The 114,821-nt window shown below is 37.9% G+C and overlaps 1 protein-coding gene across 1 annotated transcript; it reads right to left on the bottom strand.

The window, feature by feature from the left end:
* Window positions 1-47,149: 47,149 nt before the first annotated feature.
* Window positions 47,150-110,070, bottom strand: LOC311277189 (interferon-induced very large GTPase 1-like). The gene is made up of 4 exons (XM_084387382.1): window positions 109,937-110,070; window positions 59,223-60,804; window positions 53,151-53,239; window positions 47,150-52,371 (listed from the first exon to the last, which is right to left on the bottom strand). The coding sequence occupies exons 1-4, from the start codon at window positions 109,988-109,990 to the stop codon at window positions 47,635-47,637; spliced, it is 6,462 nt and encodes a 2,153-aa protein (XP_084243508.1). The 5' UTR covers window positions 109,991-110,070; the 3' UTR covers window positions 47,150-47,634.
* Between the last annotated feature and the right edge of the window lie 4,751 nt (window positions 110,071-114,821).

Genomic DNA, 114,821 nt, shown 5'->3' with positions numbered 1-114,821 from the left:
AACAAGCAGAATCACTGAAGGAGAAAATCACAAATTGTACGTTACCATTATGGTGATCAGTGTTTGCTTTAGTCGGGCTCTTGACCCTTATACATTTACTTTAAATTTTGTTTGGCTGTTGTATCTTAAAACTGCCAGTTGAACAAAGAAAAAAAGTGATCTGATGGTGTTGGGTATATTATGACAATCATCATTTGAAAATGATCACTGAACTCGTTAAGATCCTTATTTCTGACTTAGATTTATGTTGTTGATTACAGCATAACTGTGAATCTGCATAAATATCCAGAATTTTAGATATAATACAAAGGTATTCTTAAAAGTTGTTTTTAAAAAAAAAAAATCATTCTTTTAGGCACACACAGATGTCAAGATTCAGTCTATGCATCTCAACAATGGTGACGAGCAGAATATTCAATTAGGAAAGTAAATTACATAGACAATTCAGATCATAATTTATTCATACCGCAATGCATGATGGGAGCCATTAATGAGTTGTGATTGGTGGCAGACACTGCAACATGCTTTATTATTGTCACCATTGTTGAGATTCACAGGCTGATTATTGATGTCTGTGTTTCTAAATAAATTCATTTGAAAGTCTTTTGATCAGAACAATGATTATGAAATATTTTTGGATTATATGAAAAATACTGAAAATCATGTGCAGTAGAATCACAGAGCTGCTGTAATTAACAAGGTAAGCCATCTCAATAAGTTTTGTTTTACGGATCACAACATGATTATGTCAAAACATAACCAACACCATCAGATCACATTGTCTCTTTGTTCATCTGACTGTTATAACTCAATAACAGCAGACAAGCAAAATTTAAAGTAAACATATAAGAGTCAAGAGTCCAACTAAAGCAAACACCCATCACCTTAATGGTAACTTACAATTAGTGATTTCCTCCTTCAGTGATTCTGCTTGTTAAAGGAGTCATAACCTGCAATTTTCACTTTTCCACAAGAATCAATGTATGTTATGTTCGACTAACGATTATACACTGGCCGGGAAGCCGATATTTAAAAGTGAAGCGTTTGTTTACCTCAGGGTAAATAAATCAGCGTGCACGCGCACTCAAATACGAGATTTTGATTTCAGCTCCCTCTTGACGTCATGAGGTAGTAGGATATACCATATATGGACACCGCAGCAGAAAGCCCCCCTTCCCCTCTCCCCCTCATATTCAGTTCAGTCGAGAAAGATGGAGAAACCGAGTGCACACCGGACTTGCTCTGTGGTTGATTGCCATAAAAAACATGTAAATGTGTTTTATCTCCCAAAATCGGACGAAACTATCAGGGACCAGTGGATGAAATTCATTTTTAATGACGCTGTCCCAACAACCCTTTCAACTGGCGTGCAGAGCCATGTAGAGCGTCCACGACAGCCAAAACATCGCATTGATCTCGCGAGACAATAATGCCTTCAGAAATAAGGGTAAAAGTAGGTCTGTGTTTATTTTTTTTCCACTTTTCTTTTTTAGAAGGGCCTGAAAGACTATAATACAGCAGTAGGTATCCAATGTAATACTAGGTTATGACTCCTTTAACATCAGGTGTCTTCAATAATGCTCAATCATCACTAAACTAATCACTTAATTATCTCATTAACTTTAACACTCTTGAGTGTTAATTTAACACTCATATTTTAACACTTTACACTTTTGAGTGTGGACTCATATACACTCCCAGGAGTGTTAATTTAACACTGGAGTTTTTGCTGTGTAATGCCATGCTTCCTAAAGATATCTCCTAAGGGTAGCATGTACAGAGTGGACAGCAACGGTCCTAGTACTGAGCCTTGTGGTACGCCATACTGAACTTAGATGAGACATCTCTTCATTTACTGCTACAAACTGATAACGGCCAGATAAGTATGATTTAAACCATGCTAATGCAATTCCACTAATGCCAACATCATTTTTGAGTCTATTTAAATGAATGTTGTGGTGGATAGTGTCAAATGCAGCACTAAGATCAAGTAACACTAATAGATACAACCATGATCGGATGATAGAGCAAATCATTTGTGACTCTAATGAGAGCTGTCTCAGTACTATGGTATGGTCTAAATCCTGACTGGAAATCCTCGCATATATCATTTCTTTCTAAAAAGGAACATAGTTGTGAGGATACTGCCTTTTCTAGTATCTTTGATAGAAAAGGTACCGGTAGATTCGAAATCAGCCTATAATTGAATAATTCTGTAGGATCAAGTTGCGTTTTTTGCCCAATTCCGATTTGCTGACTATATCCGATTTTTTTGACGACCCGCTTACATCATCTTTTAAAAGTGACCCGTATCCGATATTTGCATTTACACTATACACTGCCAAAACAACCAAATGTAGACGTTCTGACCCGAGAAATGAAGAAAACAGCTTGATATGCAATGGATGCAGAAGCAGACAAAATTATTATAGTGATGCGCGGATCGCGGTTATATCCGCGGGGGCTCTGCGGATAATCCACGAATCGGACGGGTCAAGTAATAAAAATAATATTCTGATTCATTTTGGGTGGGTCGCGGGTGGATAGATAAATCATTATTAACGAAAATATTACATTCTCTAAAATATGAGCATAAAAGTTTCAAGGGAGTAAAGCCTGTTTATGCCATTACGAAAATGAAATTCTGTCAAATAAATTTTGTTTTAAAGAAATGTTCATTTAAAAGCAACGCTCATTCATTGTATTAGATGCGCGCATCAACCGTCGCCTCGAGTCCGCTGTTGAAGGTGATGATCATCCATTTATCCTTACGTGTAACAACAACTTCAAATAATAGCCCGGGCTTCTATTTACCCAAATTGCCGAACTGCACCGGCTTGTATTTGGCCTTTAATTTAGTGGCCACTAACAGCTCCCGCCCAGATGCGCACGGCTCTCCCTCTTTGAAACAATGGATAAGGTGATCCTCACTTCCATCAGAAGCTACTGTCAGGCCACATACCTAAGGATAACATCCCGAAGTTAATGAAATATATTATCTCCTCTTTCTCCCTCGCACACACACACACGCGCGTGCGCGCAAGCATACCTTAAAGGAATTTTTCAGCCGCTCCGTATCCAGCTTTTCCCACGCTTGAAGTACCCAGGAAACCAACAAGCGACGAGCTGGGGCCCTCATATTTCCTTCAGCTGTGTACTCTTTGTCCACATCCCCTGCCATCCAGTTGTCATAGGACTCGTGCAGGCTGGCTTTGAATGGTTGGTTCCATACGACGTCAGGGGCCTGTATGTACTTTGTACAGCCACCGGGTATCACAGCCGTGGTTATGTTGTAGCCCCTTTTGAGCTCAGCTTTGGTCGCTGTGCTGGTATGACAGCGATATGAATCCCAGGCTAGGAGATGAGGGGCGAAGTTGAGCTTTCCCACCACTCTCTGAAGCCAGTCTGCAGTCAGCTCCTCGTTCATCCATCCATTTTTGGACGTGGCCACCACCACCCCACTGATATTTTGCATTAATTTCACCTCCTTGATCCCCCCTTTGAAGACAATGTAAGGTTTCAATTTGGTCCCGTCTGCTTTCGCAGCCAACACCACAGTTAAGTGGCTCTTCTCATGGCCTGTGGTTTTCAGTGGAACACTGCGTGCACCTCTTGCATCCACCGTTGTAGAGCCCACCATATCAAACCACACCGCATTTCGTCCATGGCTATAATGTTTTTCGGCTGTATTTTCTTTGCCTTAATAATCCGCGTTGTATATGTGACGAAATTTACCAGTTTCTCAGTGAAGTGCTTGGCGTCTTTCTGGGCCACAGTTGTGCGTCTTCTGACTGAAAAGTCGTTGCGCTTCAGGAATTTGTCCAGCCAGCCAGCGCTCGCAGTAAAACTCTCCTCATCCCTGCCGTCACTCACTGTTGCATACACTTCTTTTGCCTTGGCCCTGATCATTTTACGTGAGACTCTGAGATGCTTTGCCCGCATGCTGTGGATCCACTCACACACGCTCACCTCCAGCTCTTCACTGGCCTTCTTCCTCCCTCCACCTCGCAGTCTGGCCCTTTTGTCGTCTTCCTCGGACAGACGTTGCAGTTCAGCTTTATTTTTACGCCATTCTCGCACTCTCTTTGGATCAACCGAGAAATGTCTTGCTGCTGCTTCTCCCGAATTTTGTTCGGCAAATTTGACAACTGTCAGCTTAAATGTCAAATCATACTTTTTTCTTTTTTGTCTCCATGGTGGTATTGAGAGAATTAAGAAAAACTGAAGACTAAAAGAAAGTTTGTTAACCTCTTTGTAATGTTGCCATACACAGTAAATTCCCCAGTGTTAAATTAACACTGCTCAGAGCACATATGGTCCCACTCTACATGGTGTTAAAGTAACACTGAAGCAGTGTTAAAGTTAATGAGACAATTAAGTGATCAATTGAGTGATGATTGAGCATTATTGAAGACACCTGATGTTAACAAGCAGAATCACTGAAGGAGAAAATCTCAAATTGTAAGCCACCGTTATGGTGATGGGTGTTTGCTTTAGTTGGACTCTTGGCCCTTAAATTATGAACTTTAATTTTTGTTTGTTTGTTGTATCTGAGTTATAACTGCCAGATGAACAAAGAAAAAAGTGATCTGATGGTGTTGGTTATATTATGACAATCATCATTTGAACTTTATGTTTTTGATTTATGTTGTTGATTACAGCATAACTGTGATTCTGCATAAATATCCAGAATTTTAGATATAATATAAAGGATTTCTTAAAAGTTTTTTTTTTTTTTAATCTTTCTTTTAGGCACACACAGACATAAAGATTCAGTCTATGCATCTCAACAATGGTGACAATTCAGATCATAATTTATTCATACCGCAATGCATGATGGGAGCCATTAATGAGTTGTGATTGGTGGTAGCCACTGCAACATGCTTTAATATTGTCACCATTGTTGAGATTCACAGGCAGATTATTGATATCTGTGTTGCTAAATAAATACATTTGAAAGTGTTTTGATCAGAACAATGTTTATTAAATAGTTTGGATTATAAGAAAAATGCTGATAATCATATGTAGAATGCAAGTTACGCCAAACTATTTCAATAAGTTTCATTTTTTAGATCACAGCATGATTATGTCAAAACATAACCACCACTATCAGATCACACTTTTCATTGTTCATTTGACTGTTATAAATCAATAACAGCAGACAAACCAAATTTAAAGTGAATGTATAAGGGTCAAGAGCCCAACTAAAGCAAACACCCATCACCATAACGGTGGCTTACAATTTGAGATTTTCTCCTTCAGTGATTCTGCTTGTTATCATCAGGTGTCTTCAATAATGCTCAATCAGCACTCAATTGATCACTTAATTATCTCATTAACCTTAACACTGCTTCAGTGTTACTTTAACACCATGTAGAGTGGGACCATATGTGCTCTGAGCAGTGTTAATTTAACAATGGGGAATTTACTGTGTAGTGATGAGTCGTTCATGAACTGTTGTTGTGTCTGTCACATGAAATCTAATCAAAACATAGAACAGACGATGTGACGGGTTTGAGAAGATCAAATACAACCCGATACTAAAAAACAGACCAGGCCTCTATTTGAGACCGGCCTTTATTTACCCAAACCTGTCGTCACACCAGGCGTTTAAAGGAGACAGGCGTTTATTTGGGACTCGGCTATTATTTGAAGTTTTACGGTACGAATAATAACTTTGACCATCGGGTGCGGATACTTCAATCAAAGAAAATTATTGGTGCGGGTTGATGATTTGTTTTTGGCTGCTGATTCGGGTGATGTTGGAGCTCATCCGCGCATCTCTAATTATGCAGTGTTTTGCTTTCCGCACTATTTTCAAAGGTCAGCAAAACATTGCTCTCGTAAGGTGTAGAAAAAATTACTCCACTGTGTTGAGCCTTCGACCTCCATCACGCCTATAATAAGTAATGTGTTCTCAGTTGGTGGTGTCCACCTGAGTTGACGTCACTTTTTTAATGACGTACGAGGCGCATTTACTGGGGAATATCCGATTTGTCTGCTTACATGGCACACGCAAATGCACGTATTCGATTCATATCCGATTTATTACCACATATGAATGAGGCCTGAATCCGATCTGAGAGAATCAGAATCCATGCGTTTTTTTCCTGCTTACACGTTCACCGGTCATATCCGATCTGTGCCACATGAGAGGAAAAAATCGGAATTGGGTCACTTGAACCATGCAGTGTAAATGGGGCCTAACATACATGTTGCCGATTTAGATGATTTAACAAGTTTAGTAAATTCTTCCTCTCCTATAGCAACAAATGAATCAAATTTTTCTTCAAGGAGCGTAGATCAGGTCAGCCGGAACCCCCAGATAGCAACATTGTTTCGGCCCGGATCCGGCCCACATCTGGCACTTGTGGAATGCGGATCTGGCCCACATGCGGCGTGGAATGACGGCACTTGGGCGGACCGCTCCTGTTTGCCAGATCTGGGCCACAAGCAGGCCATAGCAATGCCACATGTCAGCCAAGAGCAAAGAAATTAACCAGAACTGGACCTTATCTGAGCCACAAAGTCTGTGTATATTAAATATGGAGTCATCTCAGCCTTAATAAGCCTGTTAACAAGCAGAATCACTGAAGGAAAGAAGAAAACAGAAAAAGAGACGAGCAGAAACACAAGAACTACAACTGACTTCAGACACAGCCTTAGATGAAATCAACTGAAGAGAACAGAAGACATTAAATCTGTGAAGATCTCAGCAGAGGAGGATTAAACAACTCCACAAACAGCATTACCAGCTTCACTTATTACTAACCAGACTGACTTTATTTCTGTCAGACGTCTACAGAAGTTTTTATTGAGAACTAACAGAGGTTTAACTCTAATGTGTTTCATTTAAAGTCACCATAACAGTGATTCATGTTTCCATTAGTTGGGCTCTTAACTCTTATTATACCTATTATCTTTATTGGCTGCTATGACAGTGCGTTTGTCAAACACATTTGCAGCAGCAAAGAAAGCTAAAGTGAAATGAGATCAGGTGATGATGGTTACCTGTTGATGATTTTATAGTCATCATGAATTAGCCGGTTTCACTGATGTCTTTGGAATCTAACAATTGTGTTGATCCAGTAATATTGTTACATCACAAACCCTGTGTTACTGCAGCATGAGATCCAGCAACATAATAACAATAAGTTAGAAGACTTTATCAAACATGAGCACGAAAAAGTCAGTTTAATATGACACACACAGACATCAACAATCAGCGTATGAATCTCAACAATGGTGACAATCACAAATATTTAGATAAACAGATTAATTCAGAACATCACTGAAAAGCTAATAATTCATAACAAAAACAACAGCAAAAAATAAAAGCAAATATTTAGAATCAAACAAAATTATAGGACAATTCAGCTGCATAATTTATTCATGTTGCAATGCATGCTGGGAGTTTTGTACTATGCTGGTACCCAGCATGCATTGCAGCAAAGTACATTTGATTGTCACCATTGTTGAGATTCATACGCTGACTGTTGATGTCTGTGTGTGTCATATTAAACTGACTTTTTCGTACTCATGTTTGATAAAGTCTTTTAACTGATTGTTATAATATTGCTGGATCTCATGCTGCAGTAACACAGGGTTTGTGATGTGAAAATATGAATGGCTCAACACAATTGTTAGAGTCCAAAAATCATTAGTGATTAAAGGTTATTTCATGATGATTATTAAAACCATCAACAGGTAACCATTATCACCTGATCTCGTTTCACTTTAGCTTTCTTTGCTGCTGCAAATGTGTTTGACAAACACACTGTCACAGCGGCCAAAAAAGACATAAGATAAACTAAGAGTTAAGAGCCCAACTAATGGAAACACTGATCACTGTTATGGTGACTTAAAAAAGAAACATATTACAGTTAAAACTGTTAATTCTCAATAAAACTTGTGTAGACGTCTGACAGAAATAAAGTCAGTCTGGTTAGTAATAAGTGAAGCTGGTAATGCTGTTTGTGGAGTTGTTTAATCCTCCTCTGCTGAGATCTTCACAGATTTAATGTCTTCTTTTCTCTTCAGTTGATTTCATCTGAGGCTGTGTCTGAAGTCAGTTGTAGTTCTTGTGTTTCTGCTCGTCTCTTTTTCTGTTCTCTTCTTTCCTTCAGTGATTCTGCTTGTTAACAGGCTTATTAAAGCTGAGATGACTTCATATTTAATATACACAGACTTTGTGGCTCAGATAAGGTCCATTTCTGGTTTATTTCTTTGCTCTTGGCTGACATGTGGCATTGCTATGGCCTGCTTGTGGCCCAGATCTGGCAAACAGGAGCGGTCCGCCCAAGTGCCGTCATTCCACGCCGCATGTGGGCCAGATCCGCATTCCACAAGTGCCAGATGTGGGCCGGATCCGGGCCGAAACAATGTTGCTATCTGGGCCGGGAACACTTCCCATAAAACCTGATGTACTCGTTACATCATAAGAAGAATGGCATCTACGCTAAGTTTAGTGTTTTTGTTTATCCCGAGGTTTTCCCACAGCCTGCCGTATCCAGGCTGTGTCCAGATCTGATGAAGGACCTGCGCCTGGACCCTATGACATAGCGGGTTGCTAAAGTGCCAACTAGTTTCTCCTTATGGAGGATCCCTTTACCACTCTACAGATAAAGCGTTGTTGGGAAAATTTGGTTCACGTATCTACCCCGAAGTGATACAATTCTGTATCAAATTGTTAAGGCCAGACAAGTAGTTTTTTAAGGCTTGATTTGTAGGGAATTACAAACCTGCACACATATATTCAAACGCGCATACCAATAGACTAAACTCGTAATATGCATGTGCACGCCATCAGCATTCTAAGTCTGTGTAGAGTTTCCTGTTAAAACGGTGTTGTGTTAGTGGCCCCTAGTTAATAACTAATGATCGTTGCGACCAAAGTGAATCAATCAAACTAACTTTAGCTGGAAAATAACTTTATTCAAGAACTGCTATAAAGCCAAAACAATCTCTGTTACTTTAAACTATCCTTGTATCTCTGTAAAGCCACTTTGGAACAATCTACATTGTTAAAAGCGCTATATAAATGAAGATGACTTGACTTGACTTGACTCAAAGCAATTTGCACTGACGTATCTTAAAATATGTGCCATAGGTTTGTCTCAAGATGCACACCAGTAATGTTTTTTGTCTAAGGCACGTTTAGAAAAGCTACTTAAATGCTCTTACTGAACTAAGACCTAATCCTGGCTTGATCTAAGCCCTGTCTATGAAACCAGGCCATAGCCTCAATTATTCTTATGCAGTCATAATTATAATCAGAGGTCGAGATTCCAGGGGTCAGAAAGTAAAAGTCCTGCCATATGTTTATTCCACCCATGAACTCACACAGCAAAAACTCCAGTGTTAAATGAACTCTCCTGGGAGTTTATTTGGCTCCAGACTCAAGAGTGTTAAAGTTAATGAGCTATTTAAGTGATTGTTTGAGTGATGATTGACCATTATTGAAGACACCTGATGTTAACAAGCAGAATCACTGAAGGAGAAAAATCACAATTTTAGACACCGTTATGGAGATTAGTGTTCGATTTAGTTGGGCAGTTGACCTTCAAATTATTATCTTTAGATTTTGTTTGGCTGTTGATCTGAGTTATTACAGCCAGATGAACAAAAAAAAAAAAATAAGTTGATCAGGTGGTGTTGGTTATATTTGAGCATAATCATAATTTGATCTGAATCTCTGACTTAAATGTATATTGGTCAGTACAACATCACAGTAATTCTACAAATTAAGATCGAGATTTTTCAATATAATTCAAATTATTTCTTAAAAGTTGTTCTGATAAAGAATAATTAAATCTTTCTTTAAGGCACACACAGACATCAAGATTCAGTGTATGAATCTCAACAATGGTGACAAAAAGAATATTCAATTAGGAAAACAAGACAATTCAGATCATAATTTATTCATACCGCAATGCATGATGGGAGCCATGGATGAGTTTTGATTGGTGGCACCCAGAATGCACTGCAACATGCTTTATTATTGTCACCATTGTTGAGAATCACAGGCTGATTCTTGGTGTCAGTGTGTCCACATAATATAATTTTTCAAAGTCCTTTGATCAGAACAACTTTCAAGAAATCTTTCTGATTACATTGAAAGTGATTAACATGGCATAATATTTGAATCACAGGCAGCTATAAACAACAAAGTAAACTTAACTCTCTAAATGATTTTTGTGATTCAGGTCAAATTATGATTATGTCAAAACATAACCAACACCACCTGATCAACGTTTATCTTTGTTCATCTGAGAGTTATAACCGAGATACAACAGCCAAACAAAATTTAATGTTATTAGTTTAAGGGTCAAGAGCCCAACTAAAGCAAACACTGATCACCATAATGGCAACTTAAAAAAGAGATTTTCTCCTTCAGTAATTCTGCTTGTTAACATCAGGTGTTTTCAATAATGCTCAATCATCACTCAAACAATCACTTAATTATCTCATTAACTTTAACACTCTTGAGTCTGGAGCCAAATAAACTCACAGGAGAGTTCATTTAACACTGGAGTGTTTGCTGTGTGAGTTCATGGGTGGAATAAATATATGGCAGGACTTTTACTCTCTGACCCCTGGACTCTCCACCTCTGATTATAATTTTGGAATAAAGGCAAAAATCTAAATTCTGTTCAGTCATGTTTGTGCAAATTGGATATGAGATGGGATTTGATGGAGTATTAGTGAAAAACGAAAAACAGTATCATTCAATAGTGGCTGACGTAATGGGCAGAGTTTAAGTGTAATAAGTTGTGAATTACTTACATGAGTGGAGTAATCAGAGGAAAAAATAATTGTTTGTTTCTGGCTAAATGGTTCAATAGTTATAAGAAAAAGACCAGTGCAATTTTGAACTGGTGGGGGTGCTCCCAAGTCAAAGTTGATCAGGGGACTATTTAGGACCATTCCTGTAAGTGTGCAAAATTTCAACATTTTCCAGTGTGTGGTAAATGGGTTGCCATAGATTCTTAGCCAAAAGGAGAAGAAAACAAACATTTACACCTTCTGTGCTTGCCATCTTCTTTGCATTTGGGTCCAACTAATGCATCTTTGGTGCTTGGCCTCTACTGAGTAGTCTAAGTGTCCAAACCTTTACTAGAACTGTACATCCATGATAAACTTTGTGTTGGGATTCTTGACACCTGATTCTGTTTCCTCACCTTGATGTGTTGCACTGCTTTCTTAAACTCTCCTTTAATTTCCTCTCTGCCTGCAAGCTTCATTTGTAAGGTGTTGAGTGCTGTATTGAGCTCCTCCTAGAATTGAACAAAATAAAAATAAAAATATAAAACATAATTTGCTGAAGATGTGACTTGCATAAGAGCTAAAATTCCTGTCTTATTTGAATTATTTATGTTTTTATTTTTAATATGAAGCAATTGGTTAGTACAGATATTATTTTGTGTTTTTAAATGTTCTATTATAATTGGTTTATTTAATGTGGTATATGTACACACAATGCCGACACACATTTATGTTCAAACACCATGTAAAAGTGAATATTGCATAATATGTCTCCTTTAAATTCCTTGTTCCCACCATTTTCAACAAACCAGAATAGACAAAGACAAAGGCGGGAGAGGAGAAACTTACAGTGCTTACATGCTGGTGTTTGTGTTTTAGAAAACAAAAATTGTGTTAGAATAAATTAACAAAGGGTGTAGTACTTATTTGCAATATGGAAATACAGGCTACATGGGATTCATTGGGTTTTTATCTAAAATAAATGTTCAAGTTTGTTCATGGACCTTTCCCAGCAGGCACAGGATATAGACTACACCATCGGTCAGACGTTGGATTTTGGTTGAAAATGAAAATCGGGTTGACGTCTAAACCCACCGTTTGTTTAACGTCAAGCTCCAACATTGGGCAATCGTTGAATTTTGGTTGGAATAAACCAGACAAAAAGGTGAAATGCATGGCCGTACACTTATTACCAGCTTCACTTAAAACTAACCAGATTTACTTTATTTAATTTTCGTTTTAATGAAATCATATTTTGTATTTTAAAGTCACCATGATGGTGGTTAGCGTTTGCTTTAGTTGTGCTCTTGACCCTTGTCTCTGTAATATTAAAAAATCTCTGGCTGCTCTAATTGTGTGTTTATAAAGCACAATTGTTGTAGCAAAAAAAGCGATGATGATGATGATGATGATGATGATGATGATGATGATGATGATGATGATGATGATGATGATGTAATTGCCTGAATCACTGATCTTATTCAGTGTCTAATGCTTTGATTATATAGGACTTGAGATTTTAATATTATTTTATTCATAATAGAAGTAATTTGTTTCTACAACATACCAAGCAATGTTGTTAATAAAATACTTGGTTATTAGAAACTATTTAGTGCACAAAAGCCTTTCATCTATGCCAGTACTTAGATGCACACAGACATCAAGAAACAGCATATGAATCTCAACAATGGTGACAATCAAACAAAATGTCCAGATAATCAGAACAACTCTGAGCATAAAACAAGCTACAAAAAAATCCAGCTGCATAATTTATTAATGCCGCAATGCATGCTGGGAGATATGGGTGAGTTTTGATTGGTGGTACCCAGCATGCACTGCAGCATGAAGCATTTCATTGATTGTCACCATTGTTGAGAGTCATACACTGATTCTTGATGGCTAAGTAATAATGTAGAGGAAAAAGTTTAATGCACTAAATGTTTTTAAAATCCCCTATATTATTTGGTAAACAACATTGCTCTCATGCTGTAAAATTAAACAGCTTCAATTATAAAACATTAAAAATACACAGTCCTTTATAATCAAAACATTAGACACTGTATAAGATCAGGGATTCATCAAAATCACCTGATTTCAATTTCTCTAAACTATTTTGCCAAAACAATTGTGCTTTAAAAACACACAATTATAGCAGCCAGAGAAAATTTTATACTTAGAAGTCAAGAGTCCAACTAAAGCAAACGCTAAACACCATCATGGTGACTTTAAAATACAACTTGATTTCATTCAAACGAACAAGTCAGTCTGGTTAGTAATAAGTGCAGCTGGTAATGCTGTTTGTGGAGTTGTTTAATCCTGCTCTGCTGAGATCTTCACAGATTTAATGTGCTGCCATATGTCACATTTTTTTGCGGTGCTTATTCCAACCAAAATTCAACATCTGTCTGACGTTGGAGCTTGACACCAAACAAACGTTGGGTTTAGACGTCAACCCGACTTTCATTTTCAACCAAAATATGACGTCTGACTGACGTTGGATTAGTTGGAGTCCAACGTCTTCCTGACGTCACATTGACGTACTGTGCCTGCTGGGTTGGCACTGTAACGTTGGAGTCAGGCAAGGAGAGGAGATGCGGATCTTAGTGCACAGTATTACTTTTTTCATAAAAACAAAGACAAACTAGAGAGGAGGAGATAATCCAATGGGTAAATAACAATGATACAGCTTAGCACAAAAACACAAAGACAATATGTGATGACAATAAAAACCCTGAATGAGGGAGAAAACAAGGGACAGGTGGAACTAATCAATTAACAATTAATAACTATGGATATGAACTAACAAAGGGAACCAAGGGGACAAATGAGACCAGGACTAAACACATGAATTTGGAACACACAAACTAAGAGTACCAGGAACATAAACCAACATAGATTGTGACAGGCACTAGTAGCGATATTGTTTTGGACCTGGTACCCATAACTTGCTTGTTATAAATATTTGCAACTCATTTACATTGTATAAGCAAAATGGTTTAGATAATTATATATTTTGTACATAAATTATGTTTATGATAAGTGTTTTTCTTTTATGATATATTTTATGATACAGAAATCATCAGAAATCAATAACATTGGGATGCACAATATAATAATAGCACACTTCAAGTTAACTAATTAATAAGGGTGTCACGATTTCGAAATCGATCGAAATTAATGCTCAATCTCGATTTATCGAATCAAAAAATGGAATCGTCGATGCTGTCGGCATAGGCTATAGGCTATAGCACGTTGGCAAGAAAAAAAATTGCTATAGAGAGTATTTTGCTAAATATGTGTTCTATATTACTTTTACTTATATCATTAAATAAAGTTGTTATTATAATAAAAAAAACGCATTATATTTAATTATTTTTAACCTTAATAGCCTACTACCAGCTGATAGGGCTCTCTGTAAACATATATGTTTACAGCAATGGGTGAGTTTTTTTTTTTTTGGACAAATTAACGCCTATCTTCTGTAGCCTACCTAATATTTATCCAAATGAGTCAATATTAAATAAAATCACAATAATTTAATTGAATTGAAATAATACAAATGTGTAGCTTACCAGAAATTGTACCATGTAAACATTGTAACATGTTGTCACTAAACCTAATAAAATTCAGTTTAGTTACTAAAATGTTGGTTACAATCACAATACACTTATTGTGATGCAATTTTTTTTACAATCAAACAAATCGAGAATCGAATCGAACCGTGACTTTAGAATCGAAAATGTAATCGAATCGTGACATACTTATAACTAATCATTAACACACTTAGGCTGGCTGCAAGTATACTTAGCTTTTTTTTTTTAACCAGGGATTATAAACAAAAAGACACACATACACACAAAACATCAAATGCATGAAACTGTCTTACCCTGTAAGATGAAACAACTTCACTGATGGGTCTGAATGTGTGATTGACATGTTTCTGTGAATCTCTGCACACTAAACACAAAGGCTGTTTGTCCTCCAGACAAAAGAGATTGAGTTTCTCTCTGTGTAAACTGCAAGAAATTTGATCTACAGATGAATCCATTTTTAGAGTTTGAGAGCTCCTGCAATCTGACAGACTCAGATTCTTTAGACAAGAGTGTAAAGATTCTCCCTTTATAATCTCGCCTGATTGTGATCTTGTGTTATTGGACCTTTTACTGCCTGATTTGACTAGTTGGTAAATCATTGGATAATAAATTATTGGTCACGTACACACTGCAAAGTTTTAGGAGCATCGACTGCATTTAAATGTGCGGGACTGAATCCCCTGAATTATCTTTTTGTGTGTGTAGTGAACAGGACTCAATTATTTATAGCAATGATTTGGTGTCTCCCGAAGACAAGAACAAGGATTCTAACAGTTTAAGAGTCAGTTCAAACACTCTTTTGGGTAGAACTGCTTTTTACATGACTGTTTAAACTGCTTGTGGCTGCTGGTATTAGCACGTGGACAATAATGATTTGGATTTTAATCATCCTCTGCTGTGATCTTGAGAGATTTGATTGATTTGATTTGCAGTTGATATGTTTCAATGACTGACATCAGATCGCTTATTATTTGCAGTAGAAATTAATTTAAATGGGAATGAAAAAAAACTTGTCAACCTGAAACATTCGAAATTTAAGAATTATTTTTAATAGAAATAAAAGAACAATTGAAATAAAATAATTATTTATATGGTTGAACTAAGAAAATCAAACAATTTAGGTTAATTCCACTTGGACTTTAATATTGAAAACTTAAGAACAAAAGAAACAAGTTATTCCAACTAAACTTAATAAGTTCAAATAACTAAATTAATCTAGTTGAAAAACTTGATATTCCAAGTAAATACTGAGTCAATGTAAAAATAAAACTCAAAAGGTTGTTAAATGAAAAAGGAAACTTTATCCCTCCTGGGGTGGTGTCACTTTTTTCTCTAGAAATTTGGCACACTGGCACTTGACTAGGACCCAGGTCAGAAAGCAGAAAGACTGGCTAAACCGATAAAGCTTGGCTTGATGAATATTAGTTCCCTTTCTTCAAAAGCACTTATTGTGAAATTATATGATTACAGATCATAACATAAATTTGCCTTGTTTGACAGAAACCTGGCTAAAACCAGATGATCACATTACTTTAAATGAATCCACCCACCAAGATTATTCTTATAAACATGAGCCTCGCCTGAAAGGCAAAGAGGGGGGTGTTGCTGTAATTTATAGTAATATCTTCAGTATTACTGAGAATTCTTTTGAAGTGATGGTACTTTATATAGCATTATCGAGTGTAACAAATGTAAATGATAAATCCCTTTGGCATTTGTACTGCATAAAGGGCAGCAAGGCACGTTAGACTTTATCAAAGATTTGCTGATTTTCTATCTGAGTTAGTACTGGCTGCAGATAAAATGTATTTGGTCATTTTACTACATGTAGATAATGAAAAAGATAAGCATTTATAGAGTCTAAACTCCATTGGAGTTAGACAACACTCAGGACCCACTCGTTGTAATAATACTTTATAGGCGTAGCCACGGGTGTGCCAGGGTGTGCCGGGGTGTGCTGATGCCACCCATAGTGGCAGCTGGCACACCTAAAAAAATAGATGCAGAATTATTTTCTAAAGTCTTAATGAACATGTTTTTTCTAAACTTGGACTAATGTTGTTTACTTACAATATTTTGTACATTTAAAATGTAATTATTTTTTATTATTATTATTGTTAAAAGAATATCTGCCGAAATTCGGAATGCCGACCAGTCCGCAAACAGCCACTGACTGTTGTTGTGCTGTTAAGGCTCGCGCAGGGGAGAAATGGAAACAAATGAGCTCAGTTCACACAAAGAAACTTAATGAACATACAGCGGTGTTAAAAAAATCATGTGGAGTTTTTATATTTATAACATATGATATGATACAGTTAAGCAACATCACACTAAACCAGTGGTTCCCAAACCTGTCCTGAAGGACCCCCAACAATGCACATTTTCTTTGTCTCCCTAATCAAACACACCTGATTCAACTCATCAGCTCATTAACCCATGTGATAATGAGCTGATGAGTTGAATCAGGTGTGTTTGATTAGGGAGACAAACAAAACGTGCAGTGTTGGGGGTCCTTCAGGACAGGTTTGGGAATCACTGCACTAAACAACTGCCTCATTCCTGAACGGTTCAGCCGTTTGAACGAATCATTTGAATAAATGACACAATAACTCACTCATTAAAGGGATAGTTCGCCCAAAAATGAAAATTCTGTCATCATTTACTCACCCTCAAGTTGTTTCAAACCTGAATGAATTTCTTTTTTCTGCTGAACACAAAAGAAGATATTTTGAAAAATGTCAGTAACCAACCAGTTATGGACCCCCATTGACTTCCATAGTATTCTTCTTCTTCTTCTTAAGGTTTTATTGGCGGTTGACAAGCAACAAAATGGTGTATTACCGCCACCAACTGGTATGGAGTGTGGATCAAAATGACATTTTATATCCTCTCATACAAAATATTTATTCTAAGATTTATTTTGTAAAATAGTATAAATTGCATTTTTATTTTTCTTAATTTTTCTATTAAAATCCTTCTTTCAAACTCGTATTTCTGACAGTATATCATAACATGTTCCACAGTTTCTTCTTGCCCACAAAATGTACACCTTCCCGTATCATGTTTACCCATTTTATAAAGTGTACCGTTTAATCTTGTATGTCCAAATCTCATCCTTGATATTACCATCTCATCTCTCCTGTTTTTTCCTGCACTTCTCATCTCTCCCACTTTCCTTTGAATTCTGTAAAACCATCGACCTTTCTTCTCCATATCCCATTGGTTTTGCCACCTTACCTTCAACCTTTCCTTAATAATACTCTTGATTTCATTCTTACTTATACTAACACTTAAGTTAATTTCATTATTTTTAATGGCTTCCTTTGCTGCCTTATCTGCCATTTCATTTCCTTGGATACCAATATGTGCAGGTACCCATAAAAAATTCACTGTAAGTCCCATCATTTGTATTCTGTATAATGTTTGCTGTATTTCTATTAAAATATCTGGTCTACTTTCCGAATGACTGTATTGTATGCTAGCCAATGACGAACTTGAGTTCAAACAAACAACTGATTTTAAAGGTCTTATCTCCTCTATCCACTGTATTGCTAATAATATTGCAATCATTTCCCCTGTATAAACCGATAACTCATCACTAATCCTTTTCTTTATTGCTAACTGAAACTCTGGAACAGTAAAAGCGACTCCTATCCTATTGTCTATATTCTTTGATGCGTCTGTATATATCTGAACATAGCTGTGGTAATCATTAATATATTTCTGCACATTACATGAATTCCATTCTTTGTCCCTGTTATTCTTTTCTAACAATGTAAAATCTACTGTAGCATCTGAGAGTAACCATGGTTTTATTACTGGTAGCGGAATAGTTGGACTAACTATTAATTGATTAACTTTGAATTCTATTGCTTTCTGTATTACTGTCCATCCGAAACTTTTAGTTTTTCTCCTCTCTTTTTCCCAACAGGGCTTTAAAGTGTCTTGTGTAGGATGCTCTTGACTGTGGCCTTGTAAATTAGCCCAATAACTCAATGATAACTGTATCCTTCTCATTTCTAATCACATTTCCCCCATTTCTACCTGTAGTGCTACGATTGGTGTTTATAGCTCCTGTACATAATCTCAATACCTGATGCTGAATACTGTCTAACTTTCTAAGCGATGTATCTGCTGATGATCCATACACCACACAACCATAATCAAATACAGATCTAATCAGCCCACTATATATGGCTTTTAATGCCTTCCTATCAGCCCCCCATTCACTTCCTACTAAACACCTCATTATATTTAATCCAATATTTCATAATATTTGTCCAATATTTTCTGGATATGCATTGCCCATGTAACTCTTTCGTCAAACCACAACCCTAAAAACTTTAAACTTTTCACTCTTTCCAGTACTTGATTATATAATTTTAGATTTACCTCACCTCCAACTTTTTTTCTTGTAAAAAACATTATCTTTGTCTTGTCTACTGAAATTTAAAACCCCACCTATATGACCATTCTTCAACTACTTTAATAGCCTCCTGTACTTTTTTAACAATAAAATCAATGTTCCTTCCCCTTTTCCAGATTGCCCCATCATCAGCAAAAAGCAAGCCCCAACCCATTCTCCAGCTATTTGTCTATAATTTTCTGGATTTGTGCAATCTTTCCCTGGTTTGCATATTGGAACAATCACCGCCTCCTTCCAACTTTGTGGTAATTTTCCTTCCTCCCAAATTTTATTGTACATTTTTAATAAAACATCCTTGGATGATTCACTGAGCTGATTTATCATTATATAGCAAATCTGATCCATGCCTGGAGCTGATATCTTGGTTTTTCTGAGAGCACGATTTAACTCTGTCTTTGTAAATAACATATTTAATTGGTCATTATTGTATTCCTCATTCTGTAATAGTTATTTATACTCCTCCAATGTACTTTCCCTTCCTTTTTTTCCCTCTTCACTAATATTGTTTGAGTTATGAATTTTAACAAAATTTTTAACCAGCATTTCTGCTTTCTCCGAGACACAGGCCGGGGTCTGATCAACTCCGGTCGGGTCGCCTGGGCGAGGGTGTCTGATGTTGAAAGACCCGAAACACCCAATGACCCCAGGTTACATCACTGAGGATGTGTCCCAGTGCATCTGCATGATGTATCCTTTACATTTACATCTGGCGCAGCCAGTGACTCCTAGGAATAGACTGGGTGGCGACCAAGGATAGTTTGGTGACTACTGGAAAGACAGTTGGCAGCCGGGAAGACGGCACCCGGGACAGGAAGGGCCAGCTACCCAACCTGAATCTTCTGTGAGGGAGAAACCCAAAATTGCTACGGAAAAACCTTCTGAGATATACCCCCAGGGGAGCCCGAGAGGGGGGGAGAATGAGAACCCCAATAGGACGGATCTAATGTTATCGACCCAGGCAAATGGAAATTCGACAATGCAAACAAGATGCATCTGCGGAAAGGTATGCAAGAACCTGCACGGCCTGAAAATACATCAGGCAAGGATGAAATGCATGGAGCGGGAGAGTGTACTGCAGCGCACAGGATCTGATCCTGGTGAGACGCAGGAGGAGCCCGGCCAGGATTCACCCCACAGAGCCCAGTCCCTCCAAGCAGTGAAACCCTCCAATCCCTGCAGAATAGTCCCACAGAAGCGGATCAAGTGGCCTTCAGCTAACAGCCAAAGCATGTGGTCGCAGTTTGACATCGATGTTAGCAAGATCCTTGAAGCTACAGCTAAGGGAGAAGTGGACAGCCGGCTGGAGGCCATGACTGCAATTATAGTCAGCTACGCAGCCGAGAGATTTGGCTATGTTGAGAATGGAAATGCCAAGCCCTCCTATGCTAAGAACCGTAGAGCCACACAGATCCATCAACTGCGTCAGGAGCTTCGAAGTCTTAAACAACAGTATAAGGTGGCTAGAGAAGAGGAAAAGCAACCACTCGCTGAGCTTCGTAACATCTTAAGAAAGAAGCTTATGTCCCTGCGCAGGGCAGAGTGGCACCGGAGGAGGGGAAAGGAAAGAGCAAGGAAGCGTGCTGCCTTTATTTCCAACCCCTTTTCCTTCACTAAGAAGCTTCTTGGTGACAAGCGCAGTGGCACCCTCACATGCTCAAACGAGGAGGTGAACTCTTTTTTGCACAACACCTTGAGCGACCCAGATAGGGACCTGGAACTGGAACCACACACAGCCCTAATAACCCCACATCCTCCAACAGTTGAATTTGTCATGAGGGAGCCCAGCTGGACAGAGGTGCAGGAGGTGGTAAAAAAAGCTAGATCAGCCTCCGCTCCAGGGCCTAGTGGAGTTCCATACACTGTGTACAAGCGCTGCCCGCAAATCCTTCGGTACCTGTGGAAGAGTCTGAGGGTGATCTGGCGTAGGGGAAGAGTTGCCAAGCAGTGGAGATATGCAGAAGGTGTATGGATCCCCAAGGAAGAAAATTCCAAGAACATCAGTCAGTTTAGAGTCATCTCACTGCTGAGCGTCGTAGGCAAGCTATTCTTCAGTGTCTTGTCACGACGACTAACTGAGTTCCTCTTGAAGAACAACTATATTGACACCTCTGTTCAGAAGGGTGGAATCCCGGGAGTTCCAGGATGATTGGAACACACGGGAGTCATCACACAAATCATTAGGGAGGCTCGTGAAGGAAAAGGAGACCTTTCAATGTTATGGTTGGACCTTGCTAATGCATATGGCTCCATACCACACAATCTCATTATGCTTGCCCTCCAGCGACATTATGTTCCCAGCAAAATCACAGACCTTATCCTGGATTATTATTGCAAGTTCAGGTTAAGAGCCACTACTGGGCTAGGTGTATCAGACTGGCATCGGTTAGAGAAAGGCATAATTACAGGTTGTACCATCTCAGTCATTCTCTTTGCCCTTGCCATGAACATGATTGTGAAGTCGGCAGAGGTAGAGTGCAGAGGCCCCTTGATGAAATCTGGAGTGCGACAGCCCCCAATAAGAGCTTTCATGGATGACCTGACAGTCACCACTACATCCGTACTGGGCAGTAGGTGGATTCTCCAAGGGCTAGAGAAGCTCATCAACTGGGCAAGGATGAGCTTTAAACCAGAAAAATCAAGGTCGCTAGTGCTCAAAAGAGGGAAAGTAGTGGACAGGTTCCGATTTTCACTGGCCGGAGTCACCATCCCGTCCATAACCGAGAAGCCAGTCAAGAGCCTCAGCAAGGTTTTCGACTGTAGCCTCAAGGATTCTGCCTCCATCCAGAAAACCAGCAAAGAGCTTGAGTCTTGGCTTAGCAGGGTGGACAAATCAGGTCTACCTGGGAAGTTTAAGGCCTGGATTTACCAGCATTCTATCCTGCCCCGGATCTTGTGGCCCCTGCTGATGTACGAAGTGCCCATAACAACTGTCGAGGCCCTGGAGAGAAAGATCAGCAGTTATCTGCGTAGATGGCTAGGGTTACCTCGCAGTCTGAGCAGTGCTGCCTTGTATGGCACTAGTAATGTCCTGCAAATCCCAATTAACAGCCTTTCTGAGGAGTTCATGGTGTCAAGAACACGGGAAGCATGGCAGTATAGAGAGTCCAGGGATCCAAAGGTGGCAGCAGCTGGCATTCAGGTGCGAACAGGCAGGAAATGGAGTGCAGGAAAATCGCTGGAGGTGGCTGAGTCACGGCTGAGGCAGAAGGCACTGGTGGGGCCCATAGCAACAGGGCGTGCAGGCTTTGGCTACTTCCCGGTAACAAGAGTTGACAATGCTCAAGGCAAAGAGCGTCAACATCTTGTTCAGGAGGAAGTGCGGGCAGGCGTGGAGGAAGTTAGAGCTAGCAGGATGGTGGGAATGGGACAGCAAGGAGCTTGGACAAAATGGGAAAATGTTCGGCAACGTAAGATCACCTGGGCCAACATCTGGAAAGGAGACTTCCACCGTATCAGGTTCTTAGTCCAAACTGTCTACGATGTCCTACCAAGTCCAGCAAATCTCCACATCTGGGGCAAAATTGAGACACCTTCCTGTCCCCTTTGTCCAGGAAGGGGATCCCTAGAGTACCTCCTTAGTAGCTGTCCAAAAGCCCTCGGAGATGGGCGTTATCGCTGGCGCCACGACCAGGTGCTTAAGGCAGTTGCTGAGAGCATAGCCAAAGCCATTAACACCATCAAGGGCCACCACAATCCAAGGAGCATCAAGTTTCTTAGAGCCGGAGAGAAAGCCCTTCTACAACCCAGAGCAAAGTCTGGCCTCCTCACTACTGCCACTGATTGGCAACTGGAAGTGGATATTGGAAAACAGCTAAAGATCCCAAACAGAATAATATCCACAAGGCTTCGTCCAGACATGATTATATTCTCAGATTCTACCAAGCAGTTGATCTTGTTGGAGCTCACTGTGCCTTGGGAAGAGCGCATGGACGAGGCCAATGAGAGAAAGCGTGCCAAGTACCAGGAGCTAGTTGAAGAGTGTAGAAGGCAGGGCTGGCAAACCCGTTGTGAGCCTCTGGAGGTGGGCTGCAGAGGATTTGCAGGGCGATCACTCTGCAATGTGTTTAAAACCCTAGGCATCACAGGGGAAGCTAAAAGAAAGGCGGTCAGATCCGCAACTGAAGCTGCAGAGAAAGCCACACGTTGGCTGTGGATTAAGAGGGCAGAACCGTGGGCAATTGCTGCTGGGACACAGGCCGGGGTCTGATCAACTCCGGTCGGGTCGCCTGGGAGAGGGTGTCTGATGTTGAAAGACCCGAAACACCCAATGACCCCAGGTTACATCACTGAGGATGTGTCCCAGTGCATCTGCATGATGTATCCTTTACACTCCTCATCTCTTATTGCTGTTGTTTCTCCATCCCTTAATATTGGATACCCAAATTCTCTTTTTATCCCATTCATTCTTTTTATCGAAGTTTCCCTTCCCACTGTGTTACAAAATTTCCTCAAAAAATCCTTCTTTGTATTTTTTATGATTCTCCTTACATTTGCTTGCCTCCTTTTATATTCAATAAAATTCTGAAAACTGTGATTCTTTTTTAACATTTTAAAAGCTTTATTTCTAGATTTAATTGCTTTATCACATTCATTTGTCCACCATGGTACAATCTTCTTCTTTTTTATACCCCCTTTCTTCGGTATAGTCTGACTTGCCGCTAATAATATCGCATTACAAATAGAATTATTAACATTAACAACACTTTCTTCAATATCAATTTTTTTCATTTCTTGCTCACTAATATACCTAAAAGACTCCCAATCAGCATTTTCAAAAAAACATTTGTCCACTCCTCCTGTATTACCTTCTTCTATACTTACATTAATTTCCACTACTATAGGGTAATGATCACTTCCTATAGTCATTTCTCTATTTACATCCCATAAGCATACCCCCGCAAGTGAATTTGATACAAGTGTAAGATCAATAGCTGATTCTGTGCCTGTTCTGACATATAATCCTTGTACCCCTTCCATCATTTAAACATACTAGATCTTTAATCTCCATTAACTCTTCAATCACTGTTCCATTCCCATCATTGCAATTATCCCATAAAGTGCTATGGGCATTAAAATATCCACAACATATAATTTTTCCTTCTAAATGTACAGTAAGTTCATCCATTAACTCTAGTGATAATCTTTTACATGGATTATAAAAATTTATAATTTTAACATTTCCTTCTTTAATCAAAACTTCTAATACTATAAATTGCAACTCATTACCTTTCTCAATAACCCTATATTGTATTCCATTTTTTACAAATATTATACACCCTCCCCCAATATCCTCCTCTCTATCTCTGCGTATACCATCATACCCTTTAATACTAAAATCTAATACTGGCTTAAGCCATGTTTCCTGGATACATATGATTTCTGGTTTCTTTCTAAGCCCTTTTATAAATCCTTTAAACTCCTGACCATTAGCTAACAAACTTCTTGCATTCCATTGTACAATATTCAAGTTGACTTATCACTTGCGCCTCCTGTCTTTCCACCATCTTCCAGTCTTTTTTTTTATATTTTCCCAAGATATATCTATACCCAAAAACCTTTCAGCTCCTTTCACAATTATTTTAATTTTCTCTGTTTTTTGTTTAACTTGATCTGTACAATTAATTACATAAGCAATGAACAAAATCAACGTATCCACTGTCAGTGCTGTGCTTGACCAACCTCTTGTCTCAAGTTATTTTCCATTGTATTGTTTTCCTCTGCTTGACCAACCTCATGTCTCATGATATGTTTAACAGTATCATCACTTCTCCTTTGCTCTTGAACCTTCTTCACTGCCTCTGAGTAACTTATGTTGTTTACCGCTTTCACTTTTTCAATTTCCACTGCTCTCTTCCTCACATCACATCCACTGTATGTTACCCTGTGTTGCCCACCACAATTACAGCAATTATCCTGTACACCCTCTCCACAGTTTTCAATTCTATGCTCACCTCCACACTTGGGACATCTTTGTTTTCCTTTGCACACCGCTGCTATATGTCCATATCTCTGACATCTATAACAGCGGAATGGGGGAGGAATATATGGCCTCACTACGAAACTCATATATCCAATTTTAACTCTTTCCGGAAGCACTGAATCCTGAAACTCCAAAAGAACTGACAAACTATCAATCCTTTCCCCATTCATTGTTTTTTGCAACCTTTTTATTCTACTCACTTCCCCTCCAGAAATACTTCGAATGAGTTTTTCTAGGTCTTCTTCAATTGGAATGCCTGTTTTCACTCCCTGTTTCATTTTTCTCTCACCCAAAATCTTTCTTTCATTCACTATTTTCTTGCACATATTGTCAATTTTTAATGCTTTGTTTTTTTGTTCTTCTGTTTTACAAATTATCAGCAGACTTCCGTCTCTCAAAATCTTAGCCATATCCACTTATCCTAACTTTTTCTTCAACTCTTTAGACTACGCCATTGGACTAATATTAACATGCTCATCTTCCTTTCTGAATTTAAGAATTATTTTAAATTCCTCTTTTACAATCTTTTTGCGAACAGCCCTATTATCCTCATCTGAACTGTTTCCTTCTAATCCCCGTTTACTAGATTGGCTTGCTAACGTTACCAGATTTCCTTCATTTCGTCCTTTTTTCCTGTTTTCTTGACTTTTCCCACTCCCTACTAAATTCCAATCATCAAACTCCATATCTTCTTCATTAACTTTCTCAAAATTCATCTCAATCCAGTCACAAACCAGTTTATGCCAACCGCAGTAAACTCCGAAAAAGTCATCCCGCGTCTCTGGTCCATCAACCAGTCACTTCCATAGTATTTTTTTCCCCTACTTCGTTAAATACCCGCGCTGCGAGGCTGCACAGCTGATGCAAATGATTGCACGCCAATATGCATTGGCTCGTTTAGTTTCACTCAAAGTAGATTGGCCTCTCTACTGAGATTCCTATCTGTCGGTCACGACGTACGTCGAGAGTGAAGGACCAATAAGGGAACTCACAATTTTTTAACACAAGATTACATGGAGGATCATCTGTTGAGGATCTTCTCCTGCAGACAGGACGCTCCTGAGTTTTCTTGGTTCTCCAGAACTGTTGAAGACACTCTTTACAGAAATTGTGACTACATGACAGAAGAACAGGAGCCTTGAAGATGTCACAACACACTGGACAAGAAACTTCTTCTGCAGAGACATTTACTGAAGCCATTTTCCCTGTTCGAGCTCCAGCAATTGTTTCATAAGTCACTTCCTGGTATGTGTTGTAAGAGGGAGGAGTTTCTGATCACATGGGTGTGTTGAAACAAGTCAGATGGCACTTTCAGGATTTCTTCAGGTGTGAACAAAATGCATTCAAAACATACTTGAACTGAAGCTCTCTCAAATATAATGCCATACAACTTTAGACCACACACAAAAGACCAAAGGGAGAACATTAATATTCATAATAAACAGAATAAAGACACGTTATTTCTGAGTTTATTTATACACCCTATTTGTTGAGTGTGTTTGAAGCTCACAGAGTTTCTCCAGGGTCTGACATGAAGAAATCTTTGTCAAAATGATTTCTTCACATGCTGAAGCTCCAGTAATACACACACATCTGCTTATCGTGCTGTTTGTCAGTGTTTGGAGAAGCAAGTAGCACTTATAGCATCAAACCCATTTATGTATCTCCATCTGTTCTGCATCATCCTGCGTGTCAACAGAAATAAGTGCATGAAATAGTCTGCAGTGAGCAAATGCCTAAATCACTGCAGGATCTGAAGTATCTCATTTCATAGCATCGTTCTATGGAGGAATGTTAAGGGCAGGATTTAGGGTAGCATTGGCCCGAGAGTGAAAACGCAACATGACTTTGGCCTTTTTGCTTGAGGTCCGAGGCTATTGTCCCCGTCCGGCACATTGTTAGCCCTGCCTCACACTGGCCCGACAGTGGAAAAGCATCTATTGATAACAGGCATTCAAATAAATACCCAGCTAACAGGGAATGTTCAGAACTTTGGCCCAACTTTGAACTTTGACTTTTTGTAAGTTAATTATCTTTTAACAATTATGATAGTGGTTTACTAAAACACTTGTATGTTGTTGAGATTGAAGAAAAAAACTAATTAACCGACATTGGGCCCTATTTTAACGATCTGAAACGCAAGTATCAAGTGCGAAACGCAAGTAACTTTGTGGGCGGGTCTTGGACGCTGTTGTTATTATGCTGGCGGGATAAATGACTCTTGCGCCCGACGTAAATCTAAAATGGATTGGTCTGAAGTAGCTTCATTATTCGTGTGGTTTGGGCGTAATGTGAAATAAACCAATCAGAGCGACATCTCACATTCCCTTTAAGAGCAGGTGCTTGTTCCATGGCGGATGGCTATTATAACGGCGGATTTGCCAGACACACGCCAGGAGTGGTTCACAGCCGAGGAGACCGACGTTCTCGTCAGGGCCGTAAAACACAGAGAAGTGACATTGGGGATGGGAGAAACCCACCCAAATTAGCTTTGGTTAAACAGGTGTATAATAATTTGGGTAAGTGTGTAAGCTAGATTTATGCCTATTTTTTCACATCTTCATGGACACAACGATTTCCCTCGTGTGTTAATATTTTTCCTTGTAATAATGTATGGTTTTCTAAAAATGAGAACTGCTGCATCTGTGTAGATGAGATAAGCAAAGTGCACACGCTACATTGATTATGGCCAAGCATGCGCCCTTAAAGGTGCTATAAGCGATCTCACGCGTTTTTTAGGCCAAAACATTTTCTTTCACATACCGCAAACATCTCCTCACTCTCCGCTAGCTGCATGTCCCCTGAACACACTGTAAAAAAACACGGTCTCTGCAGACAGCCCACGCTCCACAAACTGCAGTAAAAACAAACTGAGCAACAAACAGAGCGACCCACAGCACGAAACATAACAGACTGTTCCAGCCAATAACTGACAAGAATGATGTGGGGGTGGGGTTCGGGGGTTAGTGCGCGGATGAGGAGGAGGGAGGGTCTAGCTAGCCTCCGTTTTGTTTGATAATAATTCAAACATCAACAAGAGGTTACGCCAACCGAGATCGCTTATAGCACCTTTAAAATAGCATATGAATAACATGTGCAACGTGCCACTGACTTTAGACTAGGTTTTTCCTGTTCAATGGCGGAATTGTTTTCTAAACCTGCAAAATAGCACCAGGGAACGTTTGCGCCGGAACACGCCTCCTCTTTGCGCTGAACCGCCCCCTTCCTAATTTACTGACGTGTGTCTGTTGAGGGAAAAGTCCGCTGTGCGCGGGTGCAAAATGGGAATGATACATGCGTCAGTGTACAAAGTCAATTGCGCTGGGTGCAGTATAGGGCCCATTAAATATTTATGACATTTGAATGAGTGTCATAAAATTTAATCACAGATGTTATGTTTTTAATTTTATAACTTAAAGTGTTAAGTGTTTAAGTGTTATTGAACTGTTGCACAACCTTGTGGTAGAAAGATCACTATAATGTATCAGTACTGTGATAAGATGAAGAGAAATCATTTTTTAAAGAAAACACACCATCTTTTGTGCCCGAACTGTGTTGAGACACATGTAGACATCTAAACTCATCATACAAACCTCAACAATGGTGACAATCAACAAAATATTCAGATAATCAGATCAACTCTGAGAATTAGAGCTGCTAAAAAGTCACAACAAAACAACATAAAAAATCTAAGCAAATATAAGACTTAAAGAAAATAATAGAACAATTCTGTCAATTGCTGCAACATTGCTGGACCTCAAGATGCACAATCACAGGGTTGGTAATGCAAAATATAAACGTATTAATCAAACAGCATTTAAACCACTGTTAATTCTCAATAAAACTTTAGTACTATGTCAGAAATAAAGTAAAATTGGTTAGTAATAAGTGAAGCTGGTAATGCTTTTAGTGGAATCATTTTTAAATAATTTTATTTATTTTAAGCCTATTCCTGGACTTATCATCAAATATATCAGTGCCATTTTTTTTTGCCTAAAGATGCACGCCAGTAATTTTTTTATTCTAAGGCACATTTAAAAAAAAGCTTCTTTTTTTTCACAGCAATTTTTAACAGTGTTCAACACTGCTTCAGTTTAACACTCTGTAGTGTGGACACATGTGAACACTGAGGGATGTTACTTTAACAGGATTTTGCTGTGCACCATGTGATTTACTGGAAAGAAACAGAAGATAAGCCTATCAAATATCAGCCTGATTAAATAATGAATTACTATAATATTACTGCATTAACATATTTGTATTTACTTTTATGTAGATATTTTAAAAGTAACTGTTTTCTTAAATGTATTGTAATTATAGTTTCATTGCTTAGTATTACAAAATTATCTTTAAATCCCTGTGATTTTATTTTCCAGGGGTGCAAAACATCAACTCCCTCCAGGTGCAATAAAGTATATATTATCTTATCTTTTGGATCCAAACCATCTACTGAATCATTATAGTTTCCCCAAAGTCATGTGGTTTATTGGAAAAAGGTCATATCTGGTCTATATCATCCTGAAGGTCCCATGATCCACTTGTATCTGCATATTGTGAGTTCACATATTCAAGGATAAGGGTTTTATAACAAAATAATTAATACTCAAAGAAACATACTTTTACTTTCTATTGTATATGTTTTTTTTTTTTTTTTGTTGAATAAACTTCAAGAAGTTCTGCGTATGCAGAGGTTGGATTTTGTTACTTAATAGGAATCCTTTTTCCATTTAAAAAAAATAATAATTTCAGTCGTGGATTTATGGAGGAATTATGGACATTTTAGTTAAGTAGTCAGATTTGTCAGGTGTTCTTGGAAAACAGGGAAGAACTGTGCAATAATAGTCCATTTAGTGGAGGGAGGATCTACCAAGTTGCTCTATTCGATGTTAGGAAATTGTAAATTTTGAAAAGCCTCTTGCTTTAATCAGACTGTTCTGTTATACCTAAAAACTGAGAAAAAAAATCATTATCATAACCATATCGCAGAGACCTGCTTTGTGTGTCTTTTCATAAATTCCATCCATCATCATGTTGCTGAACTGTTTGCTGTAAATCAGAGGACATGTCATGGTAAATTCGAAAAAGGTGTAACACTCACTCTTATTATTATTATTTTTTCAATGAAACAAAACATTTTTACATTGCAGATGATAAAATCCTAAATATAGTGTACTTTTCCATGTAAGCCAAATCTGTGTACTGTCCTCTGGCGGTGAGACTGTCGAATTGCAGCAGGAGATATCACAGTAAAGACCTCAGACTGTAAGGCAACATGTCTTAATTTGAAATTAAAATGTTAAGTTGTGCTAAGTGACAACATGGATATTTGAGTTATCTCAAGTTAAATCCAGGAAAGTTATTCTAACACAATTTTTTGAGGTGAGATAGCTAATTGCTATCAGGGGGTGGTGTGGCGCAATGGATAAGACACATGCCTTTGGTGTGAGAGACCCGGGTTCGAATCCACTGTGAGACACCAATGTGTCCCTGAGCAAGACACTTAACCCCTAGTTGCTCCAGAGGCGTGCGACCTCTGACATATATAGCAATTGTAAGTCGCTTTGGATAAAAGCGTCAGCTAAATGAATAAATGTAAATGTAAATGTAAATTGCAACAATAGTCCAGGCAAAGTAACTCATTTTGGAGCCAAAAATAGAACTAATTGTAAAAAAAAAAAAAAAATTCAGCTTAGATCATTTCTATGAGGTGTCCAGAACAACATACTAAAAGTCCTAGTTGAGGAAATATGTTAAATTCTCATCAATCTGAGATGTGTGCCAATAAGGCCAGGCAACAATACACCCCAATGGGGCTATTTTTTTCCTTTACTCCTATCAAAATGAAACTTTACACAATGAAAGTACCCATGAAAAATAACATTTTTTGTATTACAAGTTTCTTTGAAAATGAGTTTTAATATGCAAATGAGCTATACACTAATCAAATATGCCCAAAATACTCCCAAATAGGCTTATATTTTTCCTTTACTCCTACCACAATAAAACTTTACACAATGAAAGTCTACAAGAAAAGTAAAACATTTTGTATTAGAAGTTTCTTTGAAAATGAATTTGAATATGCAAATGAGCAATATACTAATCGAATATGCCCAAAATACACCATAATGGACTTATTTTTTCCTTTACTCCTATCACAATCAAACCTCACACAGTGAAAGTATACATGAAAAGTAACATTTTTGTTTTACAAGTTTCTTTGAAAAATCTATTTTAAATATGCAAATGAGCTCAACACTAGGCCTAATTGACTTATGGCCAAGAAACCATAAAGTCACAAGTAGAAAAAACAGGGGCCAAATAACTATTCATGTCCATTTAGTAAGTCAACCTATGCATAAACAGTCACTTGCCACACTTACCTGGGTTACTTGCCACAAAAAGATTTATTTTGACCTTAAGAATTGATTGCACAATCTTGCCTCCAGTTGCTTTCTATTTTTTTTTTTTTTTTTTTTGCGAACAAGCCTTACCTAATGACATTCTCCTACAGATAACATCAGAAGAAAGTCAGAATAGCCATCTTAAGCCCTATTCGCACTGGATTAGTATTATCTGGGGACCTCGTGAGATTCAGAAATTACCCACACTGTTAGACCTTACCAACACAGCGTTGCCAGTTACAGTATAAACCTGTTTTATAACTTACAGTTTATTACTGTTAAAATACATTTTGTGAGTTTGTCTTTTTATCTTACACTGTTAACCCTTTCAACCCCACAGGAAAATCCACACTACAAAGAGTAAAAAGTAGGGCTGGGCGATATATCGCACGATATTGTTAGGCGCATCTCATCAGTAAAGCCGGTTCCCTTGTAAATCGCCATCACCTGCTTTCAGATGGAGCGGCGTTAAATTAACACTCCTGGGGCTGGGAGTGTATATGAGTCCACACTCAAGAGTGTAAAGTGTTAAAATATGAGTGTTAAATTAAAACTCAAGAGTGTTAAAATTAATGAGATAATTAAGTGATTAATTAAGTGATTATTGAGCATTATTGAAGACACCTGATGTTAACAAGCAGAATCACTGAAGGAGAAAATCGCAAATTGTAAGTTACCATTATGGTGATGGGTGTTTGCTTTAGTTGGGCTCTTGACCCTTACATGTTTATTTTAATTTTGACTGTTGTTTGACTGCTGTTATTGATTTCTAACAGTTAAAAGAACAAAGTAAAATGTGATCTGATAGTGTTGGTTATGATATTCCATAATCATGCTGTGATCTGAATTTTTTTAATTTTTTTTTAGATATTTTGATTTAATTTGTTAGTAGCAGTAGTTTTGTGATTCTCCAGACTATGATTATCAGTACGGACTTGTAATCCATAATATTTAATAAACATTGTTCTGATCAAAAGACTTAGAAATAAATTCATTTAAAACACAGAAAAAAAGGCCTTTTTTACAGCAAGGGTTAACAGTGCATCCAATGTGTCTGAACCAAGCACATTTTTAGGACATTTTTTTTAACCAGTCACAAAAGCTCTTCAGTTCCACCAACAAAAACCTACTAAAAACAATACATCCTCCTTTTGTCAACTGACTCTTTAAACCACTTTCTTGTATGTGTGGCATTTTGCTTGATAAATAAATGTTGTTGCATATCACCCCCAAAATTGGATTTTGATATTGTGTGCAACGCGCAGGTGTGCAAAGGAATTACGTATGACATAAACCTACGGTACTGTATGTAATTTTATTAATCTACTTCTAACACAAAAATGTAAATAATGAAATGTCTGCCTGCTGGAGACTTGCAATTGGCTGTTGTATTTGAATAGTTAATGAGGCAGGTCTATGCAAGAGGTGCTGTTTTGGGGATGTTTTAATAGTCATTTATAAATATATTTTTTTTAAGTTCAGTTTTGTGTAATGAATGCATTAAAGCATTAAATATGATTTTTCTGTTAAAAGATAATGTGTTTTAAATATAATTTAAATAGTAATTTAATATAAAAAATCTACCGTTGTAGAGATTAGTGTTCCTGTGAGTTAAAGGCTGATAAATCTCATTTTGAGTAGGGGGTGTTTAATTTGTTCTTTTATAAATTTGACTTGATTTACTTTACATCAAAGCAGAATCCAAGCTATTATAATATTGTAGTTGTTACACATATATTTATTTTTTTGGCACTTAATTAGAAGTTTTAATTCCTTTTAATAAAACAACACATTTTAAGCTTGACTGTTCAATTTAGACCTGTTTAGCGAGTACATTACCTTTAAAAAGCTGAGTTGCTATCCTATTTGCTCCTATTTTTACAGGGGAAAATGCCACGAGAAACAGCCATGGTCGAATATTCTATCAGAAGTTAGGTCTATTCTTTAATGAATTCATCTCATTATAATGATCGGTTGATAGTGCTAAACGCCATGATCATTGTCTTAAAAAGCTGCTTGAAGAGGAGAGTTAAAGATACTACAAAGAAATACAATACATACAAAATAATGCAAAAATGTACATTGATGTGTTTATTCTTGATACGAGTTTTTAATGGTTTATAATTAGTTTAATGATTATGTACTCAAATTAGGTTAATCATGGAAAAACATTTTTATTGCATTAATATGACATCAATTTTGGCACGGAGGTATGTACGGTATAAATCCAAACTAAAGTTACTCTGTGACTTATTTATTTCTAAAGTAAGCTAAGTAGGATAAAAAGTGAGTGATTTTAGACACAGCAATAGAGTCGTTTCCTGTGTTGGAGTCCACTAGAATACTTTAATAGCCGTTTCCATCTAAAGTTGTGAATTTAACTTATGCGCAAAATTGAAATATTGCATAAAACATTTGTAAATAAAGCACCATTTCCATCCAGTGAGTCGAAGAAAACAAAACCGTCACTTTCTGATAAACTGGCGCTAAATATCACCAAGAAAAGTAGGAGAAGCCACTGTATATAATAATTTTCGTATGTAATAAATGACTTGTGCCTAAACGCGGTCCTGTTATCTTGCTTTCGGAGGCGGATGCCTGCTGTTTGGGAATGCAGTCATGTAAAGGCCCTGATATACTTCAAGCGAAATCATAGCAAAAATGTGGCGTAATTTCGAACAAAATCAGGCCAAAACGAACTGTTGACGTTCATTTTGGGAGTTCGAAACACTTTCAGGAAAAGTTTGCTACGGATGGTGAACACCTTTGTACTACTATTGGTCTGTGGCGATGATGTAATAGGTGGGTGTGGCTCTGAGGCTCCGCCTTCTTTGATGTAGAAATCTTCTCCAGTTAATTTCTCTTGTTCAGTCCGTCGAGGTCAGACAACCGCGAGTGAAAACATGAACACTGGAGAGATGCTTTATAGTAGAAAATGAAGTTGTAATTCTGATGAAACAACACTGACACTGTTTTTCATGTTTAAAGGAGAACTCCGGTCAATTTTAACATTGAGCTCATTTTTTGTACATTTGGAGTGCTGTCAGTACAGAGAACAACGACAAAAAGCGGTGTTGCCTACACCGTGTTATCCTCTTTTTAAAATTTGCACCCTGTTGACTTCAATGGGGCAAGTTTTAAACCTGCTTTTAGCCTCTTAACATCCTTGATGTGTCATTACAAGTGCACAGGTCATGTGAGTGATTCCTTCGGAGTGAACACGAGTGAATCTGACTGCAGTAGGTGTGAAAGAAATATATAAAAAATAGGGCCGGGACTCGATTAAAAAAATTAATCTAATTAATTAGAGGCTTTGTAATTAATTAATCGAAATTAATCGCATTTTAATTGCATATAAATTAGGGCTGTCAATCAATTAAAAATAATTGTGTTGAACATGTTATTGAAATAATGTTCAAATGTTCAAAGGGTGAGCATTGAAATAATTGTGCCTAGCAATACAATACAAATCAATACAATACAATACAATTGAACATTATTAAATTATTGAACATTATTAAATTATACATTTGATATTAAACATTAAATTATAAACATTATTTACACTTGCTTTACAGGTTTTTAACATTACTTCGAAAATGCTGAAATTTAAAGTTTGAGATGTTTTTCATCTGTTTTAGAAAGTATTTTTAGACTTTTGTTTTTTCAGAATAAAACTTGTTTTACAATCTTGAGCATGTGTTATATTTTTATTAAATGTGTTTAATTAAGCCATTGCTGCAAGTAATTTGACAGTTAACAATATTTTAGTGTACAGTTAATCACAAATTCAGTCAGCATTGTCATGACTCATTATCACATGATGAAAGGTAATACGGTGAAACAACGTCACGATATCAACGTTGATTCAATTTGCAAAACCGAAGCATAATTCATCATTGGTTCAACAACGTCGACATACAATCTTTATTCACCCATATTGAAAGAAGAGACGGTGAAACAACGTCACGAAATCAACAATGAAACAACGTCACGATTTCAACGTTGATTCGTTTTGCACAATCGAAACATAATCCAACATTGATTCGACCTTGGTCCCTTACGTTCACCAGTGAATCAACGTTGAAATGCCGGCTGTTTTTTATATGTTCCAATCAATGATCCAGGCAGCGCCAGCGCGTTCTCGTCTCCCTCCTTCATTTTCCAGTCGAATTGTGGCTAGAACGGCTCCAGGTTCAAAGGTCAATACGGAATGGATTAATCTGCGTTATTTTTTTTAACGCGTTATTTTGTCTCAGATTAATTAATCGAAATTAACGCGTTAATGTCACGGCCCTAATAAAAAATGATGTTTATTCAGCCAGCGCACATACCTGTATTTACATCCTGTTTTCGGTCGAAGTACACAGTAATCGATTGTCGAGTTCACGTGCGTGATCATAGGTACTAAACCTATGCGCGTGAACTCGACAATCGATTACTGTGGACTTCGACCGAAAACAGGATGTAAATACAGGTATGTGCGCTGGCTGAATAAACATAATTTTTTATATATTTCTTTCATTTCTCAATTTTAAAATGAGGATAACACGTTGTAGGCAACACCGATTTTTGTCGTTGTTCTCTGTATTGACAGCACTCCAAATGTACAAAAAAATGAGCTCAATGTTAAAATTGACCGGAGTTCTCCTTTAATACTGTAAAGCTGCTTGATTTTAAGCAATCTATTGTATAAAGTGCTGTATAAATAAACGTGACGTGACTTTACTAGAGTGTCGAATTGCAGAGCTCGTGCAAACATAACCACTTTGACGACAGACTTTGCTCAGGCGTTTCGGTCCGCTGGTTGGGCCAGTCACCATTACTTTTTTGATTCTCATCGAGGAATTTATTCTGTAAATGAATTTCCATCGTAGTTTATGTGCATGTTTTCTTATCATATAGAAAAATGATCTGACTCAATTAAAAGCATACGTTTTTTTATGTGCCTTTTTAGAATTTATGCGCATCTTGCTGTTTCCATCCAGTGGGTTTTTTATGCAATGTCCCAAAATGCGAATAAAAATAGGTGGATGGAAACAGCAAGATGCGCATAAATTCTAAAAATGCACACACACAAAAACGCCACCCAAACCCCCATTGGTGATGAGCCTGCAGTTTTCACTTCCTTTATCAGTTTCTTTATTTGTAAAAAATGTTATAATAGGTGAGTATTTGAGATGAGTATTTGTTTCTGATGCTCACATCTGGTGCAAATGTGTAAATAAAAGTGTGAAATTTAATACCAGTCTAAAGTAAATGGGATTTAGTGACACCTATAGTCAAGGGAGAAATTAAATGTGGTGGTGGGGTTCATCTTATCCCTTTACCATGGTAGTCTCAAATGAAGCACTAATGTTTTTTTTATTGCACAGAAATATTCACTGTTTTCCAGTTGAAGGAAATGCTTCAAAAGCATGTCTCTGCTTTTGTGTTATTTTGTTGTGTTATTTTGTTCAGAAGCAAGTGGACGGTTAAAATATTCTCTAATTCTGTCATTAACTTTAAATTTGAGACTTGTGTGTATTCACACAGAACTGAAACACCAGAACTGTCTCTTTCCATCGCGTGTATAATAATGTCTCGAACAGCTATTAAAATGGCCTTTTATATTGACTATATTTCAGAATTGTAAACGGTTGTTTTAAAATGAACTTTCTTTGATATTTCTGTGGTGTGAGAGAATTTGCTGTAAATATATTAATTGTTTATTTCTAGAGTGGAATTTGAAGGTGCTGTATGTAACTTTTTGGACTGTACTAAAGCATAAAAATACTATATGTTTGAAGAGAGTTAGGAAACATGCTACGTTCAAATACTTTTTTTTTTTTTTTGAAAAACAATGTTATTCTACTTTGAAATGTGCTTTCCGTGTCAGAATGTCTGTTTTTGTTTTAGTCCATGTGGCCCCGCCCACTGCCGGTTTACCCAATAATATTTCGTCACCTTGGGTTGCCAGTTGGTGGAAAGTGTATAGTTCTTATTCGATCTACGTCATCAGTGTTCGCGGCGGCCATGTTGTTGACATAGAAACCACGACCAGCGAGGCAGCGTCGGTATTATCGCTGTTTTTTTTTTTTTTTAAACAGCGCCATGGTGTGTTGTGTAATACACAGCTGTTCTAACAACAGCAATAAGAACCCCGGAGTTAGTTTTTATGCGATACCGACTGTCAGAAAACGTGAAGGGAAGGAGACAGAGGAGTTGAGCCAGCGCAGGAGAGACTTGTGGCTAGCAGAGTTGTATAGTCCAGGGGTCAGAAAGTAGAAGTCCTGCCATATGTTTATTCCACCCATGACCTCAGACAGCTGATTTCTATCTCCTGGCTGAAAAACTGCTAATTAGCAAATCCAGGTGATTGGAACAAAATTCTGAGGTGGACTTTTACTTTCTGAACCTGGACTTTACACCTCTGAAAAGAACAGAAAAAGAGATGAGCAGAAACACAAGAACTACAACTGACTTCAGACACAGCCTTAGATGAAATCAACTGAAGAGAAAAGAAGACATTAAATCTGTGAAGATCTCAGCAGAGGAGGATTAAACAACTCCACAAACAGCATTACCAGCTTCACTTATTACTAACCAGACTGACTTTATTTCTGTTAGAACTCCTTATTGAGATGTTTAATTTGAAGTTACCATAACAGTGATTAGCGTTTCCATTAGTTGGGCTCTTAACTCTTATGTTAACAATTATGTTTTTTTGTCTTTTGTGACAGTGTGTTTGTCAAACACATTTGCAGCAGCAAAGAAAGCAAAATTTAATCAGGGCAGGTCATGTTGGTAACCTGTTGATGGCTTTGTAATCATAATGCCTGAATCACTGATGTAATTTGTATAATAAAATTGTTTTGTTCAATTAATATCATAAACCCTGTGCTACTGCAGCATGAGATCAAGCAGAATTATACTTATCAGTTGAAATATTATAACAAACATGAGAAACATTTTTTTTACCTATCATGTGACACACACACTTATCAACAATCAGCGTATGTGTCTCAACAATGGTGACTATCAAAAATATTCAGATAAACTGATCAATTCTGAACATTACAAAAAAGCTACTAAATGTCACTAAAAAAACAACAGCAAAAAATAAAAGCAAATATTTAGAATTAAACAAAATAATAGGACAATTCAGCTGCATAATTTATTCATGTTGCAATGCATGCTGGGAGTTTTGTACTATGCTGGTACCCAGCATGCATTGCAGCAGGGTACTTTTGATTGTCACCATTGTTGAGATTAATACGCTGATTGTTGAGGTTTGTCATAGTAGATTAACGTTTGGTGTTCAAATTTATAAAATTTTTGTAACTGATACCTATAGTACTGCTGTATCTCATGCTTCAGTAATACAGGGTTTGTGTTTTGAAAAAAATATGGATGTGTAAATATATTTCTGAATCTCATTCTGCAGTAACACAGGGTTTTTAATATGAAAAAAATAATGGAACACAATTGTTAGATTTGCAAAGCGTCAGTGGGGCAAGATATTTCGTGATGATTATAAAACCATCATCAGGTAACCATCATCACCTGATATAATTTCACTTTAGGTTTTTTTGCTGCTGCAAATGTGTTTAACAAACACACTGTCACAACTGCCAGAAAAGGCAAAAGATATAATCAGAGTTAAGAACCCAACTAATGGAAACGCTAATCACTGTTATGGTGACTTCAAATGAAACACGTTAGAGTTAAACCTCTGATAATTCTCAATAAAACTTCTGTAGACGTCTGACAGAAATAAAGTCAGTCTGGTTAGTAATAAGTGAAGCTGGTAATGCTGTTTGTGGAGTTGTTTAATCCTCCTCTGCTGAGAGCTTCACAGATTTAATGTCTTCTTTTCTCTTCAGTTGATTTAATATTAGACTGTGTCTGAAGTCAGTTGTAGTTCTTGTGTTTCTGCTCGTCTCTTTTTCTGTTCTCTTCTTTCCTTCAGTGATTCTGCTTGTTAACTTATTAAGGCTGAGATGACTCCATATTTAATATACACAGATTTTGTGGCTCAGATAAGGTCCAGTTCTGGTTTATTTCTTTACTCTTGGCTGACATGTAGTCAGAGGTGTAAAGTCCAGGTTCAGAAAGTTAAAGTCCTCCTCAGTATTTTGTTCCTATCACCTGGATTTGCTAATTCAGACAGGAGAGAGAACTAATTAGTGAAATCAGCTAACTGAGTTCATGGGTGGAATAAACTATGGCAGGACTTCTACTTTCTGACCCCTGGACTATACAACTCTGATGGTGACTCTGAGGACTCACCTGGCATCCTTCTCCGAGACTGCTCCTCCGCCCTTCCAAGCCGCAAAGCTCGCCGGTTCGCCCGCTTGCCTTGCCTGCTTGGGGGATGATACCTGCTCGCCCTCTGTTCGAGCCGCGCAACCGCGCCGTTCACAGGGGATGTCTGAAGCGGACCGTCACGGGGCTGGCTTTCTCTCTCCCTCTGTTCGAGCCGCGCAAACTGCGCTGCTCACAAGGGAGGCTGGAAGCGGATGGTCGGGGTTAGTTTTTCTTTACATTACAAGAAAGCTACCCTACCCCTGCGCCCCATTCACGCGTCACTCACCGGCGAAAGGAGAAAAGTGTTTACAGTCCCGTCGAGACCGGACTGACCTAATTTCTCACACATGTCTCAGTTCCCTGATCAGGCGACTGGAAATGTCTATACTGCAGCAAACGTGCCTGTTTTTTAATACACGCACGCCTGCAAGCAAACGCCGAAGAAAACATGTTGACGCTCTTTTATATGGTCGTGCATCTGAAAACCTTTGTGTTTCCCCCCTGTGGCTCAGTGGCGGAATCCTAGGTTTTGTCACACGGGAGACCGGTGTTCGAATCCCGGTCTAACGGCAGATAAATTATGCCGCCAATGCTTCGTTCTGTCAGTTCCCTGGAAGGCGACTGCAGACGTGCATTTTGCAGCCGACGAGCGCGTTGTACAACCCGCTCGCCTGCACCCACGTCACTGGCGAAAGGAGAAAAGAGTGTTTTAGTCCCGCTGCGGCCGGGCCGATCTCAATTTCTCACACATTTCTCATTCCCCTCTGAAATTCAGGCGACTGGAAATGTCTTTATTGCAGTGAGCGAGCCTGTTGTTACACGCACGCCTGCAAACAAACGCCAGCATGTTGACGCTCTCTGATAATACTCGCGCTGACTGAAATCAGATTCACAGATTTCCGCACGAGAGACCCGTGTTCGATCCCGGGTCTACCGGTAAATAAAATTATGCCGTCAATGCTCGCTCTGTCAGTTCCCTGAAGAGGCGACTGCAGATGTGTATTTTGCAGCCAACGAGTGCGTTGTACAACCCCCTCGCCTGCACCCAAACCTTGCCGCTCGTCCAGTTCCAAGAAATGTGACTGGTCCAGCGTGTTTAGCAGCCAACAAGCCGGTTCCATTGCCCGCTTGCCTGCACAAAAAAGCCATTTTTACGGCTACCCAGATAAATCCCTTAAAGAGTGTATTTTCTGGTGTCCCGGCCACGGCCGACGGTGTTTTCATGTGTAGAAAAAATGCCCACTACTTAGTGCCCATTCCTACACACAAGCACAGCCCTTCACACAGGGCTCGCGCACATAAAATCGACTCAGATCGATTGCGCTTTAAACGTAGCAAACGTGCCCACTACCCAGTGCCCACAAACGCTACTTCCCACATGTCTCACGGTCTCTGTAAATACAGGACCAGTATGCATACGCTCTGCTCACGCGAGCAATGCTGTAAAAGTGGTGTATGTGCCCGCTGCTCTGCGCCCACGCCCACACACAGACATGAAACTAGCCCAGCCCTCCCCCTCTCAGTTAGACACTGCAGAGGAGTCGAGCGCGGGCATTCTGTTGGAGCTGTTGGATAAGGGCAGGTCCCCTTCCACGCTCAAAGTCTATGTAGCGGCCATAGCAGTGTTCTCTTCGACCACGCTCGGCCAGTCTATTGGAAGGAACGATTTAGTCATTCGCTTCCTTAGAGGAGCTAAGAGACTGAATCCTCCCAGACCTCCCACAGTCCCTATATGGGACCTTTCTACGGTACTGGAAGCCATGAAAGGTCATCCATTCGAGCCCTTGCAGAAGATCGATCTTAAACACCTGTCTTTCAAGACGGCGTTTCTTCTGGCTCTCGCTTCAGTGAAGCGCATAGGGGACTTACACGCGCTCTCAGTAAGCGCGACGTGCATGGAATTTGGGCCGAATGACTCTAGAGTTATACTCAAACCTAAGCACGGTTATGTTCCTAAATCCCTCAATACACCGTTCAGAGCACAGGTCATCTCCCTGTCTGCTCTGCCGGTCACTGAAGGAAATATGGACAAAAGCTCCCTTTGCCCAGTCAGGGCGTTAAGAGCTTATGTGTCTCGCTCGTCTGTTTTCTGACAGACGGAGCAGCTCTTTGTTTCGTTCAGCGGGCGTTCTACCCAGTCAACACTATGATCTCACAGTGATGTCACCATGTGGTCACAACGCCAGCAATCTGAGTTCACAGTGTTCTAAAAGTGTAACCTCACAGCACTCTCACTGTGTGCTCAAACTATGACCACAATATGAGCTCATCCCAGCTAGAAATGTTATTGTTCTATGAATGTTTTGAGAGCATTATGTTATGTTCTTGTAATATTTTCTGTAGCTAATTTTATTTTTGTAACCAAAATGTTCTCCTAAAAGGTAGGATAACACTCTCTATAAACATTTCAAACATGTTTAGTGATGACATTGATAGAACATTATCCCCCCTAACATTCTTAGACAGTTATAGCGGGAAGTTTCGATGTTTAGAAATTATGTTTAAGAGGTTTACATGTTGAAGTTTGTTTGAAGAGTTTGGTCACCATTGTAGAGGTCAGTGTTTGCTGTAGTTGGGGTCTTTGGTCTTAGGGCTGAGCGCTTTAAATCGCGATATTGTTATGCGCATCTCGTCAGTAAAGCCGGTTCCTTGATTAATAGTAAATCGCCATCACCTGCTTCCAGATGGAGCGGCATTGACTACAAAGAGCCGTAGTTAACTGACAAGCTGAGCCATAACGCGTTAATTATCGCTGGCGATATGTCCGCGATATTAGTGCGATATGTACATACGGCTGTGTATATACGGCTCTTTGTACACAGCAAAAACTCCAGTGTTAAATTAACACTCCTGGGAGTGTATGTGAGTCCACACTTAAGAGTGTTGAAGTTAATGAGATATAATTAAGTGATTAATTTTGTGATGATTGAACATTATTGAAGACACCTGATGTTAACAAGCAGAATCACTGAAGGAGAAAATCTCAAATTGTAAGTTACCATTATGACGATCAATGGCTGCTTTAGTTGGGCTCTAGGCCCATATGTTATTAACTTTAGATTTTGTTTGGCTGTTGTTTCTGAATTATAATCACCAGTTGAACAAATAATAAAGTGATTTGATGATGTTGATTATGTTATGACAATCATCATTTAAACTTGATCACTGAACTCATTAAAATCCTTCTTTCTGACTTCGATTTATGTTGTTGGTTAGTGAATCTGCATAAATGCCCAGAATTTTTTTATATAATATAAAGGATTTCTTAAAAGTTGTAAAAAAAAAAAGAATCATTCTTTTAGGCACACACAGATGTCAAGATTCAGACTATGCATCTCAACAATGGTGAGGAGCAGAATATTCAATTAGGAAAAGAAAATTGACAATTCAGATCATAATTTATTCATACCGCAATGCATGATGGGAACCATTAATGAGTTGTGATTGGTGGCAGCCACTGCAACATGCTTTATTATTGTCACCATTGTTGAGATTCACAGGCTGATTATTGATGTCTGTGTTTTAAATGAATTTATCTGAATGTCTATTGATCAGAAAAATGTTTATTAAATATTTTGAATTATAAGTAAAGTATTGATAATCATAGGCTGAAGAATCACTAAACTGCTGCTAACAAGTTAAACCAAACTATCTCAATAAGTTTTCTTTTTCAGATCACAGTATGATTATGTCAAAACATAACCAACACTATAACATAACATTTTACTTTGTTCATGTAACTGTTATAAATCAATAACAGCAGACAAACAACAGTAAATATTAAAGTAAACATATAATGGTCTAGAGCCCAACTAAAGCAAACACCCATCACCTTAATGGTAACTTACAATTTGTGATTTTCTTCTTCAGTGATTCTGCTTGTTAACATCAGGTGTCTTCAATAATGCTCAATCATCACTAAATTAATCACTTAATTATCTCATCAGCCCTAAATGCCGCTCCATCTGAAAGCAGGTGATGGTGATTTACTACTAATCAAGGAACCGGCTTTACTGACGAGATGCGCATAACAATATCGCGATTTAAATCGCCCAGCCCTAGTGTCCATAATATGAGCACACAGTGAGTGCACAGTGCGGTTACACTTTTAGCTCACTGTGAACTCACATTGTGGTCATATGGAGAGATCACTGTGAGATAAACGTGTTGGGTGGGTAAGGGACTAGCCGCTTCGAAACAGACCCTATCCAGATGGGTAGTGGACGCAATAGCGCTAGCTTACACAACCAAGGGCATGCAGTGCCTGCTGGGTGTCAAAGCGCACTCCACGAGAAGCATGGCTTCATCGTGGGCCTGGTCAAGTGGGATTGCCTTGCAAGATATTTGTATGGCGGCAGGCTGGACCTCTCCGTCTACATTTATAAGGTTTTACAACCTAGAGGTTCCCGCACTACAGGCCAGACTACTGTCGGTCTAGTATGGCCAAATCTCATAAACTGACGCTGTCAGTTATGCAGCTATTTGAGTATTGCAGTCCTTGCTCTATGCTGCCATAAAGGAAGATAGTGGCTAAACCCCTCCTCTTCCAGGATTCCCTGTGAGTCCCCTGGGTGATTGTGTACTGTATGAACTCCGGGCTGTCGCCCTTGAGTCTATAGTATCAGATCCCAGCACGCACGGCGTTTTACAGTAGGTTCCCCTAGCGCAGTGGTTCTCAACCTCTCCTGCAGGGACCCCCTGACAGGCCATGTTTCTGTTTTAACCCTGAAATGGCACACCTGATTAAATTAATGAGTAGTTATTAGAGTAGGAATTAGTCAATTCATCAATTAGTCAACTACTCATTAAGCCTTTAATTATTTGAATCAGGTGTGCCATTTCAGGGTTAAAACAGAAACATGGCCTGTCAGGGGGTCCCTGCAGGAGAGGTTGAGAACCACTGCCCTAGCGTATTCTACGCAGTACGAGAGAATCTCTCGTAAGAGAACGTACTCGGTTACTAACGTAACCTCGGTTCTCTCTAGAGAGAGGAACGAGTACTGCGTATCCTGCCGTGCATGCACGCGCTCTGGTTGCTTCGACTATGAAAAACCAGAGATATAAGCCTGCGAGCGGTATTTATAGACCTAAGCCACGCCTGTTTCGCGAAGCGCCCTCATTGGGTCTGACGTCACTCTAGGTCTCGCTCGATAGGCTTAAGCAGTTGCCAGCAGACCAGCCAATAGGCGCGCGAGCTGCCTCGCCTATGTCTGTATGCTGCCGCACCGCGTTTTACATTAAAACAAAATTAAGGATAATTTTTTGGCTTCAGTATTCTCGTGGAAAAGGATTTTCCCCTAGCGTATTCTACGCAGTACTCGTTCCTCTCTCTAGAGAGAACTGAGGTTACGTTAGTAACCGAGTACGTTATTAACAATAATTTTTCTCTGGCTGTTTTAACTGTGTGTCTCTGATGCATATTTGTTATGGTAGGAATCCAAGAAAAACTCAGATAAGATGATGTTGGTCACTTTTTAGTGATAATAGACATCATGTGGTAGTTGCCTGCTTCATTGGTGCCATCTGAAGTGTAATGTCTGATTAAATCATCAAATATTAGTTGTTAATTTTGCATGACAAAACTGCTATATAAGATCCTGCAGTGCTGTGATACTCAGATTTTATGAAGTCATTATACAGAAAATGTTTTGACAGAATCATATAGACTCACTCAGACATCAAGAATCAGCGTATGAATCACAACAATGGTGACAATGAAAAAAAAAAACTGAATTACTATAAAGTCACAAAAGGCTTTGTTGGTTGTCACCATTGTTGAGATTCATATGTTGATTCTTGATGTCTCTATTCTACTAAAAAAATGAACCAGCTCTAAACTTTCTCTGTATAATATATATTTTTTTTTTTTTTCAGATTGTTATAACACTGATGCCACAAAATTTCAAGGGTCATGTGAAAAATCATGACATTATGGACTATATATAAAGCTAAATTCAATCTGCATGTTATATAATTTTGGCTATTATATTCTGAGAATTCACTGGTATATCAGTGAATCAGGTCATCATATGATGACTTTAACATCACCAATTAATGACCAAGATCTTCTGATATTTTCTCCTGCATTTATTGCTATAACAAATGTGTATCAAATACACAGTTAAAGCAGCCAGAGAAAATTAAAGTTAAAAACTCATGAGCCCAACTAAAGCAGACACTGATCTCAATCATGGTGACATCAAATTTATTTTAAAGTTTTTTACACTTTATTTAAATTAGCATATTTTACTTTAATTTTAAGGTTTTTGTTTGGCAGCCGCAGCTGCCAGTCATTTGACCCTTTTTTTACGATTTTTTTTACAATGAAGGTTTATGATCGTGATTATTCAGGAAATACCGGTAAAATAACAGTGTTTTTCAGTTTATTTAATTTAGGATGTTTTACAGTTTTTTGGGGAGCTGACAGTCATTTGACCATTTTATCATTTAACTGTTTTGTTACTGTTTAATTACAGATTATATTTGTAATTTTACATACATTTTTATGTAATTTAAGAAAACAGAAAAAATACTGTATTAAAAATACGATCAATTTTCTGTATAAAAAATGTGAATTACTAGAATTTGTCATTAATGTCACAATACCTAAAATAACAGCTGAATTTTTATTTTACAGATATTATTTGTAATTTTACAGTGTTTTGACTACAATTTAAAATTTAAGAAAATTATCGTCAAAAAATCACAGTTATTTTCTGTAAAATTAGGATTTTTTTTTACAGTGTACTTCTAGAAAATGAAGAACAAAAATGTTATATGACTTTTACATGTAAGAGGTGAAGAGAAAGTCTGTTTTTGGGCATGCAATGCTTAAAGGAACCGTATGTAAGATTGTGGCCAAAATTGGTATTACAATCACTTTCAAATTACTGTAGAGCGGTGTATCCCCTCCCCCTCCCCCTCCCCCTCCCCCCTGACTTGAGGTTGCCAGCTAGGCTGCAGGATCCAGCAGGAACGCATAGGCTGCTACAAGGAGCTTCCAATGGCAAGTGACGATATATACAAATCCTTGTTTTATTTCGGACTTTGTCACAACGTATTTCGGATTCATAACGAGGTCTTTTAGGTTTCGTAACATTAGACATTTTTTATCCGATACGTTTGTAGCTGCAGCTGTGGTAACTAGAGCAGAGCTGGCAACCCGGATGCCGAAACACTACTGACTTCGTGATTGGTAGATAGGTGGAGGGTGGCGCATCAGGCCAAAACACAACATGACAACATCAACATCAGTTGAGGGCTGCAACTTCACTTTTAAATGACAATATCCTGGCCGGACTACTGTTGTCAGTGATATAAGTATTTGAAATGAACATGATTTCTTAATGTCTAGTGACATATCAGGGCCATTTTATGATTAATTGAAATACATTTCTTACATACGGTTCCTTTAAGTAAATGTACTTTCATGGAACCCCTAGCTCAAAATCAGTGCCTTAAGTGCATTCATATGCGACAAAAATGCAATATTAAGTTTTAAATAATTTCAATTATATATATCATTTTTGTTTCTGGCCTATTTCCTTTATTATTCTATTTATCACAGCAAAACATTCAAGGGTGAACCCATGGGCTGGATTTGTCTTACTTTATTATCTTCTATCAGCCTGAGAGTGAAACAAAGTGATGGAAAAAATGAGCAAAGTTGGTTTATTGAATAATCTTAGTTGCATATGTTCAGTGCTCACACTTTATTGTTTTGATGTCTGTCTAATACAAATCCAACCAGAGTTATTATAGCCAAGCAACAGCAATGGAAAATTAATGCTTCACAACATCGTCCTGTGATGTTAAAAACCTTGCAATGGAGACATTCTCTTATCTCTTATTCATGAAGACAAACATCCCTTGAAAACACACAATCATAAGATTAAACGGCAATAGCAAGCATTGCAAGAGCAAGAAAATATGTAATATTAAATATAAAAACATAAAATTATAGAAATTAATAATTAAAATATTTAATGATGTAAATCAAATTATAATAATATGAATAATATGAATAAATTATACAATTATGTTAAATCAAATAATAATGCAAATAATAAATGATTAAATTATAAATCAAATGACAACTACATAAATGACTAATGATTATAAGTGATTAAAAATTAAATTCATATCAAAAACAAAGAAAATAATAAGACAACATAGAGGTTGCTATTGAGATTCCTTAGATACAACGCATAAACTATCCAAACTCTGAATAGCATCTTGTTGTTCGTGCTCTTTCCATTCATCTGGAATCTCACCACGACCCTGGAATTGTTTATTATAATAATTTTCCAGATCTTTCTGGAACTGGCAAACAAACCATTTCCAGTAGGGCAGTTCAGAGTGATCAGGGGTGATGCTCCACTCCGCATAAACTCCTCCTGCGCTTCTGTATTCTTTATATGGGAAACTCACATCAGATACAATAAACTTTTTATCACTTGTTACTAAAGTTGTGCAAAAATTAGCACTGAGATCCTTTGTGTTACGCTTATGCCATCCATTAATTCCATTCACTCTGTGGAAAGGAACACTGTGATCTCCAGGATGTTTTGGTATGGTGTTGGTGCAGACGGCTCCACAGAACGGACACTGAACCCAACAGCACTGACATAAGTGATCAATCAGAAGCTCATCTGGTCTTTCTTTATAGTCCAGCTTTACTGAAAAATTCTTTGTGAATCCACTGCTGATGTCAAATATTATAGCAGGAAGTTCTTGTCTTATCACATCTTCTAGGAGTTTCACATCTACATCATCATGTTTCACTCCACTGAGGTCTTTTTCAGAGAAGATCAGCACACCTGAGAGCTGCTGTGTGAAACTCTTTAACCACAAACCAACGTCTCCACTGTTCACTTGAACATGTTCAGTAGATTCTTGAGCTGCTTTCATGATCTTCTGCTGCAGGAGTTCAATGTTCTCCTTCATCTTGGGTAAAACACTGACACTGAACTTATCAGTGATGTACCGACTGACTTCATCTCTGATGAATCTCTTGAAGTGATCTCTGGGGTTTTTAATGTAGTTCATGTATTTTTCAAAAACTTTATCTTCTGCCAGTGTCTTCAGGATGTGTTTCTCCAGTTTTGATCTGTTTCCATTCAGTGATTCACAGTTTGTTGTCATTTCACCAGCCAAATCTCTGGCAGTCTTCTTGAAGACACTCTGCTCAATGGGCTCTTTAAGTTTCTGACAGATGATCTCTCCAAAAATGGCAGCCGATGTTGATCCATGACAGTATTTCTGGAAAATACTAAAGTACTCTTCTCTCTTCTTCTCAACATATATTACTGGATCATTGGCTTCCCTGAACAGTCTGTGTTGGTCAGTGATCATCTTGTTTGCTCTCTTACAGATGGAAAGAACCAAATCCCTGAAGAATTCATTCTTGAACACATATTTCACTGTTCCTTCCTCATGTTGTAGTATGCTTGCCTTGATGTAACCTGTGAGTTGTTGAATGCAGCTCTTGTTGTAGCCCATCTTTGAAATGTTAAATGATTGAATCTCTTTGTCTGTATGCTGAGCAACGTCTGTGACAAATGATTTTATTTGAACTTCATCCTCTTTAGATAGAGAACCGCAAACAAACTTCTCAACTGATCTGACGGCATTTGTAAAAAATCCACTTGATTTTTTTACCTTCACATAATCTGAAAAACTGGGCACAGAGAAAATATCTCTGCTCTCCTTCCAGTGGTCTACAGAAACACTTTTATTTGTGTCACTGAGGATCTCTTTCACATCTCTCATTATATCAATGCCTTTGATTTCAGGAGTGTCTGATATGATCTTCTTCACACTCTCTTTCCAAAAGGAATCAAACTCTTTCTTCAGTGTTCTTTCATTATTTGCTTTATTTTTAAGTTTTAAGGCAAGTTCTTTGCTCTTTTCATAGAGAGTGTTTTCTTGATGTTTCCTCTGATCATCAATCTTTTTCTTCAGGTCTCGTTGCTGAAGAACCTCATTTAATTTCTTTTTTGTTTCTTTCACAATGTTTTCCTGAAGCTCCTTGATTTTGATTTCAAATGATGTTTTCCACTGAATCAGTATATCTTTATCTTTGTCTTTCTCAAAGAATTCAGACATTGATTTTTTCACATCTTCACTTGTCTTCTTCAGTTCTCTTTGCAGATCAGTTTCCTCAACCTTATGGATTGCTTCATTTTCTATTTGGTTGTGTAGTTTGTTCTCAGTTTCCTTCATGGCACTGCGAAGACTCCAGGTCCATTTGCTGTATTCGATCTCCAGTTTCTTGTAGGCTGAAATCTCCAGAGAATTTCTGAAGCTAAAGACAAATCGTTCATTCAGTAAAGCCTCCCAGAGATCTTTAATACGATCTTTTAAGTGTGTCAACATCATTCCATTTGATTTTGCAGTATTTGAAAGCATATATTCTTTTAGTTCTTGGATGTTCTCGCAGTAGTTTGGGTTTGGTGGTGCCATTGGTGGGCTTCCTTCCCAGAGCTGAGCAAAATACTTCACATCATTCTGAACATCAAATCTAATGACATCACTGAAACATTCTGCATCACAGACTTCCTCTTTAGCAGCGAGTTTTGTCATCTCATCCAGTTTCTCCTGCAGTCGTCTTCTTCCCTCCATGTTTTTTTCTCCAGCTGTGACATCTGAAACGTTCTGATGCACAAACATGCAGCTGGGTTTTAGTCCGACCTTCTTCATCCTCATGAAGGCCTGAACAACAATCTGAAGAATGTCCTGCATCTCAGATGGGTTTTCTCCAAAGATGTTGATCAAGGTCAGATTTCCAAGACCAACAACAAATGTGGCCAGTTCATTGTCATGATGTCTTGTTGATCTTCCAGCCAGTTCTAGAGCACGAAGACCCTCAGTATCAACAACCAGAATATAGTCAAAGTTCTTCTGTGGTTTTATCTCGTCTGAGACTCTGACCAGCTGCATGAAAGCTCCTCTGGTGCACCTGCCAGAACTGACGGCAAACTGGAGTCCAAACATGGCATTCAGCATGGTGGATTTCCCAGAGCTCTGAATCCCTAAAACTGACAGCACAAAGACTCTCTTGTCTCTCAGTTTCTTACTGAGTGCATCTATAACAGCAGAGATCCAGACCAGAGGAACATGAGCAGCATCTCCATCCATCAGCTCCAGTGGGAATCCAGAGATCATCATCTCTGCTGCAAGACTCGGGAGAGAAGAGAAGCGAAACTGCAGATCTTTCTTGTTCTTCTTCACAGATGAACATGATTCATAGATCTGACTGATCTCCCTCATGATGTGCTCCAGACCAAAGGCTGCAGCTTGAAGATCCTCAGATATTCTCTCAAGTTCTGTTTGTTCAGCCTTGAATTGTTCAGGTTTTTCGTCTTTCAGTTTTATAACTGCTGACCACTTTTCATCATACTTTCGATAAAGAGCAGAAAGTTCAGCAGATGTGTGTTCATCCAAGAGGATTCTGAGCCATTTAAGAAAAAATATATTTTCACGTTCAGTATGCGAGTTCATATTTTTATTGAAGCGCGTCATAAACTCACTGACATCACATTCATGCTGTTGATTACGGATTTCCTTCATTTCTGTTTTTTTTTCACTTGTTTCCATTTCTATATTTTCTCCTTGAGGCCGATGTAGTTCTTTGTTCTTCTGACTCCACTGATGCCACAGTTTCCCCTGATGAGGCAGAAATGATTCTTTGATTTCTGTCAAATCTTTATCCTCCAGTAAACTCACCATCTGCTGTGCTGCTTCTCTTCTTCTCCTGCAGTCTTCATCATCTTCCTCATCTACTCTGATGTCTGAGTGTTTGGACACATCTTCAAGTCTGAAAGTGGAAGATTCTGAGAGACAATCATTTATAGTTTGTCTGAGTTCTTCAGATACATCTGACTGATTTCTGTCTTTCAGACCAATCTTAAATTTCCCTTTCTTCATCTTCATTAAAGTAGATTCATCCTCCGTAAAAAGACAAATAAGCGGCGTTGTGAGTCTGAACAGGTTCTGGACCTTTTCTGCACTTCTGTCATTTTTCTGAAGTCCTGGTAGAAGAACAACATTGACTGAGGCCATTTCAGTGAGGATCTGCAGCTGTTTCTCATGATCTCCTGCATCACCGTGTAGATTACAGAACGCAACACAGTCAGTGAATTTATCTGTGTTTTTCCCAGAGGGACAGAACCAGGCGATCTCCACCACTCCATCCATCAGGACTCTGGTTCTGCTGCTGCCTGGGCAGTTCCTGTGGAAGAACGTGTTGTGTTTCTCATTGATCAGACTGTTCATCAGATGAGACTTGGATGAAGACACAGAGCCAAACCTGAAGAAAGACACCATTGGAGTTTCTGCCTTGTAGACCTTCTGGGTTTGACTTGAGGTTTCATTGTTGGTGTTTCTCATCTTCCAGCTCTTGTTGATTTGTCTGAATGTCCAGAGAGGAAACTCAATCTGTTGTGTGTCTGGATCAGGAACAAGCAAAGGCAGAGCGTACTGACACTGGGACAGTTTGGTCACCAGCATCTGCTTCAGGAAACCATCAGCACAATGAAACACAGCCATCTGAACATCCATCGGGTGAATTCGATCAGACTGACTTGTTCCTTTGTTAGACAATGACACTGCTTGGAATATATCACCAATGTCTTCAGATGTGTCAGTGTCTCTTTGTTGTGTTTTATCATGTTCATTGGCCTTATTGACATTAATGTATCTTGCTTTGTAGTCCATCATCAGTAGTTTTTGTATGAAAGTCTGAATCAGTTCCTCTTCAGCACAGGACTCATGGGACTGTAATGAATGTGCAGTTATCTGAAGAACATCTGCAGCTCTCAGTTTGTTGTTCCTGTGAAGATTAAGTCTGTGAAACAGGCGCTGTATTTCTTCACTTTCAGTCTTTTCCTGCGTTTGGCAGGAACTGATGTTCTCTCTCTGTTTAATAGACACAATAATAATAGATTCATTTAATTTTGTTTCATTCACATGCAATCATATTCAGTATTGATAATGTGAAAGGCCATGGTGTGATTGTGTCCATACTTTTAAAAGTTATTTTAAACTTGAAGGTGAAGTAAGATTAAAAAGTAAACATTCTCTTAAACCAAGTTTATTGTTCATTGAGTTCAATTAATATGACATTCATGGGTTTATCTCCCAGGCACAATAAAACATTAAGAACTGTCCTCCCAGATCTGTCCCAAACAAGTTATTGTGTTCCCCTTCCCCCCTTCCACTATTACAGAAGTGCATGTCTAAGTTCATTGCAAGTAGACCTTCAGTTGGGTCATATGATCAAATAAACAAGTTTGTGATGGATTAATTAATGTTTGGTCATCAGGTTTCAGCTATACATTTTATTTATGGTCAAACATTACTTAGCCTATTTGACTGCTTACTTTTAACACATGGTGACAACTCTAAAATATGTCTAATATAGCTGAACTTTTACTGTTCACTCTTAACTGTTGAGACAATATGCTTTGTTTTTGTAATTCCACTAGGTGCCACTGGCATCACAGAAGCTGCATACCTCACAATTAACCATAATATCAGGTTTGTTTGTTTTACTTAAAATCCTGAAGGCTTTCTTTCTGAAAATATACATGCACAAGACAGAACTTCAGTATGCGTGATGTCTACATACAGTGACACAGATAATGGAAGAAAATGGCATTAATATAAAAAAGACTAAAACTTCTGTGAATGTTCACCTGTATTGGATCATTTAATTCAAAACCGTCAGTCGACTGCTCACAGAGGCTGTTTCCTGTTACACCCTTCTCTGTGTTTTCAGGTGAATCTGAAAGAGAGAAAACAGAACTAGTTTGTAAAATTTTACCAATGAAGATTTTAGGGTTCAACTAAAAACAAAAATTGTGTCATTTGCTCACCTTTGTTGCAAACTTAAAATATTTACTTTAATTTGTGGAACATAAAAGGCAGAATTAGTAAGCTATGCACTTGATTATGCAGTTTTGATGACTCACGTATGCACTGAATGCCAGCGATAGTGTCACCTCATTTTTTAGGTGAACTATTGTCTGTATGGTTATTACATTCACTGTTTTGGATTGCCACCTTGAACTTTTGAACGTGAGTACAGAATGACTCATCTGGTGTGTGATTCCAGTCAACAGTCACTAGCCGGCAGCAACAACCTCACATGGTCCTGGCCCACTCAGAAAGTTTTATTTATTTAGGGACCAATGTTTTTGTTAGACTAATAAAATGAAAAGAAAAATTCTTGTGTTTCTGAATAAATAAAGCAGCAATTTGATGTTATAAAATCACAAGTCTGATTTCATTTATTGATTAGAAACTATAGCCTACATGATGAATACAAATCACAAACGTGACACTTCATGTCATAATATATATATAGTGGTGTAACGATATTCAAACCTAACCGAAACAATCAGATCTGGGCCGAAACAATGTTGCTATCTGCCTATAACGCTAAGTTTCAATTCATTTGTGACACGCTCCAGTTCTTCTTGCAGTCAAAGACGGAGCAACTTTCTGCTCTTAAATTTATTCTGATCAGAATAGGTAGATCAGATTTGTTGTGTTTGACGGTCTTGGCAGAAGTTATCTTGTCGCAAATAAAATTTTCGCGCGAAGAAGAATGCGACATGAACAACAATGGATGACATACAGCAGATCTTGTTCTTGCTTCTCGGCGTGTTTGTCACAGGAAACCAAGCGCCGACATTAGGCGTTTCTCAATAGCAAGTACGCAAAGTTCGGACTTGCCAAGTCCAACTCAGGAGAATGACTCCAGAGGACGCGAGTCCGGTAATTCTGCAAATGGAACAGCGCGTTCTTGAAAGTGTTACTCAGCTCGCTCTGCTACTTATCTCTGTATGTATATTTTAGGCAACAATAAAACAAAATATGTTATAAAACACCACTCTGCCTCTATTAGTTTTCATTTAAAGAAATCTTAAACATTATAGCCACATAAATGTGGTTCAGGCAACGCGTATTGATTAAATTCACTGCATGTAACGTTAGTCTATTTATAACAAAACGAAATATAAAACACAACCCTGCCTCTTTTCGTTTAAATATAATATAAAAATATTAAACATTTTAATATGGTCCAGGCAATATGTACATTTGTACTAAACAACAGATATTGAAGTAAACAACATTACAGTGATCATCTTTACTGTATTAAAATTTAAAAAGACAAAACTCAACCCAGTCTCTTTTTGTTAAATTTCAGTTTTATCAATATTAGCCATTATAAAAGTATAAGTAAAAGGTACAAGAAGCTATACAATAAGAAATAAAGCAAACAATTCAGGCAAACATACAAAGTCAGCGCTCTAGTCTAACCTTACAACGGTAAAGTTAAATAGCTTAAATATATAAAGTTATGAAACTTCACTTAGCCCTCAGCCAAAACGATTGGCCAGGGAACAAATTATAGATTCACAAGACCAAATATCGCCCGTTAGATATACAAGACGAATTATATCTCATGTTTAACCACTACAGAGACGTCAGAGTCAGCGGCAAACAACTGAAGTTTTTTAAAAGTTTAAAAAAAAACTCTTAAAACTTCATTTCGTGACACAAAAACAGTAGTATTATATTTCAACTGTATATAAAAAAATGGCGCTGCTTATGTTGTCATTCCCCTTGTAGCACTCGCAAGTGACGATACTCTGTCAACCAATCAACGTTCTGCAGTGAGTCTAGCTCCACCCTTTAGTACCATACCACTGTGCTAGGTACCCCAACGGAAGGGTACCCAAAAAGTGGTATGGTGCGGTTCTGCATTTTGGTACCATTCACAACTTTTGACAGTGGAAACGGAAATAATTGCGTACTGTACCGTACCGTACTGCTCAGTGTAAACGAGCCATTACATTCTACTTATTCCAGACTGTACTCCTGTACTCTGCATTCGGGGAGCCACTGAGTTTTGTATGATGCACCCAGAATACATTGCGGTATGAAGCATGTCGCCGTTGTTGAGATTCATGCGCTGATTCTTGAGGTTTGTGTTTGTCTCAATGCAGGGGATAATAACTTATTGTGCATATTATTGTTGTTTTTTATATTAAATACTCCAAATTTTCTGAAAATAAAAATGAAGATTTGTGAGCATTAGTGGAACTGAAGGTGTTCAAATAAATACAAAACACATGTGATCGTTATCATGCAGTGGATTTGGCCAATCGTGGAACTGCTGTGTCCTCATCAGAGCTCGTGCAGCCGCTCTGGAGAAACAGCGCAGAATGAGTCAGCCGGCTGCTCTCGAATCACTTTCACAGTACTTTGATGGCTTACATCACAGTCGGTGACAATTTCTAACTGGCATGCACTGCTTCAGGACAGCTGCCGATCGGTCTGTGCAGCGCTGTATGAAGTCGAACAAGCCTAATGTATATTTCTTTTTATAACACTTAGGATTAATTGCTTTCTGTTCTTCATTTGCATGTTACTTACTCACAAGGTCCCACTCTAGGGAGTGTTAATGTAACACTGAAGCAGTGTTAAAGTTAATGAGAAAATTAAGTGATTAATTAAGTGATGATTGAGTATTAGTGATGAACACCTGCTTTAAACAAGCAGTATGTATGAAGCGCCTGACAGAACCTTTTAAGGAGAGTGCCCTGATAGCAGACCAACATTAAATCAACAGTGAAACAAGGTTGAAACTTAACATTGATTTTTCATCAGGTTTGCACCCTGAACATAAAATGAGGGTGATCAGTGTTTGCTTTATTTGGGCACTTGACCTGACTTTTCAACATTAACTTTTCTCTGGCTGCTGTAACTGTGTTAATAAGGTACATTTGGGTAATACTTTATTTTGATGGACCACTTTAGACATTAACTATAAGTAATTTTGTAACTATATGTCAACTAACTCTTTTTAGAGTATTAGTAGTGTAGCAGCTAGGGCTGGGCGATTTAAATCGCGATATTGTTATGCGCATCTCATCAGTAAAGCCGGTTCCTTGATTAGTAGTAAATCACCATCACCTGCTTTCAGATGGAGCGGCATTTACTACAAAGAGCCGTAGTTAACTGACAAGCTGAGCCAAATCACATCAATATCGCGGACGTATCGCCAGCGATATTTAATGCGATATGGCTCAGCTTGTCAGTTAACTACGGCTCTTTGTACACAGCAAAACCTCCAGTGTTAAATTAACACCCCTGGGAGTGTATGAGTCCACACTCAAGAGTGTTTAAGTTAATGAGATAACTAAGTGATTAATTTAGTGATGATTGAGCATTATTGAAGACACCTGATGTTAACAAGCAGAATCGCTGAAGGAGAAAATCGCAAATTGTAAGTTACCATTATTGTGATGGGTAGTTGCTTTAGTTGGGCTCTGACCCTTTTGTGAACACTTTACATTTTGTTTTGGCTGTTGTGTCTAAGCTAAAACTGTCAGTTGCACAAAGAATAAATAGTGATCTGATGGTGTTGGTTGTATTATGACAATCATCATTTGAACTTGGTCACTGAATTCATTAAAATCCTTCTTTCTGACTTTGATTTATGTTGTTGGTTACAGCATAACTGTGAATCTGAATAAATGACCAGAATTTTTGATATAATGTAAAGGATTTCTTAAAAGTTGTTTTAAAACAAAAAATTGTTCTTTTAGGCACACACAGATGTCAAGATTCAGTCTATGCATCTCAACAATGGTGAGGAGCAGAATAGTCAATGAGGAAAAGCAAATTACATAGACAATTCAGATCATAATTTATTCATACCGCAATGCATGATGGGAGCCATTAATGAGTTGTGATTGGTGGCAGCCACTGCAACATGCTTTATTATTGTCACCATTGTTGAGATTCACAGGCTGCTTATTGATGTATGTGTTTTAAATGAATATGTCTGAACGTCTTTTTGATCAGAACAATGTTTATTAAATATTTTGAATTATAAGTAAAGTACTGATAATCATAGGCTGAAGAATCACTAAACTGCTGCTAACATGTTAAACCAAAATATCTTAATATGTTTCATTTTTCAGATCACAGCATGATTATGTCAAAACATAACCAACACTATATGATAACAATTTACTTTGCTCATTTAACTGTTATTAATCAATAACAGCAGACTAACAACAGTAAATATTAAAGTAAACATATAATGGTCTAGAGCCCAACTAAAGTAAACACCCATCACCTTAATGGTAACTTACAATTTGTGATTTTCTTCTTCAGTGATTCTGCTTGTTAACATCAGGTGTCTTCAATAATGCTCAATCATCACTAAATTAATCACTTAATTATCTCCTCAGCCCTAAATGCCGCTCCATCTGAAAGCAGGTGATGGTGATTTACTACTAATCAAGGAACCGGCTTTACTGACGAGATGCGCATAACAATATCGCGATTTAAATCGCCCAGCCCTAGTAGCAGCCCTTGGCATCAATAAACCCGCGTAGAGTTCGACCGGTGCAAATATCTTTATTGTTTCTTCACACACCGTGAAACTAAAACAAACACAGCCACAATAAATCTTACAATACACACTTCAAAACACATCTTCTATTAAATAAGCATTACACAATCGATTTTTCCACAACATCAACAACAAATAAAATCAAACACCTACCTTGCTCCGCTTACCAAGGGTACGAACATCTAACAGAGGGTTGGGAAAATCCATTTAATCCTCGCCATTCCTTTAGACAACGTACTACATGCGCCAAACGCTTCCTGCTCCGATGTGGATGTATCTCTAACGAGCGGAGCCACTGAGCTTGCTTATATCAGTTCCGGGGTGTGTCGGTTACCCGGACGTGACTAACTCATACTAACGACACAAGCAAAGTAACGTCCACTTACAAGTATACTGTCTGCTTACAATCTACACTGTTAGAACTACATTGTCTACACAAGCATGCATTGTGGCATGAATAAATTATGCAGCTGAATGGTCTTACTATTTTCTTTATTTGCTTTTATATGTGCTTTTGTTGTGATTTTTAGTAGCCTGTTTTGGGTAGTTGATCTGTTTATCTGAATATTTAATGTTGTTGTCACCATTGTTGAGATTCATATGCTGATTTTTATGTCTAAGTTATGATGTAATGCTTTTTATTGGGCATCACTCAAATCATTCATAACTGTTTGCTATTGTATGTATTAATAATGTAACACACATTCTAAATGGAATTAAACTGCATGAGATCAGTGAGTCTGGCTTAATTCAAAACTATTATCATAATTATGTTATTATTAGAATATAAAGCCAACATCCCCTGATCATATTTTCTCTTTTTTTGTCTAACAAATGTGCTTTATAAAGACACAGTTACAGAAGCCATAAAAAAAAAACGAATGTTATAAAGTCAGGGGTCAAGAGCCCAACTAAAGAAAACACTGATCACCATAATGGTAACGAATGGTAACGAAACAATAAAACATCAACATCTAAACTTCTGTTAATTCTCAGTAAGAAGTTTTGTAGTCGTCTGACATAAATTAAATTAAACTGGTTAAAGGTAAAAATAAAAGAAGGCAATGCTGTTTGTTTCTGAGTTGTTTAATCAATGATTTTGGAGTTAATGAATTTGTGGTTCAGTTCCATGTTAATTTCAGCTCTACACAGTCTCTGCTTAAAATATGTCAAAAGGACATGATTCACGGCATAGAAATAAGTAAGATTTATTCAATATATTTAAGATCCTGTTGGACATAAAGCAAGATTGATTTGTTATTGTTTCAATGTTGTTTCGATGTTGGTCTGCTCTCAGGGTGTATACTTAAATTATGTAAAATATTGTCTTTACCTGGCATTAAAGATTTCTGCAAATATTCTTCTGTCTTTGGAGGTTCGTCTGTCTTCAGAGATTCCTCTGTCTTTGAAAATTCTTCTGTCTTCAGAGAATCTTCTGTCTTCAGAGATCCCTCTGTCTTTGAAAGTTCATCTGTCTTCAGAGAATCCTCTGTCTTTGAAAGTTCATCTGTCTTCAGAGAATCTTCTGTCTTTGAAAGTTCTCCTGTCATCAGAGATTCATCGGTCTTTGAAAGTTCATCTGTCTTCAGAGATTCTTCTGTCTTCAGAGATTCTTCTGTCTTCAGAGATTCCTCTGTCTTCGGAGGTTCTTCTGTCTTTGGAGGTTCTTCTGTCTTCAGAGAATCTTCTGTCTTTGAAAGTTCATCTGTCTTCAGAGATTCCTCTGTCTTTGGAGATTCCTCTGTCTTTGGAGGTTCCTCTGTCTTTGGAGGTTCTTCTGTCTTCAGAGATTCTTCTGTCTTCAGAGATTCTTCTGTCTTCAGAGATTCCTCTGTCTTCGGAGGTTCTTCTGTCTTTGGAGGTTCTTCTGTCTTCAGAGAATCTTCTGTCTTTGAAAGTTCATCTGTCTTCAGAGATTCCTCTGTCTTTGGAGATTCCTCTGTCTTTGGAGGTTCCTCTGTCTTCAGAGATTCTTCTGTCTTCAGAGATTCCTCTGTCTTCGGAGGTTCTTCTGTCTTTGGAGGTTCTTCTGTCTTCAGAGAATCTTCTGTCTTCAGAGATTCCTCTGTCTTCGGAGGTTCTTCTGTCTTCAGAGATTCCTCTGTCTTTGAAAGTTCATCTGTCTTCAGAGAATCCTCTGTCTTTGAAAGTTCATCTGTCTTCAGAGAATCTTCTGTCTTTGAAAGTTCATCTGTCATCAGAGAATCCTCTGTCTTTGAAAGTTCACCTGTCTTCAGAGAATCTTCTGTCTTTGAAAGTTCTCCTGTCATCAGAGATTCATCGGTCTTTGAAAGTTCATCTGTCTTCAGAGATTCTTCTGTCTTCAGAGATTCTTCTGTCTTCAGAGATTCCTCTGTCTTCGGAGGTTCTTCTGTCTTTGGAGGTTCTTCTGTCTTCAGAGAATCTTCTGTCTTTGAAAGTTCATCTGTCTTCAGAGATTCCTCTGTCTTTGGAGATTCCTCTGTCTTTGGAGGTTCCTCTGTCTTTGGAGGTTCTTCTGTCTTCAGAGATTCCTCTGTCTTCGGAGGTTCTTCTGTCTTTGGAGGTTCTTCTGTCTTCAGAGATTCCTCTGTCTTTGAAAGTTCATCTGTCTTCAGAGAATCTTCTGTCTTTGAAAGTTCATCTGTCTTCAGAGATTCCTCTGTCTTTGGAGATTCCTCTGTCTTTGGAGGTTCCTCTGTCTTCAGAGATTCTTCTGTCTTCAGAGATTCCTCTGTCTTCGGAGGTTCTTCTGTCTTTGGAGGTTCTTCTGTCTTCAGAGATTCCTCTGTCTTTGAAAGTTCATCTGTCTTCAGAGAATCTTCTGTCTTTGAAAGTTCATCTGTCTTCAGAGATTCCTCTGTCTTTGGAGATTCCTCTGTCTTTGGAGGTTCCTCTGTCTTCGTTGGTTCATCTGTCTTCAGAGATTCCTCTGTCTGCAGAGATGAGAATGAGGGTGTGAGTTACAAACTACATGCCTATAAGACTGATATTCTGCCTAAAATCGCCTTCTGATGACGCCTTCTGAAGATCTGATGATCTTTTTTTAATGTCAATAGCTTCTTTGATGCTAAAAGTTGGCTTCTAGATTAACGGGGTAAGCTTTTTTCTGGTAACAACAAAGCCTAACAAGAACAAGTGCCTTAAAAAAAGTCTTTTTACAAATTAATTACAATGAAAATGTATGTACTGCCAGTGCTTTTACTCTACAAAGCTAGAACATTTCACAACTATGATGAAGACCCAGCAATATATTAGCCTTGTGAATCAGCTTTGGGCTATCACAAATGCTATTTCATCTCATTTTAAATGATGCCGCTTATAATTAAGTTAGTTCTGTCATTCTATGTATCTGTTTTGTGCTGGCTGTGCATTATAACACTAAGTGAAAACTTAAACGTATAACCTGGGCACTTGTATTTTTGGACATATCTGTAAATATGCATTGTAATATCTGATGATGTAAAACAAATAACATACTAATATAATAGGAACAGACCTGTAGTCGAACTAGCTTTACCCTGCACTGACATAATTTCCAATTCTTGTAAAAAAGGCCTATTCATAGTTTAATGCAATAAGTGAGTTAATGAGTGATTTAAAAAAAAAAAAAAAAATCAATATACACCGTATTGATGATGCATAAATATGTAAACGCAAGATGAACCCAAAATATAAATGTAATGTGCAGTTTCTCATTAAAGGGATAGTTAATCCAAATATGAAAATTACCCCATGACTTACTCACCCTCAAGCCTTCCTAGGTGTATATGACATTCTTCTTTCAGACCGATACAATTGGAGTTATATGAAAAAAAAAACATGTCCTGACTCTACCACGCTTTATATTGGCAGTGAATCGGAGCCCAAATTTTGAAGTCCAATAAAGTGCATCCATCCATCATAAATGTAAGCCACACACGGCTCTGGGGGGTTAATAAAAGCCTTCCGAAGCGAAGGGATATGTTTGTGTAAGAAAAATATCCATATTTATAACTTTATCAACTAAAATAACCAGCTACCGAAAGACAGCCAGTCAGTTAGGGTTTAAGTTATCTTTAAGCTAACCCTAACCAATCAGTTAGAAGATTTTAACAAACATGAACATAAAAGAAAATCTACGCTGACAATAAAGACAAAAGATATAATAAGAGTTAAGAGCCCAACTAATGTAAACACTAATCACTGTTATGGTGACTTCAAATGAAACAGAGTTAAACCCCTGTTAATTCTCAATAAAAACTTCTGTAGACGTCAGACAGAAATAAAGTAAATCTGGTTAGTAATAAGTGAAGCTGGTAATGCTGTTTGTGGAGTTGTTTAATCCTCCTCTGCTGAGATCTTCACAGATTTAATGTCTTCTTTTCTCTTCAGTTGATTTCATCTAAGGCTGTGTCTGAAGTCAGTTGTAGTTCTTGTGTTTCTGCTCGTCTCTTTTTCTGTTCTCTTCTTTCCTTCAGTGATTCTGCTTGTTAACAGGCTTATTAAGGCTGAGATGACTCTATATTTAATATACTCAGATTCTGTGGCTCAGATAAGGCCCAGTTATATATTTTTTCTTTGCTCTTGACTGACATGTGGCATTGCTATGGCCTGCTTGTGGCCCAGATCTGGCAAACAGGAGTTGGCCAGGGCCGTCATTCCACGCCACATTGGGCCAGATCTGGGCCATTACAATGTTGCTATGTGGGCAATTGATACAAAATGCAACAGCCAGAATACAAATTAAATTAAAAAGGAGAGAGCATATTGCATTGATTTTAATGGAATTAGATTGGTTACCAGTTCATCAAAGGATTGTTTTTAAGGTTATTTTATTGGTCTATAAAGCTCTGCATATCTGGCACATTTATACATTGCAGACTGTCTGTCGGAATACATTCCCAATCGTAGTTTAAGATCCTCTAATCTTCTGGCACATTACAGTAAATCATAAACAATCTGATGGTACTTCTCTTAACCACTATGATCCAAATATTTGGAATTGTCTATCAAATGAAGTGAAAGAGCAGCCTGGCAAGCCAGACCTACATCAAGATGTTAGGTCTGGCAACTCACCATAGACACGGCTAAATCCGAGGGGCGGGATAAACGGCTGTCTTTCAAATTCCCTCTGCACGCAATAGGACAGCGTTTCAACCAACCAGAGCGTTTTTCCAACAGCGGAGCTAATGTTAGTTGATAGATTCAACTTTTGAATCTGGCCGGCAAAACTCTGAACACATCTTCCTTTTTTTAAGAATTACTTAAGTGCCGTTCTTTGCTCTTTTCTCAAAGAAAAACTTAACTCCAAGTTCTCCAGAGTCGCGGCCAAAGCCGATTCGAAAGACTGTTCTCCAGCAGCAGCAGCCATTTTTTGTTTTCAAGTAGCAGGGAACCGTCGCAACTCTGTCATCATTATGTTAAGCCCGCCCCGCCTACTCTATACACGATGTGATTGGCCTGACCCAATTTAGGTTTTTCCAGCTCGAAAGTCAATGGAGAGTTGCTAGACTACCCTGGCTGCAAAATACATTTTGCTGCCGCTAGGGTGCGTCTAGATTTCTAGGCTAGTGAAAGAGGCTAGCTTTCACATTTTTAAAAGGCGAGTTAAGACATATCTTTTTAAAGTTGCTTATCAGTATAACAATATGGTGTGAAGTTGTATGTAAGTCTGTTTTACGTTTTATTTTACCTTCTCTCTTATAGTTGTTTTTAAAAAAAAAAGAATATTTATATTATTTTATAATGATATGGAGGTGAAACTGTATTGCCAATTTCTTTATTTTATTTTGTGAACCTTTTATAGTTGTTTTTGAATATTTTTAATAGTGTGGTCAATCGATTAAAAAAAATAACTAGATTAATCACACATTTTTTTTATTTCTGTGATTAATTGTGATTAATCGCAATTAAAAACACTTGTAATAATTTCACAGTTAATATCCAAATTAAAGTAGAAACAACAACATAAAAACAGTATATTTTAAATACTTGTTTAATGCCATCTTTTTATGAATGTGTTTCATTATGATGATGTTTCATTAAAATGATTTTCCCCCTAATTTTAAACATTGCTGTAGTCTGATGTTGTCATACTCAGATTCTAGTCAGAATATGAGTCTGATACTGCTCCATTGGGCTATGTTTAAGGGGCGTGTTTCAACCGAACCAGGAAAGAAAATGCCTCTGCACTCAATTGGATAGGCCTCCAACCATTCAGAGCAACGGAGTAAGTGACGTATGTTCTTCATTATCTTTCCGATCGACAAATGCCTTGATAGCGTTTCTCTGTTCCTCTTTTAAAATGAATGCGCTGTCGATATCTTCTATAACAGACACGATAGCGGATTCTACACATCTCAATTCTCCAGCGGCAGTCATCTTTGTTGTAAACTAATTCAACCCAAGCGCTCTTTGGTTATGTGGATGATAACGTTACTGTTGATCATCTGTCCTTCATCGTATAAAGCCCGCCCTGACAATTTGATTGGCCCGAACAGCTCTGGTTCGAGCATAGTTGCCCCACAACGGATCAAGTACAGACTGAACTTCCCGACCTCAAATGTTGTGGGCAGGGCTAAGTTCGGCTGGCATCCAGGCTAACATTGCTGTAAAATTTACAGCACCTTACTGGCAATTTTGGTTGCCAGTAAGCCTGTCAATTTACAAGAGTACTGTACATCAAAAACTACAATTATACCGTAAAATTATACACCATCGCACACCTGTAAAAGCAGCAAAATAAGAGCAGCTGTAATATTTACAGTATGTTACTGTTATTAATAATGCACTGAATTAAAACCTGAGATAACTCATTTTATTTGAGGAAACTGATTGGTAAATTGCCATTAAATATATATACTGTGAGCTTATTTCATTTGAGTCCACCACACTCTAAAAAAATGCTGTGTATCTCATTTAGAGTGTTATGTCTACCTTGTTGATTACAGCAGCTCTGTGATTCTATACAGCAAATCATTTTCAGCATTTTCAATATAATCCAATATATTTCTTTAATGATGTTCTGATCGATAGACTTTAGACACACTGACATCAATAATCAGCCTGTGAATCTCAACAATGGTGACAATAATAAAGCATGTTGCAGTGACTTTTAAAGGCAGTGTCTATGTAGTTGCTGATGCATTGATGATCTTTTTATTAAGTTCTTTGTCTCATGCTTGTGTGCTGATGTTAACTGACCATTATCTGCAAGAGGATTGAGTTAAATTGATGTTTAATTAACTAATTTAAATTAATTTTATTTTAAGAAACATTTTTTTTTTAGTGGACTCAAATGAAATAAGATCACAGTATAAATGTGAAATGGCAATTGACCAGTTTAAGATAATCGGTTTCCTCAAATGAAATGAGTTTACACATGCAGGTTTTAAATTCATTACTGTAAAGATTACTGTAAAGAACCGTAAATTCACAGCTGCTCTTGTTTTGCTGCTTTTACAGGTGTGCTGTATTTTTACAGTTTAATTGTAATTGATGATTTATGGTAATCTTGTAAATGTACAGGCTTAAGTGTCTGTAAATTTAACATTAATTTGTTTAAAGCTATTCTACAGTGTAACTGAATGAAAGATTTCACATTTTAAACGTATTAGGGTTCAAAAAATATAACAACTTTTAATTTAAGTGAACTTAAAACAATCCTCACACAAACCCATAATAAATGTCATATTTTACCTTTGCCCTATTTACCTGTAGACCAGTAGGAAATATACAGAAATTGGATAAAGTTATCAAACAGTCTGCACTGCATAAATTATAAATTAATAATTAGATAAATAATGTAGATTAATCCTTTTTAAAGCTACAAAAGTTATTTAGTCAGGAGCAGTGAGTAATTTTTCTGACAGACAAAATTAGTGGCTGCTGTCACTTTAAGACCAATCACCGACAGGGGGTGGGTGTTGTGAGGTTTTGTGCTCGTGCACGGCTGCACGCGAAGTCGGAGCTGAAGAAGAAGCTGGCTCAAAACCTCACAACACCCACCCCCTGTCAGTGATTGGTTGGAACACTATTTGTTTTTGTTTTGAGTGGTTGGTGAAACCAATTGTTTTTGTGTGCAGATCTCAGAGCCTATAGGCTGCCAACAGAGACGCATTTTTTTGACGGCATGTTTATGGGGCGGTCAGCTAGCGGATCGTTAGGAAAAAAAATATATATATTTCTGGGCCTGAAATCACTGATACCACCTTTAAGGCTAGGTGACAGAGCAGTCTTTTGGACTCTTTACCAGGAACCCCCATACAGTGCTGTTTTTTTTTTTTTTTTTTTTTTTTAGACACGTGAATAATGGTCCATAATACAAAAAGAAAAAAGAGAAAAAGAGACACACATAAAAAAAACAATCAATTTATCTCCTGTATAGCCTCATAAGCCAGTGAGTCCAAATACTAGAAGAATATCGCACCAAGCTTGCAGGGTTGGTCAGTGCAGTGATGATACTGTTCACCGAGCTCGAAAGCCTATACACATGCACCTGTACATAAGATTTCGCAGTACAGCAGGGCAGTTTGGCAAACCCACATTTACAGACATTTGGCTTGCACTACTCCATCGTGGGACCCTCAGTAGCATCCGCATGGCATCATTATACGCTACAATTAGCTTTTGCATACTACTCTTTTTGTAGCGCCTCCACAGGCGGGCAGTATACATGGTAGTGCAATACACCTTAAAGAGTCTGATTTTAACAGGTGTTGAGCACATTCCAAACCTGCGGATCAGCATGTTAGCCTGTCCATAAAGCATGCCACACTGTCTGTATATGTCTCTGTCATCAGACAAGTCTGCAGTCACATAGTGCCCCAAATATTTACATTCATTAGTAACCTTAAGTCTATTGCCTGACAAAAATAAATCAGGGAATGTCAATTTGGAGTCCTCTCTGCTCCGGGCTATCATGATAATACTTTTCTTTGAGTTATATTTTATATCAAAGTCTGTTCCATACTGAGAGCACACATGCAACAGCTCTTGTAACCCAGTGCTATATGGACAGAAAATAACAAGATCATCAGCATACATTAGGTGGTTAATGGTACTGTTGCCAACCCTACAGCCCGTTCCACAATCATTTAAAAACCTTGACAAGTCGTCCATATATACATTAAATAAAAACGGAGACAGAATGCTGCCCTGTCTTACTCCATTTGACACACAAAAAGATGCAGATAAGCAATTTCCCCATTTTACAGACATTACTGATGGTCATACCAGAAAACCAGAATTCTCACAAGACATTTTGGAGCACCTTTCTTGTACAACTTAGAAAATAATTTGTCATGGTTTACATAGTCAAAGGCCTTTGAGGCATCAATAAAACACATAAAAATTGTTGTATTATGTCTATTGTACAGATCCAAGATTTCTTTCAAAGCAAAAATGCACATGTCTGTTCCATGTTTGGATTTAAAGCCAAACTGGTTATCAGAGGTCAGCAAAAACTCTTCCAACTTATTCAGAATGGACTTTTCCAGTACCTTAGACAGAGTGCTGGCCAGAGCTATAGGTCTATAATTTTCTTTACTGTTAATTTTGCCAGTTTTATCTTTTACAATTGGAACCAAAATGACAGACAATAATCGGTCGGGTAATACTCCATGTATTAGAAAGCCGGTAAAACAAATGGCGAGCAAGGGATACAGTTTCCTGCTAGCATATTTTAAATGCTCAGCAGATACCCCATCTGCACCACATGCCTTATTGTAATCCAGCTTCATCATTATCTCAAAAACTTCTTGTGGGGCGACAATCACATCTTCACTCTTCTCAATTTTGTCAACAATAAAAGGATTACTCTTAACAGCATTGAAAATGTCAAAGTAATGTTTCTGCCACATCTGTGTAATCTGTTCTGGTCCATTTACACCATCAATATGTGTTGGTAGAAACAGTTTATTGCTGTTCATTCTTTTTATTTCTTTCCTGAAATCTGTAGGGCTATTGCAGTTTCCTTGCCAGTAAATCAGCCTTGAGTGTGTTCTCATTACTTTTAATAAACTGTAGGGCATATTTAAAATTTGCCTTTGCTTTCTTCATATTCTCAAGCACATGAGCACACTTGGGTCTGCCTGATTCAACCCAAGCTTTAAAGGCCCTTCTAGCCTCAGCATGGGACTGCTCCACATATTCATTCCAGCCTGGTCTAGCTTTATATGTCTTCATCTTATACAGAGATTGACTTGAGACAAGGAGATAATCTACAATCTTATCATACAATAAGCACAGTTCAGCTCTGTGTTGCAGATTCTGACAGTTAATATCATTACAGGTTACAGCACTCTTAGGCAGCTCAATGTTACTCAGCCTGGTTTCAGACTGGGTAAGATATGTACAAATGTCCTCTTGCGTTAAGGTGGACCACTTCATTTTTCCAACTTGCATCTCATTGCTCACACACTTAAGAGATGGCACTTTGCCCACATTCACTGACAAAGAGAAGGGCACATGATCCGAAATAGCAAATTCATAGTTGATCCAGATGGATACAATAGAATCATGAGCATCACTGGTACATATGCAATGATCTAACCAGGAGGTGGTGTGCCACGCCTCACTAATGTAAGTGTAGCTGTCATTAGGTAAAAGTACTTCACTGGAGAGAGAGGCTATTTTCTGAGCAGAAATGCTTTAAAGCCCCACTATGTAGGATTTCCGTTTTGGTCAAACAACGACCCCTAGAGTCGCTGTGGACTACTTGTATTTAACGTTACTGTCGTAAATACCACTCACCCAGAGCAGTCTCTTCACTCACGGCCTGATCCCCTCCCCTCTGTATAAGGTCCCTGTTCAGTCGGATAGAAGCTGTAACGAGTGGAAATAAGGTGTGGCCCCTTTAAGAGCTGCGCATGCCCTGTTTAACTGTCGGCAGTCTGTATTGTATGTGCACCTCGAACACCCCGTAAGCGGGTTGTTTCTGCTTGATGCTCATTCTTGTCCTATTTTTGTCTATCATGTAATGCTGTGGACGGTAGAACGTGTGACAGACAGTTACACGAGTTCGATTGGGGAATAACACAACGCGTTACAAATCGTCGGACATCGAACAAGCACAGCTAGCCTCCGAAGATGTCTACTAATCCATCAACAAGAACGCCAGGTGCTTTTTAGCTCACACTAACAAGTGAAAGCTTGTCCGAGTGATATACAATATAAGCAACATACTTACAAGTCCAACGGCATGTGAGGACGTGTTGGGGGGAAGTGAGGTAGCCTATGCCGTAAAGCAGTCGAATTTTGTAGTTCTTTTTGTGCTTGGGTAACTACCCGAACCCCGAAGTTTAAAAGTGGGGTGGTGTGGTGCAATGGATAAGACACATGCCTTTGGTGTGAGAGACCCGGGTTCGAATCCACTGTGAGACACCAATGTGTCCCTGAGCAAGACACTTAACCCCTAGTTGCTCCAGAGGCGTGCGACCTCTGACATATATAGCAATTGTAAGTCGCTTTGGATAAAAAGCGTCAGCTAAATGAATAAATGTAAATGTAAAAGTACGAGTAAAAGCGATACAGACCCCATCAGGCTATGGCAGACGTGTCATTCAACCTATTTTAAGTCGATGTACCATCACAAGGGTTTTGGAAATATATTATGAAGGTTGAAAAACTTCTTAGTGTTACTTTAAATGATTAGCAAACAAGGACCTGTTCTCTGAGAGATCCGCATTGAAATCCCCCACCATGAAGATGCTGCTAGAAGCATTGTCTTGTATATAAGCCATAATATAGGCCAGCCTATTAAGGTACTCAAATTCATTATCAGAGCATTCATATGGTGTATATATGTTCAGTATTGTTAACTTTTTATCGTCACAGCAGAATTCAAGCCCTATAGCCCAATCAACCTTCAGCCTGACCACTTTGATCAGATGGTCATACTCTTTTCGCCACAACACCGCAACACCTCCAGGAATTCTGCCACGAATTATCCTGGTACTACAGTCTGTGGTAGATTCCCCTGCCCCATAAAAGTCTTTATGTATAGAGTTCAGCTTTTCTAAGTCCTGTTTAGATAATGCAAGGGAAGATTCTTTAAGCACTGAAATGTATAATGCACTAACAAATACATCTCCATTTCCGGACTTGTACTCTAGAACACACACACATAGGTTCCCAAGATGGAAAGGAAGGAAAGGAAGAAAGAATGCTGAAATGAATGCACACTTGTGGTAAACAAAATTTGAACACAATTCCCAGGAGTTAATACAATGTAGTACTAAAAGTCACATTGTTTCATGATTTATATATGTCACATGTTTTACATTGTCATATGATTTACTAGTCACATGGTTTTACTTCTTATGGGAAAAACCCTAGCGTAGGCACAGGAACTGATGTAACCAAACGTTTCTATATATATGGGTGCCTCTGCATGAGTGTCGTTGCTTTTTTGATTTTGATGCCGTTGCAGCCCTGAAGAGAATATAGCCCATCTTCAGTTTATTTAGACTCTTTGATTGATATTGCTCTGCTGTATTACTCAACTTGTTAAACTCGGACGAGAACAAGTTAGCCATATATTGCTTGAACTGCATATAAGGTATTTAGCCTTTGTGAATCCATTCACAGGACTGCCCTGGAATAGGATAGAGCTGAAAGTATTATAACCTGTAATCTTTTGTTGATTTGCTACAAACCTTTTGTTGTATAACCAGTATTTTAATATTTTGTATAAATAAATTTTACTTTATAAAGACAAGTACTGTTTATTCATATTTTCAGCTCAACACAAGACAGTTCTATAAATATAATAACAAAGCATTATAAGAGTAGCTTATACTACTATTATTCTTCAAGAACACCCTTGGACAAGATTCTGCTGGAAGGTAAGCATAAACTTTGTTCCATAGGCTTGAACTAGTAGACATGTATTGTTACACAATAGGGTTATGATATTCCTAGATTTGCTGATATATGTTAGACAAGCCAAGGGAGACTAATTCTAGAAATCTGACCTGACAGCACAAGGCTATTCTAGATAACTTTGGTTACTATGAGGCTAATCAGGAGATGAGATAATATCAGATCTCACAACAATAAGAAAGTCTCCTGCACACATATCGTAAGTTTCTAAAAGCTTGTTTACAACAAGGTGGCGAGCTTTGTCGGCTTTGTCGTGCCCAACACGTAATCCTCGAACATTATAAGATTCATTGTCTATTAAGTGAGATCACGAGCACTTTCCTCGCGGATCGCTTCGATAGCCGCAGCCCCAGGTGTAACACCAGGTACAAAGCTGTATTCAGCCTCACCGGCCATTTGGGCTAAGCTACCACGCTCTCTCGATTTGCGAGCCTCATAGTACCGGCGCACATAGATCCCCGCAGGCCAGAGTTGCGTATCATACAATTCGGCTACTTCTTTACACTCCGCTACCACTTGAAACGAACCAAATCGGTTACTAGTGGACGCTATTTTCTTACAAGTCACCGGTTTGCCCAGTTTCCCAGACAAATAAGTGCACAAAGTATCAGCGTCTAGCTCAGGGGAAAACCTAGTGGCAAAGACACTCACCAATTTGGTTTTGACCACGGGGATATTACTCTCGGTTCCAGTGCCGATTATTCCGATTTTCTTCCGCTGCTCCCTTCTTGGACGGGATTGCACAACTGCATTGGGCTGCGTCCCGATGCTTGGCTGCTTATGTTTTCCTTTCTTTACCACCGTACTCCACTCCGGGGGCCGTGGTATGGCGTTCATGTTCTCACCCACGCGGCCCGTCTCTCTCAGCAATAAGCGCGCCGATGCCGTTTCAGTCTCCGTCTCCGTCAATGGTACTGGGGCCGCTTCGTAGGCTTGTTGGCCAGCGTCTCCGTAGGCTTAGCCAGGTGTTACACACAGCCTTTCCAAAGCAGACACTCGATGCTCCACAGCCGCCGTGGCCGCCCTCGCGTTCTCATTCTCACTTGTCTGAGTTCCCAGAGTCGCTCTCAGACCATCTACCTCCCGACTCAGATGCTGTACTCTGCTGAGCAACGCAGATGCGTCCACATGCTCGAATCCAACAGGAGGGAGCTCATCCAGATTGTGCGATACAAATCTGGGAATATTTTCTCCACACTCATTAAGTACTCTCAGGCAGTCTTTTATGTTATTGATGTCTTTCTGAGACCCTTTGTGCTTTACGCAGCGCATTGAAGAAGGGCACATTTCAAACAGCAGCCGCTTGGACTCTTCAATCCATTCAGAGGAGAAATTGTTTATCACCAGTAAAACAATTTCGTCATGGGCCAGTGTTCTCATTTTAACGACAATAAAGTTTAAAAGTTCATCCTCAATGATCACTTTACCATCAGTAGTTTTATACACACAAATCTCAGTTTTTGTTCTTGAGCATCCAGCTCCTCCAGCACGCACAGCCGCACTTGACGCCATGTTAAAATCAAATCGAACACTGTTTCAGTGTTCCCCTTTGGAAAGCCCTGACACACCACTGTATGTCTCTGTCAGGAAAACATTACTTACTTTTTACTTACTACTAGAGTCATCTTTGAGTAAATGATGTCATGTATTTTTCTGAATTTACTTTTAATCATTTACTTGTGTAATTGGCATGATACATTTTTACCTGACAAATAAATGTTACATCTTGATTTATTCTTAAAGCTGCAGTAGGGAACTTTTAGAAAACGCTGACTTAGCCTGAAAATTTGAACAAGCACAGCTTACAGGTCACTCCCCCTTGCTCTCTGCTGCACTACAGCCCTCCCTCCACAGCTCCTCCCCCACCACAACGAAACATGCCACTGATGACGGCGGATTTAACAGTTATCGCACATTCACTGGTAGGGACGAAACATCAACAATATGCTTTACATTGACTATGGCCTGGCCATACTTTGACTACAAACTTGGTCCTCAAATCGTTACGTATTTTGCAATACTTGTAATGTAACTTCATAACGTTGCACTCTTTCTATAAGTTATAATAGCTAGTAAGATAATAAAATGGTAACGTTACAGTATCTAAGTAATTATTCTAGCGATGTGTAATGCTAAATAAGGTTTGCTAGTACATTATTTCAGCAACATGACAAGCCAGTGAATTAGCAGGTTTCAGTTGTTGCTTTGCACAGTGCGTGACATTTTATCTGTATGTTATGCGGCTAGAGCTTTGACACTGAGTCAATGGGCTCCTACACGCTTGTTTATCGTCATCGGTCTTTTTCCGTTTACCTGTCTTTGTTGTAGGGCTGGGTGATATATCGCACAATATTGTTATGCGCATCTCATCAGTAAAGCCGGTTCCTTGATTAGTAGTAAATCGCCATCACCTGCTTTTAGATGGAGCGATGTTAAATTAACACTCCTGGGGCTGGGAGTGTATATGAGTCCACACTCAAGAGTGTAAAGTGTTAAAATATGAGTGTTAAATTAACACTCAAGAGTGTTAAAGTTAATGAGATAATTAATTGATTAATTTAGTGATGATTGAGCATTATTGAAGACACCTGATGTTGACAAGCAGAATCACTAAAGGAGAAAATCACACATTGTAAGCCACCGTTATGGTGATGGGTGTTTGCTTTAGTTGGGCTCTTGACCCTTATATGATTTCTTTAAATTGAACTGTTGTTTGTCTGTTGTTATTGATTTATAATAGTAAAATGAACAAAGTGAAGTGTGATCTGATGGTGTTGGTTATGTTTTGACATAATCATGCTGTGACCTAAAAAATGAAACTTATTGAGATAGCTTGGTTTAACTTGTTAGCAGCAGCTTTGTGATTCTATAGCATATGACTATCAGTACTTATAATCCAAAATATTTAATAAACTTTGTTCTGATCTAAAGACTTTTAAATAAATTCATTTAGAAACACAGACATCAATAATCAGCCTGTGAATCTCAACAATGGTGACAATAATAAAGCATGTTGCAGTGGCTGCCACCAATCACAACTCATTAATGGCTCTCATCATGCATTGCGGTATGGATAAATTATGATCTGAATTGTCTATGTAATTTACTTTTCCTAATTGAATATTCTGCTCGTCACCATTGTTGAGATGCATAGACTGAATCTTGATGTCTGTGTGTGCCTAAAAAAAAAAATAATAATAATTTTTTTAAACAACTTTTAAGAAATCCTTTATATTAGCCTATATCAAAAGTTCTGGGCATTTACGCAGAATCACAGTTATGCTGTAACCAACAACATAAATCAAAGTCAGAAAGAAGGATCTTAATGAGTTCAGTGATCAAGTTCAAAAGATGATTGTCATAATATAACCAATACCATCAGATCACTTTTTTTCTTTGTTCAACTGGCAGTTATAACTCAGATACAACAGCCAAAAAAAATCTAAAGTTAATAATATAAGGGTCAAGAGCCCAACTAAAGCAAACAATGATCGCCATAATGGTGGCTTACAATTTGTGATTTTCTCCTTCAGTGATTCTACTTATTAACATCAGGTGTCTTCAATAATGTTCAATCATCACTAAATTAATAACTTAATTATCTCATTAACTTCAACACTCTTGAGTGTTCATAATACACTCCCAGGAGTGTTAAATTAACACTGGAGTTTTTGCTGTGTACAAAGAGCCGTAGTTAACTGACAAGCTGAGCCATATTGCATTAATTATCGCTGGCGATACGTCCCCGATATTAATGCGATATGGCTCAGCTTGTCAGTTACCTACGGCTCTTTGTAGTAAATGCCGCTCCATCTGAAAGCAGGTGATGGCGATTTACTCCTAATCAAGGAACCGGCTTTACTGATGAGATGTGCATAACAATATCGTTCGATATATCGCCCAGCCCTACTTTGTTGTATGAGCAGGTGCCACTCGAGAAATTGTCAGTTTTGGTTGTTTGTCCGCCATTAACACAGCTGCGGCACACTGGCAATCTTGATTTTGAAGATGGTACGCGCTGTGCGAGAGAGGGGTGTGATCAGTGCGTACACGAGCTTGATTGACACTGCTAAGACATTCCTCCTGGCTCTGATTGGTTGTTTCTGACCGGGAGCGGTTTATTTCTGCAAATGGCAATAGGACCACTGGGAGGAGCCAGAGCAGCTTGATTTTTTCACAGATTATCTGTCTCATATTCTACTGTCAGGACATAATGACAGTTTTAACAAATTTTTACAAAAGTTACCAACTGCAGCTTTAAGTTTACTGATATCATTATTTTAGTAGACTATGAGGAGGCTGGTGCTACCACAGCTCTGTGTCCAGGATAGGTCAAACTAAAGGCGCATGTGAACAGAGCATAGGCACGTCATCTGAAGACCTTTTGATTTCTGTCTATCACTGATTTAGCAAATTGTACGGAAGTGGCTAAATAAACTACAATTTTTTGTACGAATGAGCAGTAGGCAACCAACTTAAATGTATTAGCAAACCCTGCACCCTCTGACCAAGATCAGACTGGCGAGGATGTGTCCATGAAATCCACATAAACCCGGGGCGTGTGACTCTGTGCGGCATCGGGTCCCTTAGTGAATTATTAATTGAAAGTATGAGATACTCAGAATAATCAAAGATCTAAATTAATTCTAGGGCTGTCGCGATAACCGCAATATTGCAGTACCGCGCTACTGGCAAGTAACCGTAGCAACCGTGATATTCACATGTTTTCTTTTTTCATAAGGCAATACCCTTATTGTTTTGAACTTCGTGCATGTGTATTGGATGTTAAATAGGTTAATAATGATAACGAGACTGTTTTTATCATGGTGATTTGTACAGAGGCTTCGTGGATTTGTACTTAAGCCTAAACAGACAGTGAATGAGAGTGATCGACTGAGCGCGTGCGATTACCTGCGTCTGTCTTTGAGGTCAAGTCAAATAGATTCGTGAAAAGGTTGCCGTGTCCAAGGAAAGCGAAATATGTCGTGTCATCCGTTTAATGTTTAAGGGCATTTACCATGAATGGTGACAGCGCTGGTCAGCATTCCACTGCGCGAGGAAGCCGCGGCAAACAAAAATCAGAGAGTCACGTATTGAATCGCATCAGCTTCAGTGTTACCCATATGCGACGCATTGCTGGTCAGCTGCCTTGAAGTGGAGCTCAAAGTTAAAAATAACACCTTGTTTCATTACTATCTTTTAATGAATCAGTGTTTTTGAACGTGTTCGTTGAATGAACGGTTATAATGACTCATTCAAAGACAGTCTGTTGATAGAGTGACAGTCTTTCAATGCGCAGAGACGCTGTTTAGTTTCGGTTACATTGGTTACTGAAAATGTACTCATTTTTGTGCATGCTGACCACATCGTAACACTTATTTATATAGCAACAAATACATATAAATAAATCAAACATAAATAAATAAATAAATGGCGATAAAACCGCATATCGCGCTATTGAGCCCCTCAAAATTGCCGCAAGGGAAAATCCTTCACCGCGACAGCCCTAATTAATTCATAATCAATATTTATGACTATTTTCTAATCAGAAACACAATCTAAATTTAATTAGCAATTGAAATTGGTGTCAGATTAAGCGTAGAGCTAAAGTAATATTGAAACTAAATTCCAATAAATTAAGTGAACTTCACTGGAGCGCTGAAAAGACATACATGCATTATCCCTTCGCCCAGGCTGCTGGACTCCGTATTTGGGTCAATGGGTGGTCCTTACACTATAAAGATTTTTTATAAAAGTCTCATTTACGCCAAAAGAGATTATATTGCTCAGATTCATGCTGTTGAAAGATGTTTTTCAGCTGGATACATGCTGCTATTTGTTGTGTATGATAGTATTTGCTGTGTAATTGAGTAGTGTAATTCACAATTAACACTAAAAACCTGAGCCACTTTCATAGTGCCTATAACCAGGGTTGGCACCAACTAAACAGAATATTTATGATAAAGGCCCCTGAAGTTATTATTCTGTGTTATTATTTGGGATTATTACTTTTATTTAAAACCCTTTCCTATCTTGGGTACATAGCCAGGCCGGGGTCTCAGTACAACATAGTTGTCACCCGGCCCGAACTCTAGGCACGATTCATCGACCGAAAATGCCTGCAGGTCTCTTACCCTCTTGATGGAGGCCAGTGCAACCAGTAGCAAAGTCTTCATGGACAGAAGCTTTAAGTCTGCTGACTGCAAAGGCTCAAAGAGAGCATCCTGGAGTGCTCAAAGCACCAGGGAAAGGTCCCAAGAGGGTATGGAGGGGGGTCGAGGAGGATTTAACCATCTCGCCCCCCTAAGGACATGGAGTTTCCTGAGGTCCGGACGCGGGTGCCATAGGGTGCCCCGTCTCTGAGTCAGAAGGTCAGGAATGGGCCAGGGAGGGACTGTCACGAGGAGCATGAGTTCCGGGAGCCAGGTCCGGGTGGGGCAATAAGGAGCCACCAGAAGGACCTGCTCCTTGTCCTCTTTGAACAGGATCTGTATAAGTAGGCTCACTAGGGGAAACGCATATTTGTGGAGGCCCCGGGACCAGCTGTGTGCCAGTGTGTCCATGCCGAGTGTTCCCTCAGTCAGGAGGTAAAACAGCTGGCAGTGGGAGGTATCTGAGGAGGCAAATAGGTCTACCTGAGTCTCCACAAACTCTCTCCAGAAAAGCTGAACCACCTGGGGGTGGAGTCGCCATTCTCCCAGGAGCACAGCTCATGATAGCTTGTCAGCCACACGGTTGAGCACACCAGGGACATACATGGCCTGAAGCTACCTAAGATGCTTCCGATTCCAGAGGAGGAGATGGCGGGCGAGTTGTGACATGCGACGGGAGCGTAGATCACCTTGCCGGTTGATGTACGCAATGTCTCTGCAGGAGCATTTTGAATGGTAGCTTGAGGAGACTCTGATTCAAAACTCACAGGTCCAAGATCGGTCGTAACCCACCGCCAGCTCTATTGCGTCCTTCACCAGTAAGGCAGGGCAGTGCAATTGCATGTTATGTAGCAGTTTGGAATGCTCTTGGCGAAAGGAGCAATGAAAGACAATATAATTTCCTCATTATTTTCACCACGAGTCCGTCAGCTGAAAAGCTGTTCTTATGAGAGAAATGTCATATTATTGCTGTTAACATAACTGTTGCAGATAAATATACATTTATATAAAAAAGGTTTTAAAATTGAGATCTAGCCATTTATTATTTCTGTCAGACTTAATCTGACAGAATCTTCACAGATTTAATGTCTTCTTTTCTCTTCAGTTAATTTCATCTAACGCTGTGTCTGAAGTCAGTTGGTCTTGTGTTTCTGCTCGTCTCTTTTTCTGTTCTCTTCTTCCTTCATTGATTCTGCTTGTTAGCAGCCTTATTAAGGCTGAAATGACTCCATATTTAATATACACAGACTTTGTGGCTCAGATAAGGTCCAGTTCTGGTTTATTTCTTTGCTCTTGGCTGACATGTGGCATTGCTATGGTCTGCTTGTGGCCCAGATCTGGCAAACAGGAGCGGTCCGCCCAAGTGCCATCACTCCACGCTGCATGTGGGCCAGTTCCACATTCCACAAGTGCCAGCTCTGGGCCAAAACAATGTTGCTATCTGATCATTGTATATTCATGCTCTTTTCATCCCATGTTTACTTATCTAATTTCTTGTTATTTAATCCTATCTTATGATATTTATTTTCATTTTATGCTAACCCCATGAGTTATTGTTTTCTAATATTTGTTGTTTGTACAACAAATATTGTACAACATGTTGTATATATTTCTTTAAACATCTGGGAAAAAAACAACAATAACAACATAACACTAACAAAAAATAAAATAAAAAAATGAATTAAGGCAGCAAAGGGTCAAAGAACACAACACACATAATCAGGCAAGATTACAATGGAGAACTACCCTCATACAACACTTGCCAGGAAGACACTGACTTATCTCCACAACGAGAAACAGTTTCAAGTTGGATTTTTGAGAAATTTGGTTCTGAACAATTAGTGTATCATTCGTTCAATCGTTTTTTTATTTAATATTGAAAGTAGAAAAAATGAGAAAACAGTAAAAAAAAAAAAGAAAAAAAAAAGAATTCAGCTTGATTTTTTGTTCTGAGGTAGAAAAATGAATAAACAGCTTGAATATTCGATTTCTACATGTGGGCAGGAATGAAACACCCCTTTCCTCTGTTTTGTCAGCCGAAGATCAAACTGTTGCGTCATCTGGGTCAAAGATCAAAGATGGATATCGCGGGATTCACGGGATTCACGCTCGTGCACAGTGTTGCTAATAAACTGGATGGAATTTAAGTTCTGTTGTTTTTATATAATGAACAAGACACCCAAAGTAGCCTACTTATTTAATTACATTCCAAATACATGTTTATCAATCTTTTTTTCTTTAATACAGACATATGTTTTTTTTTTTTTTTTTATAAAAAAATAAATTGCATAACCCAAAGAGATCGCACTGTCAGATAGTTTGGTAATATTCACACATAACGTATACACATAAAACATGATATCAGAGTTTTAAAATCAAACATTTTAAAAGAGAACAATACATCACAGTTGTTTAAACCAATGAGCATTAAGCTGTGTCGTCAGTAAGTCGTTTCCCATCATGCTTTTGATCAGCGCAGTCGGTGGAGAGCAACTGCGCTCGACTGCAGAATCCGAAACGTGCGCCTTGCGGTCACGAGTGTTTTTTGACATACGTCAGCATGACATCAGAGCAAGGCGGACCGCACTCGGACACATTTCTAACCGGCATGCATCTCGCGCTGATCACCGGTGATCGATTCTGCGCAGATTTTGCTCATCTCAAACAAGCCTAATGATTTTGCTCATCTCAAACAAACCTATCTGCGCAGAACCGATCACCGGTGATCAGCGCGAGATGCATGCCGGTTAGAAATGTGTCCGAGTGCGGTCCGCCCGGGTCCGCCTGGCTCTGATGTCATGCTGACGTATGTCAAAAAACTCTCGCGAGCGCAAGGCGGACGTGTCGAATTATGCAGTCGAGCGCATTTGCTCTCCACCGACTGCGCTGATCAAAAGCATGATGGGAAACGACTTGCTGACGCCACAGCTTAATGCTTATTGGTTTAAACAACCGTGATGTATTGTTCTCTTTTAAAATGTTTGATTTTTAAACTGATATCATGAATAAATTATGAGCGAATATTCCCAAACTTTCTGACAGTTTGATCTCTATATGGGTTAGCCTATGTGATGTCATTTTATAAAAAAAAAAAATATATATATATATATATATATATATGTCTGTATTAAAGTAAAAATGATTGATAAACACGTATTTTGAATGGAATTAAATAACAAATACTTTGGGTGTCTTGTAATTATTTTCATAAAAAGCAACAGAACTTAAATTACATTACAGTTTATTAGCAACACCGTGCACGAGCGTGAATCCCGCGATATCCGCCTTTGATCTCGTAGGTGTCAGATCCACTGCGAGAAGAGAGAACTGTCCGGCTTGCCTGCACTTTTTTCACTCCTCCCCTCACTGCAGCCGCCTACTCATGCATACATTTCAGGCGAGGCAAGGCGCATCTCAAACAAGCCTATTGCGTGCCGGTGACGACAGCATTTATTTATTTATTTATTTTTAAAGGCGGCCAAGGCTAAAGATCGGTGGTGGGAACACCTGGCTGCGCAATTAGGAAATCCCACGAAGGCTACATGGTGCGTCCTTCGGAGGACGCATAGGCTGCATCATTTGAAGTTCGCGGCCTTCGAAGGATGCAGTCTTCACATTGGGACACAGCTTACATCTTTTTCTCATCAAACAACCAGACTAACAAATGGCTCGACACAACCCGTACCGGAGAAGAGCCTAGTGTAAAGGAGTGTAAAATGTTAAATTACTGCATAAATGGTGTATTGCAGTGGTTCTCAATTCCAGTCCTCGGGACCCGCTGCTCTGCACATTTTGTATGTCAATTCCTGCAAATTCCTGCTAAGGCTTTGGCAATCTCGTGTTGATACTGTTCGCTGGCGGATACACTAAAGATCTTTGGTGTATCCTCCGCCAGCGAACAGTATCAACACGAGATTGCCAAAGCCTTAGCAGGAATTGAGGGTGTAGAAAATATCTCAGATGATGTCATTGTTCATGCTTGTGACAAAGAAACGCACGATCAAGGTTTACATGCGGTCATTAAAAGGCTGAGCGAACGGGGGTTGACATTAAACGCTGAGAAGTGCCAGTTCAACATGAGCAAACTGATATTCATGGGAATTCTTTTGTCTGAGAAAGGAATCGGTCCAACAGAAGAAAGAGTGCGAGCTGTAAGGCAGGCAAGAGAACCAAAGACGTCTTCAGAGGTTAGGAGTTTCCTAGGTCTGGTGGGTTACAGCAGCAGATTCATCCCGCAGTTTGCAACACTGTCAGAACCACTAAGACGCTTGACCAAAAAGGGGACATGCTTTGAGTTTGGGCCAGAACAAAGACAATCGTTCAAGGCGCTAAAAGAAGAACTGGCCAGAGCAAGCACGTTAGCCTATTTTGATAAATGCGCACCAACCAAAGTGATCGCGGATGCGAGCCCAGTGGGGCTGGGAGCTGTCTTAGTTCAGATCCAAAAAGGGGAGATGGTGCCAATATGCTATGTGAGTCGCTGCTTAACGGACTGTAAACGTAGATATTCACAGACAGAAAAGGAGGCACTGGCTCTCGTGTGGGCACGTGAGAGACTACACGCTTACATTTATGGCCGAGAATTTGAGCTGGTCACTGACCACAAACCGCTAGAGGCCATATACAGCCCCCGCTCTAAACCCTGTGCACGTATAGAACGATGGGTACTCCGATTACAGCCATACAATTTCAGGGTCACGTACTTACCTGGCAGGCAGAACATTGCAGATCCGCTGTCAAGACTGCTGGGGGAAACAGCTAAAACTGAGAGACACATCCATAATTCAGAGGAATACATCAGATTCATTGCAGTGAGTGCAACTCCTAATGCTTTAACCACCAGAGAAGTCGAGAGAGCCTCTGAGAGCGACATGGAGTTGAAAGAGGTGCGTTTTGCAGTTAACAGTGGACATTTTGAGAACTGTAAAGCATATGCTCCAATAGCCAACGAGTTGTGCTCTATTGGCCATTTGGTCCTCCATGGAACACGGATAGTGGTACTAAAAGCGTTACAACTCAGGGCATTAGCTCTAGCGCACGGAGGACATTTAGGAATTGTGGGCACTAAACAGCATCTCCGGTCCAAAGTGTGGTGGCCGGGTATGGATAAAGCCGCAGAGAAGTACTGCAAATCATGTCACGGGTGCCAGGTGGTATCCAGGCCGGACGCACCTGAACCACGAAGACCAACGCCACTACCAGATGGACCCTGGCAGGATGTGGCCATAGATCTGTTAGGACCACTCCCAACTGGTCACTCCATACTTGTCATGGTGGATTATTATAGTCGCTACTACGAATATGGTGTATTGATGTCAACAATATCAGAAAAAATTAGTCTATATTTAGTAGACATGGCTTACCTGTTACATGTAGGTCAGAACAAGGACCTCCGTTCAAATCTGAACAGTTTGGTGCATTTGTGAGAACAATGGCATTGAACATATGAAAACTACTCCCAAATGGGCTCAGGCTAATGGGGAGGTGGAACGCCAAAACTCCTCTTTAATGAAAAGAATTCGAATTGCACAGGCTGAGGGACTTGATTGGAAAAAAGAGCTGAGGAAATATGTCACTGTGTATAGGAGTATAGAACATACCACGAAAGCCCAGCCGAATTGCTTTTTAACAGAAAGATTCGAGGAAAGTTGCCCAACCTTTCAGAGGCATTCAAAGATCAGCAAGTATGCGATAGGGATGCAGAACAAAAAGCAAAAGCAAAGAAGTATGCAGATGATCGTCGAGGGGCACAGTACTCAAAAGTAAATGTCGGCGACACAGTGCTTGTGCAACAAGAGAAGAAGGATCAATTCACAACCCCATTCAATCCAATCTCACACCAGGTTGTGAGCAAAACTGGAAATCAGGTGACTGTGGAATCACCCACTGGGGCGAGATACACGCGAAACACCACTCATGTTAAAAGATTCAACACCGACAAAACGGCCGACGTAGGAACTGGACGTGAACAGACAGATCAGAACACAAACAGCTAATTGTCCTGACTCTAATTCTCATGATCAAAGTCCCAAGGCTGATTTCCCAAACACACCAAAACCGGATAGACCCCAAAGGACCAGACGATTGCCTGAGAAGTTGTCTGATTATGTCGTAGACTGAAAGGAATAAGTGCCATAGATGTTAGAGTGTTTGATCTAATCCCAGAAACCTGGGGAAAATGGCAAGTGAAGTATATAAATATGTTGAGAATTGTAAAAAAAAGAAAAAAAAAAAAAAGAAGGGGTTCAAGATATGTTCAGTGAGTTAGTATAGAATTTAGTCTTAAACATGTTCAGTTAAGTGATATGATTTTATATCCAAGAAAAGGGGGGATGTACACTCTTAGAAAAAAGGGTTCATTGGGGTTCTATATAGAACCATAGGGTTCTTTACTCAACTCCAAAGAACCTTTTATGCTAAAAAGGTTCTATAATGACAAGAAAGAACCCTTTTGGCACAAAGGTTCTTTAGGCTATTATTCATTCATATATTACATTACTCTGCAACATTTTGTAGTTGTAATTAAATTATTGTTTATCTGTTGTAGTAACTTAATATCACATTTTAATGCATTAAATTCATTCATACATTCATAAATGCATTTGAATACACTGAATAATGCAGTGAAAGAACGCACTCAAAATGCACACGCGCACTAGTATAACTAGACTTCATCATGTAACTTTACATTAGACTAGATGCGTGCACTCTGTAGGCACGATTTGTTTAGTTTTTGAAATATACTTGATAATGTTAAAGCGCACGTTAAAACAAAAAATACGATATTATCGCAGACGATTTAGCTATATCGCACACCCCTATATTGACCTTATCGTCATCATCATCATCATCATCATCATCATTATAGCTGAATAGGCTTACGTCTGGTCTTAGTCTTGTTTGCTGCTCTTTCATTTCATTCTTTGTCATTAATGTGAAATTATTGTACCACAACTAAACAATTTTGCATTATGGATTTAATTTTTGTATCTGTTGAACAGCAAACATAAACAAAAAGAAGTAATAAACTCATTATTTTCATTAATATTACAAAGTAAACAATTTGTTTGCATTTGCGCGAGCGCGAGCATATTCACGCAGCGCTGTCTCGCGAGCACAGTGCACGTCACGTTTTTGAATTCCAACGGTCGAGAAGGGACTGATCCCTGTCTGCTGATTTAAATTGATGGTCTGACGGAAATATTGTTGTGGTAAGTCAGAGAAATACATCGATTTTTTTTTAAGTAATTTACTTGTTAGAAGCTTTAAACCCATTAGTAATTAAGGTGTCAATGATTCTACAGCGGATTTACACTAAAACACGAAAGAGTCTAAACCGCGACAGTCACAAGTTGCCTTACATCGGTAAGTTTTGTTGTGCTTGTTGCAAACTGTTACATTTTGTGTTTTCTGATCCTAAGCTTAAGTTAGTTTTTAACTGCAGATAGTACTCTAAGCTAGTTTTTGACCGCACACTCAAATGGTCACGAAGAACAGCCCTACAGAACAGAACAGAGCGCTTGTGCGTTTAGCTTAGGGGCGGTTCTAGACCCTTTTTAGGTGGGCTTTAACCCCCATATTTTTCGTCTCAGCCCCCCTAAAACTATAATCAGCTATCTGAACGATCAGGCCAGAGCTGCTTCTTCAGTAAAGTTTATCATTCTCTCTTGTTTACTGATCGACCCCCCTAAAGGTGAAATCCTAGAACCGCCCCTGGCCTGCAGCTAGTGGTTAAATGCACTCGCACTTCGGCTCAGAATGCTTTTATGATGCTAGATAATTGTAAACAGCCCAATGTGAACACTCTTGTGATTCACTTCAACCTTTTCAAACTTTATGAATGATTATTTTATGTTCAAGTCAAGTGGTGTCTAAGGAACTGGAAGCAGGCCAGGGTTCGGCTGTTTCTTAAGCACACACAGCTTAAAGGGATAGTTCACTTTAAAATGAAAATTCTGTCATCCTGTACTCACCCTCAAGTTGTTTCAAACCTGTATGAATTTCTTTCTTCTGCTGAACACAAGGGACGATATTTTGAAGAATGTCAGTAACCAAACAGTTAACTGGAACCATTGACTTCCATAGTAGAAAAAAAAAAAATAATACTATGAAAAATGAAATGAAAAATTTTTAAAGCGTCACAAGTCATCTCACGCCTGTGAAATATTCAATAATTTCTTAAGTTGTATCTGTGAGAAAATGACAACCACATAGGCCTATCTTCAGACAGAGCAACCATGAAAACATTTAGAAACTGGGAATCTTCCAGAAATAAGGTCCTTCCGATCAGCGCTGAGAAAGAAGTTACTGGACAATAACGATAGCTGCCTTCAGAATATCGGATGACAGATGAGCCTCTGTGCATCGTGTCAGAGCGTATGTCATGTTAGTCTGCTAACGCCTTTACAGAGCCAAAAGTTTTGTACACACTAAATTTATTTCAAATCATAATCGTAAAAGTTTAAATATTGTTTAAATTAAATCTTTAAAGTTTGAATACATACTCATCTTCTATTTATCTTTTAGAAGACTTGTGTATGATATAAACAATTTTGCTTAACGGTGACCTAAAGTATAATTGTTATTAAACAATGTCTGTTCAAAAACTGTACTTGGTCGTCTTAAATCTAATTTATATGAAAAAGATTCAATCAGCATTTTTTGTCCATGCTGGGTTTCAATTTTTATGGTGGGGGCTTTCCATCACAGAAAACTACATTAAAAATGAAATAAATAAGTAAATCATTTAATATCATTTTGCGCACACACACGGTTCTAAAAAATAAACTCATTTCTATTTTAAATTAAATTATATATATATATATATATATATATATATATATATATATATATATATATATATATATATATATAACATATGCTACTAAAATGAAAACAAAGTTTTAGCTAAATTAAAACACCTTACATTTCCAGAGAGGCGAAGTAGTTCTTTATGCAATGATAAAAATAATCCAAAAAAGCAAATAGTTTAAGTTGTCATAAACAGAGCAAAACAAAACAAATCCTTCAGTGATAAACTACAGTGTGAACTGAAGCTTCAGGATATAGGGCGACAGAACAGATGAGTCTCGGCGGACAATGTCGCAGTAAATCTAGTCTGCTAACGCCTTTCTAGAGTACATCCAGAGTTTACACTAATTTCATTTAAAAGCATAACCTTAAAAGTTTAAATCAAATCTTTAAAATCATATCTTCTTAGAAGATTTATGTATTATTGTTACTAAGCAGCATCTGTCCAAAAACTTTAGATTGTTACATACAACATACAACATGAAACATGTTGTCAAAGTTTGTCACAATGTTTTTTAAGAAATCCGAGGACTTCACATTGCTCTTATTTAGTCAAAGTTGTATCATTTGGAAAATCAAAGTAAAAATCATACATCGTCTTAATTCAGAGTATAAGTATAAGTATAAGATCATTTTTACTTTTATCTCCCGAACTAGGGTGAAACCCTTTACTGAGAATATACCACCGGTCATCTACTCAAAATATATGTAGAAGTTTCAAATGTTAGCATTTGTTGATGGTGGCCGCATGAACAGACTTTGGGGAGAGCTATAGCAGAAAGCATGCCCTTTGACCTCCTCGATTTTGGAGGCTTTTTTGTTAAAGATTTCTCCCATCTAGCGGTTCTCCCATCTACTCGCTTTTTCAACTTTGGTAAATGTGTCAAGAAGCTATGACAACGTGTCTTCCGATAGCGCTTCATCGAGTTTAATTGTACATGTTCTACCGTTATGCCGTCTATATAATGATTTACACAACCAAGCTCGTCATTTAGACCGTGCCTTTGACTTACCCGTCGAGAAGAACGCAGGCAACTTCCCTTTCAAAGTGTTTCCACCTGGGAAAAGCTATCCCGATATTTATTTACATACCGATAAATAAAATTTTTGCTTTTTGGCGACGACCAGTGCAGCCTTTCAAATGTGCCTGGGGCAGTATCAACATTCGGTACTGAATCATTTTCTTGAAGATTCGGTACTGAATCATTTTCACAAATACAATTATTGAATTCAGAAAATTTCACTATGGAATATTTACTTTATCTATCATAATTTCAATTTAGTACGTCATCATTTAAACTTTTCATCTCATAATTATGACGCATAGTCATAATTTTAATTTCAACTTTTTAATTCAGAATTACAATTTTTGTCAATTACGCCTTTTTAATGTAATAATTAAAACCTTTTTAAGTCATCATTTGGTTGTTGACTATAGTAGTGCTGATGATGAAATGTGTCGAGTTAGGCTAGCGCTTTTTGTACCTCTCTGGTCTTTTTCAAGATGGCGGAACGACACGGAAGCTTCCTTGGACATACCCGCCCCATGTAAATAAAGATAAGAAATGATCTGATTTTAAGAAAGATCATTTTACACCCATGAGGACATATTTTATGAATACAGACAATGATTTTAGCTAATAAAATACCATTTTTCAACCCGAGCGAATCTACGCATGAGAGGCCTTCAGAAGTCATAACTTCAGCGGCTTAGGCCCATTGGTGTAGGTATTTGTAAAAATCAAATACTGTATGACGCTTTTCAAAGTTAGAATAAAAAGACCTGTTGTGTTGTCTGACACAAGGCCATTAACTTGTTTTATAAATGTACTTTGCTTATTTCTACAAATATCAACCTGATAAATGAAAATCAGAAAAAAGAAAAACAGTGTTTTAAAATACAACTAAACCATGATAATGTTTAGTTTAGATGTTGATGACTCAGGCATAGTGCAACCAGATTTCTCTAACATCTCACTCACAACGCAAAACGTTGTAAATAAAATAAAATATTATGGAAGTCATTGTACTGTAATTGTAATTTAACTATATTTTATTGATTAATAATATGTTGATTTAAAGATACCTTTATCTTTTAACATCCGGCACAAAATGAAAGATGAATTATTTGAAAAAAGGAATATTCACAATCTACACTATACAGTTAGATTTTCTCCTACTTAGTATCTGTGGGTGTATTTTTACACACTCTTGTAAAGACTATGGACTAACTTTAAAACATAATCTTTATACAGGAATGTCCATGTAAGATTCAAAAGACCAAATCACTAAGAAAAGAGCCGTTTATAATAAATACACAAAAGGTTCCAAATGATGATGGTTTTATTACTCCGCTAGATTTAGTCATCTTGTTCAGATAGCAGACGCGCTGTTTCACATGCTGTATGTTGGACCGTATGTGTTTTAGATGAAGACGTTTCTTTGAGAGCCATTTATAGAAATAAATGACGCTTAAGAATTTAAGCGATAGTCTTTCTGTTTGACTAAATTGATATCAATCACACAAATACGAATCACACAAACTGTTTTACACTTAAACTATTACAACAGAATCACATCCGACTATTGCACCGAGAGAGGCATATTCATCAAAGTTCCACACTTTGGTAAAACCTGCAGATAAAATTGCACGAATAGTAAATTCTAATTCTTCATCACCATGAGCCATTTAAAAACATACACAGAAAAAGCCACTATAGTGATCAGTTTTGACTTTTGAATGTCTGTCATTGACATTTTTTGCTTCTTTTTGTTTTTGTACAGTTTGCAAAAAGTACATAGACTGTGGTCAAACATGTTCATATAGGAATGTATCCTATACATTATAGGTCCTTCTAGTATGAGATTGTTTAGTATGAGAGTGAATCTTTCTGCTATGTCTACGAAACATCGACGTGAAAGATGAGTATTGCTGTTTTTTCTGTTACCTATTACAGTTTAAACTCGTCTAACTATTACACTTATTTTGTTATTACACACAGTTAAGCTAATGAATTACAGTTGATAAGTGTTATATTCATGTGAAAAGGGGTGATTCATTTTTTATTCCGTCCACACCAGAGTTTTAGGCATCCGTCTTTTAGGCCCGATCCAGAAAACAGACGTAGTGTCTTAATAATTGCTCTTCTTTTTATGATCTTCTTTTTATTCTGCATAATGCTGAAATATTTTAACCTATCGTCAATTTCAAGCGTTAGATAAATCGTCTAACTATTATATCTTGTTTATACCTGGATTCTTGTTTTACAGCGCTATTGTTCTCGGCCTCATCAAAGTTCACATAGTTTTCACCGACTCTGAAACAAGACCAAATATTAGTTGCTCTTATTTAATTTTGGTTACATTGTTTTTATGCATCATGTTAAATGTAAATTTTATGATAGGAAAGTACGGACAGCGCCTTTGACCAATCCTCTGCATATGGGGCACTTGCTCAGAGAAGGCGCACATTCTTTGCACACAACTAGGTGACCACAGGGGATGAAGACAATGTTCACTTCCTTATCCATGCAAACTTTGCAGGTGCGCTCCTCTTGAAGTCTTCTTAACTGTTCCTCCATAGGTAAGTCTGAAAGATCTTGACTCGGTGATGCAGCTTCATTTGTCTGGGCCGTCAGGCCACACTCAAATTCCATCTCTAAAGCAGACGTCACCACAGGATTGTTCTCTTGTTCTCTCACAAATTCTCTTGAGTCGCTGTCTCCATTAGTCAATAGCTACTCAAATAGTCTTGGAAATCTTGCTTGAATCTGATGAACAAACTCTTGGCCCTTTTCTTGCAGCAGGTATTCACATCTTGGAAACCACTTGGCATGTTCTACCCATGGATCATCACCAGACTCCCAACATCTGAGTCCACCATCGCAACAAAAGCACTTCACGTCATCACAACGACCAACATAGTAAAAACCAGCCTTAGCCAATGGGTCTGGTCGAACAGTTATTCTTGAGGGCCAGTAGACAAATGTGAGCAACCTGTCTTCACACTGTTGCATTGCCGATACATTGGAAAGGATAGATAAAGGTACATTATCTGCACGGTCACCTCGAACGAAGCGGCAGTGGGGGTAATGCCTCTGGTGTTCTGATACTGCCAGATCTCCCGGTTCCCAGTTGCTAAGCTGGCCTCCACAACTGAAGCAAGCCACTCTGTCGCCCTGGCCAAGGTAGTAGAAACCAGCTTTGGCAAGCTCGGCCGGAGCTACTGGTGCAAGAGTCCAATTCTGAAAGGTGTCAAGGCGTTCCTGTTCCCGACGCATGCCAGGATTCTGACAAGCCGGAGGGCGCTGGTGAGACATATCCAGGTTTAAGTAACCCACCCGCTCCTCCGTTTGGCCTGATACGGATGCCGTGGTGGTCGATGTTACGGGTGTCGCAGGGGCGGAAAGCTGTAGGATGGCTACGTTGCGAAGCGGGGAAAAGGCACTTTTGATGAAGGCTCTGGATGAAGACATAAAAATGGGGCCACAGGGCGTGTCCACTCAAGCCGGACATCCCATGACTAGTGTCTAGTCGTCCATGACAGAACACATCATCTTATTAAAAAATTTAATGAGAACAAAGAACACCACCACAAAATGTCCTTTCTTCTGTACACGGCGGGCAAATTAGTTGTATCATTTGATATGATACAACTGTATTGCCGCCTCGGGAATACGGTAATTAAAATGCAGAAAACAAATATGTAAATATTGAAATATTCTAAATATTACTCTAAATATTATTCTAAAACATGTATACTATTTTTATGAGCTCAGACATGACCGCAATAGTCTTTTTGTAATTTTTTTATTTCAACATTATAGTTTCATACATTGAAGAAGAAATTTGAGTGAAAGACATTTACAGATGGTCTAACCAGAATAGAAAATATCCGCAGGCTATCATGTCTTGCTCCAGGGTATAGTTGACCAGACTTTCAACTAATTCACCAACGTCAGTTTTTGCATTTTTTGACACCAGTGACACACAGAGATCCGTTACAAATGTCCAAATAGCGAGTATCTCTGTGATTTCGAATTCGTCAGAACATGAACGCAACACATCCAGAACTTTTCTGAGGATTACGCCGATCGGCTCTTTGCTGTTAAAAAACATGGGCGTTACATCAGGCCATGACTTTATCAAACCTCTTACGTCATCCATTTCATTTTTGAGATTTGTCACACGTTTGGTATCCTGCGCACAATCTTTTTTCATATCACACGCAGCGTTGATAATCCTGTGCATCAAGCCAACCATTTGGCCTCTAAAATGATCTTTAAACATACTGTCCAGCGCAGCTCTTAAACGACACTCTTTGCCTGTGGCGCACTCACACACCGGATGATAATTGTACCCTGTATCGCCAGAACTCAATGGGGAGTCGTTCTCCATCAGGTTTTGCGTCGCCATTTTTTTCAGCTTTTCGAATTTTTTTCCAACTTTTCGTTCCTAGAATGTTCCTGCAATCTCCTGAGTCCTTGCGGTACAGTCGTGCGTTAATGCTCGGAAGTTTGTGGGTCAGAAGTTTGCGTCAGGCTCAGACAAACAGGACTTTCAACTTTTGTTGCAGTAGCGCAGCAGTCCGAGGTTAGTAGAGCTAGAGTAGAGCGTGCAATGTCCTGAAATATTTATCAGGCTGGGGTCCGCCCCGCTGGAGGGGCTGAATAGGGGGTTGTCATCAGGAAAGCCATAAATAACTAGGGCCTGCATAAACAACAAGTCCTGGGTCCAAGTCCTATCCAAGTCCTCCAGAGAGAAGTTTATTATTTTCACTCAATCCAGTTACAAAATCTGATTAAACATTACATGGGTGAATTGTTCAACATAAGTTCTGTAACACACATTTAGAAAGTAGGATGTATTTCATTTTAGTTTTTCTTCAAACAATGAGACAAAAGTAGCTTTGTTGTATGCACAGATTTTGAGGGTCGCTTATAAAAAGAGACATCCTTGTCTTTATTTTTAAAAAACATAGAACCAGAGAACAGAGAACCTTGTGCGGCATATCCGCATAAAGGGTTAACATATACATTTTAGCGTTATTTAAAAACTAGGACGGTATAATAATATAATGTAAATGTCTCACGTGAAGATTTTATCAAATCAAGCCAATTCATGCGAATACTGTCGTATATGACCAAAGAGATATATAACAAATATGATATCCGGGGGGGAAAGTGTAAAGAAAACGCCATACAAAACATTACAATCACACTCGGCAATTCGATAAGTGTTAAAAGTGTAAGGAAAATAGACAGGCTACAATAGATTGAGAATGGTGATGTTAAAAATTGTTAAACAATTTCAAAACAGGGTGTTTCAGAAGAAATGCAAAGATGTGCTTTTTACGAACGCCCCGCTCTACACGTGACGTCACATCTCCGCGTTGCTGTTTTGGCACGCTTTATGGAAGTTTGAATCGTTCAGTCATACACACAACTGCAGCGATGGAGCGCGTGAACACGAGCAGTGTGAGAGGATTCCTGAGATCTTGCGACGATCTGACTGAGAAGATTCGCTGTTTAATACAGAAGAAACTCATCAAGAAGTACTTGAGCAGGTATAAAAACCTATTTTATGCATGGATTAAAGAATAGAATAAAAAATAGGCATTTCTATAATAAAAGTATTTAGCTCTCTCACTAACCTATGGACACACAATCCCATGCCAAACTATCATTTGGCATAACTAATCATTATCAACATATTTTTTTGATAAAAGAGTTCCAAAGTTCACTTTGTCCACAAAAAGGAACTTAGCCTTAATTTACTGAAGGCTATGGATGTTAGGTAAATATGTTTATCAAATTGTACACATTCATTCATGTACACGTTATGTGTTTCTTCTTCTCCTCTCACATTAAATCACATGTATTATATAGGCCTATTTTAAGGTCAAAATGGTGAAATTAGAAAAAAGTTGATTAGTTTGATTATTTTTGTCATTGTTTAACATTTCTCAAAACATTTCTGTCAAATATGAAATGTTTAGTTTAGCTACTTGCACCTTATCTCGCACTTTGACCGTTATCAGCTATTATCAGATACTATTGTCCTAACATAGACTATTGTTTTAACTCTGGTTTAACCTGCTGTGCGTCTGTTCACCGGCCAGCATGTGCTCTAACACTGCAGCATCAGCCGCTTCATTGACTTTGAACTGGTGTATGAATGTGTTTATTTTATGTTAACTTTATTTTTGCTATTGTACATACATTTTATTCTTCTAACTGTTTGTCTTTGGTTAACACAGTTGGAGAAGAACAACAGGGAGGTTGGAAGACACAGTAGAGGAACTACAGAATAAATATGGAGAGAAAACAGCATTAAAAAGGATAAAGTCCGTAGTGAAAAAAATCAGAAAAAAGAATATCAAACGTAGGAAAAGATTTATAATTTACTTTGTTAGTAGTCAATATGTTTCTCAATCTTCAATAAGCTTTACTATAATGTTTACATGGTTTTGGTTGTGTATTTAATTGTTAATTTTTTAACAGATGGTGACATTCAAACGCTGAGCGTTCAAACACATTCTGGAAACATGACAAATCAACAGCCTAACAACCTTCCACAACGACAGCATAATAATACTACATTATTCGGACAGCCATTAATTCAGAACCCTAATCAGCTTAACTTCACAATTGCCCGGAAGAATGGTGGGACAATAGTTACTGCAATCATGGTAGAAAACACAATATATGGTGATGTTAACATCGGTGCGGTGAGTGTCTGATCATTTAAGAAACAGTTGCTTAATTAAGAAATGATGTGTATGTGTTTTTTCACAAATTTTGTTTTGTTTTTTAAAGTTAGTCCATAGTCTTTACAAGAGTGTGTAAAAATACACCCACAGATACTAAGTAGGAGAAAATCTAACTGTATAGTGTAGATTGTGAATATTCCTTTTTTCAAATAATTCATCTCTTTCATTTTGTGCCGGATGTTAAAAGATAAAGGTATTAGTTAATAACAAAAACTTTAAATCAACATAATATTAATAAAATACAGTTAAATTACAATTTGAAAATGTTTATTTACAACGTTTTGCGTTGTGAGTGAGATGTTAGAGAAATCTGGTTGCACTATGCCTGAGTCATCAACATCTAAACTAAACATTATCATGGTTTAGTTGTATTTTAAAACACTGTTTTTCTTTTTTCTGATTTTCATTTATCAGGTTGATATTTGTAGAAATAAGCAAAGTACATTTATAAAACAAGTTAATGGCCTTGTGTCAGACAACACAACAGGTCTTTTTATTCTAACTTTGAAAAGCGTCATACAGTATTTGATTTTTACAAATACCTACACCAATGGGCCTAAGCCGCTGAAGTTATGACTTCTGAAGGCCTCTCATGCGTAGATTCGCTCGGGTTGAAAAATGGTATTTTATTAGCTAAAATCATTGTCTGTATTCATAAAATATGTCCTCATGGGTGTAAAATGATCTTTCTTAAAATCAGATCATTTCTTATCTTTATTTACATGGGGCGGGTATGTCCAAGGAAGCTTCCGTGTCGTTCCGCCATCTTGAAAAAGACCAGAGAGGTACAAAAAGCGCTAGCCTAACTCGACACATTTCATCATCAGCACTACTATAGTCAACAACCAAATGATGACTTAAAAAGGTTTTAATTATTACATTAAAAAGGCGTAATTGACAAAAATTGTAATTCTGAATTAAAAAGTTGAAATTAAAATTATGACTATGCGTCATAATTATGAGATGAAAAGTTTAAATGATGACGTACTAAATTGAAATTATGATAGATAAAGTAAATATTCCATAGTGAAATTTTCTGAATTCAATAATTGTATTTGTGAAAATGATTCAGTACCGAATCTTCAAGAAAATGATTCAGTACCGAATGTTGATACTGCCCCAGGCACATTTGAAAGGCTGCACTGGTCGTCGCCAAAAAGCAAAAATTTTATTTATCGGTATGTAAATAAATATCGGGATAGCTTTTCCCAGGTGGAAACACTTTGAAAGGGAAGTTGCCTGCGTTCTTCTCGACGGGTAAGTCAAAGGCACGGTCTAAATGACGAGCTTGGTTGTGTAAATCATTATATAGACGGCATAACGGTAGAACATGTACAATTAAACTCGATGAAGCGCTATCGGAAGACACGTTGTCATAGCTTCTTGACACATTTACCAAAGTTGAAAAAGCGAGTAGATGGGAGAACCGCTAGATGGGAGAAATCTTTAACAAAAAAGCCTCCAAAATCGAGGAGGTCAAAGGGCATGCTTTCTGCTATAGCTCTCCCCAAAGTCTGTTCATGCGGCCACCATCAACAAATGCTAACATTTGAAACTTCTACATATATTTTGAGTAGATGACCGGTGGTATATTCTCAGTAAAGGGTTTCACCCTAGTTCGGGAGATAAAAGTAAAAATGATCTTATACTTATACTTATACTCTGAATTAAGACGATGTATGATTTTTACTTTGATTTTCCAAATGATACAACTTTGACTAAATAAGAGCAATGTGAAGTCCTCGGATTTCTTAAAAAACATTGTGACAAACTTTGACAACATGTTTCATGTTGTATGTTGTATGTAACAATCTAAAGTTTTTGGACAGATGCTGCTTAGTAACAATAATACATAAATCTTCTAAGAAGATATGATTTTAAAGATTTGATTTAAACTTTTAAGGTTATGCTTTTAAATGAAATTAGTGTAAACTCTGGATGTACTCTAGAAAGGCGTTAGCAGACTAGATTTACTGCGACATTGTCCGCCGAGACTCATCTGTTCTGTCGCCCTATATCCTGAAGCTTCAGTTCACACTGTAGTTTATCACTGAAGGATTTGTTTTGTTTTGCTCTGTTTATGACAACTTAAACTATTTGCTTTTTTGGATTATTTTTATCATTGCATAAAGAACTACTTCGCCTCTCTGGAAATGTAAGGTGTTTTAATTTAGCTAAAACTTTGTTTTCATTTTAGTAGCATATGTTATATATATATATATATATATATATATATATATATATATATATATATAATTTAATTTAAAATAGAAATGAGTTTATTTTTTAGAACCGTGTGTGTGCGCAAAATGATATTAAATGATTTACTTATTTATTTCATTTTTAATGTAGTTTTCTGTGATGGAAAGCCCCCACCATAAAAATTGAAACCCAGCATGGACAAAAAATGCTGATTGAATCTTTTTCATATAAATTAGATTTAAGACGACCAAGTACAGTTTTTGAACAGACATTGTTTAATAACAATTATACTTTAGGTCACCGTTAAGCAAAATTGTTTATATCATACACAAGTCTTCTAAAAGATAAATAGAAGATGAGTATGTATTCAAACTTTAAAGATTTAATTTAAACAATATTTAAACTTTTACGATTATGATTTGAAATAAATTTAGTGTGTACAAAACTTTTGGCTCTGTAAAGGCGTTAGCAGACTAACATGACATACGCTCTGACACGATGCACAGAGGCTCATCTGTCATCCGATATTCTGAAGGCAGCTATCGTTATTGTCCAGTAACTTCTTTCTCAGCGCTGATCGGAAGGACCTTATTTCTGGAAGATTCCCAGTTTCTAAATGTTTTCATGGTTGCTCTGTCTGAAGATAGGCCTATGTGGTTGTCATTTTCTCACAGATACAACTTAAGAAATTATTGAATATTTCACAGGCGTGAGATGACTTGTGACGCTTTAAAAATTTTCAAATTATTTTACATACCCATTATAAATAAATAAAAATACTTTAAGTTCAAGTCAAATTTTTCCACAGACCATCGTTGTATTTGTTTTTTATTAAGACTTTTAATAATTTATTTAAAACATCTTTTATTTTTAAAAGATGTCATTTAAACTTTTAGGATTATAAGTTTAACATACCATTCAAAATGTCTCATCCCATCACTGAATACAGCCCTCTGAGTCAGAGACGCTGGTGTGAGAGAGAACCTCTGTGATTTATGTTAACTCTCTTAAGAGTTGTAACTCTAAACATGTAAGATGAATTTTATTTATTCATCTAAAATAATTGGTTTCAGTATATTTATATAACCATTTTATTTATACACTTTTAAGGAACAGTATGTTTTTCAACTTTTGTGAGTGTGATATTAGGAAACCCCTTCCTCACTTTCACAGTGCTTTGGTATGCGAAGGAGAGGGGTCAAGGCTCACGTGAAGGGGCACGCACAGACACACACACACACACACACACACACACGCACACACACACACACACACACACCGCGCGCCTCCCTATGTTTTGAGACGGTGCTTTGAGAGACATTCAGGAATGACTATATGAATTCAGTTGTGTAAAACAATTTTGAATCCATTCATACATTGCATTTTTTGTGGACATCAATGGACAATGATGTGTTAGGAGCCACTTCTTCAACTCTCTCTCTCTAAAATAAGGTAAGATGATTTTATTCAGCTGAATGAATTGGTTTTAGTAAGCTTTTTATGTTATATTCTTTTAAAAGAACTGAATATTTTTTCAACCTTAGTAAAATTATTTTATAACCATTACATTTATACATTTTTAAAGGTATGTTTTTCAACTATAGTTTAATTATTTTTGTGGCCATCAATGGTATGGACATTGATGTGTTAATTTTAACTCAGTCATTTTTTATTCTTTTATTCATCTAAAACTAAAATAGTTGGTTTTATTAAGCTTTTTATTTTGTATACTTGTATTCATCTAAAACTAAAATAATTGGTTTTAGTAAGCTTTTTTATATACTTTTATTCATCTAAAACTAAAACAATTGGATCAATAAGATATTTATATTATACTTTTAAAGGCATGTTTTCAACTTTTGTTAGTGTGAGATTTCACTATACTGAGGGGTGCAAAGGAGGGGGATGTCAGACAGAGAGAGCGCGCGCGGCTCCTTTACTTTTTTGAGACAGTGTGAGGTCATTCAGGAAAAACAGTGTTTTTGTTTTACAACTTTTAATAATTTAACAACTCTATTACAACTTTTAATAATGTATTAAATTTAAAACATTTTTAACAAGATATCATTTAAACTTTGAAATAATTTCAGCCCCTGATATCTTGATCACTGAAGTCAGAGACCGTCCAGACTTACAAACATGTAAGAAGATTTTTATTTGTATTCTTTTTAGTAAGATATATTGTGTAAGCATTCCATTATATACTTTTAAAGGATAGAATGTTTTTTCAACTTTAGTTTAATTGTTTTAGATTATATAATTTATATTATATAAATTATATAAAGGATAGAATATAAAGGATAGGATGCTTTACATATGAATGTGAAATAACTAATTGTTTTTTCAACCTTTAATTGTTTTAGATTATATAAATTATAGAATGTTTTATATATAAATGTGAAATAACTGAATGTCACATATATGAAATAACTGACCCCATTTATATACTGCTCAGGAATGTAATGGGAGGTGGGGGCGCAGGCACAAGCCATATAACCACACACGCACACACACATAACTGGGACAAAGTTCAAACAACCGGCAAAACTATGATTTAGGGCTAAAATGGTTAATAAGGTCAAAAACTAACCGTCAAAATTATGATTTAGTCCTACATAGGTCATAGTTCAAAACTAACTGTCATACAACATGATCGATAGGCTAGCAGGGTCAATAGGTTAATCCCATGACCGCATACCAGGAAGTTCAACCCATCAATCATAAGGTCACCGGAAGTTCAACCTGTCAAAAGGTCAAAGGTCAAAGTCATTAATCATTTTGACACAAGGTGCAGGATAAGTACTACTGACTTTTTTATGTGAATTACATTTTTACATTTTAGGGTCTTGATGTTTGTCAATAATATTAAATATTTAATCCGGTAAGGACAAAACAAATGATAATGAATGAACCCCTAAAAGGTTCCATATAGAACCTTTTTCCTGTTACAAAGAACCCTAAAGGGTTCTTTTGATTGAACCCTTAAAAAGGGTTCTATATAGAACCTTTTAGGGGTTCCAAATACGTAGCGCCTGATAGAACCTTTTAAGGTTCTATATAGAACCTTTTCTTCTAAGAGTGTAATGTATCAACTGATACTGAGTATTACTGGCGTTGTTTCAAGCAGTTGTCACTAGAAGGCGCTGTTGCCTAAAAAGTAAAGGTAGTGTAAAACATTCAGTAAAAGAAGGAGAGTTGAGGAGGTTGAGAATCAAAAGTTTGGCTGCGTTCGAAACCGCATACTTCCCTACTATTTAGTATGGGAAAAAGAGTAGGTGAGTGAAAAAGTACGTACGAATCCAAAAGAGTAGGCGAGAATTACCTGGGTGACGTACTAATTATCGCGAGATTCGGACTTAAGTGCGTTCGAATATGCCTACTTTCCTACTATATAGTAGGCGAAAACAGTACGTAAAGGTTCCCGGATGGCTTACTGCTTTCGCCCAGATTTTTGAGTGCTCAACCGATGGATACTCTTCTATCCCAGGAGGCCACGCGAGAGGATACATCATAAAAAAGAAGAAGAAGGATAGGTCATTCTCGAACGTGACGGAAAGGATGACGGACGAGAGTGTTTAAAAATGTGAGTATTACAAATTAAATGATCCCATGTGTTGAACTACTGTACAGTAAACTGTTGAATTGTTGAAGGTGTAAAGACGCTATATATTTGTGATTTTGCTGTAAATCACATTTTATTATGTATAGCTAACAGAGGAGCTCCAGTAAGGACACATAGGCTACGTCTCCAAAGTGGATTTGCATACATTTTAAACCGTATACATCTTAAATACAATTTCTAAATGTCTATTTAATATCTGGCAAGAAAATCTTCTATAAGAATTGCAGATTACTACGTCTAATAGATATGAAATAGACATCTGAGTGATGTATGTGTGCTATTATGTAGAATAAATCTATAAAGTAACTAAACATAAGTTATCTATTTTATTTGTCCATTAGTAGTTGATAAATTGAGGAACATTTATGTTGGATAAAAAGTTAAAACAACCTCAACATGTAAATGTAGAGTTGAGCTGATAAATCACTGAGGTAACGTTAATCTGGTCTGGATGTTACAGGGACAGATGAACATGTGTGTGTTTATCCAGTGGAGAGTGGCTCATGAAGCTGAATGCTGCCATCAAAGGCTTTGTGACATTACAGAAATGAATAACAACAACTATTTAAATATTAAGTTGTAGTTTATTTTAATTATTGTAATTTTAAACAGAGCTATTACAGCACTTTTCTGATTCTTGATTTCTGTGCATTTGCTGCAGATCTTTTGTGGTGGAGCAGGACCTGCAAGGAAAGATGATGGCGGCATTTGTGAGAAAAAAGCGTTTTTGTCTTCTAAATAATACTGAAATCAAATGACATTGTGCTGTTAAAATGACTACTTTTGTGTTATGTTTGTGCATTTTTGTAGGATCTGAAATGTCAGCAGACTGGTGTGAGCACTGAGGATGAAGAGCACAGAGCTGAATCCTGGAAACGGTGCCATGGATGAGACCCTCCATCACTCCACCTGCCCTTACAAGACCCTCTATCACTCCACCAGCCCTTAAGAGGCCCTCCATCACTCCACCAGCCCTTAAGAGACCCTCCATCACTCCACCAGCCCTTAAGAGGCCCTCCATCACTCCACCAGCCCTTAAGAGACCCTCCATCACTCCACCTGCCCTTACGAGACCCTCTATCACTCCACCAGCCCTTACGAGACCCTCCATCACTCCACCAGCCCTTAAGAGGCCCTCCATCACTCCACCAGCCCTTAAGAGACCCTCCATCACTCCACCTGCCCTTATGAGACCCTCCATCTCTCCACCTGCCCTTACGAAACCCACCATCACTCCACCAGCCCTTACGAGACCCTCCATCACTCCACCTGCTCTTATTGCCTCAACACAACACGCAACAACCTCAGGCACGAAGGCACGGCTCACCTCTGGCGGTCAGCTGATTAATCAGAATAAAGCCGCAGAATGGGAACCGCTGTGTTGAGATGGCAGAAGGATGTGGGGTTCAGCGCTTGTAGCCTACATACATGATTGTAGTTTGAATAAAGCTTTGTTTCATGTGTTGACTTATGCATTTGTTTATTGTGTGATGGTGACTTTGATTCATTCTTTTACTAATTTATTAATATTTCTCATTGTTGTCAGTAAATAAAATAAAATTATTTAATTAATGCTTTATTTATTGTTTGAATGAAAATGTAGATATGTTCACTATATACACATCTAGAGTGTATTCAATCATGCATAGCTATGTCATATGACATACATTACATTTTGTTTGTTTTATTGAATTATATCATTTTCAGTAAAAAGTAATATAATTAATTGGTGTTATTATCGTTGTTATTATTGTGGGGTGGGATAGCAATGCAATTCATTCTGGGGTATTATTATTTTTTTATAATGATACTTAAATTTTTCGAGTATAAAATCAACAGTTTTCTCCAAAGGCGAATCTTCACACAGCTGCCCTTTGAGCAGACATTACAACATTCTAGGTAGGGCTGTCGAGTTACTGATGTTATGAGGTATATGTATGTATGTATATATATATATATATATATATATATATATATATATATATATATATATAATGGGTTTGCATACATAATATGAGATTTTATACACAGGAAAAAAGAACCTACAAGGTTGAATATCATAATATATATTTTCTTAAATAATTAATTATAATACATTTAAAAAATTCTTTTTTTGTTATTTATAGGCCTGAGGGATGAAACGAGAGTTAAATTCAACAAGAAAAAGAGGAAAACATAAAGCAGTAAGCCACTTTTGCTTATGGATGAAAATGTTTGGATATAAAATAAAGAAATTAACAACATATTCAAGAGATGACAATTTGGGGATTTCGTAATAAAAAAAAATATCGTTAAGGATAAAACGGTGGGTCACATCAGTAGGGTTAAATATAAAAACTTAAATCAACCCTAAATATATTCACAAAATAAATGGGCAGCAGTTTCTTCAAAAAGACCACAAAATGAGCAAGTTTAATCAATATTTAGATATTTACAGATAGATGAATTAAACATAGCACCGATAATAGCACCGAGCCTTCGTTTCCACTGTCGGGCCAGAAGCTCCACAGCGCTTCACTAAAACACGCCCGTAACACGCCTCTCTGGAACAACGTCACACTAACCCATCATTTCACCAACAAATGGAAGTTTTATCAGAAAACTAATCAGATATCACTGGAAACAACGTTGAAAACAAACATGATAAAAGCGGCCGTTTGCTGGCATTTTTGTTGTTTACTTGAATATTTAAAACCCAAGCATCGATGTTTTACCACAGGTTTACAATAAAAAGTGATACATTGATCATAATGAATTAATTTATGTCAAAATTGCACATTAGTCACTATTATTTAGTCAAATTACCGTTAGGTCTATTTCACAAAAGAAAGAGGACACACTTACTTCTTCAGTCGCGTCTGTTTCTGTTTATCTGGTAGTCACAGGACATATTTACATCACATTTAGAAAGAATGATAATTTCTACAAATATATGCCACCATAAATACGACCTGAGGAGCTTTAGCACTCTCTCAACTCCCATACAGATATTTTCAGTCAGAGAAACAGAGGAAGCTCCCGAAAAAAAGTTGCTTTATTTTATGATAGTCCGGTATAAAGAGACGAGACGTATGCTACTGACAGATAAAATAAAAACATGACTGTGATAGCCTTTATGATTGGTCTGATTTCTGCAAGCGTTCACTATGTTTTTTTTTTACTATGCGTATCTTCAAGCGTTTACTATGTTTACTATGGTAACGGTTAGCGCGCATAGTCTTTTGCATCACAAACAGAAGGCATTCAAACATGAACGCGAGTTAAATTATTTTAAAAGTCTTTAATGCTGACAGAATCATCCAGCGCTGCCGTCTCCCGACTCAGGTGAACTCCGCCTCTGTTCGTAACCACTCCTCTAGCCCGAGCTGGCCCGCTTTGGACCAAGGTATTCGACGGGCCAGAAATCCTGGCCGTTGGCCCCGAGTAAGCCCCGATCAAGCCCCGGAAGTGACAGTGGAAACGCGACTGGCCCTGGCACGCACTAGCACGGCCCGGCCCTGGCCCGACAGTGGAAACGCGGCTACTGACGACACAGCTTAATGCTCATTGGTTTAAACAACTGTGATGTATTGTTGTCTTTTAAAATGTTTGATTTTAAAACTCTAATATCATGTTTTATGTGTATAGCCTATGTTATCTGTGAATATTCCCAAACTATCTGACAGTGCGATCTCTTTGGGTTATGCAATTTAATTTTTTATTAAAAAAAAATACAAAAAATAAAAACACATATGTCTGTATTAACTCTCAAACCGTATTCACTTTATAGCCCTTAATCCTGTAATTGCGGACAAATGTGGGCACAGAGGACTCAGGTGTGATCCTATTTTTTATTTTTTATAAATGTTATATCACTGTCTTCGATAAAATTTTGTCTATCCATTTATGGTGTTTTTTTTTTTTTTTTTTTTTTGGGTATTTTTGAATTTATTTACTTAAAAAAGTACCATATTTTCTATGTAAATTATGCTTATTTTTATGTTTTATTTTAGGGTTAAAGAAAAAAATATTGATAAACATGTATTTGGAATGGAATTAAATAACAAGTAGGCCTACTTTGGGTGTCTTGTTCATTTTATTTATTTTCATATAGAAGCAACAGAACTTAAATTCCATCCAGTTTATTGGCAACACTGTGCATGAGCGTGAATCCCGCGATATCCATCTTTGATCTCACAGGTGTCAGATCCACTGCGTGAAGAGAGAACTGTGCTGCGTTCCAGTCCACTTTTAGACACGCACTTGCGAACTTCCCTAAGCACTTCCCCTCGGGGGAATCCCCGCCGCCATTTTGAAGTGCGTTCCACTTCGTGAAGTGGACGAGGGAAGTTTAGATGGACAGACCCTCGATCCCTCGATTTTGACCGAGGGAGCGAGTCTACTTCATATGTACACTTCAGGCATCTATATGTCCCACAATGCAGTACGATTGTGACGTCACCACAGATCTCGTCTAATCACCACCACAATAAACAACTCAATGATATATTAGGCTTGTTTGAGATGCGCCTCGCCTCGCCTGAAATGTAGGGGGGGAGGGGAGGAGTGAAAAAAGCGCAGGCAAGCCGGACAGTTCTCTCTTCTCGCAGTGGATCTGACACCTGCGAGATCAAAGATGGATATCGCGGGATTCACGCTCGTGCACAGTGTTGCTAATAAACTGGATGGAATTTAAGTTCTGTTGCTTTTATATGAAAATAAATATAATGAACAAGCCACCCAAAGTACTTGTTATTTAATTCCATTCCAAATACATGTTTATCAGTCTTTTTTTCTTTAATACAGACATGTGTTTTTTTTTTTTGTTTTTTTTTTTATAAAAAAATACATTGCATAATCCATAGAGATCGCACTGTTAGATAGTTTGGGAATATTCACACATACATAAAACATGATATCAGAGTTTTAAAATCAAACATTTTAAAAGAGAACAATACATCACGGTTGTTTAAACCAATGAACATTAAGCTGTGTCGTCAGCAAGTCGTTTCCCATCATGCTTTTGATCAGCGCAGTCGGTGGAGAGCAACCAAAGAGTATAGAAGCCCAAGAGGCGAAACTCAATAGAACGCTCCATAGCAACAGTTGCCCCCATGACGTGACGGCGCGGCCGCCATTATGGACTGAAAACTGAAGGAAAACGCCGAAAAATAATGGGAGTCAATGGCACTGAAAAACTTAACATAACAAAAACTTAACATAACTAAATTTTTTCTGGCCGTCATATCTAAATATGGAAGCAATTTAAAATACATTAATGAGGATGACCGACGTTAAATGACGTTAAATGACAGAAAATATACGTCTATGTGTTGGTTATGCATGGCCTAATTACCCTTAGGAAAATAGTATTTTGGGACAAAATATTACTATAGAAGTACTATAAGACTACTATAGAAATACTATAGCGGCTCTAGGATATTATAGAGGTATTACAGAACATAACATACTTCTGTGATGTTCTGTGATACCTCTTATTTTAAAGCTGCTATAGTATTTATATAGTAGTCTTATCGTACTTCTGTAGTATGTCCCAAATTACTATAGTATTCCTATAAGATTACTATAATAATTTGTCCCAAAATACTATAAGATTCCTATAGTACTTTTTAGTAAGGGTATGTCCCCCACTGAATCGGCTTCATTAGCCTATACGGTTTGCAAAGATACAATTATAAAATTACTGCAAAACTTGAATCAATTAATATTTATGTTCTATTATGCATTTTCCTTGTTATATGACTAACAGAAATTCATGAAATAATATAGGCTAGGCTATAGGCAGACACACAGTAATTAGATATAAGTAATAAGGTATTCAATGTTGATTTTGAAATTAGTGAACATCACCATATATATGATTTGAAAAAATTATAAATTATAAATGAACATTTCTAAAGACAGTTAATATTTTACATAGAATATCACAAAAATATGAACAACTTGTTTTTTCAACATCTTCAGTGAAAGTGCACACAGTGAACGTTTCAATGGCAAGAAAACAATCTATGAATGTCCTATTACAGGCGGAAAGGTACAAAAAAGATGTGCAATCTAGCAAGTGCACACATGAACTATAAACACCTACTAAAATGGATTTTGCCATTGACTGGCGCTAACGATTTCAGCAGCTTTCAGTCCATAATGGCGGACGCGCCTCCGCAGCGCCATCTACAGACTGTTACCCATAACACAACAGAGTTTCGCCTCTTGGGCTTCTATACTCTTTGGAGCAACTGCGCTCGACTGCAGAATCCGACAGGTGTGCCTTGCGCTCGCGAGAGATTTTTGACATACGTCAGCATGACATCAGAGCAAGGCGGACCGCACTCGGACACATTTCTAACCGGCATGCATCTCGCGCTGATCACCGGTGATCGATTCTGCGCAGATTTTGCTCATCTCAAACAAGCCTATTAATTCTATTTTGAAGGTACCCCCGGGCGCCGCCATTGGCTAGCGGCCCCCACCTGCTGTTAGCATCCCATTGACTCCCATTCATTTTGGCGTCACTTTGACAGCGAATAACTTCACATCTGAGGCGTTTAAAGACTCCATTTGTCCATTATTTATTTCTAAAGAAACACGAAAATGTATAAAAGGCTTCATTACCTTGTATCTTACGTTATGGCCCCGTAGAAGCAATTTTTGTAAAAATAGGCTAACGATTGCGTCATAGCCACGCGACTCTCTGTCGCACAGTAGGAAATTACCGTATGGACAGGAGGAGAAGCTCGCGGGCAATCGGGAGGACGTGGAGGCAAAATGACAAAGTAATTAATCAAAACACCTACAAAAAGTTTCTCCTGCTCCTAGCTCATGGACAGCTCCTACTCACACTCTCCGTCTCTGCAAGTCTCGGAAGGGAATGATTCAGATTTCGCTTGGCACAGCTACTAGAAGACAGACGGTTTGCTCACGTCACATCTACGTCGTCAAGCTCAGTTTGAGACTGCGCAGTACGCTCGACCCCCAGGAAGTAAGAGTTTCTAATTGGCTTCACTTTGTCTCCGTTGAATCCAATGGGGTCGCTGTGTCCATTTCTTTTACTGTCTATGTGACGTACATCCGAGTGAACGAGACGGAGGGAAGTTAGCAAGTGAAGGGCATGACAATTTTGGACTGGAATGCAGCCCTGTCCGTCTTGCCTGCGTTTTTTTCACTCCTCCTCTCACTGCAGCCGCCTACTCTCGCATACATTTCAGGCGAGGCAAGGCGCATCTCAAACAAGCCTAACGTGTCGTAGGTCACATGATAACGTCAACATGGCAGATGTCCGGTTCGCATTCATACTCAACGAGATCTGGCTATAAAGTACCTACTCTTTTAGCGCTCGTTAAGTAAGTACTTATTGAAATTAAGTACCTACTCATTGAGTATGCGGTTTCGAACGCAGCCTTTGTGTCCGTGTGTTTATTTGATTAAGACAGAGATGCAACAAATGGGGACAGCGCCATCTGTCTGATGCGTGATGGCATTTAGTGTACGGAATAGGGACCGCCCACAGCAGAGATACCGGTAACGAGATATGCTTAGCCTGTGGGTAAGTTGCACGTTTTGAGCGGTCAGAGAATTATCAGTTAAAATTGTTCAAAACACATAAATAACTTATTTATAGGGCTGGGCGATTTAAATCGCGATATTGTTATGCGCATCTCGTCAGTAAAGCCGGTTCCTTGATTAGTAGTAAATCACCATCACCTGCTTTCAGATGGAGCGGCATTTACTACAAAGAACCGTAGTTAACTGACAAGCTGAGCCATATCGCATTAATATCGCGGACGTATCGCCAGCGATAATTAATGCGATATGGCTCAGCTTGTCAGTTAACTACGGCTCTTTGTACACAGCAAAAACTCCAGTGTTAAATTAACACTCCTGGGAGTGTATGAGTCCACACTCAAGAGTGTTGAAGTTAATGTGATAATTAAGTGATTAATTTAGTGATGATTGAACATTATTGAAGACACCTGATGTTAACAAGCAGAATCACTGAAGGAGGAAATCACAAATTGTAAGCCACCGTTATGACGATCAATGGTTGCTTTAGTTGGACTCTTGATATTATTAACTTTAGATTTTGTTTGTCTGTTGTTTCTGAATTATAATCACCAGTTGAACAAAGAAAAAAGTGATCTGATGGTGTTGGTTATGTTATGACAATCATCATTTGAACTTGATCACTGTTAAAATCCTTCTTTCTGACTTCGATTTATGTTGTTGGTTAGTGAATCTGCATAAATGCCCAGAATTTTCGATATAATATAAAGGATTTCTTAAAAGTTGTTTAAACAAAAAAAAATCATTTGTTTAGACACATACAGATTTCAAGATTCAGTCTATGCATCTCAACAATGGTGAGGAGCAGAATATTCAATTAGGAAAAGTAAATTACAGTCATAGACAATTCAGATAATAATTTATTCATACCGCAATGCATGATGGGAGCCATTAATGAGTTGTGATTGGTGGCAGCCACTGCGAGATGCTTTATTATTGTCACCATTGTTGAGATTCACAGGCTGATTATTGATGTCTGTGTTTTAAATGAATTTATCTGAATGTCTTTTAATCAGAACAATGTTTATTAAATATTTTGAATTATAAGTAAAGTACTGATAATCATAGGCTGAAGAATCACTAAACTGCTGCTATCAAGTTAAACCAAACTATCTCAATAAGATTCCTTTTTCAGATCACAGCATGATTATGTCAAAACATAACCAACACTATAAGAAAACATTTTACTTTGTTCATTTAACTGTTATAAATCAATAACAGCAGACAAACAACAGTAAATATAAAAGTATACATATAATGGTCTAGAACCCAACTAAAGCAAACACCCATCACCTTAATGGTAACTTACAATTTGTGATTTTCTTCTTCAGTGATTCTGCTTGTTAACATCAGGTGTCTTCAATAATGCTCAATCATCACTAAATTAATCACTTAATTATCTCCTCAGCCCTAAATGCCGCTCCATCTGAAAGCAGGTGATGGTGATTTACTACTAATCAAGGAACCGGCTTTACTGACGAGATGCGCATAACAATATCGCAATTTAAATCGCCCAGGGGTGCGTTTCCCGAAAGCATCGTTGGCCAACTATGGTCGCAAGTTCATCGCAATGTCCATTGAACTCTATTGGTAACGACGGAACTTGCGACCATAGTTGGCCAACGATGCTTTCGGGAAACGCACCCCAGCCCTACTTATTTATTGTGGATTTATCCTGCAATGAACTTGTAAGGCATATTTATTTTGATGTGTGTTTGGCGTCGAGTGTGTTCTGTTATATCGAGTTATTTTGACTTTGTATTACGAGACACAATCGTAATTAATTTGTGCATTGTTTTGTGTTTTATGTAGAACTGATTTATTCCATGTGAAGTGAAACCCCTATTTCCACGTTTATATCTCCATTGTGCAGGTAATGTGTATAAAATATATTGTTATGTGTTTTATGGATTAATTGCTTTATTCATGTAGAATTGTGCATGTTCACCACTAGGTGGGGATGTTTCCCTTTCTATTGAATTTAATTTAATTGTTCTGTTTTTCATTGAGTTGATTTGTGATTAATTCACTGAAACTGTTTTATAATTGTCAATCTGCAAAATTGTACTCATACGATCAAAGAAAAAAAAGGAAAAGATTAAAAAGAAAGAGTACTGTTTTAAATAAATAGCAGAGATAACGAGATATGGTGTGGAACTGATTTATTCTCTGTGAAGTGAAACCCCTATTTCCACGTTTATATCTCCATTGTGCAGACTGCCCAGGCAACACCGTCACACTAGACAGGCTTTTCTTTGTTTTTTTTTTATTTTTATCATGAAGCACGCTGTGATTTATTCCTAAGTGACTTAGGCCTATATAATGTTTATTAATTTTTCTACCCCAGAACGAAAAATGAAAAGTCAAGCTGAATTCTTGTTTTTCATTTCTTTCTTTTTTTTTTGTTCTTTTTTTTGGGGGGAAAAACTACTTTCAATATTAAACTTTTGAACTACTTTCAATATTAAATCAAATATTAAATTCAATATTAAAAAATTAGATAATTTTTTTTATCCTCAGGGTCACTGGAAATCTGGGAGTCTACATGCTTATTTATCATTCACATTTACTTGTAATTTTGCAGGTTTCATCCTTCATACTTGTCAGATGCCTGTATTGATCAGATTACACATTACTGGAAGCATTTATATACCAGTTCCACAGCCCATAGTGTTAAATTGATCATTTAAATAACCCAAATGAACATACATTAAACTGATATTGAATAATACAAATATTGAACATATATACAATATAAAACAGAACCTAAAAAAGATGTTTGTCACTTTCAAAAATGTTTGCTTGATACACATATAGTTATATTACATTAAAAATGAAACCCTAGCATTCAAGTGACCTATTTACATTTAAATCCTTAAAAAGGAAACAAGTCAATTTGTCAACTAAATGTGAAAATTGTGATGAGATTTTTTTTTTAATTATTATCATTAAATCTTAAATCTTTTAGATTTTACAAGAGACCTCTACAGTCACCTCGGGGTGGGGATCATGTTTGTGATTTCACTCCTTTATCACATTTGTAACTGGCTAACACTCTAACTGAGATTAAGTCAAATTTGACTAACCTGAAGTGAATCTGGATTCCAAACAGCAAACGAAGGTTCTCTGCTGAATATCATACAACAGTAATGTCTTGAATCCTTAAATCACCTGAGTGATGTAAGCCATTGTATCTGCATGTGTTACTCTGCTACTGTCTATGGTAAACTGTGTAAGTCTGTCTTAAATACTTTAATTAATTTATGCGAATCTACATGTCAGCCAATCAGAGGTGATCTGTAGGCTACTGCCTTCCAGTAAATCACATGACATTAAAGAAACTTCATGTTATGAAACTTAATGTTTTAGTAGGGAACTTGGACCTTGGTTTATGGTCAATTATTATTACCGGTAGTTCAGCTATTGCAACAGTGTTTTATCATTTGCTTGTACGAGAACTCTAAAAAGAGATGTTAAAAATGACACGTTTTGTTGAAAGCAAAAAAAAAATAAAAAAAAAAGTGAAAGGGGCAGATGTAAAAAGATTAACCATTTAATCAATAGTCGAATACAGAATTCATGTGCACACAAAGTACAAGACAATGTTTCAAGCTCTGGACAGACTCACTGCACTGTACATTATTTAGTTATTCACACTTCAACCCCTAATTGATAATTCTGCTTTTGAGAAAAGTTCATGAAGAGATAACAGTTAACTGAGTTTGCACTTTGAATTAAATTAAAATGTAGCAACTGACAAAATATTGTATATTAATAACTTTTATTTACACATGTCAGTTTGTTTGAGAACATAGCAAACACTGCATACAATGCACATTGATGGAGAGTGTCGTCGACACATGTTGTGTAGATTTTAACACATGCAGTGTGTGTGCTCAGGGACAACACATGTTGTGTAGATTTAACACGTGTGTGCTCGGGGACATCACATGTTGTGTAGATTTTAAAGGGGTCATATAATGGTACATGCACTTTTACAAGTTGATTGTACTGAAATGTGTGTTGGCAGTGCCTGTACACAACCATCATAAAATGATAAAAATCCATCCAGTGTTTTTTTTTTTTTTAAATCTCCTTATATGTTCTACACTCTCTGAAATCAAGCCGTTCGATTTTGTGACGTTGGACGCCCCTTACACGATTGTGATTGACAGCAGCGTTTCAACATAGACCCCTCTTCGCCAACTGGCTAACGTTAAATAATAATAAAAATATAATAAATAAATAAATAAATAAAAATCTGTTGAACTGAGTAGGCTCATTCACTGTTTACTCGCGAGTGTTGTGAAGAAAAAGAATAGCATCCACTGTTGAAGGCTTCAGGCTCATTGTTTGTTGTGGTAATCAAATCAAAACTCTTGCAAAATGCAGCTTTTCCTGAAGTATTGGGAACTTTTAGTAATTCCCCACGCTCCAACTTCTCCCTGATGCTCTGCATGGTAAACTGTCACCTAATGCATTGCACGCGCGTTGCGTTACTCGCGTAATCGCATATTGCGTTGCATATTTATAATATTATCAATATAACAATATTTCATACAGTAGCCTGCACTCTGCACGTATATTATGGGCACGATGAAAGGAGAGAAGCTAAATGAGCCCGAGTCCGACCAAAGTCTGATCTGTAAAAAGAAAAGAATAAAAATGACCCGACTACTCCCGATAAGTGACAAAATAACGCCAACGTTTTCCTATTTACATGTTGTGATTTGTATAGTCACAGCGTGTACAAATAACATGGTCACATCATGAGACACAGCCGTCTTCTAACCGTATACATACAGGGAACTATATTCTCAGAAGGCGAAGCAATGCTATTTCTACAGAGGGATTTGCTCGCAGCACCTGAGAAGCCCTGTGGTGAGGAGCCGAGAGTTCGCTCAGAGTTGGAGTAAATCACTCCGCAGAAGTAGCAGTGCTGAAGTAGAAATGACTCCATTTTTAATATACACAGACTTTGTGGCTCAGATAAGGTCCAGTTCTGGTTTATTTCTTTGCTCTTGGCTGACATGTGGCATTGCTATGGCCTGCTTGTGGCCCAGATCTGGCAAACAGGAGTGGGCCACCCAAGTGCCGTCATTACACGCTGCATGTGGGCCAGATCATCATTCCACAAGTGCCTGATGTGGGCCCGACACAATGTTGCTATCTAGGAATGGAACCAGCACATGCTTACATAAATAATATTTTTTTTCTGAATTGCTAAAACACTAAACCCCATTTTCTAAACCAAATTATCAATAGCCTAAACCAATTTGTAAAATAAATCACTCTTTCTGTAAGACATTAAACAAGTTCAGGTAGTTAAAACACTGTTTGCAAATCTCCTGAACTCTTAACACATTTCACACTGTGATGCACTTATATTTCAAAACGCTAAACACAGGCAGGCAAAAGTTAAACACAACTACAACACAGTTGTCATCGTTTACACACAACGACTCAATTTTTCACACTTATTTCTAATGATGTGACCAAACCAACTGTACAAAATACAAGTCAGTTCAGAGTGCCAAAATTGACTCGAAATATTGCGCTGAATGTTGATACCAACAATGGATGTAAAAATATAAGAGAGAGAAGAGGAAGGCTATGTATAAGATGTGGTGAACAAGGAGGAAGAGGACAAGGAAGAGCAAGGTGTGGAGAATGTTGTCAAGGCTGGATCTGGCTTTAGGATTTCTCTGCAGACATGACATCGTCTGTGATGTGGACAATGTCCTCTGGGCCAACATGAGGACATGAAGCAGAAGCAGAATACATGTAAAATCTTTCTCGCTGACCTTGATTGTGAAGTTGCACAACTCTTCTGAGTGTATTGTAACATGCTTTTCATTTAGAGTTTTTTACTGTAACCTTTTTGGCTTCTGCCGTTGGGTCACTGCATTTTCACTGTATGTAAGTGCTGAATATACAGACATTCAATACTATATTCAGTACAATACTATACTTGCAGTGCATATACAATTTATTCACCTTACTGTAAGTTGTCATTACTATACTTTTTACATAATTGCAAAATTTGTTAGCACTTTTTTTTCTCTAACTGCATGCTTTGAATTCATTGTTCTCCATTTTTTTATGTAGTGTCTAAGGAATGATCTGTAGCCTAGTGTTTATAATATTGACTCGCTGTGCATATAATCTGAAAGCATTGTTTGATTTTGAGCACAGATAAAATGGTTTTGAGGCAATTGTTTGATTTTGCCAAAAAGTCAGAGGTTCTCTGAATGTGGTTTGACAATTTGGTTTTGTCTGTAAGGTTTTGAGGAAGTGAGTGATGGTTTCAAGAAATGTGTTTTAGCCATTTAGAAAAACTGTAAAATTAATACTAACAACAACAACAACATAAAAATGGCTTTGTAGCTGTTGATTAAAGTGTATGCATAATGAATCATGCAAATAAAATTACGTTCTCTTCACCTCAGCTGAAGACATTTGTGACTCAGTGGCTCTACCCCCTTTGCACATCCCTGTTCTTATCTTATATCGCTCTACAGTTTCCCCAAAGTCATGTGACTTTCACAAAGCCACAGGAGTTCACAGCAAAGTCACCAGTGTTAACGCTTTTTCCAGCTAACAGATTTTTGTTATAAGAACGTTCTCCAAATATTCAGTGTTAGTTCTGGGAATGTAAAAAATGTCCAGTTTTCTTGACAATAGAGGAACATGTTTTAAAAGGTATGATGTTCCTCAAACGTTCTTTCAACTTAAAAACATTCTAGGAACATAAAATATCCAGTTTTCTGAATGTTAATAGAATGTTATTTAAAGGTTAGTATGATGTTCCTGAATAATTTCCTGCTGTGAACAAGCACTGAAAGAAAGAGAAATAAAAACACAAACAACTTTCGTCAGGCACAGCAGATGAAATCAACTGAAGAGAAAAGAAGACATTAAATCTGTGAAGATCTCAGCAGAGGAGGATTAAACAACTCCACAAACAGCATTACCAGTTATCGTTAGCCAACTATGGTCACAAGTTCATCGCAATGTCCATTGAACTCTATTGGTAACGACGGAACTTGCGACCCTAGTTGGCCAACGATGCTTTCGGGAAATGCACCCTAGACTGACTTTCTGTCTGACTGACGTCTACAGAAGTTCTTATTGAGTACTAATAGAGGTTTAGATGTTGATGAATGATTGTTTCATTTGACGTCACCATTATGGTTATCAGCGTTTACTTTAGTTGGGCTCTTGACCCTTGACTTTTTTTGTTACTTCTTTTTCAGCCATTGTAGTTATTTTCAGAAAACATTGCTGCATTAATAAAGCAGATCAACATGACTGCTTTTATTATTTGTTTTATGTGAATGAGTAGGCAGGATGATTTTCACATCGTTTTGAAGAATAAACTCTAGGGCTATAAGATTCGGTTCTCAAAAGTCTTGTGAACAAATGATTCATATGTGTAATATGGCCTTACTGCAGTTAATTAAAAATCTTGTGTTTTCAATAACCATGCATAAATGTTATTTTCTCAAAAATACAAACATGTATACATGTTGCTCACATATTATTGTAACTCTGTTTGTGCTGCATACAGTGTAGTCAGACTTTAGCCATTAATGTTTATAAGCACCTGAAAAAAGCACAAATGTCAGGGCGTCAACACTTCCCCAGGGCCCAGAAAACACTCTCTGACCCCAGAGGATAAATAACAGATCCTCAGTTGACCTCATTATTACTTGACAGTCACTCCTGAAATTTGCATAAAACAAGTATATTTGCTGCATCTCAAAAGCAAATCATGTCCAACATCAGCTGAAGTCTTCATATCTCAGTTTCATACAAGCAAATGTGTTTGATAAAAGACTGTTGCAATAGCTGAACTAATAGTAATTGACCATAAACCAAGGTCCAAGTGCTCTACTAAAACATGAAGTTTCATAACATGAAGTTTCCTTAATGTCATGTGATTTACTGAGAGCAGTAGTTTTCAGATCA

Source organism: Rutilus rutilus (assembly GCF_951802725.1).
Source record: "Rutilus rutilus genome assembly, chromosome: 1".
In the NCBI taxonomy this organism is placed as follows: domain Eukaryota; kingdom Metazoa; phylum Chordata; class Actinopteri; order Cypriniformes; family Leuciscidae; genus Rutilus; species Rutilus rutilus.
Note: the sequence above shows the minus strand (reverse complement) of the source record. Positions and strands in the feature narration are given on the sequence as shown.

Bases quoted from the DNA above. Each gene is read 5' to 3' on its own strand.
- LOC311277189 (XM_084387382.1), bottom strand. From the start codon at position 109,990: ATGATATTCAGCAGAGAACCTTCGTTTGCTGTTTGGAATCCAGATTCA. The intron at 53,240-59,222 runs GTAAAGACAATA...TCTCTCTTTCAG, and splicing joins GCAGAAATCTTTAATGCCAG to ATTCACCTGAAAACACAGAG. The intron at 52,372-53,150 runs GTGAACATTCAC...TCTATTAAACAG, and splicing joins AATTAAATGATCCAATACAG to AGAGAGAACATCAGTTCCTG.